The sequence below is a fragment of the Apteryx mantelli genome, chromosome 3 (assembly GCF_036417845.1).
Source record: "Apteryx mantelli isolate bAptMan1 chromosome 3, bAptMan1.hap1, whole genome shotgun sequence".
NCBI lineage: Eukaryota > Metazoa > Chordata > Aves > Apterygiformes > Apterygidae > Apteryx > Apteryx mantelli.
Genome location: NC_089980.1, coordinates 71,993,205 through 72,137,383, shown reverse-complemented (window position 1 = coordinate 72,137,383; position 144,179 = coordinate 71,993,205). Strand labels below are relative to the sequence as shown.

Sequence of the window (144,179 nt, the reverse complement as noted above, 5' to 3'; positions counted from 1 at the left end):
ATACAAAGAGGGACTTAGTAAATCAGCACTGTTATGCCCAAAAGTTAGATGCTCAGTTTCAGGAGTGGAATTAATTCACAATGCCAGTTTCATCACCTGAATCCCCTGTATGAAGAATGGAAGACAATGGGCTTTCCTCTTAAAATATGGAAATATTGAAGAAGGCATACAACTCATGCAGAAAACCTTAATGGTTGGAGCACTCACCCAAGAAATAGGAGGCCTGAGTCTGGATCCCTGAAGAAGTTTAATTCCATCTTTCACTATGCAAGAAGAATATCCCACTACTATATAGTGTTCCGGATAGAAGATATCTCCAAATAAGGCTAGGCCAACATCAGGCAAGAAAAAACGTGGGGTCTGAAAGAGATAGTCCGAAAAGGACCATTAACTGTAGAGCACTCAGTCAGGAAGTTTATAATTTAGGTTATTCTACACAATATTCTTTTTTATTGTAACTTTCAACATGGAATTTCACTATTCCTTTGTGGTAGATCTCATCTGTTTTCCTCCCTTATGCACAAAGCAGATGGTGCAACCTCTCCTTCAGTACTGCTCAGCTTAGTTTTTAATGCCTGGTCTGGTGCTGAAGCCTCCATCCACTCCATGCAGTTTGTCTCCTATTGAAAGGACAACTGGCTCTTGAAAGTGCTTGCACTGAAACATAACAGCCCCTGGGAAAATTTGGTTATTTTCTGTTATTGTGTGTTAAAAGCTGATGAAAAAGCTTGATACAATCTAGAAATGCGTTTCTCCTTTCTGGGTCTCTCCTTTAGCCTGACCATTTTTATGCTAGTAACCCAGTTATAAGCTCCAGCACTGGAGCTCATTTTAATGTGTTCTAGTGTTTTTAGTACTACATATTATCCTGATACTGCTTAATCTGCATGCTCTTTTCAGATCTGCAAGAGTATTTTAAAAGCTCTCCTGCAAATGTGTATGGATGGGTCATGATATGGAACTGCTTCCTCCTACAGCCAAGAGTGAATGAAATGCTAGAGGGAATTCACATACCAAATTCTGCCACCACCCTGCAGTGTTTTCTTGCTATAAGTTGTCGCGTGAAAGGGAGGGGCGGAAGGCCCTTCCTTATCTTTATAATTTACGTTTGCCTGCCAGAGCCCCCCTGTTTGAGGACTTTCCCTGGGTCAGTTTCGCAAAGTAAAAAGAATAAGATTTTATTAAAGCGACAGATACAACAGGTTCGGAATTGCCGTTGATAAATGCACTTGCTGCTACAAATTTTCTTTCTATGAGCTCAAACTAACAAATAAGCGCTTTCAATAATAATATATTTTCCCGGGTAACGTCCGACGTTTGTCGAAGGCGCAAGTCTTACCAAAGAGGCGTCCCTGTTTGGGGGAGGGAGAAGGAGGCTCGCTCGTCAGCAATCTCCGGTGAACAGGTCAGCGGTTCAATTTTCTTCCCTTCCAAAAACTTTAGTGAGCTATCCTCTGTTTTATAGTTGCTGAAGGTGGGATGTGGAAGCGCGGCAGACATACTTCATTGGCCAGGTTGCCATTTGCGCGGTTGTTGGGGGTATGCCCCCCTTATTTACATATCGTTATGCAGCAAAGGGCGTGATTTTTAATATGGTAAGCAGGGATAATGAGGCTGGGGATACTATAGGTCAACAGTTAGTCTGTGAGCAGCAATTATTTTTTTGGGATGCAACCCTTTGTGGTCAGGGGAGGACCGTGATACCTCCGTATCGCTCCCTCCTCCGCCGTGCAGCTGGAACAAACTGTCTGGCCTTCACCAGCTAGTTCGTTACTCATGTTGCAAAAGGGTGGTGTGCTTTGGCTGCCACGTACTGTTTTTCCCGTGTGCCCCCTTATCTTTCTCCCTGAATTCTCTCTTGTTCCCACATCATAAGTAGATTTCATTCCTTTCCATAAGTGCAGTTAAATCATGTCTCATGCTCATCAAAAGACCTGTGAAGGCCAAATTACCTTTCAAGTCCTTGAGACAGCACCCAAAGTACAGTGTTTGTTTATTTTATTTTATCTTCCCAAATGTTGCCAGGGGAGATTTCTGAGGAGATTTCCCTCTATTCCATTATAAAGCATTTCCACCGGGTTGTAACAGCTGTGGCACACCTGCTTCACATCGACAGGAATATTGAGCACACCGAGAGTGTGCAGACAGGACACAACTGACCGGTGCCGTTAGGTGGGGAGTGGAGAGCACATGGAGATGCAAGCACAAGTCTAGAAAACAGTAGAGCAACGTCACTGTTATGCTGTACCTTTCAATTTGCAGCACTGAGAAGAGGAGATAATTAGTTTCAGCCCAGCACCATGGCTTAACAACTTACAGCTTTGGGGTTGAAGGGGTAGTGAAGCTGGTATCTGGGGATTTACATCCCACTGTATTGAACAATACAGTAATATTGCCCCTAGTAATCTTGGCAATTCAAGGATAAATGCATACTATCATTATTTCAGTTTGCACATCTTGTTAGACTGCTTGTGTGGATTGCAAGTTTCGACTGGAATTTTGTGAACCATGTTTCTTTTTGCCATTACACTGCAAAACTGGTTGTAGTATGAAACTATAACAAGGAAATCTTGTTGTTATATGTATTTAAAAATGCATAAAAAAATTTAAAATGGCCAAACATCTGATTTATGTTTCTGTTTGCGTTGTTTGCCCACCCTGTGAAACAAGAAAGATGAAGGGGAAAATGGAAAATAGAAAATATGGAGGGTTTGGGGGACACTCAACAAAAATTTAGCATCACTATGACTGTTCACTCACTCCTGCTCAGGGTTTGGGCCTGGCAAACAGCTCATGCTAAGGCTGGATGGATGCCAGGAGCAGCACCAACAGGCTAAAGAGAGAGCAGCACATATGCCACATACTCAAGGATAGAAAGAATGATATCTGCTATCCTTGCAGTTTTATAAGTAACTGCTTGTTAACTCTTCAAAATTAAGCAAGTAACTGAAATGACCAAAGGGATGGTACAGACCAAACTTCCAAGCTGGAAAGTGCAAATATGTGTTGGCTCACCCAAGCAGCCTTTGAAGCAGATCCACCAGCAGCTGAGCTGCTGAGGCTCCCATGCTTCCCCTGCATTGTGGCAGAGGAGGAAGGATGAACTCTCTCACTGCTGGTTAGGTAACCATTTTGCTCATAAACACATGAATTAATGAATTATCAAGTTAACAAATCAGTGAACTAGCAAATCAAGTAACTAGAGAATTAGCAATTTAGGCCCATCTACAGAGAAAAGATTAACCTCTTGTTTGTTTTCTTGGTTTATTTTTCCTAACGAGCTCATAAAAATAAAGTTTTTTTTCACACAGTATGCTGGTCTGTAAATTTGAGACACCACAACAAACTGTGGCCCATCACACAAAATGACTTTTTAATATTGTATTAACCTTCTCAAATGGCAATGGATATTTATTTAACCTTACTTTTAATCTTAAAAATCTTCTTTTTTTCTACTAAAAATATATAACTGAGTGCTTTTACCTCAGAGGTCCCTTGCTCTTCATATATATTCAAGCTACTTAATTCAAAATCATCTCATCTTTTTATGATGTATAATGGACACTTATTTCAGTTTTTTTCAAAATCTTCCCTTTGATATTGAAATAGTTTCACAGAATTACTTTTTAAATAAGCAAAGATAGAAAAAATTTACTAGTTTGTATTGTGAATTATACTACCCTGAAGCAACCACAGAGCAACTTCAAAGCAGCATATCCTGGAGCTGCTTTTAAGATTCCTCTAGCTGATCCATGCTGGAAACTGAATTTACAACTGAATTTACATTTTGATGTTCTGTTGTGTCAGGGATACTGTGGAAACCTAGAAATCTGGAAAATGTTGGCATCCTTTCCATGAGTTTCCATAGGGAAATTCATACTGCTCGTGATGTTTGTTTCATGTTTTCAAAGCAATCATAACTATAGCTTTATGCTTTTTATAATAATACTGAAAGATGGTTCCACTTTATTATTATTGTTACCTTTCTCCTCCTATTCACCACATCTAGATTTAACTGTAATTCTAGACTGTGAGCTCTAGTAGAGCAGTGACTCTTCTTATGTCTCCACTTTTCTGCTGCTTAGCACAAAGGAACCTTGATGCACTGTGAAGGCAGTGGGACCAATACGTAATAAGGCCTGAATGATTTGGTTAATGGAATACATATAATAAGGATATACTGGCTACTGGAATGTTTCATTAGCTGCTTTGGTTAAGTTCAATAGCTTAATGAATCACAAAAGATCGGTGACAACTGATCCATTCTGGTATTGTTTTCAACAAATAGCTTTATTACTTTACCACTTACAGCTTATAATGATATATATAACTAAACTGATGCTGTAAGAAATATAATGTTATCATTACTTTTTAAAATTAACCACCTTTAAAGTTGCATTCATATAAAGCCAGGATAAAGCATAGGTAAATTTAGGTCTATTATATCTAGTTAATTATTTAGTTATTCAATATATCAGCAATGCTGTTATTCAAGAAAAAAAATAAGGAAATAATTACAATGCTGGGTCTGTGATTCATATAGAAGTACAGAGTCAGCTAAAAGCTGAGGGGAAGTATTCTCACCAATGCATAGTAGCATATTCTTTATAATATCTGGCTGGGTCCTAAATTTATCAGTGTGATACTTTATGTAATTGTCAGAAGCTGCAAAAGCCTCTTCAAAGATAGACCTAGTGAAACAAAAAGTCAACTTTACCTCCATTTTAGGCCCATGGTTTAGATGAATGTGCATTGATCCTTATGAAGCTCAGAAAATTCAAGCTAGCATGGAAAGCTGCTGCAAAATTGACACTATTGTGCCTTTTAAAATTTTAAAGTCCCATCCTTGACATCAGCAAACATTCTGGCTGTGCTCATATTAGTCAAGATGATATCATAAAACCTAAACAAATGTCACTTTCTGCATCAGGACCAAAGATTATATTTCCCAGCATCTAAGGCAGAAGCTCCACAGAGGCAGTTAACAATTTTTAACCAGAACTGGAACTTCTTAATCAAATATTGGCAAAAGAGACAATCTGTTGGGAGAGAGATCAGAGACCATGGGACTGTGTATTTATTTGCAGACATTATTTAAAGTAAATTGTTATATGAAAGTAAAATTTGTTTGAATTCTATTTAAAATAAACCCAAATAGGTAACTGCAAAATAATCCAATTAGTTTGAAAGTACAAAAGTTAGCTCTTCCATTAAATTGGCTTGGTCACCCAGGAAATCATGTGCATCATTTGTGATAAAGTGAAAATAAGTGCACTATCAGGAATTGTGTCTGTTAATTAAAAAATTAGAGAAAGATTTTGTAATCTTTGGAATGAAATCATTCTAACTGCCCAAAACTTAGCCAAATCCATTTTATGAAAGACAATCAAAATGAAAATGAAGAGGTTTGTAACATTCATGGTTTATTAAGCACTGTGGTCCTTTCAGAGGTTCAAACAACTGATTAAGAAAAACAACCAAAACCTTGGCTCTACTAAGAAGTACACAGAGAGACAATGAATTTAACTCTTTCCATACATCTCACAAGAGGGGATTCTGGTGTACTGTTATCCATTTGGTCACACATGACCTATCTGTGGTCTGGATATGGTATCCATGTATTTGTGTAGTAGCTGTTATCCTGTTATCACGTGTATGCAAGTAGATTGCCTCTAGCCTGAAGCTCGTAAGTCTGTGTAGTGCTGTAACAAACTAAATATGAAGGGGAGAGAGACAAATCTACCTTAGATTTCTACTCTGAAGTGAGTAGAAATCTCTTCACGATGCATTTCATGACATAGGCATGCTAACAATACTCTTCTTTTATCTTCCAGAAAGACTTCATTGCTTTTCCAGTTATCTGAGGATATCGATTTGTCCCTGTACATTATATACAGTAAATTTCATTTCTTACTCCAGCACCAGGTGTCTGATTGCTTTACCAGTTAAGGGTACACCAAGGCACTTCTGTCCTAAAAATGCACTGGAAATGCACAGGAAACAAGACAGAGGCAGGAGGTGTAAAGCTATTTAAATTGAAGTTAGCCTCAGCAGTGAAACAGGAGTCACAAATGGAAGCCAACTTCTGATCTTAGACAGATATTTCATTCCAAATATTCTCATCCAATCATATTTATTTAGATACTTAAATAAATGGCCTGATTTTTTAGAAATGTTGGGCACCTTCAGCTCTCATTGAAATCACATTCCAAAGACATGGTTTCAAACTATTTATTGGTAGAATTAACATGAATGTTTAATCATAACCTAATAATATCTTTAAAAAGATTAAGATGATCTGTGCAATCTCAATTTGTCCCTTTTGTGTATTAGGGCATAATCTTTAATTACATCATCTCACTTCTTTTTCTTCTCCCCCAGAGGACCCTTGCTTCAGTCATACGCTGACTAAAGAGTTCAGTAGCATTATAAGATATGAAAAGTAATACAAACAGCAGAAAATACATTGGATGTGATCTTTGCCATTTATAATAATAATTCCAAAAGTTGTATTTATTCAGTTAGAACTGGGAGCTATGTTATACAGTATGTTACTGTCATTCAGAATTAGGAATGACAGCATACAGTTTGGCTTCTTTCCAGAGGCAATGACAGACAAAGCAGAATTATCTCACTCAGTTTATAAATGGATGTATTCTAGTAAAGCGGATGGATCTGCTGTTCATTGCGCAAGGATTTGTTTTTCTGAAAGGCAGTTCCATCTGTGAATTCATATTATGTATTTATGCAAGTTATGGAACTCAAGCATACTGAATTGCCAAAAAACTTTAAAAGATGATCAGAAAAGCGATACCTCCTGTCCCTGGGTTATGAACAGTTACCACAAGTAATCATTCTACAGAAGATATAACTTCAGTGGATTCTGGTGTGAAAAAAAAGTACAATGATAACTTAATCTATTTATTGAAAAGGGCGAAGAAAATGAGTTGTATAGCAATTTCTCAGCTGCTTTTAAATCCTGAGGTGAGAAGGAGTAAGCGGTATATTTCTATACCTGGATAACAGGTCTAGCATGTGCTAGATGAGGTTTCTGGAACTGGAAAGTTTAACTCAGAAAAAAAAATCAAAAGTGAAGTAATCTAATGATAAAAAAATTGAGGAAAAACAAGAAAGACAGTGACTTTTTTTTAATTTCATAAAATCAGATGTTTTTCTTATCCTTCTGCCTCACTAATAGCTAGAGTGTGCCTTTAACCCTGAAAAGATATGAAGAGAAGACTGTCTGTTGTTGGCACAACCAAGGAATGCCCTGGCTCTATCCCAGGCTCTTCTCTAACAGTGTCAGAATGTTGCCTTCCTTGGCTCCAGAAAATAATTAACTTTTGCTATAGAAAAATGACATATTAAAACAGTGTTACTGCCACGTTATGAAGGTTTGATAGTAAGAACTGAGACAGTAATGTAATAAAAATATGTTTATTTCCTCACGCAAGTTCTTGGATTAGTAACATCCATTAAAATAATGAGATTACTAATTTAGAAAGGATAACCCAAAATCGTTGATTACTGCGCTATTAGTTGGAAACACTGCTTATCCCTACTTGAAAGCCAGCTTGTTCACTCTCCTAGTGAGAGGACTCTCAACCTCGAGGAGTTACCTTAACCCAATGTCCTAGGAAAAGGGGGGGGGGAATACTGACAGTCCAGCCAGAGAGGATGGTCAGGTCACGTTCCCGTCCCTGCTCAAACTCTCTCAGCTTCCAAGTCTCTTTTTATATGGCTGGGGCTCTGGGCAAACACTGCTTTTGCTGACCTTTGTGAGTTTCACAATCACAGGACTGTTTGTTTTTCTGTTTGGAAAGACCCTGCTAGCGAGGCAAGACCCCAATACCTCCGTATCGCTTCTTCCCTCCCTGGGGGTCCATGCAGTTTCAATTCCCTGGCCTTATAAGGTGGCAGACCTCTTTAGTCCTGTTAATTCTTCTATTCTACAGCCTTGCGCATATCAGTCCTTGCACATATCAGTTGGCAAACTTCTTCAGTCCTGTTAACTCTTCTATTTGCTTGTCAATGATTCAGAAATAATGAAAATTTGTAGTGTTATAGACATTTTAGAATCTGTTTGTGGCAGGGTTAGGAAAGCCACACTGAAAACAGGAGCCCATTCTCCCTGAAAAAGAGTACAGAAACAGCAGGAAATTTTGCTTCATAGAGTTTTGACCTGCAATAGAGGATTAGAACTAAAGAGAAAACTTGAAAGGATTGGGGGATTGGTCGCCAAGCTAGAAAGCACCATTGAGCAGAGCTGGATTAATGTAAGGTGAAATCACATAAACCTTGCAAACAGACAATATTAAGTGCATAGGCAGTAAACGACACTCACAAATTAAGAAAGTAGTGTGGGACAACCACCTTCCTGTGCCAGCCTGAATCTATGTTGGGACAGAAAGCCAGTGCAGTCTCAGTGTGGAGAAGGCTGGAGGTGCAGCCCTACGTGGCAACACCTCTGCAATGACCAGGTCAAATACTGTTTATAACAGAACTATGAGTTCTATGAGCTCCGGTCTGACCATTGCCTTTATGTATTCCATGCTCAGTATTAAAACAGACCTGTTTAGTGGCATCCACATTAAAGCTACTGGCCTGCCATCTTTCCTCGAGTTTGATTCTACTGATCAGTAGTCATTTTGGAAAGATCATCACGGTTGTACTGATAGAGGAAAAAAACCTGTAGATTACAGAGAGAATTTGCTGCTGATATTAAATCTCATTTTGATAAAACAGTTCTGCTAAAAAAAATTTACAGGTGTAACCCAGAAGCAGCAATTTAGTCTTTACATAACCTTCCAATTTGTCATAACAGTTGTGGGAAAATTAAAAACAATGTAGTGGAAGCTGTCAGGCAGAAGTGCCCTCGTGGGCCAGGAAAGCCAGGAGGCTTGGAATAGCTCGAATTTTCTGTAGGAGCTATTTGAACAAAAATGTGCTCTTTTAATCCATTTTGCCAATTTGAGTGGGTTTATAAATTAAGTAACAACAGAAGTTTAAACTATTTGGGTTTTTTTTCTTACAACACTCATAAAATTGAAATCCTAATTAGTTGGACTGTTGGAAAAAAAGAAGTAGGAGAAAGGGAACTTTACTATACATAATACTGTAGTGAAAGCTGCTAATGACTGTGATCCAAGAGTCTCTTGGCTCTACAAGGATTAGTGACTCAACTCTATGAGCACATGACAGTTGCGGTTTTGGCTCAAGAGAGGGAACAATTAGGGCTCCTTAAAATAGTAAACACAATGAATGAGCAGCTCAGAACAGTAATCTGCATGGTGTGTCAGAGATAAGCCATGTGGGTTTAAGGATTTGCCAAGCTGCAAAAGCAGAAGGAAAGGCAGAGTGAACAGAAAGGCAAGTGTGTGAGATGGAGACAGAAAGTGGGAGTGCAGCTGAAGGTCAAAATAACTCTAGAGGGAAAGAGGCTATCTACAGTTGTGAGGTGAAGAACAGACCTCCTTCCTTAAGTGTCCTGTCTTCCTGCTGATGACATTTCTGCAAGTCAGGCTTAAAGCATTCACACTGTTCTCATGAAGAGCTTCAGTGCCAGATAGCTGAGCTATAGCAAGCCAAGATCATTTATACCCAGGCTAAAAAATTCCAGAAATCTACGTAAGTTTGTGCCAGACCATTGCTTATGTGTAAATGTGTGAGTGATTGGGAAGTGTAGGCTTGAGACCAGGACCAAATACTTGCTAAGTGATAAAACTGGAATTTCCTAAACACAGAATCATTTGGAGAAACATTTTGGTGGATTTCCAGTTGTTCATTTTTATGACTATAGGAAATAGGACTTTGTGTACATCTGTTGGAAATGAAAAAATGTGGGACTTGTCCTAGATACTTCTTGTTGCAAGCAGCAATGGCAATAAGGCTTTCTGATTTCTTCTTAAAAAAATTAAAGATTTTGCTCCTCTCTACCAAAAAAGGAAGGCTGACTCCTGTGGTAGTTAGAAACCTTCTGCTGTTTTACAAGATAAATTCACTGGTTAATGTATACAATATCATTCATTGTCTTCAGTGACATCCAGATGGGTGGTTTTGCAAGTCCCACAACATCCAGTTATCCTATTTTGCATTAATACTTTAGATTACTGCAGTTTAGTGTGTTGTTTTCTTTAAAAAGTTTAGAAGCATTGCAGCTGTATTTTATTGATCATTATCCCTTTTTTAATTCAGTCAGGAACAGTCCTTTCATGAACACACCTTTCTACTATTGTCATAAATATTTTACTTTTTTGTTTGTTTGTCTCCTGTCTATTTTCCTGCTGTCTTTAATTCTTTCAAGCGTTACTGACTCTTGTCTACCTGATTTTCCTCTTCTCAGGTAACAATATAAGCTTCAAAAATTGTTCCCAACTTCTTTTTTAGTAGAACTTTTTATTACTCATGTCAGATCCAAAAGATTATTGTTCCAGCACTCACATGATGTTCTTCTGTGAAGGGTAGTTCCTCCTGTGAACACACTCCAGTGCTGAACATACCAGAATCTCCCTCATATTGCTGATACTTAAACCATCTGATCAATCATCCTTCACACTTTCACTGTCTGTCTTTAGGAACGAGCAAATATCATTGAAGATCATCTGAATCTCTCTCTGGAAACAATTAACCTCAATCTAATTAAACAGGAACTTTGAAACAGCACTTGTCATGAAATTAATAGAAAAAAATGTGGTAGCAAGGTAAAAAGGCTAGTTTGCCCTTGTGGAAAAAAAAAAGTCAGTGCAGCAGGCAGTTACCAGAGTACAAGGATACCATCTGGAGACTGTTAGATGAAAAAAAAAAAAACAGAAAAATCTGCAGACAGGAGAATAATGAAAAGAGCAGGACTGAAGGTTAATATCAAGATTAGGTAGATCTGTCTGAAGAATAGTAGGTCTGTTACCAGAAGAGAACTGGAAAAGGGAGGGAAGTGTTTCTTCCAGGGGCAAGAATACCTATTGCTGAAAGTGAATGAAGAATTCCCTCCTCGTAATAAATTTCAGGACAAATGCTATTTCAGGGCTCCTGTTTGTTTAGATCAAGACTGACAATTCCCAGAGAGACCTTCAAATGTTCTTCAGTAATGTTGTTTGATGAAGTCTTCAAGAAAGTCCTGAGATAAGAATCAGGATCTTCATGCCTTACTAACAATGCTCACTGCAAGCCACTTCCCCATTGCCAAAATACTGCCAAAAGGCTTTATGTAAGTGGTATGTGTATCATCATTGCATAAGAGAACGATGAAAGACTATAACTGCAGAAATCCAAATGAAAACTTTTTCACACTCCCTTGATATATCTTCTGTGTCGTTTTTATACTTAATAATAAATGAAATGAGGAAAATAAATCAGGCTTGTACCAATTTTCAATTAGCACTGTGAAGAAAACAAGCTAATTTTCTCTTTTATTCAAGCAGTCACCCAAACATAATGCAACAGCCCTTCTTCCTCAGATGGCAATCTCTCCAGAAATCAAATTGCATTCATTTTTAACTAATTACATTTATAGGACTGGCACCCTGATATGACCATTATGCATGCTATTCTATTGGCTCTCCACTCTGCCAAAAGCAACAAGTATCAGTTCCTAGAATGCGTGACATGGACGGTAATTAGACTCAGATGTTCAGCCTTAGTTTTGCATCTTGAAGCTATTAGGAAGGTGCTAATTGTAACACTGCAGGTAAATAATAATGTGAAATTCCATTTTATAGCAATTACAAGAAAGCCAAGATGAATGAGTGAGTTACAAATGGATGTAGAAAATATAGTGCTTTTAATAAATGCTTATACTTCTTACAAGTCTTGACTGTTCCCGATAGTCAAACACTTATTAATCTCAGAAAAGGTTGTACAACAAGAGTATATCCTTATCAGAAGACAGAGAGGTCTGTAATGCTTCTGCATCTTCCAGTTGTGCATATATTGAACAGGTTAAATTTTTTCATTTTTGGTACAACAAGTCTCGCTCTTGATACTAGCAGTTCTCTGGTTCCTGGCAAGTACAGTTGTGGTAAGAGCTGACCAGGGACCCCCTGGAAGAAAGCAATCCTCCTTATAGGTTTGATCAATCTCATGACAGTTCTGGAAATGTGTTAGGAAATATTAAGATGACCCTATGCTTGCTTGTCTTGGCCTGTGGAGTACTACTGTAGCGGAGTACCACAGTAAGACCATGATGTCAATATGGAGCACCACTGCTTGCTACTAGCTGTAGCAAACGTGACAACCATTACATAGAGAAAAAGCTCTGTCCTTCTTAAGACTTAGTATTGGAGTTATTTGTTAACTAATGATAATCTGGCACTTCCTGAGTTTTTACTTTTTCCACTTTTTTACTTTGTCATCTAACTCCTCTCTTAAACCCCCAGATTGTTTTAAGGGGAAAAGCCACAGCTATAATGCTTTGTGGAGATGCAATAATTCGAACTATCTATTAGTATAAACAAGACTTGATCTTGAATCTACACCCTTACATTATAAACTGTTACCATCAGGTATGAGGACATTAGTAACTCCCAAAGCCGAATAGTATGGCCTGGGCAAGAAATGTGTACACAGAGATATGTGGCACATTTGTAGCACACAGACATTCCCTCAGGTCTATTACAAAAAGGAGGATGGTAAGCCAGCAAAAAGATTAAAAACAAAATAAAAATAAATCACCTCCCCTCCCCCCAAACTAAGAAATGTTCCATAAGAGGTGGTAAGCAAACTGAGTACCAGCTTTCCCTGCAATATTAATTCTTGGCTAGTTTCAGTCCTTTGTGCTGTCTTCTGATAGCTTGTGATAGCTTATTGACTATTTTCTGTAGCTAACAAATTTTCATTGTTTCCACTAAATTGTATAACATCTTCAGTGAATGGAAATGTCACTAATCAAACAGTTCAGGCATGATGAGAAATTACCTCAGTACTGGACAATCTTGAAATGCATAATGGCAAATATAGAAATGAATTATGAAGGCAGGGATTTCAAGATCACAATATGGAATAATTTTTAACCTTTCATGAAGAAACTGCACTCCCATTTTGGCAGCAGTAATGAAATGAGAAGTTTTATAATCTTACTTTGGGAGAAGAAAGGAATATTCATGTTTGTTATACTAAGAATAACTTTACCAAAAAAAAAAAAAACAACCCTCGCTCCTAAGTATACAACAAGAGAGCACATAGAAAAAATAAATAAATGTGCATTATAATCAAGTACATGGATGCTTTCAATTTCTTTGCCTTTGTTTCCACATTAGCAGCCCTGAGTGGGAGGAACCCATAGAACAGAAATCATTCAGAAACCAGGGCAAAGATGTACCAGCATAACAGTGAATTTAACCCTCTATATGCTGGATAAATCCATAGACTAAATTATGTTCATATAACTATCTGGTCAGCTTGTTTGTTGATTAACTGAATTAATCTCCCTGGGAATAATTCACTTCTCACACTGGATGCTGAATATTTTTTAATATCTGAAGCCCAAGATGAGACATAATCTTTGCTGGAGAGACCCAGCTGGAGCACTTGCCTTCTGAAGGGCCAGGAACTTGGGATTACAGCAGCTGTATCACATTTGGCTCCACTTATTTATCTAGGACAGAGTCTCCTTTTTACCATTTGAGACCATTTACCACTTTGAGACTCCCACATAATACAAAATGGTAAGAGATCAGCTGGGGGAGTATCTGTTCTCTACACAAAAGCTAATCTGAAAAAAGGGATAGAAAACAGTGAAGTGCCATCCTATAACTTTGCTGCCCAGTTCCACTGACTCCTTGTCTTCCTCCTTTACAGGCAGACACTATGTCACCGCAGCAGCAGCTCCAATTCTTTTTAATTAGTGAAGATCTCACAAAGTCTACTTGATTCAATTTCATCATTAAATGAAGGGTTAAAACATGAAATTATACAATAAATTTTCACTGCTCTTCTCCCAAAATGAATTGACAGGACATCTGGGTGTTGGGACCTTATACCTTCCCCTTATGCACTGTTTTTGTGCCCAGCCCATGCTGCCACATACCCATGACTTCAACTTTGGGGATACCCAGAAATCTCCCATGGGGGCTGCGCACTGCGAGCAGGCACCATATACTGCCTGCTCTGGTGCACAGTGGTGCCTGGCTTGGTGCTGGCAAGTGTGTCACCTGCACCTTGTGCAGGAGGGAGACAAGTTTCAGAAAAATCTTACCAAAAGTTATAAAGCTTTTTATGGGGATGGACCTCACTGTCCCCAAAATGAGAGCCACACCTCTGACATAACCCGTAAAGCAAAGTAAGACATCACCCAACATGTTAAGGAGATTTACAAGGATTCCTATTCCTTTGTGATTTCTAACTATTTAGAGTTAGAACAGCTGTTTTTCTTATTTCCTGAAATTTTTGAAGTATAACAGGGATCTTCTTATCTTATCTTTACAAAACTTATTTATTGCTTCTTTAGTCCTCCAAATTAGGTCATTGTTAACATGCTTTCTCTATTATAATTGTATACTTTTAATGTCCTTTTGAGTTTCTCTAAAACTATGACTGATTCTCAGTTTTCCTTGTGATGCATATCTTTTAGTCTCCTCTTTAGATTTAATGTCTAATATGTCTCTTGCCTTGCAATACTCAGCAAAGCAAAACTTCTCATATATACTCAATAATTTGTCCCTGTTAACAGTTACAAATTGAAATATTTGCCTTGTCAGTCAAATTCAGTAATTAATGGTTACTTCTTTCTGCTTCTTGAAAGGTTTCTCAATAAATTAAGAGGTGTAGTTCACTTACCTGCAATGAAGAACAATACATAAACTGCACAAGGTTACATAATATTTTCAGCATTATCAAATGTTGCTAACATGTTAAACTGAATCCATATCTTTTGACCTAACCCCTGATGGCTCAACATATTTCCCCATGTGTGTAACTGGCATAACCTGGTCTGCACACTGATACCTTGAGTAAGGATACAAGACAACTCATCACATATCCCTATAGCTTTTCTCAAGTTCAGCTCCGGGATCCCTCTGGACCAGAAACTGGGAATCCCACTTGCACTTTTCCCCCACTGCCTTTTCCCACTTGGAGGCTCTGGTGCTCCCTGCAGCTCTGTCCTATCTGCCCTTGTGGTGATACCTCACAGCTGTCATAGACTGAACAAGACACCCTAAAAATTGCTTTCCCAGAGGGACCCTGATGTTGCTACATGTAGGGGAAGACAGGGTGGTGGGCACCCTGAACGCAGGCTTTTGGCATGTACACCCAATCCTACAAGATGGCAGGCACCCTCAGCTTCTTCTGGCTTCACTGGCAGGCAAGCAAAAGCTTAGATGAGTGGATAACAGAAATAAATTCAATCTTACTTCCCTTCTTCTGCTATGGTACTGGTAGTGAGTTGCACCTGCAGGTCAAAGTTACTGCTTTTCCAAAGAAGATCCTGCCCTCAGCCTAATGCTTTTGTTAGAAAAATGTTTAAAGGTTAAATCTTATTTGTTAAATCTGTTATTTTGCTAGTAAAATGATTACAATTCAACAAATCTGTTTTTCTTCTTTTAAGAAAAAAATGGACTCAAAAGACTTTCATAAGATAAAATTCATATCAATGAAATTCTGAGAGAGAATAGCAAAAGATCCAGCTGAGACAGGAGATGCACAAAGGTAATAGGGCAGAGATAATGAAAGAGAGGTATATACTAAAAAGAGAGGCCTTTTTCCCCCTCCTCCCGTGCAAATAGTCAAGAAACTAAAAGGAAGAAACAGAGTCTGGAAATCACAAAACAAGCATATGAAAAATGGAAACAGACAGAGGAAATTAATAATTTCCTGTACAACCAGAACAATGTTTTGGTGCCTTACATCAAGCCACACAATGAGTTTACAAACAAAAACAACAAAGGAAAAAAATGTTTCTAGAGATCATAGTAACTTTTTGAAATACCAGACAGCACAAATTCTCTGTATATTTTGAAAGAAGCTATGTCTAGAAAAAGCCTTGTGATTGGTCTAAATTTAGCAAATATATTCTCTTGCCCTCTTTTATACAATTAAGTAGTTCTGTGATGTATAACAACATTTAGCCCAGAAGACATATCATGTGGCTTTCAAGAAGGCTTTTCATGTGGATACTAAGAATAGCCAGCTAGAATGTTCTTTGTATAAAATTATGTGTGTTGCTTATGATAGTTATGTTATTTGCATTAAATAGCAAGTGATGCAAGTTTACATTGAGGATACATTATATTAAATTATCTAGGATGTTATTAGCACATGAATAAAACATGCTTTTGATAATGTAGAGAATAGCATGCATTTCAGCAGGGAGAGGGAGGGGGTCTTAACATTAGCGTAGAGAAAAATATACTTCAAGAAACAGAAGACAGCATGGGCCAGCACAAACTGGTACTGCTTTATTCACATTGGTGATGCTGATTTCCGTTAGGTAAGGATTTGGAATGAAACACACTGTTTTTCCCATTAACAGTCACCTAGGAAATCTGATGAGGGTACAAACTAGGGCAACTGAATGATGTGGTGCAAGACAGCTGATCTGCGGCCCTTTAACCTCCTGTGGCTCGTGAGTAGCTCCAGTGCAGCTCCCACCTGGGGGCAAAGTAACACACCTAGCAATGAGGTTTTGGTGACAGAAGATGTGGTAAGTAGTCTGAAGCCTCAGCTTTGGGAGCAGCTCAGCCAACTACAGGCTAATGAGCCGGATATCAGTGAATTGCCCTGATGCCCAATGGGACAGCCAGGCAGACCCTACAAAACACACAAAAAAACAATGAAAAAAGACATCTTACAGTTCTTGGACACAGGAAGTTTGGGGTTATATCACTGTAGGGTCACAAAAAATGGCCATCACAGTGTAATGCACATAGACCCAAGTCAGTGGAACAGACAGCACAGAGGATTTGTTCAGATTTCAGATTTTGATTTTCTAGCACCACCTGAAAACTGACCAAAGATGCTCCAAGTTTGATATTCAAGACTGAGCACTCAGTGTTGGATGAAATCAGTATCTCTTCATCTTGCTAGGACCATATCAAGGATAAGACTGCAACTAGTGCATAAGAGGACAGGATGCATGTATGGCTGCCTTTTCTATTTCATTGTACTTCAGTATGTCACTTCTGAACGTTAATTTATTTGGAAGAACCACTAGAAATTTTACAAGCTGTTGCACAATAATTTCCTGGCAAGAACAAAATGGCAGATAATTCATATATACTATGGAAAATCCCACTAGTCATGCTTGACAGGCAAGACATGATGAGTTTCTTCTATTTGGTTTCTCCTACCTTTTTGATATGAAAATGAGAGAACTGTGGGGTGTGATTGTAATATGCATGCATTAGGTAAAAAGAGCAGATGTCTTCTAAAGAAAAAAAAGGGGGGAGGGATTGAATTTTTCTAACTTAGGTACAATCAGACATAATTCTGAATTTTCATCTATCATAGATTTTCTTTTTTAAAGAAATGTAAGTAATTTCCATTTAGAATGGAATAAAGAACACAGATATAAAGACATAAAGAACATATAGATGACAGTTTTCTGTTTACTTCCTCACTTTCAGAGTATTTTAAAGATATAAGGGATATCATCTAGGGTTTATATTGCATTCTTGAGGCCTTCCATCTCCATAGAAAGAACTGATGCACTTGTATGTCATAATTCATTTCTTCAATTTTTTTTGTTTATGTCAATAGTAATTTACTAGTCTTGACATGTAGGCTGGAGTCTGAACATTTCTAAAAATCACATTTTTCAATTCCCTACTCAAATGCTGAAGCATATGAGTACAAGCCAACATAGAAAAGCTTCTGTGCCTCTCACATGGAAAAGGAGCTATTAAAATGTTGGCTGCTGTTATTTCATTAAATATTGACAGAATTGCCCAAAATTCACAGATAGAAAACTACTATTTTGTTTTTCTAGGAACCTTCCCAGAAAGACATGAAAACAATTTTAGTTCAGATCCTGCCTCTTGTGTTGATTACCAACGTATCATTTATATGATTTTTGAAACAGATATAAGAGGTCTTCACGCTCACTTATTTATCACCTTATATTAGCAGAAGAATATAAATGTTATTAACCATTTCTTTAAAGCCCTTCTGCCTTGGAATTCCTGCTTTCTGCTTTTCTATATTTTTGTAGGAAGTCTCTATGATAGTTCTGAAGGGAGATTCCTCTCTCCATATTTTAAAATGACACCACAGGACTGGTTAGGCAGGTGCAAATGTACCAACAATTTCAATTTTTTTTTGTTAACTACTGTAAAATGTGGTGCTATTCTAAAGTGATTCTGACTGACAGTCACTGTTTTTACTTTGTGAAAAGAGTATCTAACTTAAAATTAAATGGAGCAGAAATAATTTTCTGTGAAATTTGAGTATAGGAAAATTAGAAATCATTGTTCATGAAGTAGCATGTTTAGCTGGTAAAAATGCCTTTCAAGGGCCCACACTCCTGGCATTTATAGGCTCACTTTCCACAGCTTAGGCAACTACATAAATATTATCCAGTCAGGGAACACAAACAATACTCTAAGAACATTCTTAATTCTTAATATAACTTAAGCACTGTTTAGCTAAATAAGCTGAATTTATTAATAGTTTTGAGTATTTTGCCAATTCACAAGTAAACAAAACCTCAACAAACACCCAAATTTTAGATTTAAAATTTATGATTTTAAAATAATGTATTTATCTCTTCTTCAGAGAATTGTCATCCTTTCTTGATGTAGAACATGGAAAACTGGCCTGAAATGGCAGTTAGTTACTTCCAGTTCTTTCTCACTTACTAAAATTCATAGGCCATATCCTCACTGGTACAAGATGCCATGAGCATGATGAAACCAACAGAGCTGCAGCAGTTTACACTGACTAAAGATCTGTTCTGTGTTCAAAATACCACGGAAACACAGAATTGCTGAGGTTGGAAGGGACCTCTGGAGATCATCTGGTTCCGCTCCCCACCCCCCCACCCCGCCCCTGCTCAAGCAGGGTCAGCTAGAATGGGTTGCCCAGGACTGTATTCAGACAGCTTTTGAATATCTCCGAGGATGGAGACCTGGACAACCTGTTCCAGTGCTCAGTCACCCTCACATTAAAAAAGTTTTTCCTCATGTTCAGATGGAATTGCCTGTGTTTCAGTTTGTGCCCGTTGCCTCGCGTCTTGTCACTGGGCACCACTGAGAAGAGTCTGGCTGTGTCTTCTTTACACCCTTCCATCAGGTGTTTATACACATGAGTAAGATCCCCCCCGGAGCCATCGCCCAGGTGAACAGTCCCAGCTCTCTCAGCGTCTGCCTGTATGAAAGATGCTGTAGTCCCTTAATCATCTCTGCGGTCCTGCACTGGATTTGATCCAGTAAATCCAAGTCTTTCTTGTACTGTGACAATTTATCACATTCCTTGTGGGCATTTTAACTTATTAACAAGATATGTGTGTCTTAAGAGAAAAATGCTAATTCTAGAAGAAACAGAATATAAAATCAACATCAGTGGAAACTTTCCCGTTACTTTCAAAAAATATTATTTTACATTTGTTCTACTTATGTACAGAGAGGAGGGGTTTCTCCTTCTAGTTCTTCATCTCTGAAGGTGAAGAAGCATATCAGGTCTCCTCACAGATTCTCAGCCTTCACAAATCCTGTTAACAGGTGCATATAACACTACACAAAGGTCAGAACAGGACAAAACAGTCTGGGTTTCAAGCCTGACCCACTCAGCCTTGCCAGCTGTCTGGGGTTTAGTTTCTAAATATGAGAAGATAAGGAGGTCAAGGTCTAGAGTTCCACTGCAGAATACTTTAGCCAGTAAAGGATTCTGCTCACATAACTGCAAAAAGTTTCTAGGTTTTTGCATTATTTAATTCACTACTAACTTTGGGGGGTTTTGGACGCCATCAGTGGTGAAAGCCATTGGAACTCAATGAAATACTTTAGGGGTTCATTAAGCTAATCAGTCTGTTTAGCATAATTATGGAATGGAAATATGACACAAATACATGACACAAACAAAATAATGTGTAGGGTTTACAGCTATTTGTCCTACTACCTAAACCTCCCTTTTGGCCTCCTTACAAGTGTAATTTTATAATCTCATCATGCATGTCATTCCATGAATTACAGAGTAGTTAAAATGGCAGACTCTGTGAACTGTTCTCTTAATGGAGTATCTAACTGGGATTTTCCTATATGTATTTGGGTTTGGTTTTGTTTGTTGAAAATGCTCTAAAACACTGATAGTTAATCAAATTCAAGGCCAGTAGAACTCCAGGGCTTTGATTCAAAGTCCATTAAAATCAATAGAAAGTTTTCATGGGTGTCACAGTTTAAGACCAAGTGACAGTGTGGAGGCTAAAAGGATTTGAATACTGAGACATTTTAATTACAAATGTATGCAATTTTATGAATTCAACAACCTCCCTGTTCCGCAAGCAAGACAGCACGGGCCAGGAGAGAATTTGGGGGATGTTAGCAAAGTGGATCCAGCCATGCCATGCACAGTCCTGGTCCAGGGTCATGGGGTGCCAGGGGTCTCTCCAGTTTTCTTGGGTTCTCTACATGTTGGACAGATGGTCCCAAATCCTGGTGCTGGGTCATGGGAGTCCCTGGGGTCTCCAGTTCTCATTTCATCCAGCTTCCCTCCAGCATCTCTCCACGATGCCTCTGACCCCCGGAGGCTCTGGGTAACTTTTTGAAGTGTCCTTAGTTACAGGATTGGGCAGAGAATGCCTTGTTGGTGGTTATTCTGTCCAAACTGCACTGCTGTGTTATAATTTGCTGTCACCATTACTGGTGCTCACAGTCTGCTTCTTCCTGACACTTCTGGACATGTTTGCACTTCTTGATGATCAACAAGTTGTGTAGTTTGAATATGTACTTTCCTGAGCAAACAAACACTATTCTTTTGTTTGGTGCAAGAGATGGCTCATATTTTATCTACTTCTAAGAACAAAAAAATCATTTAAAGTTCATGGGCTTATGCTAACAGTTATGCTGACTAGGCCTAGCTCATGCTAACTGCTATATCACTGCCAGTGAATTTAAGCAATAATCAATTCTAATCTACCGTCATGACATGCACTGAAAGGAGCTGCTGAAAGAGACTAAAGCTAGTCTTAAATCCAGATGTCTTCAGGTTTAGGGAGATGAAACATATTAATAGGAATTTGGGTGTTACAACTCTTTTGATCACTTTAGAGAGTTGAAACAGATATTTTCCTAGGGTTGAAAATTTGAATCATAATGTTGAAATTCATTCCTTCCTTTAGTTTTAGATGCCTAGCTTTTAGATAATCCATTCTGAATTTTGAAAAAAGTATGTTTTGGAAACTGTTAAACTAATTTTCAGTCCTGTGCAGACTACATCTCTATCACATAAATTAGTATGTTCTAGAAACTCCAATAATGAGGTTAAATTTGAAGATATGTACATTTTTCACAAATTTTCACAAGTGTATATTCAGTCTAGATTTAACATCTACTTTTCTTATTGAAAGTTACCATAAACAGATGCCATTACTCACCTGTAGAAAAACTATTCCTGTGAAGAAAGTAAAAATAACTTGCAAGACTGTCTTTAGAAGTTTGTGAGGTCATAAAATAAAATTCTTTATAACCCAGAGGGACTAGAAAAAAGTATTTTGCTCTACAAATTTGAAGAATTAGCTAGTATTCATTGCAAGTATATTTCATGTGGTTAATTTTGTATGGTATCTTTCTCATGTAATAAATTAGAAAATAAAAATTAAACAACTAATCTATGGCTTCCCGTTATGATGTACATCTATCCTGCAGAAAATTCCTAACTATTGAATTATAACTTGGGAGCAATAATTTATCCACAGGTTCTTTACATTTAAAAGGCAAAATAGAACCTCTTGTTACTTGGATCACATAGATCATCTGAAATTTAAATCACATAGATTGTCTAATTTAAACCTCTAAGATACAACTTGTTCAATAACATTACCACTCAATAAGTCTGTGGTACTTCCCTGTACTTTTCTGTAGGAAAGTACTCTTCGGTCTACAAAGTATTTTAAGTCACAACTCTTCCTTAACTGTTTTGCTACACTTAGAAAATAAAAGAGATGTCAGAATAGTCTTAAATACAAAAAGTGAAGTATTTTCAGTTGAAAAAAATAAAACTAAAGTTAATAAAACTGTATTATACCATTCTGAGTGACAGCAGTTAATATTCCTTCCCCTTAAAAAAACTGAAAATTGTTTTTTTGCTCTTTGCATAACTTCAATAAGATGAAGAATCTTAATGAGCAAAGTAGAGTTCACATTGTTTTTCCTATGAACAGTAAATATACACTGTTCTGATAAAAATCCGATAGAAAGGTTTCTTGAGGAAGAGCATTTATTAGTTTAAGGTGCATATTTTGCAGTTCCCCTTAACATCATCCAAAGATGAATGAACCTTCACATACATCAAAATGGAAAATTTAATCTCATTTTTTTTATTTTCAATCATAGAATCTCTATACATTTTGGTTAGACGCTACTGGAACAAGTACTATGAATGCACAAGGAGAACAATGCCCTGAATAGAGGAAGTCACTTTAAGTTTCCTATGAACAACGATGTGAGCTGTTACATGGGAAAACATAAAAGCGCTCACAGGAAATTTAGCACTGGGAAAATTGTCATTAAGTTAGCAAATAAGGTGCAAAAGTAGAAACATGGAAAGACCAGGGTAAATTCAACACAAATATTTTTCCCACACCTATACTTGCATTCCCAGAATCAACATCTTTTGTGAAAAACACAGGTGCCTGAGGAAGTCATGTAATGGCAGTAATAATGAGAACAAAATAAACTTTAATTAGGTTCAGGCGAAAAAAGTAGCTTCATAGGTGATTCAGAATAAAGTTAGAAAGCCATAGAAGTCTGAATGAAGCAGACAATAAACTTAGGAAGTCTTAAGGATATTTAGGGCCTTCTCCATTGTTCATAAATATTATAAATGTGTATATTTTTGTATGCATATATATATTATATACATATAAGCTGTATATAAATGAAATGCACACCTGTGCACACATGTATATACACACAGGTCATTTGATTATATTATAAAATATATAACATATCATGAACAATAATATAATATAATATATATAATTTTATACATACTATATATATACACACACACACATATACATGTATATACACTCATATATATATGTACCACATTTATAACACCTTAAGATCTTGACCTTCATTTTGGTTTAAGTGTCCATGAAATTTTGATCAAAGACTTTTCTTTGAAAAAGATATGGCTCTACACATAATACCCATTTCTGGGGATTTTATAACGTTGGGAGAGACCTTTATGTATTTGTAACATGTAGGCATATTCTCTTTACCTAACAAAGAATGTTTTCTTGGCATAGCTTTTAAGAAGTATTTTAATTAAGATTATCACTGGTGATAATCCTTAGTTCCTTGGCACACAGGCAAAGCCTGAACTGATACGTACTTTGAAATGGCCAAGACCAAAGTGAGGACACCAGGCAGGCTATTGGCACCAAAAGGTTTCCAAATGAAGTGCACTTAAAAGTAATTTTAACCATTTTGAAGAGATTAAAATTATAGTAACTGAACTCAGAATAATGAGCTTCCTGCTGAGCCTTAATGCTTTGGCTTCAGAGACCTTTGATTTATTAAAATGCATGCAAAGGGAGGAAAAAAAGGAACTTTTTAAAATATTGCAATAATTCAAAACCTCTCTGTGTGTTCAGATAGATATGCTTCATCCCTGAGTTTCTATGCCAGATTGCTACCAGTACAAGCTTGTTACCACAGAGGGAACACAATGTGTGACAAGATGGTGAACCAGGTGACAGAGTGAACTATGAATGTCTGCTCATCTCTGGAGGCTGGATTGCACAATACCAGCTAGGAACAAATTAAATTGAATATAGTGATCTCATGTTAGTGTCTGCCAAAACCCAACACAATTTGGCTAATTCTTTCCGCCTGATATAATTATCTGTTTAGCTCAAGAGTTACCATATTCATTATAATTCTGGACATCTCCTCAATCTATATTAATTATACGGATAATATTATTCAAAACACAGAGCTCATGGAGTCACATCCCCAAGCAGGGAAGCACATTATCCTCAGGCTAATTGCCCAAGCAAATTGCTGTGCTTCTGTAGGTATCGTTAAGATTCTAATTATGGTCACAACACCACTAACTTAGCTTTAGCCATCCTTTCAATAGAGGTTCCTATTCATGCTTAAAAGAGGGAAGTTTCTTCCATGTGGATAAAGTTTTTATTTATCTTCAGGTATCTAGAATTGCAACAGTCCTTCCTTCAGCAGTGTCTGTGCCTTTATCATGAGATGAAGGCTTGACAAGAAAGGAAGAGTGAACGATATGCACATAGATTTAATGGGATCTTGCTTCATAAGCCATTTGTAAATCCAAGCAGACAATGTATTAAATGGCACGACAGAGTAAGTGGCAGTTGAAATGCAAAAAGTGCAAAGTTGATTATATCAGTTATAATTGATCAGTCTGCAATCACAGAGAAATCTGGACACATTTAGCTGTTTTTGTTGACAATCAACCAAAGCCACTAAGTTCATGAATTTTAGCCTTGCAGCGAAGGTTAGACTAGATGGTTTTTTGCAGAGTAGGCTGATAGAGCATTTTCCCTTGCACCAGAAAAAGTCAGCTGATGAGGCTAGCAGATATATCTGGATACTTCAGCAAAACTTAAAGAAAGTAAAGACACAAAAACCTGCTGTTCTTGCTACACAATTAAAAAAAGTAAACTTGGTTTGTCACTGAAGTCCTTCCATTCTGGATGTAGCCATCAGAACATCTACTTAGGAATTATTTCACATTATTTAAGACATCATGTCTAAGTAAAGTTGATTTATGAAATTGGTCAGTGGTATACCAGAAAAAAAATGTATTATGTCTGTTTTGGAAATCAATCAAGTTATATGCAAGGTAGTATGGGACTCCGGAACAGACATATTAACACTAGCAGATTCACTGAAATCAGGTCAAATCAGATCTAATTCTGGATATATTTTCAGTGCAAAGATGTGCTAAGAACAAGATAGATAGCTAGTTTCACCAGCAGGTTTAATAGTTTTATAAACTGATCTTGGTTTACTATCAATCACAAAAAGAAAATACCTTCTGTATTCTCAGCCTATTCAATACCATATCAAACACATCTCCCCAAACATGATAGGTAATTTGCTCAAATGATACACTCAGAAGAACTGTCCTTTTCTATGGACTATGATGGAGCCTGCGGTCATCTCTTCTTGCACTTCGCATGCCACGGATTAAATGAGCCTTCAGTAGGGTAGAAAGCTCATTCTGAAATGCTCTTAAAAATGCTTTCAGGTTCTGCTGATGTCTGTAGAAGTCTTTCTGATGACTTTAAAAGGCTTGGGATTGGCTCTGTCATGGATAAACAGGGAGAGAAAAATAGAGAAAGCAAGGAAAATGAACTTAAAAAAACACAGAGCAAATGCTGGTATTGACCTAAACATAAATAGCACATATATTACATAGCATGTGATAAAGACAGGCAGTTTTCAAGCAGAAGCTGCATCATAAGCAATCCATTTTACATGCTTGGGCACCCAAGAGGGAAATTTCTGCCTTAGTATCAGGATTGTAGGCAGTTGTGGTGGTCCTAACCAGAAGACAATTGTACACCGAGGACTTAGTGATTCACATAACAGTTAACCTGAGTCGGCCCACACCTGTGCTGTACTGCACATATCCCTTAGCTGCAGGACAAACTCACCTGGCTAATTGTAAAGGAGGAGCCTGCAGACAGCTCCCACTTGGCACCAGTGATTACACCACCTGTGTGTCCTCATCTAAAAGTGAAGCAGCATGTTCTCCTGGGAACAACCTTTGCTTGACAGTAGAAATGATGAATAGAAAACCCCATAAGAGGTTTAAAGACCAAGATGTTGGCAAACCTCACTATGGGCAGGATCTGCACATGTCCTGATTGAGAGGTCTGTCTGATGCATCACAACCACAAAACCTTCCAGGTATCACTGGCTACTCCCAATCTGGTAATAAGACTTCCCATTGCAAAATGATTGCCCTTCTTGTATAAAACCTTCAGAAAGTAGAGGAATTAGGTCACCATATTTGCTTGACTAGGATTGTTTTCTCATCCTAGGCTATTGTTTTGAAAATTGGCATATTAGTATTCTAAAATTTTTGCTAAAAAAAGGAGGGGAAAAAAAGGAATTGTCCAAGGCTGATCTAAAAGCGTTTTCTGAGGGAATAAAGCTTAAATCTGCATTGCAAATATTTTGCTTACCAAAAATCGTGGTCACAGAATCCCAGTGCTATAAGCAATACCTTGATGCCCTTTACAGAGTTATGACTGTCCATCTGCTCTTTTTTTTGGTTCTAAAAATTATATTTTACTGCATGTTGGAGCAGAAATTAGGAACACTGGGGTCTATTACTGCTCTCCAGATTATACTAGATATCACAGCTATTTTTGAATGGATATTTAAAACAACCTCACCCCTGTTTTGCAGCAGGCTTTTACTATATGCTTTATCAATATATCAGCTGAATTTACAAGTGCTATCGGTGGTTTGAACCTAAAAGCATTTTGCTATCTCCATAGACCTTTCTTGACCTTCTAAAATAAATTCTTCTCTATACAACCCTAGTGTTAGGAAACTCCCCTGAGAGTTTTGGAAAAAGGGAAGAAAAGAGAGATAAAAGTATTGCATGAGACATACAAAAGTAGATTTTTCCTTTCCATCACTACTGCTTTCCACACACTCACGCCTAACATCTTTTCCATGCATTGCTACTATACACACAGTATATTTGATTTAAATGCTAGACATGGGAACGTCGACACAAAACCTGAAGACAAGGAGGAAGTATGAGATTCTTTGCTTTTGTGTATCTTGAATTTCTCCCAATTATTTTCATATTAATCTCAATAATTTTAATTTGACCAGAATATGTTTTCCCAGAAAGTACAGTATTCAGTCTTCATTTGAAGACCTTAAACAATAATAGTTATGATAATAAAATTCTGTTCTTGTTAATATTTACTGCTTACCTTGGTCATTTGTATCATTGACTTAATTTCTCATCTGAATTACTCAGCTTTTATCCTGTTTTCTTTTCTAGTGAGCTGAAAAACTTCTCAATAAGCCCAGCCTTTTTTTTTTCTGAAGATACTTATACCACTGAATCACACCACCAGTCACTCTTCTGTCTGATATACTAAAGAACTCTTTCAGTCTCTAAAAGAAAGTTATATGTCACAGACCTTTCATTACTTCTAGTCTTTGCACCTCCTCATGTGCAATTTTTCAACATCCTTCTAAAAATGTGGATAACCAAGGGATTCAGTACTCTCCTCTAATAGAACAAAGCCACTTAGAGAGGTAAAACCATGTTTCTACTTGCTAATTCATTCCTAATATGAATAAGGGTAACACTGGGCTTTTTGCTACAATATAACATTGTAATTTTACTTACAATCACTTCTCTCTTTGGGAAATGCATTCTGCCATTATGGAAGTGTAGCATCAGCTTCTGTATTTGGTTCTAGTTATCTTTATGCTTTTTTTTTTTTCCTTTGGATGGTTATTATTTAACAAAACTCTTAAATATCATTGTACTATCCTGCCATCATTATTTTCCACTCAATGTCATCTCTGTGTTATATGTACGTTGTTATCAAGAATTATTTTTATCTACTCCTTGATTACTGATGAAAATATTGAATCATTCTAAACTGAAAATTGCTCCTTGAAAATCCCCAATGGAAATATCACCACTAGAAAATCAATTACCTGTTATTTCTTATTAATGACAGGGTTTCAGAGCCTCAGGACAGCTCTCATCTGATTATCATGTGCTCTGTTAATACTATAAATGTAAATTTTCAATCTGAAGGTCATAAAGTACTAATCAAACTCCTTACCAGAGGTTTTGTGTTTTACAGATTTCTTCTTGCTTTTATCAACCAAACTTGCTAATTCATTTTAAAATGATGACGTATATTGTGAAACAGATATATTCCGGGTTTTCTTTAGTTTCTGGGCTTTTTTTTTTTCCATAGGATGTTACAATGGCTGCCATTTATAATAGTCTCTCTCATTACTTCTTTATGGACTGAATCTAGATGAATTTTTCTATTATCCCCAGGCAGGTTGTGATTCTTCAAGCAAAATAATGTTGTTTGGTCTGCAGGAGGAGGAAAGCAGCAGTTGATGCTGGTGTCATGACGTACTGCCTATAAGAAAAGATCAGAATTGTTTATCAGTGTAATATAAGCAATAATAACCAGCATGGCAGAATATCTTTCTAATTCAATTAGCCTCCAGGAACTGGGAAAGTTAGCAGCAAACATCTTACACACTGCACAAAGACTTGTATTTCACCAGGCGCCCTCCTAGTTACTAACATTTGTTACATCAGCAGAAACAGACCCCAAATTGTTTGAATTTACTTATCTGTGACCTTTATCCTTGAATTTGTATGAATTCTGAATCCAAAAACAAAATTTGAAACATCATCCCATCTTTGCTTGCACACTTTGAACACTGGTGTTTTTGGTCTTTAATTTTGTTTCAACCTTATCAGTCAACTACAGCTTTTGAAATAAGACACTGTATGCTTACTTATGTTACTATGGTTCCCTTTGTTATGCTGTGAAAAAAAAGCCTTTTGCTAAGAGAAATCTGTCTTTTGCTTCTTCTCACCAGGAGATCATTCTTTGTGATATTTCAGTCCCTTGCTGAGTACATTGTCTTAAAATCAGAGAGGATTGTGGCTTTACATGAGAGAACAATAACAAAAAATGTGTGGTTGTTCTTAAATATAATTCCTTATCAAAATGCTGTGGTGAAATGTGACAAAGATTATTCCATCAAGTTAACAAAAAAAAGAAGAATCAAATACAATACAGGACACTATACTTAAAAACAGTTTATAAAGGTGCATTAAAAAAAGCCTCAAAGTTAGTTTTCTTTTCTTTTATTTACAGATAGAAACAAGAAGAAAAGAACTAAGGTATTGGAATAGGTGCAATGAAATATGTAAATTTCTGAATTACTTTTATCACATTTCACTATTAGGAAAAAGAAACAATCAGATGCCAAGGAAAACTTTCAAGTTTTTCAGTTTTTCACTCAAATATTGAACATTTACATTCTGTGAAAAGCAAAAACAGGCTGTTGTCTCTATGCAATATTTTTTAAGCCAACCCTTTGTGTCACTGGCTGACACGCTTAATCCTGATATAATCTGATATAACTAAAATGCCTAATTCCTGGATTAGTAAATAACATTTGTTAAATGTCTGCATCTCATGAACAGCATTTACAGAAAATGACAAAACAGATTTTCAGTTGCAAAAGGGGTGCAGCTTTGTGGCTTTTGAAAATAAAGGAATACGGTTATTCTACAGAGCACTTCAGCTTAGAATGAAAAGGCTGCAACCAAAGAATGTAAATTACATTCACTGCAGGATCCAAGTGAGGATGTATGGGCACTTGTGTGTGTGTGTGTGTGTGTATATCTCATTTGTTCTTCTCAACAGACAGATGACCAGATTTGGAACTGGAGCCCATAGGACACTCTGGATTCTCTGTTTATGCAGTCACAGATATTGGAGTGCTGTTGGCGTAACTTTAGGCTATTTACAGTCACAGAGCTATGGCAAATGTCAGCTCGATATGCTAATAATTCCAGAAATGGGACTAAAGCTCTGTCTTTCAGTTTGACCAAGACTGAGCTTCACAATATTAAGGATTCATCCCACTTAATCAACAGATGTCCTATTAATTACTTGCAGTAATGATTGTATAGCTCTTTTTTCACTCTGACAGCATTTATTATTCATACTGTTACAGCAAATAGGAACTTAGTCATAGACAGGACATAATTCAGGCTGTGTATACATGTTGAATAAAAGAGCAGCTTCTCCTTCTTATGTCCTCTAAGACAGGATGCAGATACAGATGTACAGACATGCACTTTAACTTTTATACTTTTACTCCCCGATGGGAGTAAAAGAACTGACTGACAGACTATAAAGACTTGCATTTACTTTTTAATGTTTAATCATATTTTGATGTGCAAATTAATACTCTTGCACTCTAGTAAGTATAAGGTTTAGTTTGTAATAAATTACTTTCAGAGAATAAATTTGTCTGAAATATTATTGTAGAGAAAATTTTGCTAATATCTTTCATAAATACACAGCTCCACTACAATGTTAGTGTAGAATACTTGCTCAAGAAATGAGGCACCTTTTATAACTACAGATTTCAAACCTTATGAAGACACACACACCTTTTCTATTCACATTTTAAACCCTCAAATATGCTAGCATGTACTGCATTTACACTTAGATGTGAGCAGTAACAGTAGTCAGAAGAAAGCATGGGGTAACTGTTCTCTTTTGCTTTTAAAAAGAGAAGGGAAGAGTTTAAAATCCTGGCTTAATGAAACACAGACCTTCCTCTGAGTGACTGCAGCCCACTTCCACTGTGCTCCTCCTTTTTCACTCTTCCTTCTCTGGGACTAAGGAAATGAGGACTAGGTGGTCAGAAGGTAAAATGTAAGCACTGTTCCTGGTGTTACAGGTCTTACTGATAGTATGTAGGACTGCAAGTTTTGGCAGGAGGGGATAGAACAGCTACAGCCCCCATGGAGAAGAAAGCAAACTCAATGCTACAGGGGTCTACAAAAAAGGAAAGGCTCTATTACAGAAAGGCACTTTGAGTGCTAGGGAGAAGAGCTGCCAATCTAAACATAATTTGGGAGATATTAGTGCATTTTAAAGTGTTTTACATCATTCTGTGTAGCATCTACCTAGTGGTCTGTGAAGCTGCTTATTATTCCAGGCATGGCCATCAGAATATGGTGCTATCTTCAGACTCAAAATGAGAGAAGATAACCAATCAGCCATGTGAGGTATTGAAATTAATTTCCACCACTAAGTTTAGACCCAAAACACCTGTAAGCCTTACAGTATTGGAAAGCATTGCTAGAGAATTTGTGGCTAAGATGAATCCCCTGCTCAGAAAAAAAAATCAGAGTACATGTTCATGAGCTGAACTCTACATAAGCATCAGTAAGATCAAACATCCACCTGAGCTTCATGTAAAAAGGCATGTTTCTTCAAAAGCTCAGTCAGATGCTGGATCACAACCAGTAATTACTCATGCAGATAAGTCAAGATTTTGTAGTTACTGGAGACTGTAATAGAACTGCAATGATTAATATAATTAAATGTAATCCAGCATTCAAACTTGCAGTCTGAGTTGGCATTAGGCATTATTCATGGTATAATTTTGTAAGAAACTCCACTTGCTTTCTTAATTCCTCAAACTCGAGACAAGTATATTCTCTAAGAAAGATTAGAAGGCATTTTGCTGCTGAAGGTATAGCCTCCTATCGAGATAAAAAACTTCATTGTTTTCTTCATAAAGACAAGCATGTTTATTGGGTCTAGGGGAGTGAGGAAAGATAGAGGCGAGCCTACTTCCTTGGTGTCCCTACTATATTCCAGCATAAGTATCTCAGAAAGTCATAGCCTTTTAAGGACAGAAAGAGCATCCATATAATTTATTCTGACTTCATATTTAACATGGTCATAGGAGCAAAGCTTGCTTTTTAAAAGATAACAACATTGGAGCATCTCTCTTATGAGGAAAGACTGAGAGAGCTGGGCCTGTTTAGCCTGGAGAAGAGAAGGCTGAGAGGAGATCTTATTAATGTATACAAGTATCTGAAGGGAGGGTGTCGAGAGGATGGGACCAGACTCTTTTCAGTGGTGCCGAGCGACAGGACGCGAGGCAACGGGCACAAACTGAAACACAGGCAGTTCCATCTGAACATGAGGAAAAACTTCTTCACTGTGAGGGTGACACTGCACTGGAACAGGTTGCCCAGAGAGGTTGTGGAGTCTCCTTCTCTGGAGATATTCAAAAGCCACCTGGACACGATCCTGTGCAACGTGCTCTAGGTGACCCTGCTTGATCAGGGGGGTTGGACTAGATGATCTCCAGAGGTCCCTTCCAACCTCAACCATTCTGTGATTCTGTGACTTAACAACAAGAGAAGATAAACCATATTCTATAATAAACTATGGCAAACAATTTTCCCCCTTTCCTATGATAAGCAGTAAGGAATTTTTATATTTTATTTGAATATAATCTAAGCTATTAGATAAGAGTACAAAGGCCTTCATTTCCTGACTCATTTATGTGGTGTTAGATGCTTGCTGTCATGGAACTGACTGGAAACAGGCTGACCAAATCATATAGATCACAGGATGCAGTATTTCCCTTTTTTGGATCCTCACAAAGTTGGTTTAGGTCTAATGTGAGATGCCAAATATATGTTAAGTCTCTGCTGACTTCCCTTTCCCTGTCTGAGAGATGGAAAACAATGATTCTTTCAGAAAACTTATGCTCCTTAAAATTCTTTTCTTCAGTATGTGTGATTTCTTAGGATCTCATTTTCATGATCCTATATTCCTGGGGTTAATAGCTAGCAACAGATTTGTACAAGGGAATACAAAGTTTTAAAGAATATAGGTATATCTGCAACTGCAGTGAAAGAAGCCCTTGGGAATGGCAGGACATTTAAACAAGACACTCCTTTGCCAGTGCAGCAATGTTTTTTTCCAGTGTAAAACTGTCTTTCTTTGTGAAGGTACATCTCATTTGGGAGACTTCAAGAGGCCCTGGGATAGGGTAATAGACCTTTCATGTATGTAAAAATGTTTAATGGCTTACTCTGCTCATAGCTGCACTTCAGCTTTTCATTAGAGTGACTTCTTAGAAAATCAACATGTAAACCACTTTGGGATTGTGCAGCATGAAATCCAAACTAAATAATATTTTCTTAACTTCCTCTGAACTGCTTTATTTTTTCAATTATATTCAAGAAGATAGAAGAGGACTCTAAGCCAGTGTTTTAATTAATGTAATTCAGGATGCTAACAGTAATTTCCTAAGGAGTGAGAAAACGATCAGAGGATTTTGGAGTGACACTTCTCTGGCTTTACTTAATGCTTTATTCAGAGAGAAAATGAATGGGAGACAATTCTGACAAAATCATGTAAATCAGTGCTTGAAATAGGACAAGAACCAGTTATTCTAGTTACCTCAGGGAAGAAAATAAGTTACAGTCCTCTTAACATGCAAAATAAATATTCAAGTTAAATATCAGAAAGAAAGCTTAGTAATGCCAGTGTATCAAACATACAGTAAATAGTACCATTGGCAAAGCAGATTATGCGATCACAACCACCAGAGTTATTTTTTTATTTCAAGCTAGACTTCATATCTCTTTATCAGAGACAAAATACCAGTAATAGAATTTGCTATTAGAGAGAACAGACTAAGCAGACCATTAAAGGTCTTTTCAATTCACATTATTTTGAGCCTCTCCTGTCCTGTCCTTTCACCTCCAAGAGATAAACAGTATCATTTCATTCTGGGAAAAGTCAGCATTTGAGATTTCCTTACTACACAAATCATTCTGGAAGTTAGCAAAGTCCTTTAAATTTATTTAAGCAAATTAATCTTCCTAGTAATTTAACCTTATGCCCAAATCCTCATAAAGTGACGTAACTCCATTACCTATGAAGGAGCTATGATGATTTCCACCAGCTGAAGAGGAATAGATAAAATACATAAAATAGATTAAAAATTTGATTTTATTTTACTTTTACTAGAATGGTTCTCTATTCTCTATCATTTTTCCATCCTTCTTCGCCTTTCTGTCTTCTTTTTCTACTCATTCTAAGCTACAAAAATAGTAGTGAGCCATAGTAACTCATGCTCTTTCAAAAACTGTGTGGTGTCAATGTGGTTAATAAGGTGATTAACAAAGGGATTGCAGCAACCATTTTGGAGTGTTTGTAGAATAAAACAAGGTACATTCTAAGAGGACAGTGCTGTTACCAATGCACATAAGTGAATAAATGTTGTTGTACTAATATGTGGGAGATAAAACAGAGAGAAGGGGATTAGAGCAGTATTTATTGTGCCTGTGATTAGGATTGGCTTTCTTCCCAGTCAAAGAAATCAGATGCCTTTAATATTATTATAAACCAATATTGTGCTGAAAAGGCAATACATTCTGTTAACTCATCAAAGCAGATCTACATATTCAGATCTAAATGAAAGATATTTCATTTATAATCATTCCCTCTTTTCTCTAATCGCATATCCATTAATTTAGCTCTTTCTTATCACACTACTGAAAATTAGTTTGCCCATCTTTCTATGATCATTTGCAAGCAATTTGGTGAAAAAAGAAGGTCTAAATTCTCTTGTTTGAGGTAGTAGTTCCTTGGACCTTGTTTTCATGAGGAGAAAAAGACATTTTCACAGTGTGGAAGCTGAAATACAGCAACTAATCTAGTGAAGGAAAAATAGTGTGGTGGCTGTCGTGTGAATTAGCAATTGTATTAAAGAATGTTAGGAAACCAAGCATGTACCCTGAGCTGATAACCATCCTGATAACGTTTTTTAAATCTGCTCACATTACACCTATGTCAACCCGTGTTTTTCAGTGGCCTTCATTAACAACTGGAGGTTTTGCCTTAGCTCCCAACATGTAAGTCTCCACAATAGTAAATAAACAAATAAAATAACTAGAATTAAATAGAGCAAGAAAATATTTTTTCTCTGTCACTAGATGATGAAGTCCATCTAAAGCAGAAAGACTTGTTGCAAAGTCATTAATTAACCTTTGGGATAAGTAAATAAGTGACCTGACTTAGTTCTGTCAGGCAACTATTTATCTTCCCTTCAGATCAATCTTCTGAGGTTTGATACCATGAATCTTTTTCTTTTCATTGAAACTTTTGCTTGAAGCATTAAAATTTCAAAACTGAAAATGAAGTCTGAGATAACAGCACTAATACATTGACAGTTAGAGGAACTTGTCAGATCATTTTGTACTGTTATTTTTTGAGACTGTCATGGTCACAGATCATCACAGATCATCCAAAACATCAGCTCTGGAATGAAGGAATCCAACACAGTGGATACACAGAGAACAGTGTCCTGTGAACACTTACAATCTTTAGTTTCAAACTCAATCTGCTATTAAATAATTGATCCAGTCCACTGCTGACTACACTTCCTTTGCTTTGCATAATTTTCCTGCCAAAAAGTTTCCTGTTCCTGTTCAGAGGTTTATACTTTTTTTCACACTGATGTTACATAGGTGAATACTGGTACCTAGAAAATTTCATTATCCACGCTCCCATCCTGAGCTGGACCTGTCACTGTATCTGGCAGTGGCAGGGTGGCTGGCTAGACCAGCTTTACACTAGTTTTCATCTGCAGCTGCATTCTGCTGCCTTCTACTGCCTAAACAAATGAGCTAAAATGGAAAAAAGACCCCACAAACCACTGTCCAAAGATTAATTGCTAGCTATTAGCTAGCTGCCTGACAGGTCTTTATTAGGCAGGCATATGTACAAGGCCAGCCAATCTGTGCTATCTAAATAACTTGTGACTTTGCAACTTGGCAGTGTAGGAATGAAAGGCAGTGTGATCCCTCAGGGTTAAGTCCAAAAAAAGGATTAGGGGACCCAAATTTGCTACTTAAAGTGCCTAAAATTTAGGTCTCAGGATCACCAAGTTCTATGAACTTGCTACCATTTCATTCTGAAAGCAGCTACATTTCTTCTATGAGGCATGTATGGGATCATCAAACAGACAAGTGCCTTGACAGCACCAAAATGAGCAGGACCTAAACATCTGAAGGATTTGCCAGTTAAGCATTTCTTCATCTTGTCAGCATAGCCCATCCAAGAGGCATTCTCCAAACACATCTTTCCTTTTGCAGGGGAAGCAGGTAGGAGGCAATGATAAAGAATACCTACCCAGAGAGCCAGGATTTAGGGCATTCAGCAAAGACATACAAAGCTTCTGTCTAATTCGTTGTTTGAACCTGCCTCTCCAGAAAAACTCCAGTCCCTGTGTTCAAGGGTATTCACAGGGATGCTTTCCTAAGTCTACCTCATGGAAGCTGTTGCAGAAAATAGTTGGCTGCTCTCTGGAGCATGGGTCCTGGAGGATTTGGGCTGACTGATTTTCGCTAATTTACTGGCCATGTACTGAAAGTAGCAAATAGCTTGGATGCCAGAAACAACACTCTTAATTACCTTAGGAGACATGGCTACAGATATCATGTGCTTTGGGCTCAACCTGCGTCTAAAAGCAGTGCGGCAGGATCCCTAGTCAGCCGGCAAAGAGTTAGAATTGCCCAGCTGGTCTCTGTGATAAGCAGACCAACAGATCAGTTATACAGTTAACTTTTATTAGTGAAGGAAATACTAGCCACATAAAAAATAACTCTTCTTATAGAGAAAACTCAGATCTGAGTTTAGGTGAAGCAGATTAAAATTAAATGTATGAAAGCAAAGCTCCTCTCTTCACATTGTTTCCTAGCCTAATCCATCAGACCATGCAAAAGATTTTCCTTTCTGGGTTTGTCCATTTTCTTTCAGATGAGGAAGTCACCAGAGAGGGCTGCTTGAGGCAGACACCAGGGCCTCAAAATGAGCAACCTTCCTCCCCACTTCCCAGCTAGATCTTTCAAACAGAACACCATACACAGTAAATTGAAAACAAATTAAACTGCTACAGCAGCTGACAGAAGAAGTCCCATAGGTGCTCCACAGTTTTATCACTAAGCCATCATCTCTTAGTGCAGCTGTATTCACGGCAGCCGTGAGAGCTTCTGCATGGCCAAAAGGCATGTGTTTCCAGCAGCCTAGTGACAAACATACTGAGTAGCCTGATCTTCCCTAAACCTCCCTCCTTCTCATCTCCCTGCTGCCTCACCCCTGTGATGGCTTGGCTCCAAACTAGCTGATCCTGAGTCAGTGTTTGATCTCTGTCTGCCTACCTCAGCTGGTTCCTGTATGTCCTATCATGTCTCCATTACCATATTACGGCCTCCTCACATCTCTCCACAGCCAGTCTCTCCTAATGCATGCTCTACTCTAACCTAGGTAGCTGCTGGTGAGAAAATTATCACTTTCTTGCACTCCTTCTCCTCCTGTTCACTCTCATCATTCAATCAAAGGCCAAGACGATCAGGAGAGGGTTGTGGCCCTTATTCTAGCGGTTAAGCCTTGTTTCTGATTTAGGACACTCCATTCAGTACAGTGTGGGTAAACTACTGATGACCCACACCCTACTAGGATTACTGGCTTCCCTGGCTGCCTTAGTGGAATATATGTCTTTAAAGAGCTAAATGAAATGGGATTCAGATGCAAGATAGGATGAGAACATATCCATGCATATTAGTCAGGAATCTAGTTAGAGAGATACCAGACTTAAACTTATCCCCAGAGAAAATGGTGGGTTGGTGGGAATAAGTGAATAAGATTTTGAGGCTGAAACTCTGTTCATAAGTTTCATCTCCTTGTCTACTTACCTCATAAGTACCTGTTCTGATTTTTAACACCCCAAACACGTGCTTCCTCTCAAATGAGCTGGTCCTTTCATGTGTGGCTTGCAGAGTTGCAGTCACTTCATTTCCTGAGTGGTGGATTGAGCCTTTGCTATTTACAGTCAATCACATTGTTGTAGATGAACCTGAGGAGCATCACAGAGGTCCATTTATCTCCTTTACCCAAGGAAGAGAATTTTTCTCTTTTTACCAGGTTGACCCTTCAGCTCCATTTTTTCCTCGCAAGAAGCTTAAATCTTCTCCATGTTTACACTGAAGTAACAACATCAGCATAACAAAATAGTGGGCTTTAAGCGAACAGGTAGAGGACCAATGACTTGAAAGAGTCGTTAAATATATATTTGGATACCTATTTGGACACCTCTGAGTGTAAGAATCCTTTGGATATCCTGCATCAAAATATGCTACATATTCTGCAGATCCAGAATCTTGTCTCCCCTGCCAAGAACTGGTACTAAGTAAAGACTCTGCTTAAAAGTACTTCTGTGTTAGAAACTTCTGAAAAAAGAAAAGTTTGAGGTTGCGTATCATATGACAATATTCTGGGGAAGTGAGCTGGCAAAAGTCTGAGGAGCCAATCCTTAGGGGATTTAAAGTAATCTCAAATTCTGTTGAGCTGTTTCAGCAAAGAGTTTAATCCATTGTGGTTTACTACAAAAATGTGAAATTCACACCCTTGGAAGGAAAAGCCTTCATTAGAACAGCTACTACAGTATGTACTAATCAAACCTCTTCTTGGAAGTTGCTACAGATAAACCAACAGCTGTCTGAACATGAAGTCTGTCAGCCAGGCAGCTGCTGACAGTTTTTGGAAGTGCATATAACAAGGTACACTTGAGACAAATTATTTGTTATATGAGCTAGATATTGAATATTGTCATTAGGGGAGAGGAATAGTATTGGGCTAAGGCTAGTGATTAAACTTCTGATTTTTCCCCTTCTCTTTCCCATAATAACTACCTTTTGTGCATATTGAGGCACTCACAGGCCTGTCAGCTTCTTAGCCCTTCCAGCATACAAATTAAACAGTTTTAGACAGAGGGAATGATGAACCAAGCAACACCCTTTTTGACAGTTTTATCAAAAATGCTTCCAGATGAGAGCTAAGATGCATGGTTCAAGCCAATATTGTTACTTCTAAGCAAGACTATATTTATTGAGCTGAGATAGGTAAAAAGGGGGAAAATAGGAGAGGAGAGGGGAAGGGAGGGGAGGGGAGGGGAGGGGAGGGGAGGGGAGGGGAGGGGAGGAAAGTCTGTATAATTTGATGATACATCTACTTGTCTGCTCAGTACAGGAGACAGTAAGTCTGAGTTTATAAAATGTTCTTTTAGAAACAAACCAAAAGACTAGTAAGATTCAGGATCTCAACTCTTATTGTGGTATTTTCTCAGTCTGTAAACCACTGAGGGTCATAGAGTGTACAAAAAGCATGTGTTTTATACATCAGCATTTGCAGATAAGAATATAAGAGTTATGAAGCAGGTATTCTGAGCAGGATGTAACAAAAACATTTGTTTAACGTTACACCCAAAATTCAGAAATAGGTAACACAGCAATATTTTTATTAGCATTGCTTTCACTATACTAGTGCTTAAAACACCAACAAAGAGTGGGCACCTTCAAAAGAAGTACTGCATATACACATATTTACAGGATAAATAGATAAGACAGAAGAGGAAATGAAATGGAGAGTAACTTATCTTAAAACCCATCATAGCCAGAAAAAGACTGCACCACTGTGATCGTCATGTCAGTGTTCATCACGCTGGAGCAGTGGAACATTTTAACAATAACCTGCATTAAAACAAACCTAAACCTGCCTTAGGCCACAGCCAAGACTAGCACAGCACAGTTATACAAGCACATAGAGTCAGAGCATAAATATTTTAAATTAACATGTCTTGGAAGAGTTACCATTGATCTTTATCATTTTCATCTGGACAATATGTTTAGTATTAAGTCTTCTAACAGTATTTTTTTTTCTGTGTGTTAAGGGAGTTTTTGGACTCTTGACATAGACCAGGTTTCTCTTTTATTATGCTGTACTCCAAGATAACAAAGGAAGACAGTGACTGTCAGGTCTAGGTACATATAGGAGTCAAGGGAGATGCAGCATATCCATCATCAGTTTCCAATCTGTGCATAAGATGAGAGGTAGCAGATGTTTGCGGCGAGTATAAGGTCTATTCAGCCTGCCCGCACAGCCCTCAGGGGGCCCAGAGGACCAGCTTGTAGACATACTGTTGGTGCCTTCACATCTTGCGTGCCTGAGTGCCCTGGGCACAAGTTGCCATCAAGCCTGTGTGCTCAGCCTGTGCCCAAGATGGGGAGTGTTTTATGGTTACTGATGCTCTCAAGGCTGTTTTTTTGGAGCAAGGTCAGACTGGCCTAGCCAGCACAAAAGGCAGTCACCTTCACACACTGTGAGTCTGAGGTTTGACAGTGTTTCGTGTGGTCTCAGTAACAGGCAGTTTTTGAATGGCAAGAAGATATTGAGATAGCTTTTGCTCTCCAAGATAATTGGGGAGTTATTCCAGGCATATGATCTGTCCTTGAAATTTTCTTTATCTGCTCAGGGTGAGATAGTGGTGTCTTGTTTCAGTAAGGCTTTTAAAACAAATATAATATCTCTTCTGTCAATATAGGATGCTAGACTTTACTTAAAAAAAATAGTATTCTATGGTCCTTTTACCTACCTTCTCAGATACTTTCCTCTGTCTCTGCCATATTCCTTATGAAGTGCTCATCCAAATCACAGTAAGATTCTTACCACAAAGTCCTACCACTATTTTTTTTAAGATAATCCCAAAAAAGAGAATTCCCTTTTTACTAAAACTCCACCTATTCAGTAACTGTTTTAGAACCATCCTCACTGGTTCTGTATTTTCTTTTCCTGAAAGGAATACTGGTGTTGTAAGAATAGCTCTGTATTACTAAGCACTTTCCAACTTTCAGGTCTGGGTGAAATCCCTACCCATATTCCAACATCATACCAGTACAAGACTGGAGCATACTGTGCCCCCCAGCAGCCACGTAGGGCACATCACAGATGGTAGACTCTATGGTAGGTAGACATGTTAAGTAATTTGCCTTCCTAAGGGCCATAAACTTTCTGTAGATAAAGTTAGTACTGCATAGTCTGTAAAGACTTAAAGGCTGCCTCTTAAGACTTAAAGGCTGGTCTCAGATGTTGCCTTTCCTCACTACATAAAACTATAATCTTATGAGGACCATTGATTTTTCAAGTTAATGTTCCATCTTCATCTCCCAACTTGGAGGAAGTGGTTTTAACTTGTTATTTGTACCATGGAGCATTTCCAAAAGGAACAGCACTAACACCGCCACAGGAAGGGTGAAGAAAAACAAAATGTTATTTATCAGCATAGCCTGGAGGCCTAACAACAGAGTGAGAAAATCATATTTCTCCACTTCTTTTCTTTTAATACATTTCTATCACAATATTACTATACAAAAGATTAATTCCTGGCTTTGGGGTTTTTTCTTTATTTCCTAGAGCTGAAAAGCTCACTGAATTTAAGTAAGAAGGAAGAATTCTCTCTCCTAACTACCATAACATAAATTGCAGCAAATGAAATCGCGCAGATGTTTCCCAAGGTACTAACTATCAGAATACTTGAATTTAGAATGGAAAATCCTTGTGCAGAGCATGACATTGTAATATACAATTAGAAATACCCACCGAAAAGGAACAAGAGAAGATCCATTTCTGTCTGAACTCCCTGATGGAGGCAGTACCTGGGCATATTCCTATAAGAAGGGCTCCCCTACCAGGAAGAATGTATGAGTACCTCTATGGCTTTCACCTGTCCTAATCCCCAGCACCCTGAGAAAATACAGTGAGGACCTTGATGAAGTGCATGTCCACTGCCCCTGGACTGGAAGCCCCAGGATGACACCAAGTCAGATTTCTCAATAATAATGTCTGCTGTTCTTGGAAACTTTAGGATTGTCCTCTCTGGTTCCCTCCCTTTTCTTTCACCCCTGTTATTTTTCCATCCCATGTTACAGGAACTCATCCTTCCAGTGCATATGTCACTGCAATACCCCAGTAACAGCATGCATAATGTCAAATTACTGTGCAGGCTGAGTAGCTATGGTATTGTGCAGGAAAGTGTAGGATTTGCCAAGCTGCCTTTTTGAGTGCCAGCCATGGAAGGGGGCTACTGTTTATGGTACAGTCAGTGAATGAGACACTATGGACATGGTACAATGTTCTCTGAGACAAGAAACTGCTCCTGCTTTCAGCACTGGTCTTACAGAGACCTTGCCTTTCTCTCCTGGCAAAATGCAGTTATATGCAAGGTAAAGGGATTCTTCTGTTATTGGGTCTTGATAAGCAGGAAGGGTTTCCACCCTGTTTTTGCAAAAGATGGTTATGATGATGATGGTGAGAAAGCAGCACTGCATACAGAAACCAGAGTGTGCTCACTTGTGATTGCCTGGCAAGCACCTTTAGTTGCAAGACTGTATAAATGTCCAGGCATTCAGGATCTGCATTACCCTGAATGAGGGCACAGACATCTATAGTGTAATGCAATCTGTAAAAGGAGAGTTACACACCTGTGCTAGGAGAGGTGGATTGCAGTTAAAATGAACACCTGGTCTGGGAGACATGTCTAGCCTAAATTTGGATACATACTTACAACTGGATGCTTAATATTTAGATACATCTTCGCTGCTTTCTCTAAAGACAGCTGCTTGTCTAGTTTTGTGGGATTGTATCAAGTTGAATTTTCTGATCAGTCCTGTGTTGTTTGTTAGCTCTCTCTACTTCTGACCAATCCTAAAAAGGACAAGACATTCTCCAATGCATATAGAAACCTTCAGCAGGCTTGAATGTCTGTCTACTCAATGGCATCATATATACGAATTACTTTGGTCTTATGTTACATTACTTTTTCATAACTATTCACCATTTGGCAAAGAAAGTGCAAAATATATGCACTGAAAAGTCAGCATTCTGCAGTTGTTTGCACAACTTGTAATATTTTCTATTCACTCGCCATGCTTTATTTACTATGTTTTTGAAAATGAGGAAGAATTCAAAAGTCATATGATTTGACATCTTTTCTGGTTCTTTACGAACATTCTGCACAGTCATTGATACAAGAAGAGTTCATGAAAGACAACTTGCATAAAAAGAAATATTTTAATTTTATTTAAAATTTTAATATGATTCAAGGCTATACCCAAGGGCCTTATCTGTTGTGTTCCTTTTTATCCCTCTAAGAAGGGAAAGTGCTTTTACATTTAAAACTTTCTGAGGATTCGGCCCTCATGCAAGTTCTGTGAACAAACTGAAAGGTTCTGATGTGCTCTGATTTCACTTGTGCAGTGTCTGATATAAGAATTCACCAGAAAATATCTTCGATTTTGCCTTATGAACTAATGGAATAACTGTTTTTACTTACCGCACTTTCAGTTAGATTACTATGTTGTGCTTTTTCAGATCAATATCCTTCACATTAAAGAACACTCATATGTAAATTAGTTAAACATAAAGGAAGTTCTCTAGTAAAGTGCTGAACACAGGACAGATTCTTTAGAACTTGACTTCTTAATTAACCTCTTGTACACATCATTACCCCACAGGGACTGTCAGTCACTTCCCTAGATTTAAAACTGATGACAGAGAGTATTAATTGGGCATTTTTAAATCTTTTCTCCTCTTCTGCTCCTCAAACAAAACAAATCTCTGAAGTTAAATCCAAAATCTAATTTTGTTTAGATTTTTGCTTAGATTCAAAACCAGATTGTTATTGTTCTTCATAGATTTAAAATGACCTTCTTTTAACATAAAATGTTTTGATATAAAATGTAAATTTTTTAGGAAAAATTTACTCAGACTTTTTGCATCATTTTTTTTTTGGAAGAATTTCCATTTTTCAGACAATCCTAGTGAAATTCATAGCTCTGAACACCTGGGTTTGGTTTTCAGATGTTCTTTGTTGTTTGTGTGCTTCTGTGGGAATTACAGAGGCCAAGTGAAATGAACAAATGGATTTTTAACAGACTTATTACAATGAACACCTGCCAACAAGTTCTCAGCTTGAAAAATAAAGCTCTTAAGATTTATTTTTTTCAACAGTGTTTCTCTAAAATAAAAATTTAATTAGAACCCAATTATACTGAAATTGAGGTAACTGCTGAGGCAATGAACACTCAGTCCTGTATGCTCTGATTTATAATCCACTAGCCCTTTGAGGAACTACCTTATTGTCATCTCTATATTCATACGCAGTTCCTATTATTGTCAATGAGAACTGTACACCTGCTGCAGAGCAAAGAACTTTACATTTACTTGAGAAGAATTTTAAATAAAGTTATACATGAATTCCTATTTTATTAAATATTCATTATGGCTTTAGACTGCCAAGAATAAACATGCATAATTTTATGTTAAATTTCATGGCCTTAAAGTTCATGTTAAAAAGGTAAAAAGAAAAGAAAGTAGGTGAATCTTAGAGACATCAGCATCATATTAGTTGTTTAGTACAGAAAGCTTTTCTTAGAAAATACAGTGCAAAATTTTGTACTCAGTTACACCAATGTGAATCCCAAATAGTGTTTCTGACTCCCTGATTTCCACTTATTCCAGATTTAAGTGAGGCCTAACATCTCTAATCTGTAACTTGAGTAAATAAAGAAATAAATAGTCTGTGCTGGATCAGACCAAAAGTCTACAAAAGCAGTATCTCCTACAGTGGTCAAAACCAGATGCCTAGGGAAGAGTATAAGAATAGGGCATGTCTGTGTGGTACTGTCCCTGAGTACCTTCCAAGCCTCCAGCCATCTGCAGCTCTGAGACCTCCTGAGCTGGCTGTGGTTTTCCAACTAGTGATGCCAGCGGGCAGACACCTAAGCATACACAGGGATTTAGGCCAGATTGAAGTACCTCTGCAGATCAGAACTGGCACAGGTTCACATATAATTGTAAGAAAGGACATAATAAATCAAGATTTGCTGTGTTCTACAGGGCCAGAGACAAGCATCCAGTGATATTTTACCAGGTTACTTTCTTACCCTCCAGCATTTTTCCCTCAGGGATTTCCTGGCAGACTTCAAAGGCTGGTATCTGTAAGGTTAAGTGATTGACCCTGCCCTCATGCGATCGACAGCCATGCTAGCACAGGCCCTGAGTAGTCACAGTCGAGCACTATAGGTCATTACATCAATTTGTGCGAAGTGTAAACTACTGTGAGGCTGAGGCTGTTCCAATGAATATGACTCCACCTCTTATTGGAAAATTACGTAATCACAACTTAGAGCAGAAAACCATCTTTACACTCTCTCTATACAAGTGGCAACACAAGGTATGAGACAAAGAAGGATCAACAGGGTAAAAACAGTGAAGGGACAGCTGGTCTACAGAAACTGCCCTTCTTGGCTCATGCACTATAAAATTTGCAGTCAAATTTCAAGTTAAAAGTAACTGCAAATTCTTATTTTTTAAAATCTAACAGAAAACGCTAATGGTAACGCTTAATTACACACTTATCATTTCCTATGAGTTAATTTTGATGTAGACTTAGGTCAGCTTGTTAAGGTCAAGCTATTTTCTCCAGAGATCATTTTGCATTTTCAAAACAGTTTCTGTTAGAAAGCAACCTATATTAGAAAACACTTAATTTTCTGTATGATCAGCATGGTGATAAGATTTTGCAGGCTAGCCAAATGGCAGTAAGACATCAGGTTAGTGTATTAAGTCTGTTTCATTAAGATAAGACCTAAAAAAACTTTTTTATACCAGAAAGTTCCCCTTACCTCTTCTCATCTTAAAAATACATTTATTGTATGTCTTCTGTAGTCACAAAGTCTGATTGCAGGTCTGACAATTTCATGCAAATTGTCAACAATTCACCTGCTGGCAACTAAACGTCAATGAACACTGACACTGTATGTCATCACATAACTTCTTGCATCATACTTGTATCCACAATCCAAGCACTGCCACAGAAAACTAATGGATATTCCTAGGAGGAGATGGGACTGTAAGACCTTCCATGCAAACCATTATTGATCTGCACTATTCAATTCTTGATTATATCTTGTTGAAAAATATGGTAGAAAATACTATGGCAATGTGTTCTTCTTTTCAAGCACATCCAGGCTGCTATTGACACTATAAAAACATCATAAAGCATCTTTACAGTCAGTTCAGAATTTAAAATGAGTTGAGAAACTTGTTAATTTCAGACCACATATTTGCCCATTAGGGAACCTCACAAGGTGTTACCATCAGCATATTGGCTGTCCTGTACACATGGTGTAAAAGGAACATTTCCTTTCCTCTGCATGTATTCTTTGTCCTCTGTGGTATTTGTGGGCAAAAGAGCTAAATTATGAATTTGCATCTACTCAGGTTTAATGTTACTTGGAAACATATTAGTTCCTTTTCTGATCAGGCACTGTTAAATCCTAGCCAGGTATAGGCTGGTTTGAGATTATAATGTTTAATTGGAATGTGCTCTTGAGCTCGTTGTTAGTATTGACCAGCATGCTGGAAAACACAGCCGGACTTCTTGTGAGACAAGCTATCAGAATGACTGAGCCATTTTATTTCAATAAAGGCTAAACCCACAAAAAGCCTTTTGCTATGTAGACAACATATAGAATATTCAAGGAAAACATAATAGAAGATCATTATTTAAGTAGCAAAGTGAAGCACTCCAGAATTAGGAAATTCCAGATTTACTGTGACCCTTGCTATCTTTAGGACTTGTCCTGTGTAATGAATAAACAGAAATCCTATGGGACTGGAAGAATTTGTTGTCCTAGAAGTAACAACATCAGTGATGTCTCGCTCAAAAGAGAAGAAGGAGAAATGAGAGGCACCAGTAATTTCAGCTTTTCCTTCTTTGTCAGTGCTCAGGTCCAGCAGCTAAACCAGACTATTAGAGCAACCATGGATATAATGTTAACCTGAGGCACAGGAGCCTACACAGTTCCTGGGGGTACAAAGGTGATTTAAAACAATGTCATATCTTCACTGTGTGGAACACTACTGCAGTTCCTGTGTTTCCTTTGCTGAATCTGTAGGAAAGTGATAACAATAAAACGTGGAGAATACATCTGTCTTTGTCTAGTGAGGAAAAGGAAGCAAGCAGAGACTAGACATGGAAGAAGCATTGCTGCTGTTGCCCCCATTCTCCACAGCTAGAGAATCAGATCAGAGAAGCTGCTGTACTCTCACCTGCCCAGCCAAAGATATGCTGCACTCCTTCAAAAAGGCTACTCCATTATAGAAATCAAGTAACTCTGCTCTCAGACCAGCAAAGCTGTTGCGGGCTTGGCAGCATTTGATTTCAGACATTAGGATGCTTGAAGATTAGGATACTTTGTCATTTTGGAACTGGCAGTGCTTTTATATCGTCTTGATTTTATTTCATTCAGTTCAGATCATCTACCCTTAGCTCTTAGTAAAACTCCAGACTCTCACAACTCTTAAAAAAATATTGTCAAAAGCCGTGCATGACTTCAGCCTATGCAATCTAGAAAAGAATGCAATACACGGCTCAGCCTGAGTGAAGGGCTGTGCATAGCTGTGTGTGTCCCACTCAAGCTGCATGGGACAAAAAGGCCAAGAGACAGCACGTGCTGCTGGGAATAAGAGTGCTCTGACAAGAATAGCCATAGCGCCCGGGCAAGGGCTAGTTGTCCAGGCCAGGTGCTGCAAAAACTTACAGCAACAGATGATGAATCTTGCGATATGCTTATACATCTCATGTAGGACAGGGGTTTGCAGTGCGAGATGTCCAGAGAGCTGGGACTGGTGCTGCCTCTGCTGGAGGTGGACTACAGCACGGGAGGGGCAGGGAAAGGCACTGCTGCAGCACAGACTCCCTGACCCCCTGCAGACAGCCCTCCACTCTGGTTCATGGAGCAGTTCAGAACTGGGAAGGGTTAAAAACAGCTACACTACAGTATCACCTATCTTGTGATAGAGGCAGCACTCTTTTCATACTTTGGAAAAAATAGATTTCCAAAAGCATTTAATGTTTTTGTGAGCTCAAGTTGTGACATTACTGAATGGCCAATTTTTACACAACAGATTCTACTCCTATTTTAGAAATAAGTGAAGGAAGAAATGGTACTGGAAATAAACACTACAAATCCTCAACTTAACATTAGTCTCTTTAAATTATGATACAGAACCTTTCCTCTCCAACTCCCAAATTTACTCTTTTGGGGTTTACATTTCTGTGAATCTGTTTTCACTGAGTTTAGAAAAAGATGGACAGGTGGGATGTAAAAAGGAAATACATTACTCTGTATTGTAGCAAAATTTGTTTTGTTGAAGACAATTATGACTTCACAATGTAATGCTGAATGAGATACCTTGTGTCTGTTGAGAATTCAACAGTATTGACATTTCAGGTTTCAGCATTACGCTGTTTCCGTTTCAGGCAGAGCGGGGAGACATGATGCTATAAGACTGCTTTTGTGCAAGTTCCACTCTAAAAAATAAAGTACCTTACACAGAGGAAACTGTAATTACCTTTATTTTCTCTTTTTTGGGGGACTGTGAGAAGAGGATGGGGGTAGCTTTCTCGGTAGTTGCGAACAACACTATTGAAAAAAAAACCCTCAAAACTCAGGAGAGGAAGATTGAAAATAACTGATGTTTATGAAATAAAAAAGTTTCCACAATAGAAAAAAAGAATCAAATGGCATTTTAGCAACTGTTTTGGCATAGCTCTCAGTACTGTATCTGAAAAATAGACATGATCTCATTTACAGTTTTCCCTTGTTTCTTTGACTCCAGAGTCAGAAGCAATTACTTCATATACTGCATTCTACAACCATGTATTTAATTGTTATCAGAGCTGTCTGGAAATAGACATATGTATATATACATATAGTTGTATTTGTATACAATGTGTATGAATGCACAGTAACAGAGACATTCAAAATGTGCATTTTGTGATAGCAATACACCTAGTAAAGCTCCGGACAGATTAAATAATTTCCTCATGCTGTGCTACAGGAATTATAGAGAAAGCATATACAATTCAGGTTACTTACTCGAAACAAGCTTTGAGAATGAGGCCCAGGAAATAATGAACCGAAAATGTGCTGATATACTGACATGAAGGAGTTATGGTCTATCCTGGAATACCTTCCTCACACAACAAAAAAGAACGGGCTGTAGCTTGCAGTTCTGCCAGAAGGCAGACTCATGCTGTCCATACCATAGCAGCTTAAGACATTGAGTGAAGAGAGCATAAATCAAACACAAGCATTAAATCTACTACAAAGTAGATAATCTTTTTTTAGTATGGTACCTGTATCATCTGATAACATTCACATCAGACAAATGCCTTTAGGAAATAAAAAATAAGATGGATTCAAAGGTCCTATGAAATTTTATGTTGTGTAGAGAGACTGCCAAACAAAATGAGAAGTGGGCAGCCAAAAAGAAATAAATGCAGAAATAAAAGGGAAACTTGATCACAGTCAGTAATCACCATTGAGAACTGAGAAAGGAAAGCTTTAAAATTTTGTGTTTTGTGGGAGCGAAATATCTGGGGCTAAAACAGATGCATGACTAACCAGAACAAACGAATCCAAGACTCTGGCTGGCATCCAGGATTTAGTGGCATAAAATGAGAGGGAAATTCTGAGAGCATATGAACTCACACAGAATTAAAGCATGGAGTGAGAGAAGAAAAGGAGAAATGGAGAAGAAGGAGGATGAGGCAGTATTAGGCTGTGAAGGATGGCAATTTTCTGAATTACTCCAGCCAGATTTACAAAATTGTGTCAGCCTACCCCATAATGTAAAGTATCCCAAGTAGCCATTGAAGCCACTGAGCCATTGCAGTCAGCTAGGCCAGGCAGTATTGAGCTGATCTACACTTCACTTCATAAGCTTAGTCATTTGAACATTTTGCACAGATTTAACTACATCACATACATGCCACATGTCTTACCAGCTGGACAACACTGAATGACATTCAGACCTTCAAGTTGTTATTTTCTCTGTTGAATGCTAAAGATTTGGTCTTTTCAGGTAATTAGCTTAATCTACATGGTTTCTACTAAAAGCATAAAGGCACAGGTTACGTTAACATACCTTCTTGTTGTTTTAAAAATTGGTTTTTAGCCTTGAATATAAGGGAATTGGGAAAGAAAATCTTAAACTTTAGCTAGTTCCACAGAGTTACAAATAGAACTGAATAACAGCAAGTTCATTAGTAAGGGACTGTAAGATGCTATGCTGCGTTACCACTTCAGCTTTTGAAATTATCAGACTAGCAACTAATCCTGAAAACAGATCTATACTTCAGGTGTCCTTTCTACCACTCAGCTTAAATTTGTCACTGCAAAAGTGTAGTCTACTGCACTGTGACAGAGACAGATCTGTGCTGGAGCAGTTCCGTCCAATGTGAAAGAGCTATTTAAAATCACGTTTGGCTCATGAACTGGCCATAAAATATTTCTTCCAGAAGGTGCCATTCCCTGCCACTACTGCCCTTTCTCCTCAGAAGGGCACTGTGAGCTTCGCCTCTCTTGAGCTGAGACCCAGAATTTCCTGCCCCAACTAATCTCTTGCCTGGCACGGAGAATGGTTATTAGTCTGACAGTGTGCAGGGGGGAATAAGGGGAAAATCAGCTCCTACAGGATCAACTCTTTTGGCAAGAGCAGGTGTAGCCCTGATGCTGATTAGAAACTCTTATATAGCTGACCTAGCATGAGTTTTTGTAGCAACAAATTTCAGTCACTGCATCTACTCAACAGCCTATGCAGACCTGTGAGCTGATTCAGCTTTAAAAAGAAAAAAGGAAAAGAAATCAGAGAGTCCTGAAAAAAGTGAGGAGTTTTAAAGCTGAGCCACCTTCCTTCTAGTGGTTTGGAGAGCAGTTCTGCAAACCTTGCAAAAGGGCTCCCTAGCAGGAGAGTGTGAATGAGGGGAGAGAGCAGTAAGCCAATCCAGCAGGTCTGTTCTGGACATCTGTAACCACAGCCTCACCTACCCTTCCCTGCTGTTTTAAACCCAACTCTGCACTGACAGTGTACCCTGAAAATGCTCTCCTGGGAACAGTGACAAAGAAAAGGGGCTGCTGTTTCCATAACCACAAAATGGTGTGCTATGCACAGTCTGTGGCACTGGGGTGACTCACAAGATGTAATTCACACTATAAAAACATTTTAAAATCACTCTTTTAGGCAGCCCAGCTGGAATTTTCAGAAGTGCATAGTCAATTTATGCACCAGGGGCCTCAGTAAAAAAATTTGTCTTTTAAGGCTGAGCTTTTCAAGAGTACTTAGGCTTTGTCTATACCAGTAAACAGTGTGTGCAAGAGGAGTGCTGATGCTGAGTAACCAAAGTCCAACTACCCAAGTTTCATCAGTGGGGATTTACTTCAGACTAGAGCTGGTCTGGTCCCATGGGCTGAATGATCATGAGTGGTCAGAGTACATTAGGTGTGCTCCTCAGCTGCATCCATCAGTTTGTTTTCATCTAGTAATCTGGGTTCTGTGCTCTGAGACCGTTCCGAGATGCAAACCAAAACCCAGTAAGAGAGGATGACAGAGAAATTCACTTCAAAGGAGCACCTCCAGTCCCAGTTCAAACACTAATACAGATGCACACTTGAGCACCTATCTTCCAGGACATAAGTATCCTAAATAAGACTTGGTTCCTAAGTCTCTGAATAACCTTATTGTTTAGTTAGTTAGATTACGGTAGCTACAGGAAGCCTTGCCACAGATCCTCTTTGAAAAAGCCACCTGGAACTTGACTGTCTTCAATGTTCATTCATCACATTACACTTAGTGTTGTTTTAGCTGTGTAGTGTTATCAGCAAGATCAGTTAGTAGTAGCAAATCGTAGTAGTAGTAGCATGTCAACCAGTATACACTCTAAAACAATGGTACTGCAGACTTAAAAAATCAGAGAAATGAGCTTTTAAATACTGAATTCTAGAAAACCTGCATGTTCCACACATTTTTCTTTCATTCGAGTGATTAATCTTGAAATAGAATGTAATTTTATCAGATAAACTTATCATCTCTAAACAACAAACAGAACCTCCAAAAAAGTAAATTCTTATCTGGAATAAATTTCTGTAGTGAACAAAACAATGTGAATTTAAAAGAGGGGAAGATCTCACCTTCAATCCTTTAATTTTTTTTATCTTAATCTAGAATGTATATCTTTGAGTGATCCCTTAATTGGTTCAAATAACGCTTACCAGTCTTAACAACATGAACAACACTTGTACAAAGAGCACAGCTAAAATTCATGCAGAATCTATTAGAGTAAGATATGAGTCTGGACCTATATTCATTTAAAAGTACATATTTTCCAGAGCAGAAAAATCTCTACTTTTTAAAGTAACATTAGAACAGCTATACTAATATTCACACCATTATTTTGTTTTCTTATATGTTAAATATATGTTAGCATCTTCTGTGAGGAACAATCTGAAGCCAGTCAGTTCAGTCTTCTCAATAAAACACACATTTCACTTCTTTCTAAAAGTAAGACTAGATGTGAAAAAAACTCAGAAGGACTTTAACAGATCCTCAGTCCTGAGGACCAGATGGCCTAAGTTTATTGAAAAAGCCAAAAGTGGGTTACACACCACAAAGAAAAGCTCAGATCTGTTCCCAGGTCACACCTATTCAATCATAATGACATTTCTTGTTTGGAGTTGTGCCCATTCAGGAGTGTCATGCTGGTCACTGTGTTCCTGTTATTGCTTTTCAGGGAACTAATTCGAATTGCAGAAGAGTTGTGCAAGTAACTGGCAGATCTCTGTTGCTGAGATTCCCTCCTGCAGCAAAGTTGGCTGTTGAAATGTCTTCTAAAACTCTCACTGAGAAAATACAGTGCAAATGGGTTGACACAAGAGTTGCAGAAGCTTAATACTCGGGCCACTAGGGTAATGACCATATGTCCTATCGATGAATCAATCTCATTGTAATTAAAGGACCGGTACATGTATAGCACATGGTTAGGAAACCAACAGATAGCAAAGAAGCCAACAAAAACTAGAACTATTTTTGCCAGACGTTTCCGAGTTTCCATCTGAAAAGATGAAGAAAACCCAAATGAACAACAATGAATAGAACTAATCAACATAACAGACTTTAATTAAAAAATGTAGAATTTCACTTTATATTGACTCTAACAATGATCTTAAATAAGACCATTAAAATTACTTCCTTCAGGGGCTGAATTACTTTTTCTATCTCATTTACTTTCATTTCCCATGCTTAGTTTACTTACAGTGAAAGACCCTAGCTGTCTGCAGTTCAGAAGGTTGCTCTTTCTATATGATACATGCATAAGTGTAGGAAGAGTGATTCATGTTCCAAGTATACATTGGCTTTTAGCCTGAAGGAACACACCAAAGGATACCATGAAATATAACCTTTTCTGATGGAATTTCAGTGCTTGGCTTGAAACTTAGTTTTAGTCAGAAAGCTATTTAGAAACTGGTGGCTTTGTAATATAGAGACATTGTTAGTTTGACACCTAGGGTGTTAGCCATAAGATGGTACTTACATCCCATTTTGCCTGAAATGCCTCAGCTTGCACTTCTTTCCTAGGAGAACCACCAGACAGGTACATTGCATGGTCTGGGGCATCTTAATTCCAGGGTAAGGTGAAAGGCTTGGTCAAGCATCAATAATGACATGAAAGAAATGTGCCTTAATGGCATTGCTAAAGTATAATTGTATTACAGTGTAGATACTTAGAGTGACTGAAGTGTTGAGAGGAAATCACTTGTTGTCAATTTCAAGCTGAAAAATTCAGCAGGGTTTCAAAATCTGTGAAAAAAATTTAAGGAAGTATAGCCTTCTCATTTAAACCAAAACCAGTAGGTTTCAGAAAATATGGGGAAACTGGGCATAAAATTCTGGAATTCTAATTTGGTAGGATTGCACTGGGCCAGATTGCAAAGGCAGACTAAAAGGTATGGTGTGAATATTACACTTCTGTGCTATTACCTAGAGAAACTTAAGTTAATAACAATAATCTGAATTTACTTCCTCTTGCTGGGAGATATGTAAGTACACCAGATTCTTCCACTCTTCTGAGTCTCATAGATTAGCCAAAAAAATTAAGTAAAATGAAAAAATATGTTCTTATTTTGAAAATACGTGTGGTTTCAGAAATGTGGTATAAATTAAACATTGTTTCCATCCTGAGAGTTCAGCCAAAAGACTTTCTGTATTTCACAGGAACATAAAATAGTCCATGAAGTGCTAATATGTATGCATTTTTGACAAGAAACAGGGTAGAGTGGAAATGAAATGCTGACCAAAAAGGACACAGGGGAAGGCAGCCATTCTTTTTAAAAGAGTATGTACACTCTATACACGTAAAGAGGTCTCAGTGAGTGTTAAGGTGTTTTCTAAAACATTGGCAGAGAAAACCTTTCCAAAATGTTTTAATGGACATAAGCTTTTTTTTTCTTTATCAATATTAATGTTTTTGTAAAGTGGTTGAGACACTTTCACTGCGAAAGCTTTTGTTTGTATATAAATGTTTCTGTTAATAAACAACCTGTTGCTATCTTATTGCTTGATGTGCCTTACATTGGAGCTGGTTGTTAAAATGTTTTGTCTCAAAGGTACATAGAATCTAAACTGAGAGATCTATGGCATCTATAATAGAAAGGGTATTAAGAAAAGTGTAACTGAGTTCAGGATTGTATCCCAGAAAGGTCTACTCAGAAAGCCAAAAAAAATCTACTCATGCTGTGTGTTCATATTTTCAGCGCTCCTTGCTCTGAGAAGAACCTCAAATTGCAAAAGAAAAATTTTCCCTGCCTGTCAGTCTTTCAGTTTCCAAGCACAGATATAATAGGGAGAATTCTCAAAAAGTTTGTGCAAGATTTCTTCCCAGAATGACTGCATATAGAGAGGGCCATCAGCAGTTACAGCAGTTCCTTGGTAAGAACACACATAGTGGTTATACTAACAAACACATGCAAACACATATGCCAATCCCGTTTCCCACTTTCCATAGGAATATTCATTAATATTGAATTTATATTTTTCCTTGCTCATATTCATTTACATACTGGGCTTAATACTTGAATAATAGTGAAAACAGTGGAGGTTTTTCAGATAATCCTAGGCTTGGCTCACGCACGTGGAAACTCTGAGCTAATCCTCTGAGAAATCCAACAATCAGTATTTTATAGTTTTCATACTTTCAGTTGTAAGTGTATGCAATATACAAATCTTCATCAGGAAGTAAAAAGCAAATTGCTTACCTGTCTTTTGGAATGTTCACTGTATTCTCCAGGGATGTTGTGAGCGCTTTTTATTAAAGTCTTTGCAATATGATAGTAGTAAATACTAATAATGGAAAGAGGGATAAGGAAATACACTAAGAAAATCATCACAGAATGGATCTTTGGGTGCATGTCATCTGTCTTTGGATATGGTATGCATGCTGTGAAAGTGGCATTGACTGTGTCATTGATGTGGGCCAGTTCGGAGAACACTGCTTCAGGAACTGCCAGGAGCATGGAGATTATCCAAATGGCAACGGCTTTAACACAGGTCCATAGCACTGCACTGGATGTTTGGATATCCATGGGATTTACAATTGCTTTGTACCTGAAATTGATCAAAATACAGACATAAATCGAAAGGTAGCATTTCAAATTCAACATGTGATGCCTAAGGCCACCTCATACTTTTGAGTAGGGCTTTGGTTGGGCTTGGTTGGGCTTTGAGTAGGTCAAGACCACTTTCATACTTACATATTTGGTTCTTATTTGAAATGTCAAAATATTTTTAATCTATCTCTAATTTGCATTCTCCAAATCTCTAACTTAATTTGTGTATATACTCATCAACAGTGGCAACAGGAGCCCTGGATACCACCTGTGACTGTAGGTGCCCATTCAGTGCCAGCCAGGTGAAAATGTAGAAGCAACCATGACTCCACTCTCCTTATCCAAATCCTCTCAGCAAATCCCCAAATCCATATCCTACCTCTATATTTAAAACTCACTGTCATGCCAGCACATTCATCCTAGAGTTCACTTTCTTCCTTGGCTCCCACAGCCCAGGACTCCCTCCTGCCTGTCACATCTTCCCTACATGGAGACTCAGTCCCACCTCACCAGCCCCAACCTGGAAGCACAGGACAGAAATCAGCTAGTCAGCATGAACTAGTCAGACTAGTAATAACTGCTGCTGTGGAGGCTCCTGCCTTTCCACCTCAGCATCTTCGCATACACAGATTTACTGTCCAGGCTCTCATGTCTGGAATATAAGCATCTTTATAAAGTCAGGCAGGAACAACTCCCAAAGGCCTGTGCAGAAGTATTAAACTCTTAAATAAAGGAAATGCTTCCACATAAATAGTTGGAAGCTGCTGCTGTATACTGCATTTTGGGAAACTGTCCCATAATATATAATTATGTATGAACCTTTACAGAACTGACAAATTCATAAACTGTGCAATGAAAGCAGCAAACATTTCAGAGGACTGACATATCACACTTTAACAAAGTAAAATAAAAGAATAAAAGTAGAAGCTGGGCAAGCATTCTTCTACATAAAATTTTTGTTGAGGAAGTTGATATAAAGTAAGTCTCCACAGGAAAAGGTCAGTTTAAAAAGGCCAAATATACTTTTGAGATCAATATTTCAAAGTTATCTTTAATGTTTTGTTTAGATTTTTTAATTCCGATTTTGAAAAACTTTTTTTTTCAAAATGTAGGTTAATTATGTTTTAATATTTTTCTTCAAAACTTGTGAACATTGAATAAAACATTTCAGTTTATCTAAGCTGTGTTATTTTGGAAGGCTGCTTAATCTGATGGGTTTTTGTTCCTTCAAATTTTTTATTTTTAGTTCTCAACTGATACAGGGTATTTTTTTTTTTCTGAAATTGCAGAAGTTTATCAAAATGAGAAAATGATTTCTCTTTAACCACTAAAGAAAAGTTTAATAGGGTGAAGGAGGTTGAGAGAGATTCTAATACACACACAAATACACTTACATATATGGGTATGGACAGATGTCTAAACAGACACCAGGGTTTGGGTTGTGGCTAAGTGTAATATTGCTGCTCAAGGGAATGCTGAGAAATGGAGTTGTGATCCCAAATATGCTTTATGGCTGACTTGCAGGTCCTGACAGTCACTTCATAACCCCTCAACACCATGAGCAGGTGTTTGAGGAACTGTGGCAAAAAAAAAAAAAAAAAAAAAGTCTATATCCCCATGCAGTGACTTCTGAGTTTGCTGGAAACCAAGGGTGGAATTGGCTCTGCCGTGGCAATGTCTGGAGCAGAGTACTGTCTTGGTACACTCAAAAACTTTTCTTCAGAGAATATTTGAGTTAAAATTGTCTTGGAGCTTCCCTTGCTCAGGAAACCTTAAGATTCAAAGAGAAGAATTATTTACAGTTTCTGCTGAATTATCTATATGTAGATGTATGTATATGTTCTCATGTATAATCCATGAGAACTAAATAGCTAAAAATAATTATTTGTGATCATATTCCCCCTGAATTCAAAGAGAGGATTTTTGTCCTCTACTGCACCTTCATCCAAATCATCGAGTAGAAAATTAAACTCAGTAAACTGTCTCTGATAATTTATGTTTACCATTTCTTCTAGCACACAGTGAGAAACTCCCTGGACACCAAGGCGCAATAGAAATCCTTTACATTATCATGGCAAGGACAGAAGCTTCTACACAAAACATGAAGGCTCCCTAGCATAACCTGTGACCTTATTAGTCAATAATTTATTTCCTATTGATGTCTGCCTTGATTTCATTACATAAAGACAGACAAACTATTTCATTTAATTCAACTGAGGTGACGTCAAGTCCTTACACCTGCTAATTTCTTTAAAACTTCACACTGCTGGGGGAGAGTTGGTTTGAAGATCTTTGTTGGGGGGGTGGGGGAGAGATAAATATCATGTGCTGTATTACAAAACTTGTTTTTCCTCTCTTTTCTCATGGCAGTGTTTCAAACTCTTTTGATCATAGCCCTATTACCTGGGACAGTGACTGTGTCAAAATTCATTGTTTAAGCAGCATTTGGTCTGGTTAATATCTAAATAGAAGACCTTTTCAGAAGTCTTTACATTACTAGCAAATGTGGCACATATTTATGTTTCAGTATATATTGTTGTTTCAGTAAATAGCATGCTTTTTCCTGAGCTACGACTGACTTCAAGCTGAAGGCATTGAAGCAGAGGGCTATTTTTTGCAAACACAGCTGGGTCCAGCCCAGAAAACCTCTTCTTTAGTCATATCTATCAAAATTCTATTTGCTACTTCAACTGACTACAATATGGCACTCTTTTTCCTAGGACTCAGCCCTGTTCAGCACTCTGTGTCAATGGGAATGAAAAGGTACTAAGTACTTTACAAAATCTGTCATGTTGTTTATATCTCTGAAAAGTCATAGAGTAGAAAGACACAGATTACAGATAAAATCAAATGTAAATGCAGTGAAATTAGAAGTGTTCCACAAATGAATACCCAGCCTCTTCCTTTGTATAGAACCAGTGTAAGGGTAAAACATACCACCAGCTATTCAAATGACAAAGTGCATATTTTCTATAAATAAAATAACAGTGGTAAACCAAAGTAAGGGGGCAAATTATTTAGTCAAATTAGTGAGCAAAATTCATCTTCTTAACTTCACAGATGAAAAAAGAAAATTATAGGTTGCCATGAAGATCAGGAAATAATTATAAATATGCATTTGGTTTTAATTAAAGTCTTCATGTAAATTCTGTCTTCCTACATCCTCTATCATTATCACTGCTGACAAAGGCATCCCAACTCAGGAAATATTTTTATAATGTTTCCTTTCTTTGGAGCTGTGGTTTTTGCCAACAGACACATGCACAAACTTTCCCATTTTGCAGATATTGGTTTTGACTGTATAGCCTGTTGTCACTACAAAGCAATCTCCACCCATCCATGCAACCCAAAAATTCCTAAAAGAAAGAAAGAACATCCTCATTCTTCAGAGATATAGCAAGTTGCTACATTGTAAACTTCAGTATTCTTCATCTACCCCTTCCCATCTTTATTTTCAAAGCCCTTTATAAATATATTTCTCAGCACCCAATAAGTATGGAAAGCTCTACTCCTGTCTTTGCTGAGTCCATGATGACACTCCCCCTCCCACATACCTGACTTCCAAAGAAGTCATGCTTCCTCCTAAGCCGTCCCTCCATGGCAATTCTACCTCTTTTTCTAGCGTACTTAACTGTGATGTCTTTCAAAAACAAAAAAAAAGCAAAAGAAAACCAAGAATAGCTAGACAATACTTAGGCAGCCACTGGACTGTGATTACAACCCACCATGTTAACCAGAATTGCCTTAATATTTCCTTGTACTCTTTTATCTGCATCTGCTATTGTCTCACTTAAAAATGGTCTAGGTCAGGGACTTTCCTCTTGTTCATGATTGTACACCACCTACCACAATAAGGATCATTTGTCACCCAGTTTCCTAGGTGTCCCCACAATACAAATAAAAAAATTACAAAAATGAAGCGTCATAAACCAAGCCACTAGTTTATTCATTTCATAGGTTTAATATTGAGGGACCAGTCTGAAGAGGTATAGTTCTCTAAGTGCAGTAGTGTCTCCCTGGGGACTGAAAACCCCTGGGAATGTCTAAACACATGCTCCTTGCTATTCTTTTTTTCATTTCTGTAGCTCATACACCTGTGAGAGCAAGTGTAAAAGTTTCAAATATTATCACAAGACTAATAGAAGCAGATCTGATGGCAAAACAACACATATCTCACCTCTTCCTGACTATTTTCAACTCGCTGACAGATAACAGTACCCTACTGGATGAAGCAGGGAGCAAATACCTTCTTTCAAAGAACTGGGCCAATTTCAAAGGTTAGTGCATTCATGCCTTACTGGTGCCCTGGGCTGTTCTGAGTACTCTCTTATACAAGGATACATACTTAAAGTAGACCTTGTGACAGAGCATGTTTATGTGCTTCCCCTTTGTTTCTTCACAACTGGATTAGCTTACTTAGAAAGTCAACAGGTCTACTAGCCTCAAGCTTTCTGATGTTCTTCAATCATCTGGAGGGGCTGGTTTCAAGACAGCACAGAATAACAAAAGAAAAAACATTCTTCCATCAGTCCATGATGTTTCTTTTCATTCTTGTTTCCCAAGAGCAGGTCTGCCTCAGGCAGCAGCAGCCTAAGGAATTGTTTGTCAGAAAATGCAATGTCAGAATTTTCCTAGTGTTTCTACCATTGAGATAATTGGCATATGTAGGCCCTAAATTCACACTGTGACACGCAGACGGAGTTTAACTGAATTCATAATCAGAACCTCAAAACCACCTTATTTAATTTTTCAAGAAACCATTTGCAATACAGGCATATGAATACAATAGCCAAAAAGAGTGATTTTCTTATCAGTCACTAAGAAAAGTCTATTTAAGTTTCACATTCTGCAAAGTCCGTCAGTCTGACAGAGAACATGAAAACCACAGACGCTGCAGTTTTGCAGAAACTTCAGCCTTCAAATTATTAACAAAGAATAGTGTTTAGTCTAGAGCAGAGAATAATGGATTTCTTTCCTTTTTATTAAAAGCAAAGATGTTGCCATCAGTAAACTCCTCTAGTAAATTTAGATGATTGAGTTCAGTGTCCAGTATTAATAGGAAATATGTATTTTAGCCCTTGCCAGGGACCTAATTCTAGCAGAGCAGATCCATATTACCCTAATTTATGTTGAGTTTTGTTTTAAACCTGAAGCTGAAGAGGAGAGGTTGGTAGCATGGTTTTATTATAAAGCTTCTGTTTTAAGTGATGTCTCTGTGTTGCAGTGCTGCTTTTCTGCACCCTAGAGTCATTTATGAAGATCATATCTATAACAGCATTTTATTATGCCATTGCATGAAGATTTCAAATACAGAAAGACACCATTTAGCCTAACAACGTAAAAGGATCAAAATATATCTAAATATCAAGCACACCTTTCTGGTCAATATTTGTTAAAAATATTCATACAGTGTCAAGTTGTAGTCCACACCACTGAACTAGAATGAAATTTTAGATGGAGCCAAATTCCTTTTTCCTTGTACGGGTAGTTCTGCTGACTCAATTCTAGTTGCATCGTTAAGAGGAGAACAATTTATCTAGTTGAGAAGAATCAAAAATCATTTGATGTCCAACGTTCTGGACACTTCTTTCAAAGCACACAAAAAGTCTGAGGTTGTAATTTACAATATAATTATTTTATTCTTTAAAGTTCTTGCAATTTAAAATAGATTTCTTAAAATTTTTATCATTAGTCCCAACATTTTTGGTCTGTGCTTATTTCTTCACTGCAGAGAATTGCATTCACCAGGAACGAGCATCTCAGAAGTCTGATAGCTCAATATAATGAGCAGTGTTTGAAATGAAGATTAGCAGCCTATGTGTAAACACAATTAAACTGAATGTCAATGGCCTATGTTTTGTGTTTCTTAGTTGGAAAATACTAAGGTTTTCCTAAGGGAAAAAGTTTTCCACTCTAAAGAAATATGCTCTGTTGATTTAAAAACTATGAATAATACTTCAACAAAAATGTCTAATTTAGTCTTTTGTATGATTTCTTCACTCTGGGAAGAATCAATGCAAAAGTTTCCCAGGATTTTTTTTCATATGAAATATATTCCCTGTCCTGTCCACCCAGCATTTCAGAGCACAGTGGAGATTTTTCTCTGCATTTTCTCCTTTTCATTGGCTTTTCTCTTGCCATGCTGTGTGAGGTGTCACATTAGCCAACTACATTTCTTATAAGCTAGTACAAATCTTAAGGCTACTTCACTGTCTGCAGTCTGGCTTTTTACTACTATTTGCATATGTCTATTTACTTGTTACTGCACTAGTTAAAAGGACCATCATTCATTTGTTCTGTTCTTCTCCTGAGGACAGCAATAGTGAATGATTTCAGTGACTTTTATTCAGAAGAGTCAGTATTCCCAAAGGATTTATATTTAAATTTGGTTATATACAGAGAGTCACTGATTAGCATATTTTTACAGATTATTAAGATGGTCAAATATATCTGTACAAATTCTTTTCAGTAGTGTTGCATTTTCTATAAGTTAGTGGTAGCTATGAAGGAAAAAAAAAAGATTAAGACACAGATTTAATAAAGAATTTAGGCTACATCTATATTAGTAAACTAAACAGAGTCAGAATCTGGTCTTTGGCCTGGAGGCCAGGTGGCATAGGCTGGACACTCAAGCCCATTAAATTCTCTAATGTCCCCAAACAAGATCTTCACATGCAAACAAAATAGGTTGTTTACACTTCTGTTGGGAATCACCCTTGTCATGTGTTTATTCCTGAATCATACCTAGAAATTGTTTAGGAGAATATTGATTGGGCTCGGTCAAAACTACACTATGGGCTGCTCTAACAATTCAGCAGGCAGTTGGCTGCTAGTGCCCAGGCCTATGTTTTGGCACTGCTAAATATGTATGCATGTGTGGTTATATATATGTGTATACACACACACACACACACAAATACATAAATACATATATACATGTGTATAGCAAAAGACACAGACTTTCAGGTGGCTGGTCCCAAGAACACCACCCAGAAAGCTTTGCTCAATGGCTGGCCTACTCTGGCCCACTATGCACCTCCTTCCTTGACTTCAGAATTCTGCAGGTAGTTCCTCTGCTGTCTATGCCCAGAGCTCTCCTGACAGACCAACTCAGTTTGCATTCAGGCTTCACTATGATCCTGAAATTAGGCAGAGGGAAGTTAAGGGGACTGACTGAAAAGGTGTGTTTAAAGAATGCACACCAAGGGCATTAGCCTTCACGGAACAGCAGTTGTGATGAAGAAGGCTCTGGTACCCACCTCACTGAGAAAAAAGGGAGCATCAGGGCATTCAGCCAGGGTGTCCAGCGGCCAGTGCTCAGGGCTGCGAGACAGTGCCTCAAAACCAACATTTCCTCAATGAAGAGAGAATCTTAACCCTAACAAGCTGTGTCATATAAACCCCTGGACTTAGCATTTCCCTTGGGGAAGTGTTTAGGAGAGCTGCCATGTGGCAGCTCAGCATATGTTTTTTCTTGGGTTTTGTTGACTTTTGAATCATTTAAGTCATCCCAACACTAATTTGTAATTCTGGATTTTGGATTCTACTCAGGTGAGGTGGGGTGGATAGACAGAAGGGAAGATCAACACCTAAATTAGAGGGTAGGCATTGCAACACCTAGCCTAGACAAGCTTACATACTCTTTGGAATGTCCCCTAGTGATCTGCTTTCCATTTAGTCATATTATTTCCACCTCGCTATAATTCTACTGTAAAAAAAGTTCTTAGAAAATCACACCTAACCCTGTCTTATTGTTTTAGGGTTTATAATCCAGACCATGAAGGACCAAAGCACTGTAGGGGAAAGAGAAACATTTCCCAAAATTGACTTAATCCAAAACCTATTGGTGCCCCTGCCTTTAGACTGATAGGGGCATGCTTATCTGTTATAATCCCCCACATGTGTACTGCATGTCCTACATGAGTTACACTCTGGATCAGTACATACTGATCAAGTACTTGAATAAAGAAGATCAGTTCCTACCTCATAAAATCATGAGTGCTGGAGCAGAAAGTCAGTAAGAAATATCAATTACAGAAACTCAAGTACCTGGAAGCAAAAAAACACAGCGTAAAAAGTGCTCAGTGTCAGTTTACCCTTATGTAACTATTACTGTTACAAAACCATTCCTCCTGTTTCCTTGATTAATTCAGCAATAGCCCATGCCTATGGCAGATAAAATTACTATTGAGGAGAATATTACATGGTCAGCTGATTTTTAAAAGTGTTACAAGACAGGAAGAATTAAATAGCCAAATCTCTGTTAATGTAACTGGAAAAGAGTTAGATTTTATTGACTGAGAATCTAGGCACAGAATCTTAAATCCTAAATTGTAAAAGCTTCAATTTCATTTATTTGCTCCAATATTATCATCTAGGATGCTCCACTCTCTGTCACTTTTAAACTTGTTTCCAGTTCCATTTCATTCACAACTTCTGTTGAAATTTTGCATTGAAATCAATGCAGATGAAAAAAAACAAGTATACACAATGGTAAAAAAGGAGCATTAAAAAAATTGAAACTGAAAAAGTTAATATAACAATCTTCATAAAACAAACAATCAAACATGGAACCAAAGACCAAATATGACCCTAACTAAAATACTGTTAAAAATTTAGTGGAAAAAAGTGAAACAATATTTGGAATAGTGATGTGAAGGACAAAAAAGAATCATAGAACAATAGAATGATAACATAATAGAATAACATTAATCCTTTTCTTTCATATATGCATACACACATGACAATTTTTTTTGTACATATGCTCATACAAAGCAAGAAACACACAGTTAAATCCACATGCAGCAGAATTAATTACACCTAGGCTCCTATGGGTTCTTTGTCTCTTGGCTATGTTCTTTGACCTCTGAAAGATAGTGGGTGGGGAAGCTAATTCCAAAACAAAGTTCTCTTCAGTGAACACCAAATTAGGTTCCCTCTTGTCTTTGCAAATTTTCATAAACTTGTAAGAACTTACTCTCTGTAATCATTCTATCAAATTTGGCTGGATTTGGGCATGGATTACAAAATTATTAGTGGAAGCACACACTTAGGCCTAGAGGTTATGATTGCCTATGCCTTGTTTCATTAGTACGCATACAAACACACACAAGAATTTTAGCACTAGGAATACAGAGTCTGGAAGAATGTGCCTTCAGCAAAATATATATAAGAATACACCAGTTTTTCTACAATTAAACTATTTAAAACAAAAATTCAATGAAATTGTCCCTTTTGGGAAGGATATATGAGAAATCCATCACTCTGCACATGCATAGAAGCTAAGAATATTTCTTATTTATTCTCTAACAAATTTACTATCACAGAAAACAAGTAAAATCTTTTCCCCAGAGATCACATTAGTAGAATGTATTTGATCTTCCACATTATTTTTGAGCACTGCTAAATGCAGACTTGAGGATTCCATGGTCCAATCTAGTTGAACCCATTGCTAAGTAATATATAAAGGAGTAATAGGTACCATGTTATGGAGAGAGGCAAAGAAAATAAATCTATGGAGATGTATGTTCAGCCCTGCTTGGTAGGAATTCAGCTGAATCTGTTCTTTAATAGCTATTTTATCTGTCACAGGCACAGGCACAGGCTATCACTGAATTGATCAAGGAAACAAGGAAAGAGGAGGAATGATTTTGCGACAGTTTCTCAAGTTTTAGGTTGCAAGCTACAAAAAGCTACAGAACACTAGGAAGATCCAAAATTGTTTACATTAGTCAAAGTAAAGTTGGCTTCTGCCAGCACAACAAAGATACTGTGTTGATCACTGACTAGGATAAACACTACAGCTATTTCTCACTCTCAGTCCTGAGGACTAAGCTGTTGTCTTATGAATTGAAGAGCACACACAGGACACACAGGACATACACAAAGGCTTAACAAATGCTTATGTTTGCATGAAGTTAGAGAATAGGATAAACACCATTTAACTAACTTGGAAAGAAAATGGTATTTGCTGAGAAATTGTTTTCAGTTACGTAAAGATGGTCACAAGAGGAACTTCTCCAATAGCTGATTTGAATTGCATGACTTAGACAAACTTAATCTAGCATGGGTAAATCCAGACATAAAATTTCTCCCAAGTTTTTTTTTTCTCATCCCCTTTTTCTTTCTGGAATATTTTTCATCACATTCCATCGAGCTGTATGAAATGGTTATAAACAACCTAGAACATTTTAGGAAGGACACGTTTCACTATATCAATAATATCCAGTTATATGGGTAACTTGACAAAAAATACTGCTCCTGTTTCTGGGAAAAGTTCCAGCTACTGACACTTTAATAAGCAGATAACTGAACTAAGTTTATCTATGCAACAAGGCAGAGAAGAGGTAATAGCATAGTACAAGCAAATCCCAATTGACTGTGTCTGAAAAAAGAATGCTAGTTCTCTTGAATGATAGTGCAGGCTTCCCGTGAGACTCCCACGCTGCTGAGGGCATAAATCCCACTCCCCTGCTTGTATTATGGAGATCCAAAGGCAAGCAATTAATAACAAGCTACATAACTTGGAGCATCACTCCCAACATTTTGGTTTAAAAAAATTAAACTACCCTTCTTCACAATCAGTCCTGTATGTGAGGCAATGTCTGGGAGAGAAGCTACCAAGGAAAGAGGGTATGCCCAGCCCTGCTTGATAGGAATTCTGCTGGTGTGTAAACGCACAAAGGGCACAGCGCACTCCAAAGGGCAGAGCTCCAGCAGTGACAATCACCTTGCTGTGACTGGGGCAACACTGTCTCATCTTCCTATGTCTTGTCACCCTCATTCTAAGCAGCTGAGCTGAGAGGACTTTCTCCTTTACACATCCTTTATAACCCTATGTAATGACACTGAGCTAGGTATTAAACATAAGAAAAAACTTTTTAAACAAAAGAAAAAGCCTTTTTACTGTAAGGGTGATCAAACACTGGAAAAGATTGTCCAGAGAGGTTGTGGAGTCTCCATTGCTGGAGATATTCAAAACCCAACTGGACTCAGTCCTGAGCAACCAGCTCTAGTTGACCCTGCTCTCAGCAAGGGGATTGGACTAGATGATCTCCAGAGGTCTCTTCCCTCTCCTTTCCCACAGTAACTCTGTGATTCTGTGGTTCGATGATTTTACATCACACCATTCTCCATTGGATCAAAACGTTTGAATTTTGTGCAAAGAACTTTGTTGATTGCTACTACTACATGGGCTACATATTGCTTCCTGCTAATTCATGTAGCCTCTCAAGACAGAACCATGTAGTCAGAATGAGATTCTTTCCATGACAGGCTGAGCAAAGAGCCCTAACCCAACCCTATTGATCCCCTGTATAACACAATGTATCAAATGACCAAATCATGAAATGAATAGTGTAAATTAGCTGTTTCAAAAGACATTTGAGGATCTGGGGCTCTACTGATATATTTTAATCCCTATAAAACATGTAATAGCTTCATCAAAGGTGTTCTGGCAAGCCTTATTTTGTGAGTCAAGTTTGAACATGTAAATTGAATGACTATCTGAAAAAAAAATGTGAGAGACTGGAAGAACACAAACCTTTCCTAACTCTAATTTATTTTGCTTTGTATGCTACCACATAATTGTAACCATACTGCTACCACCTTTGGTGAGAGAAAAATCTGGGTCATAATTTATTTGAATATATTTCAGTAAGTCAGTCATTCAATACATTCACCTTAAATGTTAGGTTTTCCATCATTTATACTTACATACTCCATAGTTCTACTGACTCCATATGATTTTGTTTTCCCATTTATTATGTACAGTCAAGCACTTATTTTCTTTTTATTCAGATAGTCTTCACCACATGTAATGAGGAATGAGGATTTTAAAGGGTTTTGTTCACTATATTTCAGCCTAAATCAACATCTTACATACCAAAAGATGAAAGTTTTAGAAGAATTCTGAAGAGGAGTAATAAATTCTTTGTTAAAGGCATTTTTGCTGACCGAAAATTCTAAAGTCATTACCCTTTTCACACTTCTGAATGTCTTCAAACCATTTCCCTGAGTCCCCAGAAAAGTAGGAGATAGATAGTATAAATGCAGATTGAGCCAGTAAAATTTTTGTTATCTGTTGTAGTCAGAAGTCAGGATGTAGATAATATATTATTAAACCTGCACCAAACTTTTCTTGAGTCTCTTTACACTTTTGCAATACAGAATGTAATCTTCCAAAATTAAAACAAATAACGAATTAAAACAATAATTGGATCATATAGTTCATCTACTCAGACCTACAGAACACATTTTTAAATGTCACAGGCACCATATTTAGTTATTTAAGTACAAATTTTAGCTTTTTTAATACTTTGTTATTAAAATATAGAAATGGACTGGTGGCACTAATGAAAAATAATTCTGTTACCTGGTTACTCAAGTATTCAAAGCCGTCTTTTTGTCACACTTTGTAGAAGGAATACATGCTAGGAGGAAGATGCTGTTTGAATTGTAGTAGGGGCAGTTGCTCCACAGTTCAGATTCACTGTCTTCATAAGAGTGCAGCATCATTTAAACTGTTCTTTAGAAAGAAAATTCAATCTAAAAAAAGTAGCAGAATGAAATTTGATCCCTGTATTACTGACCAAAAAAAAATTTTTTAAAGGCATAAACAACAGCCAAGGAGAAAGGGAGAGACTATGTGGGACAAATCTAAGGCTGTTGTAAGGAGCTGCCATTTTTTCCTTCAAAGTCCATTCATCGCAGGCCTCTTGGAATTTTGTGGATACAGTTGCTTTTAATCTGCATACATGATAATTCAGTAATGACCAGAGGTGTGTGCTGTGGTAGTCCTTCTCAGACTTCTGCCCCATGAGCCTCTCCAGCCACCTCTCCACACCACAAGCTATGGGAAATCCAGCCCTCTATCTCTGAACACCACTCTGGAAACACCTTTTCTTGCCAGTTCTTCACTTCCTTACCCTAGAGCCCTTCCCCTGCCACAAAATGGCAAGATCTCTTATCCTGAGAAGAGAGTGAGGAGCCCCAAGGGCCCAGTTTATGTTCTGAGCTAACTTCAAGGTCCACCATGTATGTAAATCAGAAAAGCCTTCCTGGAGCAGTGGACAAGTTCATCGTATGGCTCAAGTCAGGCATTTTTCAAGTTAGGTTCATTCCTGACTTCTGCCCTTTCTGCAGTGAGAAAGAGATGTTGGCATGCCTTTTCTTCATGTGTGCCATGATGCAATCCTTCTGCCTATGCTTCTTCTCTCACTTCTTCATTTTTACCCTTCTCATCCAAGACCACACCAAGCTCTGGGGCCTTCTCACCAACATCCATTAGCCCTGACCAAAACAGCCCTCCACAGCACCAGAAGAACCAGATCTTGATGGGGACCTCACTTCCATTTCCTTCTCCTGCCACACCTCTGGGGGTGTTCTGCCCTGTGCCCCCTTGGTTCCCTATTTTCTTGTTTTGCATGTTTTGTCCCTCCTTTTGTTTTTCTCTTTTTTTTTTTTAACCAAAGAAATACTAAGGTTTCTAGGGACGAGTTAGTGCCTCTCCAATAGAAGAAAATGAACAGGAGCCGTGGCCATGATGGGAAGGCATGCTGTCCTTGAACTTTTCCCATGTGGCAGTGAGAGGGCACAGCTGGTTCAACAGTACCTGTACAGCCTTCCTGCACCACCGAGCCCCTAGCAGAGGAGAGGGAGACCGCTTCCACCTTGACACCAACACATTTCACTGCCAATACCACCACCATTGCATCATCTCTACTGCCACACTGGAGCCTCCACCACCTCCACCAGTGCTGCTGATTTCCAAACCCTGTCTGCCTTGAAGTATGTGGGACTACAGCTGCACAGATCCAGGGCCCGTCCCGCAGGAGCCCAAGGGGGAGAAAGACTGTTTGACAGGACCAGTAGCTAGTCCTGGGATGGGGTCAGGTGATCTTAGGCAGGTCCACTGTGTGCTGCCAATTTTAACCTTAAACAGTGTGCTCTAGGGAAGTCTGGGAAGCACTGCTATAAATGCCACACAGTGTCTGTACACAAAATAAATAAATAAAAATAAACTCAGATTATGAAGCTCTTAGAAAGTGAATGTTTGTCACACTGAAAGAGCTAGTGATGCTGAAAGAGTCTTCCATGACAAAAATTCATATGAAATAAAGTAAGTTTAGAAAAGGTATGTATTCAATTAGTATTGCTTTTTCTTTCTTACAGCTTTCGTTTGTAGGTAACGATGGTTCAGAATTTATTGCTACTGTAACAATTTTTGCTACATGTATCACATGCATGTAATTTTCTATGCAGAATTTTCAATAAAAAATTTCATAAATAAAAGTGCTAATTATACTGTGGAAACAGAGACATCCTCTGTTATCTTAATTCAGGCAGGCACACTATATAGAACACTAAATATTTTTGTCTATTGTATCTTTTAGCGCTTATGCCTGTAGAACTTTAGAAAAAGTTTTATTAAGTCTCTTTTCCAACTTGAAACTAAAAAATAAATATTTACAAATCTCTTTGTTAGTGTAATCCTTATCTGCATTTCTATAAACTCCTGTGGCAATAACAAGTAAAACATAGGAAAGGTTTTAATGATCATATATTAAAATTTACTTTGAACATTCTCTGTAAAAGATGCCACTGAGAAGATATTATTGTATAACAGACAGAACATGTGCTGGATTATAATGGAGTCTTTTTAGTGACACCATTGCTTTCCAGTTGCAGTCACACATCCTGTACTAGCTTCAGTTATTCAGGGATACTACTGCCCCCAGCCAGGTTTCACCTCCTAATCACCTCTTTACTGTAGGAAGCTGCCACCACTTCTCATCTGCTGACATAATTACCCGTACAGTTTCCCCATAACTGAACCTAGTCAAGATGACCCCTGTTAGGATCTGGCTACAAATTAGTGTGACAAAAACCCTCAGCACCAATGACTCCTCTTTAGTTCAGCACAAATTTCCGTTGTACAAAAAAATAGAACAGAGTCCGATTCAAATTCCGTTAAGGCAAAAGTCCAGGCAGCTTCACTGAGAGTTGACTTGGACCCCCTAGCAAAAAAGATACTGTTCACTGAAGCCAATGATTGTTCCTCCTGACTGAGAAAAAAATGCTTTATTCTCAGTAACTAAAAAGTTAAGTAGAGAGGAAAAAGAAACAGAGTTGTTAAGTCCTTAGTATAACCATTTCTGACATTTGTATATAGTATATATAGACTCTCTCTACATATATAGACTCCAAAATGCTGGAGGAATATATTTATTATAAGCTTATACGGTCACATTACACCATCTGTAGCTGCTCTCTAGGATCTGTAATTCTGAATGCATTCAGTGCACACAGATTCAGCATTATTACCTCTTAAAACTTTACTGATTTTTAAAACAAGAATATAAAATTATGTACAAAGGCAAAAAAGTAAGCTCAAAAGCTGTATAAAAAGTAAATGAATGAATTCTTAAACATTAAGATGTCAACATCCCCCCTCATTATATTTCACTAGAGATATGATCTTCCTTGCAAATAACTTCTTCCCATTTCAAATAAGATACCATAATCTCACTTCTAAACAATGTCAATAGAGCAGAAAGGAAAATGCAGGATTTTCTTGGCTCTCCAAGGACAGTTTGAGGTATACTTTTTAACCGAAGTAATCAGGGAGTTACAGTCACTTTAAAGTATGTTTTGCAAGCTGTTCTTCAAAAAATTGAATCTTCATACGTTATGAGGGATTTACACACAAGTATTTTAGGTTCTGATTCAAATACCACTGAAATTAAGGGCCACTGAATAGTATTCCTAGATGGAATCAAATTATTTACTGAACTGGCTGTAAAAAAAGTTATAAAGTTATACTCTGTAAAACAAGAGTTAAAAGTTTCAAGAAACCTTTACAGTAAACTTGAAAATATATTATCAAAGTAAAATCTTTACATAATGGGTCAGTGTAACAAATTTATTTGGCTAAAAATCCAACAAAAGAAAATGAGACACTTCCTATAGAGAAGGAATTTAACATTTTCATTTCTGTCTGAAATGAAAGTGTTTGGAAAATGGAAGAAAGAGATAATTTAATTTAATTTAAAGTTGTCAATTACATTGCAATACCTTGTCTTTCAGAACCTGAAGCACAATCCCACAGCCATCCAGTTAATATAAGTCCCTTAAGTATGTCCACTTAAATTAATTTGGAGGAAAAGCTTGGGGTCCAGCTCTTTGTTTCTTCCTAAATTGACAGATACTAGAGGTAGAAGTGTTTCTTTCCATATTTTTCTCCTTTTCCATGTGTTCAGGAGAAGCTGAAATGCATAGTATGACCTGAAAGTTTAAGACTGATAATTAGAATAGAACAGTTTGGTGCTTCCAAATTCAGAGAGTGCTAAACAAGTCACCTCTGGTGACTTGTTGTCCTGGTAAGGTGCACACACATGCACACACGCGTACACACACACACACACACACATACACACTTTCTCTGCAGAAAGAAAAAAATCTATTAAAAATATATATGCGATGGATTGTTTTAAGCTGCTCACTGCCTGTTGACATGTCACTGTGGCTTGGCATAGATCATATTTAGGGTCTAAAATCTTCCTCTAATGAGTAAGATTTCAATACACAGGCTGTTCCTAGGCCATTCCAGAGGTGCAGAAGCCAGGACTAGACAGGGCTAGTCAGACAGGTTGTGCCCTGGAAGTCAGAGCTGCAGATGCATCCATCTCCAGAAGCCCTTTAACTTATTACCAGATGTGCAATCAGTCAGTGAGGGAAAGAGCAGTGCAGGCAGCTCATGCGTCAGAGTGAGGAGTTTGCAAGCCAGAGATACCTTATCAGAGGAGTGCCTTACCTTTTGTGCCAGCTCCGGCCAGCCTCAGCCCAAGCCACAAAGAGCTGGGAAGGGGCAGCCCGGCTTTCCTACCTGTCGGCGCTGAGAGCAGTGAGGGTGAAGACAGAGACACCGACGGAGGTGAGCTGGATGGCGGGGATGAGCTTGCAGCCCACCTCCCCAAAGAGCCACTCCTCGGAGAAGTACCGAGAGGCATCCACAGGCACACAGGTCACCAGTAGCAGTAGGTCACCAATGGCAAGGCTGGAGATGAAGATGTTGGGCACGCTTCTCATGGCACTGCTGGAGATGAAGATCTTCATGAGGGTGATGTTGCCCAGTAAGCCCACGGTGATGATGAGCAGGTAGAGCGAGGGGATCACGCAGCGGATGGTGAACATGGCCGTGTCCTGTGCCGGGGGCAGCAGGACTGTGTCTGTTTCTGAGTGGGTGCTCCCGTTCCCCCCAAGCAGCATCGCTATGAGCCCAGATGGCAGCTCTGTCTCCATCCTCGAGCTCCGGAGAGACTTGAGGGCTCCAATGAAAAATGCAGCGGGAAGCACTGAAAAGCTTCACCTCTCCGCAAGTGAACCAACTTTCTCTCCTTTCCCTCCTGACCTTCTTCCTCCTCCTTTTTCTCCGTCTAGTTTTCTTCCTTCAAAAACGCAGAGGAGGCAGTCTGCCGGCGCAGAGAGAAAGGGAGGAGAAAAAAACCCAAAACATACTGCTCCCTGTCAGCTATTTTGCCAAGCCCTTTTCCTGGAGGGCAGAAGAGCGTAATCTTGAACTTTGGGTGACGCAAACGCCGTGAAGACAGCAGCAGCCCTCAGGAGCCCCTGCCCGCGGAGGCGGGGTGCAGGCAGCGCCCCCGAGCCCGCCGCCGCCGCCGCCCGCGGGCGCCCGGAGGGCCGGAGCAGAGCCGGTCCGCGCTCGCGGAGCCGCGGAGCCGCGGGCGCTGTCCAGCAGAGCCGGTGCTGAACGCCCCGCGGGCGGGCGCGGGGCGGCCGGCGCCGCAGCGGCTGGAGCCGAGGCGCGGCGCGGCGCGGACCAAGCCCGCTCCTCACTCCTCAGCCCCGGTTTATACCTGGTGGTGGGAGAAGCCTGCCCGGCCTCCTGCGGGCGCAGAGAGGCTTGTACCCTCGCCCCAGCCCCGAGAGGCCGGGGCGGATCTAGCGCGGGGGGAGCTGCAGAGCCGCCCGCCTTTCCGCGGCGCCCCGGCCCCGTGCGCGCCGGGTACGGGACGGGGGGCCCACGGGGGTCCGAGCCCCCCGCCGCTACCAGCGCCCAGGAGAGTTGCTGCAAAACGAGAGCGCTGTCCACAACGTCGGGTGGGGAGCGGGGTTGCCTAGGGGAAGCCCGTTTTCCAGGCACAGATCTTCGCAATTTATTCAGCTGAAAGCACTTTGCTCTGAAATACAGGGTAACAGGTAGCGAAAGAGTGGGAGCTGAAAGGATTTTGTTTCTGTCATCCAGTTGTGTGTTCTGAATAGGTCCTACTCAAAGACATTAGCTGCCCTAAAGTTTTAGGGTTTGATTTGTAAAGTTACATCTAACACTAGTCTCAACTAAGGAAATGGGGACAGGTGATGCAATTTATCCATGCCTTACTATGCAAATGGTACATGAGAATGGAGATTAAATGTCATATGCCTCTTCCAAGTGTAGCACTTGTCCCCAGAGTCTCTTGCTTTTCAGTGTGGTAGCAGGGTTTTTTTTCTTTCTAGTGTCTGCACATATTTTTGCTTCCCAAATGGTTCTGTTTCCATCAGAATCCATTAATCTAGGTACCAGTGAAAATATGCTGAAAGAGGAGCAAATCTACTGGACTCATATTTTCAATTTAAAGAGTTAAGGCAGAAGAATATTAGCATTTGTCAGAAACATTGCCTGTGGACAGTTTTTTCCCCTTCCTTTTCCCAAAAGGAAGTATGCATGAGCTTGCAGTGAATTTGCTTGTTCAGATTATTAAAACATTGAAGCCCTATGGGCCTATGACAGGTGTATGGAAAAGAAAATGAACATATGGAGGACATGTTGATGTGGGTGAAAGGGTTTGACCACTAAAATGCCAGGAGCAAAGCGTGTAATGTGTGTAACATGACCTGTCCACAGCATGCTGTCTAGTACAGGAACTGAATTTAAGACATCAATGATTTATATTAAATAACCTCTTATAGTCCTAAGATTATTAAACAAAAAGTATTACTGCTTCCTAAAAGTTACATTTCTCTGAAGATGTTGATCAGTCTTTGTGACTCTTCTCACTCTCCTCAATATATATATTTTCTGCAGTTTTGTAAATTACTCATTCATATGATGATAATTAGTTTATTAGAAAATCCAGGAAATCCCACTGGAAACAGCCAGTGTCAGCCTTAACATTTACCACTCAGCAACTGATAGGAATTATCATAAAGCCGATGATGTTTTCCTCTGTTCTGTATTGAACCCAACTACACTCCCTCTGAGCCAGCCTCACTATCAGCTTGGGTGATTTTCGAATTGCTGATATCCTTTACTTTGCTGAATGTACGCAATTTTTTTGAGACCACCAGTATTCAAGTTCCTGCAAACAATCTGAGCCATTCTGTTTGGTTCCCTCCAGTTAGATCAATATGTGGCTTTGACCCCATGAGCCCAGAGCATGAACTGTGATCCTTTCAGTTATTTATTTGAAAATGAATTTATATGTGAACAATAAATAGGATTCCCACTGGGAGAATAGTTTACAGTCAACATGTCTTTAAATATTGATTTTTCTAGGAGATCAAAAAGTTGAGTCTTCTTGCAAGAATATCAACTGAAGAACATTTTAAAAGCTTTCATTGGAGTAAACTTCACCTGAAGTTTGTGTGGGGAGAGATGAGTAGACCCCTTATTTTTTTGTTGCACTGGAAACTCCTGCTGCCATCCTCCAGGATGATTTCTATCCTAGCAAGTTATACCTGTTCTTTAGACTGAAGGATGGAATTTCCAAGCTGGAGGAATTAGAAATGTATTCAGTTGGAAATTATGCTCCTGAATTTCACCAGCACTTCATTTTACCTGCTGTGTATTTTCAGAACTCTGAACAACAAGGAAATAAGCTTTAAAGACTGTGAGTGCCTCCAGCTCAAAGGAAACAGAAAGTTAGATTATGCTTCTAATGTCATTCAACGGATGTCTGTGTAAAGAAGGAGGAATATACTTAACCAGCATGAATATAATTTACTGCAAAGGGGAAAAGGAGAGGTAAAAGATCCACAGACCCTGACATAAAACAGCCGGAATTCATATCCTTGCAGGCAAACTGTTCATCATTCGCTTTTCAAACAAAAGAGTGCATCCATCTCTTCAAATGTTATTTCAGATTATAGTCTAGGGACAATCTCATCATGCAGCTGTGACGCAATGCTCAGCACAAGAGCAAAGGAAGAGAGTATGACAGGTATTCCTCACTGGTGAGAAAGAAACTCTGCATAAAATGAAATTAGCCAGCGCAGGTGGAGCATATCTGGGCAGGGACTCTGTCAGCTTGGAATTGGGGGAGGCAAATCTACTTCATCAGTAATTCCCAAATGTAGGGATGTAAAATTAGTCTGTGCAGGAATGAGGAACTCCACACATCTCACAAACGCCCTCTACTGAGAACTACTTCCAACAGGGACAAGGGCTCCTCTCCTGTGTATTTGTGCAGCCCAAGGCAACAGCTGATTCCAAGGCTTGGAGATTTGCATATCACAATAAGCTCTGTGTAGTTCCATGAAGATCCAGGTATATCTGCCATGAAAAATACCTACAGTCACCTGTAATTAAGTGTTCGTGCTTGCAAACAGAATGAGAGATCTGTGTAAGTTTATTCAAATACAGCCATGGAAGTGTTTGTGTTTGAAAGCCTGATATGAGTCCTGCATTAAAAAGAAACAAGATAGCAAACAAGCAACATGTATTGTCTGGTTTTAAAACATTGAGTTATGCTTAGGAAAAGGTTTGTAGTAGAGCTACTAAGACACATTTGACCAGCAGATATAGTTGGAAAAAATAGACATGCATTGTAGCATGGAGTGAATTCTCCCAGACAGCTAGATGTACGATAACCTGATAATCTTAAACAAGTCATGACTTCTTTCATATTGCTGGAATATAGGCTTTCTTTTTTTTCTTTTTTTCTTTTTTTTTTTTGTTTTTTTCAGCAGCGACTTCCAGTACCTTCCAGCTTCTTGAGTCAGAGGCTTTATTTAAAGGGCAAGAGGATCTTCTATATACAACTTCCCCTCTCCCTGTGTTTCAAAAAAAGGTAACAAACTGTATTGCTGCTACTAGGTGGGTAGCAGGAAGTGGATCCAAGCTGGGAAGAGGAGCCAACAGAACTTGGAGAAAGGAGAGGATGGAGCCAAGGACTCTCTATCCTGGATATGAAACATTTTGTGCTGGAAAGCCTTTAACCTTTAAGGCTGCATCTTTAAGGCCAGACTTTAAGGACTCTAAGGTTAGACATTTAAACACCAAAACTCTAAGACACTTGTACTAGTACAATAGCACTGAAAATTAATCATCTAATAGACAATGCCAGTGAATACACTGGGAGAAAAGTATGCAAAAAGAACTACTGTGAAATGAAGAAGTGTTGTGTATTTTTTTAGAGAATGTTGCAAATAGCATGAGCTACCAGATTTGGTGTGTTCAAAAGAGTAGTGCTGAGCTCAACTGTGGCTGCACAGGGACAAGCTCTAAGAAGCTAATTAATAGCAAAGATGTCAGATGTGTGCCACACAGTCCTTACCCCTCACCACAGCAAAAATGGTATGAAAATTCCTCTTCATTAAGTCTGTGCTACTAGACATAATGATTTTTAAAAAAGAAAGCTAAAGGGTGATTCATCATGGCATATTTCTTTTTTTTTTCTTCAAAATATGCATTTTCCATTACACAGACTTTGGATTCTTTTTTTTAAAAAAAAGCTCTATGATGAAAAAGGTAAGGTATGAACACACATTTCTCCAGACTGAGTGCCATGGCTGAGACCATAACCTTGTGAGACAAATCCAGGCTATCTTTTGTCCATCCTTCTTCTCACCTCATAGACTTTGCATCCGGACACAACCTCTGGGGAACGTGCCCCTGCCTGCTACTCTTTGTGCTAGACCTAAGCCAGCAGGTGACCAAAATGACCTGAGGAAGCAGTCTGAACCACCACCAGCCTCCTGCCCTAGCCGAAGTTGAGGCAATCACCATCTCAGCCCTGAACTGCACTGGAGGTTACTTGGGAATTAGGCACCAATCTGCAGCTAGCAGTGGTCTCCAGGTGTGCCTGAACTTTGACATGTGGGGAACTCTGCAAAACAAAATAGAAACTCAGGTGCCTCCAAAGCTAGGCAGAGCTGGAGAGCAGACATGAGAAGCTGTTCTCTAAGATTTAGGCATGCAAGTGCTCTTTAGGCATACAGAATCTTATCTTAGTGATACCAGTTTATTTTCAAACTAGATATGACTACTTCTATGCATTCTTAATGTTAAACAGGTATTTCATGACTATTCAGCAAAAATCTAAGCACAAGTACATCTTTATGCATTTGTTTAATTTCCATTTATTTCACTGTGATTACACAGTAAGACTTAAACTGATCAAAATGCTAAATGGCACTATGCTGAGCCAGAAGCCATGAGCTAAAAGACAGGCTTAGGACTCGCTGAGACACACGTGCAATATCAACATCTTCTATCCTGTTTGTGCACAATAGACAACCAACAGACATTCACTCCTACAATTTCAAAACAAATAATGATTTCCTGTCAAGAAAGTCCTGAAGAATTGCTTGGAAAGTTGGAGTTGCCTTAGTAGACTGCATTCGGTAAGACTGCACAGTAACAGCTTACTCTGTTCCCATCTAAAGTCATTATTCTCTTAATGCGGTGTTGTGAAACACATTATTGAACATCATGACAAAAGAGACAATACTGGTTTTAGGTTCTGCATGGTGCAGACATAAAGGGCTTCCTGTGCTTTAGCTCATATGACAGGCATTTGAACCCACTTCTAAGAAACTATTTTATCAGGGACCCATCCATAATGATCAGTGGGGCTTGAGCACTGCCCATGGTGTACTTAACAGGTTTATATGACAACCTCTCCAGAATTCATTTCTCATTTCATTTCAGCTGTATTCCTTACATGTTCCCAGAACTAAAACAGAGCATTGCCAGCTAACTCTTCTCTTAGCACCTTTATCACAAGACAGATGTTAAAGTGTCCATAATGTTATTGAGGTCATACAAAGAGAATGATCTGATTGTCTTGGATATGACTCAGTCAGAAAAGCAGTTATGTTATCCTCACCTAACAACAAAGAGATATGGAGTAGCATTTGTATATAGTACCTTTTTACCCAAAATACATCCTAAAATATTGCTTCTATTTACATAGAAATCAAATACTTCAGGATCAACCTTCATCATCATTGTAGGTTAATGTGAATGGATAAATGTAAAAATAATGATTATTATACATCAAGCATAATTAAAAAATAACATTGAAATATGTATCACAGGTTAGAAATTAGGAGTTTTTTAGTTTTCCCATTATGTTTTTTCAAATATTTCTGCTTAAAGAGCTCATAAGAAATACCAATACGAGTATTTTTTGAAGTACTTTCAAAAGCAGGTTTTCAATAGCAACTCATATTTTAAAAGGTTTAAATCATTAAAGACTGCTAATATTACAAATCAGTTCAGCATGCTAAGCTACTTTGGTAATTTTATAGTATTGTGAGAACATTAAAAAATGCTTTTGGATGATAATTAAGCTCCACATGTATCATGAGCAGAAAAAAAACCAACAATGCACTGTAATGATAATTATTAAATTAAAAAAAAAAAGAAGGCGGCTAGTCACACCTTCACAGAGAAGGACAGTATGTTACTGCAGATCACATATCACTGTGAGATATTATTGTTTTCAGTCCATTCAGTATATACAAGCCTGAGCATTTTCAATATGCAGTGGAGTACCAGGCTCTATTCAAAATGTTAAAAAAAAAAACAGTCTCAGTACGACTCACTACTACAACACCCTTTACAATCCTCCAAGAGATAAATAGACATCTAATTAACTATCTGAAGAAGGAGCTGTAGTAAATGACACACACTGATGTACTTTTCACAGTCTTTGTAATCTGTCTAGCACACAAATACTTCAGTAGATACAGGGGGTGGGGTTTCCCCCCCCATACAAACAGCGTTCCGGTGCCTTACAGTAGTTATTCTAATAATGCAGTTAATACAGCTTTTGCAGTATCTTTTCCTAGTTATCGCAGACAGAAGTTCTACACATAAAATGATGCTCCACTCTCATCACTTCCCCCCTTATGCCTACATTTCTATGCATATGAACGTACATTATAGAGTGCGCAACACTTGAAGTCACGCTGCAGCCAGCTGCGAAGGAGGCTGTCTCATGATTTTGGAGGGGGAAAGAGTAAATGTAGCTATTTGGGTTTGGCTGTTGGGTTTTATTTTATTGAAATTCCTGTTCCAAATGCCGAATAAGCTGTTGAATATAAGCAACAGAACTATAAGTTAATTCTTCTCTTCCTTTGCTTTCCAAACTCCTTGCCTTCCTCTCCCCGTCTTCTCGTAAAATGCTCACTAGTTTCGAAAGCAACGTAGTTGTGGTACGTTCCAGCATTTCACTGGGTGTTACGTCTGTTTACCACCACGAGCGTCTAGGGCACGTATATGCTCGCATCTATAGATCTTCTGGAGTCCTCTCCTTTGTGCGTATGGAGTATACTGAAAATTATTATGAATATGATTGCCAATAAGTCATTAATAACAATATTCGAGGATAATATTACTTTTCTTAATTCAATTCTTATTATTTATTCGAATCCAGAATCGTGGATCAGCTTTCAAGCCGATACATGACTCCTTTTTATTGGGCTTGCATAGTTAAAGAGCAACTGCTAAACTGCAAATGCTGTCGTTTACACCTCCCCGCAGCCCATTCACTCCGCCGAGGCGGGAGCCGCAGGGAGCCGAGACTCGCCGCCTTGCCTTGGGCGGCGAAGCCTCCCCCTCCGCCCGCAGCCGCCGCCCGCAGCCGGCGGCTGCGCTGCGCCCGACCGACGCGTCCCCGGGCGCGTCCCCCCGCTACGGCGGGCGCCACTGCGCTCCGCACCGCTCCGCTGCGCTCCGTCGCGCCGGGGCAGCAGCGCGGCGCCCCGGCAGCTCCGGGCTTCCGGTAAGCAGCAGTTTAGGGCTTTGCGAACAGGCCACCCGGCCGCGGTGCTGCTAATCCGGAGCGGCGCACGCACAAAAATCGGCCTGGATGCTAGAAATACCCCACTTGGAGAAGCTGAAATTTAATTTTCAAGAAGGTCATTAGGTTTGATAACGGCGTGGTGGTCACTACTCTGCCGTTACATTATGTCAAGTAAATTAATAGAATAACATAATGAGTGGACTTTCTCTCAGAGGATCCAGCTTTCTCTGGTGCATTCTGTAACAGCAGAATACAGATAAAGGTGGCTAAACAGATTAACTGATAAATGCTGGATAAAATAATGTTCATCTAAAATTAGTAGCAACAACAAGGTGTTCTAAGCCATTATGTTGTGAGACATCTGGTGTAGCCTTCATAGGCAAACCTCCTTTCTCTTGCTTTTTAAACAAGTGGAACAAAATATTTCGGATAATGAAAAAGACTAGGCCTCCAACAATAATTTTGTTCATTTCTGTTTTCATGTTGAATATCCCTGTGATTTGCAGCTCAGGCCACCAGTGGTAATTGGCCAATTCCACACTCTTTTCTTTGGCTCAGTTCATATGTTTTTCCTTGGCGTTTTGGGCTTTGCTGTTTGTGGAAGTGAGGCCTTGCATTTCAGCTGTGACCCAGACAAGAGAGAGGTTAATCTTTTCTGTTACAACCAGTTAAGGCCTATAACTCCTCAGGTAATTCTCTCCCTCTTTTTTTCATTGTAGAAATCCAATATTAAGCAAATAAACAGCAAAAATTAAATGTATTTTTTCCTCATAAAAGTAGTAATTGATTGAGATGGTGATCACTTAACTAGTGAGTATTTTCCTTTTAATAACCGTACATCTGTGACAAAATAGGCTTGTGCTTTCTATCCTTCATAACAACTATCATCACCTTTCAGAAAGCAACTGAGCTTTTCAAATTAAAACATAACACTGATTTTTTACCCTTACTGTGTCACCTAAGTGTTTATACATTTGATATATATTAAAAACCGACTTGCAAAATATTCTAGTTTGTGCCTACTTTAGCTGTCCCAATGCAGTTTTAAATGATCTGACAACAATGTCTCTGCTACACTTCAGGTGTTCTGGTGTTGCAGCTGGTGACTGTACTCTTACCTGCAGCAATTTTTCACCTTTATGCTGCATCTAAGAGCATCAAACAGGAAGATATCCTCCAAAAGCCTTTCTACACTGCTTTTTTTATCTTCTCTGTTTTGTAAAGGATTATCCTTGAAGTTGTGTTTTTTTGGCATCCAGTTCAACTCTTTGGTTTTGAAGTGAACCAAATCAGTCTGTGTTTTTGTAACAAAGATCTCAAGCTATGAAAAAGAGCTTTTCCTGTCCACGTGCAGTGTTGCACAGAACTACCCTGATGTGAACTTTGCTGAGAACTACCCCAGTGATTACTGCTGCAGGGTAGTCATCAGACATTTATTTCTCATCTAAAAACATTTAATCGTGTGAATAATCTTTGCTTCCATGTATAGACTGAAGGCAACAGGAGTGAAGTGTTTGCAGGACCTGCCACATACAGTAACTGGTTCCCAGAGATGGGGGAGATTTTTTATTTATATGTATTTATATATATTTATATATGTATTCACAGCTTGATGGAATATGGTACTTTTCTGAACACATGTAGTCAGAACCAATATGATTATTGACCTGTCAGGGAAAGCTATTCCAAATTCTATACATGTTCTTATGCTTTACTTTCAAGTCAGTGATTATTCATGCTTGAGAATTAGGCAGGAATTGTGGATACTCTCTAGGTACCAGAAAGCATTCTAACATTTTCCCAAGCAGTGCCACTTTTGCAACCTGCATCTCAAACCCCTGGGTGAAGAGACTCCTAATTATGCCATGGCTGCAAGACATCCACCAATATCTGTTTAACTTGCAGCACTCCAGTTGGGTGTCATCTGCTTGCTGTGAATCTCCTCTTAAAAGTGAAAGACTAGCATGGTATTCCTTGTGCTATTCTGAATGCCTTAACATCTTTAGTACTTAAAATAAATTTTAGGCTCCTTTTGCGTGCATGTGTGACTTGCTAGGATATATATATACTTATGGTTCATGGTGGAAAAGTTTCAGAGGCAAATTTGAGACTCTTATATAAAGCATATACCAATTTTGTATAATTAATTTTGAAGGAGTAAAAAGCTCTGTGACTTAGTTTTGGATAAGAGGGTTACAAGTGTAAAAATAAACAAAATCTCAAAAAAGCTTGTTTTTCTTGGTCCAGTCATGCCTTTCAAAGAAAGTTTTACCAGTATATGACTTCAGGATTAGGCCCATAGAATTTTTTGCTATGTCATATCTATTTACTTACTGCTCTGTATGCAGTTGCTAGAATAACAATTAAATAGAAGTCTGCATACTAAAATTATTTTACTAGGTTAGGTCTTGGGCTTTATATAGGTATCAGTTGTTTTCTTGTGCTCCCATTTCTTCTTCAGGATTGATAGAAATCTTAAAATTAAAAGCAATTTCATTCCTTGTGCTGAAGTGGGGTAATGGAAAAAAACAGATTTCAGAACTGAAAAGAGAAGGTAGTTTCCTTTATAAAGCATGTACAAATCATAATCCTAATAACTAGATATTTTTCATTGGTTTACCAAACACCTTCAATTTCTAAAAAAAAAAAAAAAAAAGGAAGGCCTCTTTCAGCATTTTCCATGGCTACTAAATTGAACAATTTCTGTTCCAAATCTCAGTAAAACAAAAGAGAGACTCAGTCTCATCACTACTTAGCAATGATCCAGCAAACAGCACAGTCAGAAGGAATTCTTCAGCATCTCAGGGCACAGTCTGAGGCCTGTAACATTCTGAGGTTTGTCATACTGAGGAGAGGAGGAACGGCTTTTTTTTCCTTAAAGAATTTTAACTTCTCTGAAAAAAACAGTTTAGGCAGCATTCAATATAAAAGCACACAAGACTGAGGTCGAGGGGGTAGTGTTTGGGTCCTCACAGGAATATTTGGAAAATTCTGGAAAAATCATACGAAGCCTTTTACCATCAACTGTTGCTTGTATTTACTTAAGCAGTCCCAGACAAGGTCAGTTTCTATGAGCCTTGTAATTCTAACCCACACAAGTAGCCCTTGTCATATAAATGGGATTACTTGCATGATTTAGCTGTTTTGGATTTGATCTCTTCTGGGCTATTTATGTCAAAGTGGATCACAAAATACTGATACACAAAATACAAAATATGTATTACTACTAAAAACAGAATTTATTTCCATACTCTAGGTACAGCTGTGACCAATAGTGTTCAAACCACACTAAATCATTTGTTTGTACATAAACAAAATAACTTAATCACAACCTTGTCAGTATTTTCCCTGATGTTTAGTATTTCCATTACTTGATGTTCTTCAGTAGGTTTCAAAACACTTTAGGAAGGTCAGAGCAGTGTTTGAACCCTCAGCCCCTCAGGAGACTTCCCCATGACCGCCAAGAGCACTGTAGAGCCAAGACTAGCAACGGGCTACCTGAGGACATCCAGAGGGTTCGAAGTACTGGACTACCCACTGCTCCCCCATTCCTTTGGTGATCAAAATCTGGAACATTTCAAAATGTGTTCTTGTTCCAAATAAGACCAGATGCAGATTTTTTCATGTCCTGTGAAAAGAAAATTCTCAAATTCCTCAGTCTCCATTTTTCAATTGAAAACAAAAGGCATTATGGTCTTTTAGTGCAAATGTTTTTTTCTGTGTCTGATTCCATCATTAGTTTCTGGAACATGCTGATGGAGATATTATGTCCATGTGAAGAATCATTTCCCCATGGTTCTCAACACTTTCCTTCCTATTTTTGCCATTTGTTTTCTGGCACTCTTTGTATTCTCAAGTGCCCCTAAATGCTTCTTTCTTCTAATTTTTCAAATTCCCATCACTTTTATCCTCATTTACATTGCTTTCTTGCAGCTCCCTTCCATCGTTGCTCCCTCTGAGATTTATAATATGCCTGCTAACATTATATGTTTCTGTGTTGCATTGGTATCCTCACTGTCTGATTTTAGCTCAAATACTTAGCAAATATTTGAGATGATCCTGAAGGCTTTTTTCCTATTGCGAAAGGAATTACATAATAAACTTGGGGATTCTTTGATTCCATTCTATTTCTTTACACAGCAAATACACAAAGTCCTGTCTCCCAGAACACAGTAGGAGGTATTTTCATTGCTTTTATCAGGGTCACATTATAAGTGCTTCTTTGACTTTTTCCCTGTTTTCCACCTTACTCTAGCTGCCTCATTTTCACAGAGAGCATTCAAATCAATCCCCAGCTCCTGTGTTTGCAATCAGTTTTGTCTCTAGCCAGACATTGTGCCCATTTCAGTTCTCACTTAACAAAGAGCCTTATAATTTTTTCCTCTAACAGCTGCAATGAAATGAGCTCAATACACCATAGTGAGGTGATTGCCTTTACATCAAAGGTATAGTTGCTTTGGGCCAGTCAACTTGTATTACACCACCACAACATCCCAGTCCTACAACCACTCCTTGTTCTGTTCTCTTCCTTTCTTCTGTTCAGCCATAATTTCATTTCCATTCTCTTTTCAACACTCTCCCAGGATAGCAATGAGACAACGCAGCCATCTCTCCCACCCCTGTTTCTCCCTCCAGCACACATCTTGCTTTATGCTCTGGGGCACAGACGTTCCCTTGTGTTGCAGATGGCCAATTGGAGACCAGAGGGAAATTTGGAAACACAGCAATCTAAAAGAAATTAAGAAATCATTTAACTATGCTGTCAGAATGAGAAGATGACAGACACTGAAACAAATTATATGCCAGTTTATAAGATCCATTTTAAACCACTTTGCTTCAACAGTCCTCATTTCTTTCACTGTTCTAATCCCCTTTCAACAAAAACAGAAGGCCCTGGAGGTTTCTCAGAGAAAAAGTTATCTGGGAAGTTGCAATTCTGCTAAGAGATACACTTTCTTGGGCTGGCAGACTGGCTGATGATTTCTGGGAAGCAGCCCAGTCCAGCGAAACATTATTAACCAGGCCATTCACAGCAGTGCTTCTCCCGTGAGCTGTGCTTAGGGGAAGGGGAAAGGATGTAGAGGATAAGGGTGCGACTGGAGACACCACAAGTCTGATCAGCTTGGGAAGCTGCCGAATAAAACAAAGCATTTGTCGTTCAGCGCTCGACTTCCCGCACCACGGCTGAGTTTTGGAGCAGCAGAGGCAGAATTCCGATTTTTCAACCTGAACGGGGGTTTTACTGGTAGCTGTATCACCACCTCCCCCGAGGGCCCTGCGCCGGCCTGCGCGGCTCGAGGGGGCAGGGAGGGCAGGGGAGGCCGCTGGCAGGCAGCCCGGCAGCGCCGGGGGCCACGCCGCCATCTTGCCCCACTGGGCCCGGGGCGCCGGGGGCCCCAGGCACCGCCGCGCGGGGCTGCTTCGGCAGCGCGGCTCAGACACCCGCGAGCCCGCGGGCGGCACAGGGCTCCCCCCGCCCGCAGGGGGCGCCTCCCGCGCAGCCGCCCCCGCCGGCCCGCGCAGGCGCGCGGCCGCCCTGCGCCGGAAGCGGAAGTGGCCGGCGCGAGACGGGAGCGAGAGCCGTTGGCGCTGAGCGCTGTCGCCGTTGCGTGCCGCCGCCTGCCCAGTCGCCGGCGTCATGGCGGCCGCGGCGTTTCCCCCGTTGCCGCCGCAGTTCAAGAGTATCCAGCATCATCTGCGAACCGCGCAGGAGCTGGACAAGCGCGAGCCGGTGGTGGCGTATTACTGTGAGTGAGGCGGCCGCAGCGCGGCCGCGGCCTCGGGCCCGGCCCCGGCCCGTCGTGGTTCCCCGCGGCGGCCGCCGCCCGTGGCCCGCCGGCGGCCAGCCCCTGCACCGGGCTCAGCGCCTCCCCGCTTCCGCGCGGTGCGCTCGGTTGCGCGGTGCGCCCCTCCGGTATGCAGAGGAAAGGAGGAAGCCCTACCTCTTGGGGCGGGACGTGGTGCTCCGTGCTCTTCCTTGTGAGCCATTTCGGCTGCGAGCCCTCCCTTCTTTCAGCTGTGTTTTCTGCAGCGTTAAGCCTTTTAATGTTTCTAGTGGGTATGCCAACAGCCTAAGTGTGTGCGTGGCACACACAGATATGTAAAAGCAGGCTTTTCTGTGTTGGGGTCGTGCTCATAAATATAGCTAAAAACTAACGGTCGAGACACTTTTCAGACTTTTTCTTTTGCTGAAGAATCGTTCTCTCTGTCCCGTATCTGAGTAACCAGTTTCGGTTTGAGAATCTTTAATCCTTTTAATAATGTTAATCTTATTTCCTATTAAGCTAGCTTTTCACTTCTTGAGGGTTCTTTACGGGCGGAGGGGACTTGGCTTGTTTGTTTGTTTTTTGCCGTGTTCATTTCAATGAAACATAGTCTTTCTTACTGTAAATCTTTTAAAAACTAATCCATAGCTTCCAAATGAGTAATTGTCAGGGTGCGGTCTGTGAACTTTTCTATAGGGTTCCCAGAGTTGCTTAAGAAATGCAAGCTTCTTGTTAGTTGCTTTAAATTCCTGACGCGGTTCATCACCATGCTTGGAAATTTTTTAAGATTAGCTGATTGTAAATAGTTACAAACTATTATGTACTTTTACTATTACATATGTTTACCAAAAAATTTTTATTTTATTTATTTTTTTTTTTTTTTGAGATGGGAGGTCATTTTTGGGGTTTACTTAGTAATAGCTTGTCTTCAAAAAGGATTCGATGAGAAAAAAGTAGTGGTATAACTGATAGTTTAATTTGTCTTAAGTTTGCAAGGGCAAATTCATGGAATTCAGGCTTCAGAAAGCTCTGAAAAAAGCTCAAGCAACTGTGTCAGAAGAAATTTTAGTATGTTATATGTGAACAGTGTGCTGATATGGAAAAGTATCACCAAGGAAGCAAGACAGCTACGTGTTAGAAAATTGGATGTTCCCTATAGTATCTACTGTTTTTTGCTGGAAAAATACAAGACAAAGGCTACTTTGTGTGACAGAAAGCACCAGTGAGGTCAAGATATAGTTTTTTTTCTTTTTTAACCAGACATAACACCATGTCTATCTACTCAATAAAAATACTAGCGTTTAGTGTAAGTAAGGAATTTAATTTATTTTGATTTTAATTTACAACAGAAATGTTCTTGGTGGCTGATTCCTGTTTTTCTTAACGTGTCTTCCATTCTGAAATTTAATACAAGTCTTAGTGTACAGGAAAAAGTTAATGTTATTGAATCCTTAATTAGCATTTTCTGTGAAGTCTTTTGCATTGTCTTTTTTAAGTAGTTTGAAAATTTATATATACTGTGTTTATTTTTCTGTTTGAGTACTTCAGCACATCTGTCATATAGCTGAAGACTATATTCTAGTGATATCCTTCTCAGTACGTTACTGTTTAAAGTAAAAAGCAGTGACACCTTTTTTCAAAACAAGATGCTTAAATCCTTTGTTCTTTTAAATACACAAAGGGTAAGAATCAGTGGCTAGTGACATCATTTCAAAAAGCTAATTCCTTATTGTTTTGTCTACACCTGTTTTCCACTGATGGCACCTGGTTCCTCCTATGGTTGTGATATGTTTGACTAAGATGCAAAATTCCTGTTTCCTAAGAAAACATTTTATTATTTAAATTCTGAATGTGAAGCAAAAAAAAGTCTTATGAGCCATTAATTTTGAATATTGTTGTTTTGGAACAATTGTTTGGAGTCCCAAAGTATTGATTATTAATATTACTATTGCCAAATCATGTACAGTGTATAATTCTACTTCTGGCATGCTATGAATAAGAAAAGCTTTCCTTAAAAAATAGATTGTATAGTTGTAAGTGTAGGTATATAAAAAGGTTTGAGGCTATTTTTCAGATAACGTTTTGAAAGCAACACAAATTTTAAGTAGAATTAAAGGAAAACACCATTTCACATTAAATGCTTCACTGGAAAAGACTCTGAATCTATTGAGCCTTTGAAATGAGTTTCAGAAGAGCTTTGTATATTTGCAATAATTTATTGTGTGGAAGGAACTAAGTGAGAAAAGCTTGGTGTGTTCCAGGACATCCTGTATCCTCCATGCTGGCTAACCTCTGCTACCCTGCTTTGCACATGTATGCCTAGAAATGTGTGTCACGTGACCAAAATGGTGGTATGGTACAGCAGTAAGAGGAGGGGACCCTACAGGTCATGTGATGGGATAGTGCTTGCATGTTCTCTCACAAGGCTGCTTGCCTTGTGCCATTGCATGATGGTGAATGTCTGCATTTTGGTCATGCGATAGATATAACTATCAGTCCCAGGATAACAGTGCCTAAGGTCTATATAGCTCTGGAATATTGCCAGAAGTGGTTCATCTTTAGCCAAATGATTGGGTCCTTATATTAATGTCTTCATTATGCAGTAAGTTCCATGTGGACATACATTGACTAGGGTCTTGATTTATGTGCATTTTAGTTTAAATCTATTTGTATATTTCTGACAATAAGAGCTACTTCACAAATACCAAAAGTAAGTGAACTCTGGCAAGATGTGTTTGCAACACAAATATTACTTGCTGTAGCTTAGCAGTAAAATTGTCAGGGGTAACCACTTACTGCTCTTGTTTATTTTGTCTCTCTTCAGCATCTACTGGTGCCAGAGGTGTGCGCTCAAAGCTTGGAATTTGAGTGGTGCTTATACATTTTATTTACATACACCATTTTTAACTTTTTGCTCTTACTTTTTTGGTGGTAGTTCATTGGAGGTATTAAGCTAGCATAAACCAGCTCTACTACCCAAAGAAGATATTGTAGTCCTTCGGTCTTTTTCTCACCACTAAGTTGCTCCAGAAGCAAACATTGATGTAACCGTATGATCAACAATTTCAGCCAGACCAGCTCACTACTGTTGAACAGCTATGTTCATACAGAGACAAAGACAAGGAACCAGATGCCATGGCTTGGGGGGAAGCCAGGACTGCTACTTTTTTTGGTGTTGCTGGCTTATGTTGATTTAAAGAAACTGTAATTTTATAAATATTAATCTCTATTTTACAAAATATGACTAACTGCAGAAGGGATGGTTTGTATTTGTTTGATGGAGCAGCTCATCCTGGACACCATTTCCAAGCGTATCAAGGACAAGAAAGTGATGAGGAGTAGTCAGCATGGCTTCACCAAGGGGAAGTCATGCTTAACCAATCTGATAGCCTTCTATGATGGAATGACTGGCTGGGTAGATGAGGGGAGAGCAGTGGATGTTGTCTACCTTGACTTCAGCAAGGCTTTTGACACTGTCTCCCATAACATCGTCATAGACAAGCTCAGGAAGTGTGGGTTAGATGAGTGGACCGTGAGGTGGATTGAGAGCTGGCTGAATGGCAGAGCTCAGAGGGTTGTGATCAGTGGCACAAAGTCTAGTTGGAGGCCTGTAGCTAGCGGTGTCCCCCAGGGGTCAGTCCTGGGTCCAGTCTTGTTCAACTTCTTCATCAGTGACCTGGATGAAGGGACGGAGTGCACTGTCAGCAAGTTTGCTGAGGATACAAAACTGGGAGGAGTGGCTGATACACCAGAGGGCTGTGCCACCATTCAGAGGGACCTTGACAGGCTGGAGAGATGGACAGAGAGGAGCCTTATGAAGTTCAACAAAGGGAAGTGCAGAGGGCTGCACCTGGGGAGGCATAACCCCATGCCCCAGAACAGGTTGGGGGTTGACCTGCTGGAAAGCAGCTCTGCGGAGAAGGACCTGGGAGTGCTGGCGGACACCAAGTTAAGCATGAGGCAGCAATGTGCCCTTGTGGCCAAGAAGGCCAATGGGATCCTGGGGTTGCAACAGGAAGAGTGTTGCCAGCAGGTTGAGGGAGGTGATCCTCCCCCTCTACTCAGCCCTGGTGAGGCCACATCTGGAGGACTGTGTCCAGTGCTGGGCTCCCCAATACAAGAGACACATGGAGCTCCTGGAGCAAGTCCAGCAAAGGGCTACTAAGATGATGAAGGGACTGGAGTGTGTCTCCTATGAGGAAAGGCTGGGAGAGCTGGGCCTGTTCAACCTGGAGAGGAGAAGATGGAGGGGGGAATCTTATCACTGTGTATAAGTATCTGAAGGGAGGGTGTAAAGAGGATGGGGCTAGACTTACAGCAGTGCCCAGCAATAGGGCGAGAGGCAGCGGGCACACACTGAAACACAGAAAGTTCTTTCAGAATGTAAGGAAAATTTTCTTTATTGTGAGGGTGACCAAGCACTGGAACAGGTTGCCCAGAGAGGTTGTGGAGTCTCCATTCTTGGAGATATTCAAAAGCTAGACAGCTAGTCCAGCTAAGGTCCTGGGCAACGTGCTGTAGGTGACCCTGCTTGAGCGGGGCAGGGGGAGTTGAACTAGATGATCTCCAGAGGTCCCTTCCAACCTCAACCATTCTGTGATTCTGTATTTTTCAACTGCCACATAGTTTTTCACATGACACATAGAATAATGTTAAGGAGAACATTGATGCTGTTGTGCAGCATAACACATCACAGTTGCTTTATATTGTGGTATGTGCTGGTGGTACTGCAAAAATTTAAATCTGGTCGTATTCCTTACAAACCCTGCGTGCTTAATTCCCTTTTTAGATACTCACATCAGCCTATGATCAGTGCCTTTATATGCTGTTGGAAAACCATTACTTTCTTTTAGTCCTAGCCACTATTAGTAGTGTACATAATTGACAGAAACAAGAAAAATGTTTGGCTTCTGACAGCATGTATCATAAATATACTTCATTGCAAAAACTTACTCTTCTTAGATTATGGAGACTGTATAGACTGCAAGGAAATCAAGGAACCAAGTTTGTTTATTAGGTCATACAAAACATGATCCCTCTGTCTCAAATAAACAGCAAACAATTCTTTTAAAGAAATGAGAAAGTGCTTTATAGTTAATGAAGTGTTTGGGACTGTTATAATTGAACACCTTCTTTTAGACCATATGCCACTCCATATAATACCTTTTCTCATCTGTGATATTATTTTGTTCATCATAGTCATTTAGTATGTAGCAAATGCATGTTCAGTAATTGTCATTAGGTTCAATAAGTGTAAGGGAATAGCAGTAAAGGCTGCCACATAGATCCACTGGTAAAAGGAAAATAAATGATTAGTGGTCAGTAAAATACATTTCTTCTTATGATAACTTAAATGGGTGCAACTGTCCGACTACTTCAAGAGATGTAACCCTGCAAACACAAGGAGGCAGACTTTGATAAGAAATCTCTGGTCTGTATAATAACTAAACAGTGCCAGAGGCAGTGTGACTAAAAAGTTATTTTTTGAAAAACTGCAGTGTTTGAGAGGTAATTTTGTCTTCAGCAAGCTTTATTTTTTATGTTTAGAGCAAAAAATTCCTTAATAGCAATTGCTTCAAGCTTTTAGTACTCTTGTAAAGGTCTTTCAAAGATGGTTAGTAATGCTATTTATTAAACATTTTTGTACATGTTCATTGGTGTTCTAATAATCTAATTTAAAAGTATTGAAAGGAGTATCAGTGAGTTGCAAGAAGAGCATTAATGTTATGTTATATATGACATCCTAAAACACAAATAGTTTTTGGACATCCACTAATAGCAACATGAAATAATACATAATGCTAGTAACTTCTGAAAATCAGAACTGTGGTGGTGGATTTTGTTTTACAGCCTGCTGAACATCAGAAAGTGTTAATTTGAAATATGTGGACATGATCTGTTTAAAACAGGTATGAAGGAAATTTCCCACAGTAATCAGATTCATCTTTCAGATAAAAAAGCACCAGAGATAACCTTCTGAAGGATCTTATTGTGTGGACGTATGTGTTTTTGTAGGATCCAACAGGAGAGAAAAGCACAAGAGATTAGTTTCTTCCACAACTAGTTGACAATCACTTGAGTGAAAAATTGTCCAGCTTTTAATGGAAATCTCCATCAAATTTGAGTGGCTTTCAAGCTTACTCATATCCATGAGACAAGCTTCTCAAAGCAAACCAATCATAAAACCCTGCATTTTACAGAAAAACATGACAAAAAATAAAATTCATGGCCTAATGCAGAACTTGGGGAATGTAAATTTACTGTGTAATAGAAAACCTATTGTAGTTTACCAGCAGCTGAAATACTGTAAGTTTTTACTGATTCATCCTCAGAGCAGATGGCTAAAAGCAGACAGATATTTTAAGTGAACTTTTAAATTTATTCAGCTCTTTACTGTATCTTCATGGCTTTTGATTCAATTTTGAATGAATAATTTAGAAGATGCATGTAATTCAGAAGTAATATGGAAATTAATAGAGGTATTTGCCCTATTTCACTCAGGAGATCTGCACATACTCACAAACTCCATTTAACTGTGGCATTCTAGAATTGAAATGCATAAAATAATGTTCTTAGAACATTCCTTATCTACTAATATCAAATCCCTGAGCTTTCTAGTTTAAATATTCATTTTTGTACCAGTTTTATATAATACCTTTGTAAAAGTACACTTATCATATTCTCATGTTGTTGGTGGCAGAAAGCTGTTCTCCATGCTACTAACCCTGTTAATGATGTAAAGCCTATTACTAGAGATTATGTACTGAAGAACAGATTTAATCTGTTCTTTGCTCAGAATAAGTTAACTGATCTGGTCAAATATATAAGATACAGACATCCATTTCATAGTGTACTGTGACACTTGTTTTGATTGTTAGAAGTATAAACTAAAAATATTCCTCACTTCCAGTTTGTCTTCCTGTGCTTTGCATTTTTTCTGTTTTCAGTCTTAGCTTGTTTGCTCTGATTTCTTTCAAAGGGTTGAAAATAGGAAAGCTGTACTTTTACTACTCTGGTTTTACTGTGGAGGCACAGTAAAAAAAAATGGAGAACTAATTGGAATAATAAAAATAAATACATAAGACCCACAGACCTCAAAACAAACTATCTAGAAGCAAATGTTAAAGGTAATGTTAACTAGTACTTCTGGCACTTGCTGTAATTACTTAGGTAATAGGTAAAAACAATCTGCTCTGATGGAGATAGGAATGAGAGCAATAAAATAGAACATGTGTATTTTAGAGATGAAAATTTTATTGCTGAGGTGTGTGTGTTTGTATTAAACTGCTAAAGTTGAATTGTACACAGTAAATTGCAGATATACTATCATGCATTTTTCCGGCTTAAAATTTACAGTTTTTTGGTGCAGCTTCATTTGGCTTGTACCTCTGGAAGTAGAATTAGAACTGTCTTTCCATGCCTTAGGTTTTGCTGCTTGCTTCTGAAGACAGATGCACTGATATTAGCGTTTTAACCCACAGAATCATTGAGGCTGGAAGGTGCCTCTGGAGATCATCTAGTCCAATCCCCCACTCAAAGCAAGGTCCCTAGTGCAGGTTCTTGAGAGGCATGTCCAGTTGGGCTTTGAGTATCTCCAAGGATGGAGTCTCCACAGCCTCTCTGGGCAACCTGGTCCAGTGTTTGACTACACTCACAGTAAAAAAGCTTTTTCTTATGTTTGAATGGAATATTGTGTATTTCGATTGTGCCTGTTACCTCTTGTCCTTTCACTGGGCACCACTGAGAAGAGTCTGGCTCCGTCTTCCTTACTCCTTTCATCAGTATTTATACATATTGATAAGATGCCCCCTGATCTTTCTCTGCTTGAGGCTAAACAGTCCCAGGTCTCTCAGCATCTCCTCATATGAGAGATACTCCAGTTCCTTAGTCATCTCTCTGGCCCTTTGCTGGGCTCGCTTCAGCAGGTCCAGGGGTCTCTTGTACTGGGGAGCCCAGGACTGGACACAGCACTCCAGATGCAGCCTCACCAACGCTGAAGGATCACCTCCCTCAATCTGCCAGCAACATTTTTCCTAATGCTGCCCAGGGTGCTGTTGGCAGTTAAGATCAGGAGTGTGCTTCTGAAACACATCTCATAGTCATGCCCACCTAGGATGCTCTGGTTTATTTGACTGAGTAGTCTGAGAACATGAAAATAGTTTTCTTTCGTTTAAACTAAACTGAAACATGTGTTGCAAGACTTCTTCAGATCTGTGTTCTAGCCCCTCTAGAGGCTAGAACCCAGAGGCTGTCCTGTCTGCAAGACCTGACCATAACTAGCCCAAAGTAGATACCTCCTCCTTTTGCCTTCTTGAGATCTCAATTACTGTAAATTAAGGTAGTTTTTCTATTTCGATTAGAAATATTTCATTTTTGTTTTATTAGCATATAAAGACAAGCATTTGAAAAATACTGATAGTTTAAATATTGTGCAAAAGCTTAGAAACTTAGGAATTTCATATATAGATCTTTTATTCAAATTTTGTAAGAGACCAAGGTTGGTCTTTAAAGCACTCTGAAGAAAGGCAGTGTGGAAAACAGTCATTTCCTAAGATTTGTGGTAGATGTTGTTAGACTATTTGTTTTGTCCTCTAGCCTTAATAACCTAAGTGCTTGTTTGTAATTGCAAATTTTACTGTTTTGTCTATGTAGTTTGGTGTTTTTTTCAAGTTGCTGTTTTTCAAATAATAGTGAATTTAATGTAATTTACTATAATTTTCAGTAATTTTGGGTAAGAGACATACATTTTACTTGAGATTGTTTTGACCTGACACAGTTTATCTAGCAAGTAACTTGAAATATATTACTATCAGTCCGGTCTCCTTTGTAGGATTTAGAGTGCTATAAAAGAATCTGAGGGGAGGAATAGGTTATTGCTTTGAGTTTCTCATTAAAATTCATGTGTAGTCTTCCTCTCCCACCACCTCCCACCTTTTTCCTCAAGAACTTTTTTTCCTGCGTTTCTCTTTAAAGCAATTTTATTTGAAAATATTTAAAAAGAATTTGTTTCCTATGGAAAACTTGGGGGTTTAAGTTGATGCTGTCAGTCTAATACTTAATCTCCCTTTTGCCAGTTTCCTTCTGCATAATATAATGTAGAGGAAGTACAGTCCTCCAACGTTTGTTTGTTTCAGTGCTATTAAGTCTATTTTTAAAAGTATTTTAATTCAGTTAATTCAGACAACTTTGATTTGGCCAACTAGAAATAGTATGTTTTTATAATCTGCATACAAAAGTTACATGAATATTGTATAATACATTAATGTTCCTGAAGGGAAGAATAATTCATTTTTCTTTTTCTATGCAGAGGCATTCTTTATGAAAATACTTTTGCAGTAGTTTGAATACAGTTCAGTTTTATGTTTGAGTTCCTGCTCCCACACATTTGTATTTCAGCTGTTGTTTTGACTGTACCAAGTAGTTAACAAATATTTTTCTGTCAGTGGTTTGACAGTAGAAGAAAGAGAAAGGTATAGAGTCTGAATGATTAATAAATTACGGAGTGAAAAAGTTTTGATCTTTTAACCAAAAGCAAAATCTGGCTTAAGTTGATGGCAACTATTTTGTTACTATTTTATGTTAGCTGTGGAATATGTCAATGAAAAGTATTGAAAATATTCCAGTTCTTAATAATTTTTTCTATACTAAAATAGAATTAAATATGTGTGGAGAAAAAGAACTGTAATCTCTTAACCCTGCTAGGCAAGGAAAGAGAAGGATAGTCGGACAGAGTTTAGAAGATAGAATCAACCTATTGTGCATACTAGCTGGCTGGAACTTTTGTTCTCCAGTATTTTTACTTGGCACAGAGTTAGTTTAAAGTCAGAGTTGGGGGAGTTTCAGTTGTTATCCAAACATAAATCTGGAATAACTTACTGTGTATTGGGAATGAATGCCTGGCACATACTAAAGACAAAATACTCTGAAATTGTGCTATGTATTAGCAAAGGAAAAATAACATGGTATTACGTGACATAAATAAAAGCAGAGAAGTTTCTGTAAAGCTCACTGTATAATTCCTTCCAGCACACCCACACTTAGTATTTACTGAACAAAGATTAAGGGCAACAAACCGAGACATAAATTTTGTAGTTGTCTTGGCAAAACATTTTTCTGAGAATGATTACTTGCCAAGTCTTTATGAATTTGAAGATAAATGTCCTGTCTGAAAACTGAGAGTAAACCCTCTTTTAGTTAATAATTGGCAAAACAGTTTTGTCTTTGTGCATAAAAGATTACAAGTGACTTTAGCTCTACTTGCAACATTAATGTTTAGACATTAGGTATAGGTAGCCTCCTTTACCTCTTCAGTGCCATGCTTTCTGCATGTACTACTGTGGTTGACCACATTAAAATCCTTTCTGCTGCATGATTTAGTTAAAGGGGAGGGGAGGCGAGGAAAGTAGCATAGTATCTGTGGATGAAGCCAACTGCATAAAACAAGCTTAAAAAGAACCAGTAATAGCACTCATTTATTTGTTTCCAAGCATTCCAGATGTTCATCACAAATAGTGAATAGAATTGAGAATTACATGTCATTTCCAAGAGTACCTACGTTCTTCAAATGATTTCTGTTTAGACTTTAAAAACGTGAAAACTCTTGCAGCTACAACCTATGGTTTTAATTGTCTTTTCATATCACAATTTTCAGCAGCCTGGCTTGTCACAGAGAAAATTTATTATCAAAGGTTACCAAGCAAATGGCTCCCAAAAGTCTAGTTGTTTGGCTTTACAGTGTGTTATTGTGGTCATTAGGGACATGCACTTAATGCAGTGTTCAACTTGCAGTTCTTGATCAAAAGCACTCCAAAATCATTTTGATGTAAAACGGCATCTCAAGTCATTTAAAAATTCAAGTGCTCTTTTTAAAAAGGCAATTTATTTGACTGAAATACAGTTGTAATACAGAACACAAAAGAGTATCTCTTTCTGTGGTGTCCATAGCATTTAGGAGATTAATGCTGTGCTGTTAGAAATTGAACTATTTGCTTTAAAACAGGATTTATGTGGCTTCAGCAAGCACAGTAATAGCGCATTCCATTGCATCTGCAGTATTATAGGAACCAGAATATCTGGATTTAAAGGAATGTAAATAATTACTCTATTTTCTTTAAGAAATGAGGAAAAATCCTCACTTATGTTTGGCTTTCTCAGCAGCCAGAGATGTTGAAGGTGGTAGACATTTGGCCTCTTGCTTAGGAGGTCCTTGCCACTGAGATTTCTTGTCAACATCAACATGGAAGACAGTTCTTCGACCATTAGTTGCCAGTTTAAAATTTCATTGAAGATATTAAGAAAACGATAAGTTTTGCTCATTGCTGTTGAATATTCGGTACTGAAGTGAGTTTGCCCATCTGCAGTCAGATCTAATATGGACTTAATAAATATCCTTTAGTAGATCAGAGCATGTTTTTCAGTTACTATCATGCATGCTTACTGTAATATTTATGTGGATGGCATTGCCATAAACTACATAGAAGTGAAAAATATTTGTAAGACTTCCAACACCTTAGTTGGCAAAAGTAGTATCGAAAACACCATAGTCTTACAGATCACCTTTATCTAGAATACTTCAGACATTTCCAAATTAGAGGGAGTAGAGAGAAGCATGACAAAAGATGCAGGCATAGGAAAAAATGTGTTTGGAAATAAATTAAGATTTTTTGCCTTAGGAATGAGGTGTAATAATAATACACAAAAATGTAAAGAGCAGAAGTAGAGGACAGAGCTTTTCCTGTTGTTTGTAACAAGGCAAGGGGATACTCGATTAAGTTAAAATGTAATAATTATGACCTTTATTCTTTTAAAAGGAGAGAGTACTCTTCCTTGAGTGATTATTTCTTTTGGATTCACTCACACTCTTTATATGTAATTTCAAAAGCAAAATTTCAAAACATTAGAAGGATATTATTATTTCAGTATTGTCTGTAGGGGCAAATACCAGATTGTTCTCCCTTCATCCTGTTCTGTTTGTGTCAGAGCAGTTCCTCAGATCTTTCAGTTTTTCAACTCTTTCACTTGCTGCCTACCTGATAGGTTTGATAATTATTGACAGCTTTTTTCAACTCTCCTGCCTCCCCCCTGCTTTTGACTAGACCAGCTCTGAGTAAAGCAGTAAGTTTACTCAAGTAGCTCAAAAACTCAAGTTTTTCTTGGCAGCATTTTGTTTGTAGCTGGTGTACTTCAAACTGTGGAGAGTATACTTAATACATCAGTTTTCTTCAATTTCTTCATTTCATGAACTGAAGCTGATGTTCCAGATGATTTTGACTCGCAGGCTATGGTTTGCATTTTCTGACCTACAAGTTGCCTAGCTTTGCATTAAAACAAAGTTGCTTAATCAAAGATATTTTTGCATTTCCCTGAGTGAAGACTCCCTTTCAGTACTGAGTGCTGCTAGTTTGTCATGCTCTGTGAAGAGTGGTTTTCACAAGCATCATAGCCTTCCTCACCACCATTGGTGGTGACAGGTGGAGCACATTTAACCTTAGCTTGGGTGACATTAGTAGTCTCTCTGTAGAATGTCTCAGTTCTTAATATCTGTAGAGCTGCTACTTAGAGCACTGCTATAGTTTCATGACAATGTATATTGAGAGAGACTAAGAACAGTTCCCCAAGCTTTAATGACCTGAGGACTCTTTGTCCTGTTGATCCCAGAGTCCTTTGTAAACAGGAAAGTGATGTTGGTGAGGAACATTGCTTGAAGTCACCCATAGTGTAAATTTGTATAAAGACAAGAAAAACATGTTTCTTATCTGTAACTTGTTCTTTGACCTGTGCTCTCTGGGTGTTCAAGACTCACTCCAATGGAGTGCCAGAAGGGGGTCTTTGAGTTTTTCTCGATCTTTTAATGGTTGGGCAGCTCAAGAACAGCTTTATTTTAAAATTCAAAAATGTGTCAATTTTACAGTCTCAAATAAGGAACGTATACTTTGTCTAGTTTGAATAATCAAATGTATTTGAAACTTGTGAAATGCTAATTTTAAAATCTAGAAGAATGATATAAATTTTGTTGCTCATCAGCAGAATCTAAGCAAGTTTTGTAGAGAGGGATGTTCAATTTTATTAGACAAACCGATAATGGGTGAAAAGTGCAGGCAAGCTGTTGAACATACAGTCCTTTCTTCAGCAGCAAGCATCAGGCTGAGTACAGGTTAAAAACAATTGTTTTCTGTGTTTGTTATAACAGACAATTTTGAGAGAAAAGGGTGACAGGTATCTCTAGTGCATGAAAGGATGTTTAGAAGGGGAGAGATGATAAAGCTGTTAATCAAATAAGGTTCACTTGCAAAGGTCAAGGGCTTGCAGGAAGAAGGGTATTGGGGTGTGCCATAAAAACTAGTTCATGATAATATTCAGTAGAGTTACAACATTTTAGTTCTTAAGCTCTGCATTTGAAGGTGTTTTGTAAGACTCCCTTGAGGGTCAGGGAGTTAGTAGAGTGGATGCTTTGTGAAAAATATTCTCCAGTTGTTTACTGAATGTTTCTGTCCTTTATCATTTCTGTGTGTGCTAATCCTAGTGAAAAATAGTTTTTTGGTTTTACTCACTCTTTCCTGAAGCATGTCAAATTCTGCCATGTGCATACATATAATTCATAGATTTTTGGTAGTTCTGTTGATCTTTTTAATTGGAAGAGGTTAATCGCTTAGTGTCAAGATCATATGAAAAATTGGAAACGTTACTTGTAGGGCAGGTTTAGTAACCTGTGTCTTATCTAATATAAAGATAGATTGTCTGTCTTGTATGCCTTTGATGTCTATGCATATACATGGATATAATAGATGATTAATTCCATTTGTTAAAGTTCAGTTTTAAAGCTAATTGGCTCCCACTACAGGAAATTCCATTTTTACATATATTTGTATGCTTAATACGTGTACATATATGTTAAGAGTTCTGTGAAAATTGTTGACATATAATTAGGAATAAAAATTGAATTCAAGTTCATATTTGAGAGAGTTGCAGATGATGGCTGATCTTTTGCAAAACAGTTAATATTGCTTCATAGCAATACAAACATCAATTTGAAATCAGCAGGAATGCTCATTGAGAAAAATGAAACATAAAACTCAGAAAAATATTTCCCAGTATTTCTGCAAGACTGAACATATCTAGATTTAACTGTTAGCGCTCAGTAGCACTATAGTAGTCCATTGTTAAACCACAAGATGAGTTTTGTCTTTCAGATGTGTTGGGGACAACATTGCTTGCTTTGGTTTTGAGTTTTGCCATAGATACTCATTAACTCTTTTTTTTTTTTTCTCTGTTGGTCTGTCTCCTTTAAAGGCCGTTTGTATGCAATGCAAACAGGGATGAAGATTGATAGTAAAACCCCAGAATGCCGTAAATTTTTATCCAAACTTATGGATCAGCTGGAAGCTGTGAGTAGAATTTATTGCTCTCCTCTGAAGTTATTTGTGATGTTACTTTAATTTCTATTTAATCTTCTCCAAATGTTGTCTTTTCTCTATCATCAGTCATTGATGCAAATATTCTGTATGCAGGCATACTGTATGTATTTTTCAAGTTGTATATAATAAATCATCAGAAGGATTGGAAGGAGATAAATCTCCCACTCCCTCTCGTCATCTCATTACAGCCAGCACTTACACTATAATTTCATTTAGACAATATGAATTACAAAGATATTGTATCCACACGTAGTCTCATGAGAAAACATATCACTTATTATGAAATAAACACAGGTTTTTCAAAAGACCTTTTTATTGATTTATCTTTGATTCTGTGAAGTCTTTGAGAGTTATTTTCCCTTCTGTAGGAGTAGCTAGCCTAGTCTTCTGTGCTTTTGTAATTTTTGTCCCAAATTTTTGTACCTAGGGAGTTTTTTAAAACATACTCTAAAAGATTAAGATACTTTTGTGATCTTATCTTCTGTTAGAGATTGGAGATCTTACACGAATTCTTGTAAGCACAATCTTATCTGTGCAGGTAAAAGGTAGTTATGCTACAGTTTTTTAGAGGACCCAATAATACAAAAAACAAAAACTTTAAGTACAGTTAAACTAAGAAAGAAAGGTACCAATGGTCAGTTTAAGCTTCAGTAGCTGTTTTACGTTGGTATTCTGTAGAGTAGTTTTCAACAGTCTGGAAGGACCAATGCATGGATTTTAAGGTTTAAGGGCTTGTTTGGAAGCAGAAAGTAACATTGGAAAATGGAACAGAGGTACATTTTGTGTTCCATATTAATGTTTCTGTTCAAAATCTAACCATAGTAATGCCTGAAGAATTTGTGTGAAACTAGTGGAAAAAGTCTTAAATTCTTCAGAATTTTTTTTCCAACTGAACACGAACCTTTTGTTTTTTATTTGTACGTTGTTCTCTTTGCTACATTTTATCAGTGATTTTTAGCAATCAGAAATGTAAGATGAAGTGAATTGTTGGTGTGTTATTTCATGAAACTTCATCATCTTTATGGCTCTGATTTTCATACCAAAATGGAAGGCATGGCAGGAGAGATGACACTAAAACTCCAAAAGATTTTCTTCCGCATTCCCTAAGGATTGTTCAAGGTTATTGGATCCGTTATGGCACCGCGGGAGCTAGTCTGTCTGCGGTGTTCAGTTGCGCTTTCCATTTCACATATGGAAAGACAAAAAAACAGCAAAAATCCTTGGGCATCTGTCTGTATTAAGTGGTTTATCTTTCAGTTGCTGGTAAGGTTGTCTGTGTGGCAACTGATAGAAGGGGGAGTACTCATGCATGCTGGCGGATGATGTGTTCTGTAGTCAATTATTGATGTTTGTTCTATTTAACCAAGTTGTGGAAAGCTGGAGAGAGCACTTCTAAGCAGTTCTAATACAGAATTTGGGGGTTGGGGGAGGAGTTGGAAACTTGGGCAAATTGACAAGTTGGTGTGTTAGTATCTCTGCAATAATTTGATAGTGGCCCTTGTCAGACTGCAGTCAACCAGCAGGGGGCATATAGGAGTTTTGCATGTCTATGCTAAAGGTTTCACACAGCTTTTCGTGTGTTGCTGCTATTGATTATTATAGAGGTTAGACTGAAGCTTGTAAACAATTCTGAATCTTATGCTAGCAAAGGATAAAACAATATAAATGTCTAGAAATCACCAGTTAGTTTTATTTTGAGAAACTTCATAGTTTTCCAGATCTGTGTAGTTAATTAAATATGGTTTGGGATCTAAATATGATTTGGGATCTAAAATGCATATTTTCATCAGAAATATTTTATGTGTAGTTGTGTTGTTTTGCTTTTTCAATAGGTAACTTTAGTACAAACATTTATATTAAAATTAAACTCCATTTGCTTGATTTTTACATTCAAATTATGAGTTAGAATTAAAAACATCAGTACTGCAATACTGAGTTACTGATTGCGTGAAGGATAATTTCAGAAGTGAACAACCTGGACAACTTTAACTTTCTTAGGAGTGTATGTAATTAAGTGCCATTTGTGCCTTTGAAACTATCTCCGTTGAACATCAGATCAAGTCTAGCAATAAGTTATCTTCTAAGTATAAGGTATATATAGGCTCATAAAATATATATAAACATTTTTTTTTCTCAGTGAACTTCAACAATGTCTCATTTCAGATATATATTTTACAGCTTAAAGATTATGATACACCCAATAGGAAAGAAACAAAATTACACTTTCTAAAACACTAATACTTTTTAAAGACCTTATGTAGAATATGAATTCAACAAAAATCTGTAAATTTGAAGCACTATTTGCAATGTTTATATTTTACTACTGAAATCAAGTAACTTTCTTGGCAACATTCTATTCATTGAAAAGTTGGCCTCAATGTAAAAAATATTACAGAAATGCAGCCTGTATGATTAAATTTTCTTCACATTCACACACTGAAAAATAACTGCCATTCAGAGATTGTTTTTAAATCTTTTGGCAAAATAAGGACTGCAGGTTAGTATCACGCAGTGTTCCTGTTTTTGTTCTCTAAGGATACCTTGAGATTTCTGTATGTGCAAACAGTAAGCCTATTCAGAAGTTGTAAATCCACCTGTTGTAACTGTAACAGGGTTATTTGCTTTACTGATTTTTATTAGGAAACCTGAGGCTTCTTGTACTCTGACATCTTTGAAAAGAGGTCTTTGAATTGCAGTACACTGCTTACACTGAAAATTCCAGTAAATCCATAGGTCACTAAACCAGTCAAAGTAGGGCTGGGACTCTTTAAAGATGTAATGTGCTTCAGTGAATATCTTGCAAGAGAGAAGACATATAGTCACTCTGACCTACAGTACCTTTATAAAACATTCACTATTTTATCAATTTAAGTGCATTGAATCCTCATTCAGGCTTCAGAGTTCTTGGTATTTCAGATAATAAGGAAAAAAAAATCTGTAGTTATTCTTTTGCAATATTACTCTTGCATGTTTTGTCTTTATTTTTAAATTTTTTTTAATTTGAAAGTTATTCTGTATTAGTAGATATTATTCAGAGCTACTAATTCATAATATTTTTCTCTCCAAAATAATACATTTTCTCTTTGACATGCTGCTGTTAGCATTCATTACGTTAGAAGCTGGAGATTTGTAAAATAATTAGTATATTGTTTCCTTTTTTAAATTTTACTTGGATTTGTCTGAATCAACAGCTTCTTGTGTTTTAATTGGATTGTAAAATTGCTAGCGTCTAAGAAGGTAATGAATGTCTTTTTTTTTTTTCAACTTTTTTTCAGATGAAAAAGCAATTTGGTGATAATGAAGCTATTACTCAGGAAATTGTTGGTTGTGCTCATGTGGAGAATTATGCTTTAAAAATGTTTTTGTATGCAGACAATGAAGACAGAGCTGGACAGTTTCATAAGTAGGTGAAAAATCTTTGTTTTGTTGCCTGAGTTAATATATTTTTTAGGAAATTTGAATCTACACTCTCTTAGTATGACTGAAAGCAGGAACTGTGCTTTAATGCATTCATTTCTTTTTTGGAAACCTCCATTGTTTACTACTTCTGTCTCTTAACTTTGCACACTAAATGTTATCCTCCTTCTTGTATTCTTGAAGAGGTTGTCCACCTTCTGGCAAGCTTTCTAAAGCCCCAAACCAATACTGACCTAATGTAGGATGTCTAATGAATGTTCTAAATTAGAAACCAAGTGCAGAACATATAAGCAGCTTTTAAAAAAAAAATACTGAAAACTTTCTGTGTAGTAGTCGGGAGGCTAGTCAATTTATTCTTAAATTTAAATATTGTGAAGGGAGTTCTTAAATGTCAGATTAAAAGGAAAAAAACCAGTGAATGTTTTTAAATAAGCCAGTATAATCTAAACTGCCAACTTTTAAATTGTGCTCTTGAAAGACTGGCATTACCAAGTCAGTAAAATGTTTTCTTTTTTACAGAAACATGATAAAGTCCTTTTATACTGCAAGTCTTCTGATAGATGTTCTGACAGTATTTGGGGAGCTCTCTGAAGAGGTAAGTGTTAAGGATACCAGTGTATCTGACAGCTTTTTGTAGCACAGGAGCACAGCAAGTTACTATTTTAATTCCTTAAAATGTTCTTACAATTTGTAAATATGAACTTCGAAGACCATCAGTTTTAATTGTGTAACCAAATACATGTTGGTAAATCATAAGTAATCTTGCTAGGTATTTCTATAAAATGCATTTGAAATACTAGAAAACTATAATCTATTAGAAGATGCTTCATGACTTAACCAGTATCAGTTTCAAATTCAAAGTCTGATCATTGTTATGGGACACAGCATTACACTGAGCAAGTATAAATGACTGTAGAGAAAAATGATGCAAAATTCCTGGCCTTTTCCATCTTCATCTTTTTCACCCTGTAAGGAAGAACTTCTTATAGTGCTAATAGTTGACATGGAATTGTATACAGTTTAGTTAGACTAGATACTTTTGATGTTGCAACAAACCCCACCCTTAAAAGGCGATATGTAAAGTTGGAAGGATATAAATTTGTTTCATAAAAAGTGACTTGCTGTCTGACCGTTAGGACATCAGTATTTTTGTTCAAAAATTTTATCCACTAAAGTAGCTAACACAAACCCAGTTTTAGTGCTCTTCATGGCAGTTTATTTTTTAATCAAGCAAATATTCTAGAATTGGCTGAACAAGATCATAATTATTTTTATTAAGGCACACCAAAATAATTCTAGGTCTGTTATAAAGTAAGTTTTTCTACTAGCTGCGTGCTCAGCTGCTCTCTGTTATTCATGCCCCACAGGAGAATTAATCTCAAATATGCTGGAACAGATACTCTTAATAAAGTATTCCTTGTTCTGGAAAGTAAAAGTTAAATGTTCCTTGCTAGATTAACTGATTGAGAAACTTATTTTGAAAATGTAATGGTAAAGTCGAAAATATTTGGCAAGGACAAAAATTTACAGAAAGCTGTTACTGACTGGTGAAGACATGTTTCAAAGATAGTTGAAGGAAGGTTAGAATACTTAGAACGATAAATAAGAAACAGCAATGATATTAAATAATCTGAGACCAAGTCAGCAATTGTTGATCACATAAGTGCTTAATGTGCCTCAGGACACCTAAATCCACATAGGTAATCCACAAATATTTTGTTTTCTCACATGCTCGAGTGCTATAGGCTTCTATGTTTCTGCTAGTAAAATTCCCTTAGAAAAGTTCTGTTATGTTGAAGACCCATAACAAGCTGTGACTGTGGCTGTGTTGAGCCCAAACTATTTCATGCTTTGTTTGGAATTCACAGACTAGACATCCTGTGTGAAAATCCCCTGAGAACCTCAATCTGATAGGTGTGCCTAACATGCAGGAAGATTCAATAGGTTTAAAAAACAGTAACTATGGCTGCTTTCATTTGTAAACACTGGAAGGAAGGTAAAAGAATGGTGTTGATGGTGATGTACTTAATGTATAGTAGTACCTATAGATATTAACGAGTTCTTGTCCAAGGAGGGGAACACTTGGATTCTATGTCTTCCATAGTCTGAAACTATTCCGATCTACTTTTTTTTTTTTTTTTTTTTTTTTTTTTATTATTATTATTATTATCAAGGGAGACTAGTTAGGATTGCTCTTTCGCGTGTTCTGTTGAAACTGGCTGCTGTGCACCCTGGAATCCAAAGTTCATAGAGCCAGAGAGTAAGTGTACATTTTAATGCACTGATAAGACACGCAACCTTAGATTGTAGGAATCCAGTCCCTGCCTGTAATACTTCCTATGCACTATTCAGTGACTTCGGAGGTCCTGAAGCAATCCTTTGTGCATATGAAAAAAATGTTATAAATGCTAATGTGGAATCCTAGCACTTGTAAATATTTACTACTGAATGTATTTTTTATTGTTGCAAAAAGGAATGTAGTGCTTTATAATTGGAAAGAAGCAGGATATCATCTCATTTTTAATTCATTTAATTAGCGAAGACATTGTTAAAATAGTGTGTGGAAGAAATACAGTAAAAGGTTTGCACTTCTGGCTACCTTTGTTAAGTTTCACCAGTTTCCTTATCCAGTATCACATGAAGGATTTATGGGATGAGTATGACATGGGGCTGTCATAGACTTCTGCAGAAGCCTTCTGTATTAGCCTGAAGTAAGGCTCAGCCTGCCTCTGGTTATATAGTAAAACACCTAAATTTTCTACCTCAGTTAGTCAGACCATCTGTCTGTCTTTTCAGTATGTAATTGCCTTCATAGGTATGGAATGTTGACAATTAAAAGACTTTTCAATCAACAGCAGAAAGCACAGAAAGTGGGTAGTTGACACCTAAAATCAGAAGAAGGGTATTATAAATAATGTGTATATTTATAACTGGTGAGTGACTGATTATTAGACAGTATGGGTAGATTGTATTAGAGGAAACAGTGGATGCTCCGCTTCTCAATATTAGAACTAGGCAAAATGATTTTCTGGAAGACATGTTTCATAAGACACAGCTGATATGAGATCACTATGAAGTTGTGTGTTTATAGAGTTATTTTCATTTATCTCAGTAATAATCTTCATACAGGAGGGCAGTCTTTAAAAAAGGAAGAGCAGTGCTGTCATGGAGGGAGGGGAAAAAAGAAACCCCAAAACAACAAAATTTAGAGTCTCAGTTCTGGAACTACAGGCTTTGCAGTTTAGATGCATAATGACACACATGGGTCAAATAGGGTTCTTTCCTTGCCTATAAACTGTAATGCTCTTTTATAGAATTCTTCAAGATGCGTTGTTAATCAGTGTCAGAAAGAAAATCCCTTTATTTAGGAAATTCCAGGTTACACTTTTTTATGTAATTACTTTAACTGAAATGTTCACTGCTGAAATAGAAATTCTAGACAGAGGTTGTGGTCTCTCTAAAATGGCTCTAGCTGTTGTTCCTATGCATGATGTATTTTCTTTTAGTCATTTTAGAGAAGACTTATGGAAATAATGTCAAATACACAGATTTTTCAGTACAAATATTTTGACTAATTTAAATCTTGGATAAAATACTGGTGGCAGGGTAGTGTTTCCTATGCTCTTGCAAAACATCCACTGAAAACAAATAAGTTGACTATATTTAAAGCATTCACAATGTTTTTGAAACACAATTTTGACTGCAAAAATGTTTTCTGTAAATTACAAGTTAATTCGATGGAGGGTTTGGAATAATAATGATACTAGCCCAAATGGTGAACTTCTATTTCATTACATCATTCTTGCAGAGCATTCAGGTAAATGTCTGTAGATAGACTGTCTTTAGAAAGTCTTTTCAGTATTTCATGATAGATTATAAAATATTTGATGAAGTTACAGAATCACAGAATCACAGAATCTCTGAGGTTGGAAGGGACCTCTGGAGATCATCTAGTCCAACCCCCCTGCTCAAGCAGGGTCACCTAGAGCACGTTGCACAGGATTGCATCCAGGCGGGTTTTGAATATCTCCAGAGAAGGAGACTCCACAGCCTCTCTGGGCAACCTGTTCCAGTGCTCTGTCACCCTCACAGTGAAGAAGTATTTCCTCATGTTCAGATGGAATTGTCTGTGTTTCAGTTTGTGCCCGTTGCCTCGTGTCCTGTCGCTGGGCACCACTGAAAAGAGTCTGGCTCCATCCTCTCGACACCCTCCCTTCAGATACTTGTACACGTTGATAAGATCTCCTCTCAGCCTTCTCTTCTCCAGGCTAAACAGGCCCAACTCTCTCAGTCTTTCCTCATAAGAGAGATGTTCCAGTCCCCTAATCATCTTTGTAGCCCTTCGCTGGACTTGCTCCAGTAGTGCCACATCCCTCTTGTACTGGGGAGCCCAGAACTGGACGCAGTACTCCAGATGGGGCCTCGCCAGGACTGAGTAGAGGGGGAGAATCACCTCCCTCGACCTGCTGGCAACACTCTTCCTGATGCACCCCAGGATGCCATTGGCCTTCTTGGCCACCAGGGCACATTGCTGCCTCATGCTTAACTTGGTGTCCACCAGCACTCCCAGGTCCTTCTCCACAGAGCTGCTTTCCAGCAGGTCAACCCCCAACCTGTACTGGTGCATGGGGTTGTTCCTCCCGAGGTGCAGGACCCTGCCCTTGCCTTTGTTGAACTTCAGTCATGTAACATTCCATCTCTTGAGCAAAAACTGATTCTTAAATAATTTTCCAGAAATACTGCTGAGGATGTTGTATTCAATATTGGGAAAGTAAAAAAAAAAGTTACAATGCAGTTTAGCCGTTCGACTGATAAGAAAGTGTCTTATAGAAAGCCATAACTTTCTATCAGTACTTTTCCTTTCTGAGGTACAGTGAATGCACTTTACTAAATCTGTCTTCGGGATTGGCTTTTTTTGGAGATTTCATTTGTGAAAGTGAGGACCCTAGCTTTCTACTATGCTGTATGAACATCCAGGTGGATAACAATGAATTAAATAGGAACAAGGGAGCTTGCTGGCATTATCCATTATGCTGTAGCACTTGTAGCTTGTCCTGTTCTAGACAACAGTGCAATGGATTTTGTGAAGTACAATTTTGGATCTCTGATTAATTCTATAAGATTTTGGATGTCATTTCAGTCAGGATTTTTAAAGGGAGATTAATGTACCTCTGGTTTCGAACCACATTTAGCCTGTGATTGTTAATCTGTAAATTAGAGTTCACCAGTGCCTTGCAGTGGATTTCCAGAAGTAATATTCTAATGTTATTGTTGGTGGAAAACATGCTATCAACCTCCACTGTTCATATGGCAAAATTACTTCACTTACCCTTCCATGTTTCCCATCCCTGTTTATATTCAGTCTCCTCCTATGAAGCACATTACCTTGTACCTGTCAGAACATCTGACTAGTTGTTTCTTTTATAACTTCTGACAAAGCAGTTGATTTGCCTAATCAATTTAAGATTTCTCCAGCAGTTGAGAACTTTTTCTGGATTAAAAGAATCTATGGTAGCCATCCCAGGAGATATGACATGATCAATTATCATTTCATCTTTTGACATATTAATGTTGCACCTAGGAATGTTAAAGTATATTTTAAAAAATGTAGTGGAAAACCCCGAGGCAGTTGACTCTGATATTAGTTTTAATCGCTCATGTTCCCGTCTGTGAAAAGAAGAATCTATAAAAGCCCAAAGTGAAACACTTGTCTTCGGTTTCCTCTTCCTGGAAACTGAAAATAGTCAAAAATAAAGTATGCTTTTTTTTTTTTTTTTAAATATTGAAGTTACAAATGTTCCCTACCTTTTTTTTGTTGTTAATTTCAAACTATTCCCATGGAGATGGAATCAGAAAGGCAAGCAGCAGGTTCTCTTCTCATTTTTATTGCTTAATACTGACACCATTTCAGAAGATGAGAATTGACAAAAAGAGGTGTTGTACATCAATATAATAACTAACATTTTTGAGAAGTATTCGTATTTTTTATAACTGAATTATTAACCTTGTAATTAATAGTTTATTCAAAGTCATTACTGCCATAAACCCTTTTCCTCTGCAGTCTGTATATACCTAAACTCACGCATTTGATTTTTAGCTATAGTAAGTCAAGATATTGTGGGTGCTATAATATACCTCCCACCCCCACATTAATCTGCAACTACAACAACCTTTTTATATTCATACTTTAAGTACCTATTTGAAATTTAAAATATTGTCATTACAAAAAAAAAAAAAAATCCAGTATTATCGATCAGGAGGAGTAGGATTTTCAGTTTCAGATATTTAAATCTGAAGTAAAGTTCTCTAAGTTTATGGAGATATAAAGTTTTCTTTATTATTTCACATCAGTAATTACTACACAGTGCTCTGTGCTTCACAGTAGATAGTTTTGGTAAATTTTATTTCCTCTTCCTGGCATGCTACACTAATTGAAGATCTCCACATTTTCCTTTCATGTCAAGATCCCCTTAGAGCAGTTCTTTTTATATCTTAATTCACCAATTTATTTCCCGTGGGTCGTTCATCTTTAAAGTGGTGTCAAATGATAGCAGAGAAAGCAGCTTAGTTTTTTAATCTCTTGCCAGGGTGGAAGACCTGTATATATTTCTTTTTGGATGTGTTAAGTCACAGAAATGAGCAGTTGCAATATCTGGCCTTTTACCTTCCCCAGAATGTTCAGCACAGGAAGTACGCCAGATGGAAGGCAGCATACATTCATAACTGCTTAAAGAATGGAGAGACTCCTCAGCCCGGACCTATTGGAATGGAAGGAGAAGGCTTTGGTATGTATTTTCCTTTTTCTGTGTAAAAAAGGAGATGGGCTGGGTGAAGACCAAAATGGTGGTATACGCTTTTCAGGGAGCATCTAACAGGAAGCGTAGCTTCCCTGTTTAGTTAACATTTCATTCATGATGGGTCTTTTTCTGCTTTTTCTTTTCTGCTTCTTGTACTGTACTGTTGTTTTTATTAGACTTTACTGTTTGATTTATTTAATAAAATCTGTATTTTTTTTTCCTCCCTCTGTAGTAGAAATTATCATCTTGAATACAGTTGCTGTCTAAAAAGGATTGTCACCTTTGGGCCAGAACCATGCATATTTTTAACCTTACCTGCTGCCATTTCAAATCTTTTCTGTAAAGTTATGCTCCCTTTTGCCAGTTTGCTGGCACACATTTGCCGTTTGCTGTATTTGCTCCACACATACATCCTCCATTAATAATTGTTTAGTTTTCAAAACAGGTTTTGCCTACTCCCCTTAAATTGGATTTCCTGCCACTTTCTCATTCAGTCCCTTTTTCCTCTTGTTTTTAGTTGCCCCCTGTGTTCTTCTGGCTACCAGACTTTCCTTATTCCTTGAACTTATTTCCTTAACTGGTAGATAAAGACTTCCAAGGCTACTCACTTACCAAAACGAACATTTTTCAGAAGAGATTGTTCGAAACCTCCCACATTATAACTTTTACTGTCATTTATTTAATGAATGCAGACCTCTACACTCCACTGTTAATTTAAAAGTCTTAGCTCTGTAGTAAGAACTGTTAAGGCAATCCACATCTTTCTAGTTCAGAGCTTTTTTAAACTGACACCACCAGAGCAAACAGATGCAAGCTAGCCTCCATCTGAAGTAACAGAACACATACTACACAGTCTGTCTCTGACAAGTGCACAATCATCACATCTCATCCGATTCTGAGAAAGACAGCTCCATTCTTTTATTACGCAATGTGCAATTGTGTACACTGAAACAGATACAGGAATGCTGTTGTGTACATAAACTGATTTTGGTTTTGAGTTAATGATATTACGAGCAAAATACATGCAAAAAGCGATACATTGCAGAAATATGTCAGAATAAAAACAGTATGTAATTGTGACATTAAATAATAAAAGGATAACTTTCTAAACATTTTTACCCATTTACTTTCCCATTGTTTGTAGTTTTTCTGTGCTTAATGCATCATTAATGTTTAGTTCTTTTTTGTAGTTTACTAATTGCTTTTGATAGCAATCAGTTTCATTAATAAGGCGTCTCTCCATTTTCCCCCAAGTCAACTCGTAGCATACATAGCATAAAGGACTTACTGGTTTGAATAATGTCAGTTAAGTTAATATTCCCTTCTTTCTTTTAGCATAAGCTTGAATTTAATAATACAAATTTTTCTAATTAAAAGAATCAATGAACAAATCTACAGTACAACAGAGGGACAAATTAACTTGATAGTGAAGTGGCTGCATTAAGTTTTGGATGATATATATGAACTGAATATGAACATATATGTATTCATTCATGTTTGGGGTCTGTACCTGGCTCTTCAGTGGATTTTGAGGTCTGAACCTGTAATTTAAAAACAGTGTTACAAGTAGACTTGTAACTTTCTGTATATTGTTTTTTTTTTTATTTAAAACATGTCAAAACATTAAAATACTAGCTTCTGTTCTTCTGATTTTCAGACTTTTCATCCTATGAAGTCATATTTTCAAGCTTCTTTCCTGTTTGTCTGTGAAGAAAGAGGAGGATAGGCATTGCAACTGTTTATAGAAAGATCAAATTGGTGGTTCTTCCAGTAAGGTATAGCATCCTATTCCAGTTGGCAGCCATTGGCTGTCTTAAACTGCCTGGTAGGAGGGGATTGAGAAGATCCAGGCAGGCTCTTCTTGAAAGTGCACAGTGATAGGATGAAAGGCAACAGACATAGGTTGCAACCAAAAACAAAAATTTAATTGCTTACTAAGAAAATAATTTCATCAAGAATATAGTCAAATATTGGAACAAGGGCCAAGAGAGGTGGTGGAATCTCTGTCCTTGGAGATATTCAGGACTTCACTGGACAGTGCCCAGATCAACCTAATCTGTGTTATTCCTGCTTTGAGCAGGGGATTGGACCAAGTAATTCCTAGAGAACCCTTCAGCCAACATTATTTTATGATTCTAAAAAATTGTTCACTTGTATATGGAAAAGAGAATCAATATGATTGAGGAGCGAGAATTGAAGACTGAATCAATAGGAAGGAGGACAGGGCAAGAGTGCTTCTGAAGTTCAAATTTAGCCAAAAAAAGTCTGAAAAGTGACTCTCCACAGTAATCTCTTATTATCATTTATATCTTAAAGGCACTATTGCAGTAAAGTATAAAATAAATCATTGTCACCTTTATTCCACATGTACCAAAAAATCTATTCCTGTTTGTTACCTTTTTTTACTTTTAATAAAATAAAGGCTATCTAAAAACTTGGATACCAGTTAAAATTTCTTGTAGTATCGTGAAGAAAATACTGTTCAGGTATTAATACTCTTGGGAATGAAACAGTAAAACATAAGCAAATTCAAGTATTTATGAACCAGTAATGGGAATGTTCCACTTTGATTTCCAAGCTACTGACTTATTCTTGGTACTATATTATACTCACCGAAAGATCCCCCTACGCACTTAAACACTGGAATGGCTACTTGACCCACTGTAACATGCTTCAACCTAGATACAGCTGTATTTCAAGTGAAGCATTAGCAAATGAATTTCTTTCTCAACATCAGATCTCTTTGAAGACAAAGAGTTATTTTTAGCAGTGGTAAAGCTGTAGTGAGATAGATTCATGATGCAACTCCTGCAAAGATCACCACATCTTTGTAAATCAGATTACACCAGTTTGATAAGAATTTAATAGAGAAGATAAGATGTGAGAAAAGTGTTTAATTTTTTTTTTACAATGAGTGTTAAAAATAGGCCAATCGAATATTTCTGTTTTTAAATGAGTGTTCTTTAATGACCACATTCATAGCTTTAGTAATGTTTGCAAAGCTTACTTGATTATGTGAAATGAATTATGAATTCTATACAATTGCAAAAAGCACTTCTAAGCAAAGATTACAAAACTTTTGCTAAAAAAATTATGTATATAGCTCCTGTGATCTTTAAAATATACAAACAATAATTCTTTCCCAGCAGTCATAAATAAGCTATTTCTTCATTTTATTAATGTGCAGGCAAAGGTAAGTGACTTACTACAGCCCACGTAAGAAACTGTTGTTGGAGGGAAAGTAGAATTCAGACTTTACTCAAAACCCTAGTCTTCATTGCAGGTCATTACAAGCAGTAGTAGGAATAGGTGAAGATTGTTGCCTTCGTTACGAAGTTATGTCTACATGCAAAATAGGAGGGACGGAAATCCTGAGTGAGCCAAAATTTTAACATTCCTGTTCGTAGAGAGCCTGCAATATATGTAATTTGGCTATATTTTTTTTGTTTGTTGAGGTTCATTTCATGTGTTAGCATCATTTTTCCCACCCTTTTATTTTCTGAACAGTGAAATGAAAAATGCTTTTTGCCTTTTATTTTTGGAGGTAACTCTGTAGCATAGGTGTCCATAATGCTTTACACAACTGAGGCAAAGATTTTATGCAAATTAATTTTTATTAGAAGATTCATGAAAAAGAAAAATATCAATTCTTGCTTTGTGCATCATAGGAAGAAAAGCAGCATTGTGTGAATATATGACTGGACCTTCCCCGTTCCTTTCTACTTGCTCATTTTCTTCCTCCTCTTGCAAGTGGAAAAAGTCTGTGTTTAAACAGAATGAAACTAGGTCTCTGTAGCTTGACAAATTACCATTTTTTTCCAAAGTGTTATGTTCTTTGTGATTCTTGAAAACCATACTGTAACTCTTGGAGATGTTTTTACAGTAACATAGGCATGCTTTATGTACTTCTGCTGTTGGATTTATGGATGCTTTTGTCAGGATGCCACTGTAGAAACTTGAAATGACAGGCTTGATTTATTAATGCAGTTGGAGTACAAGTCTAGAGTACACATAAAGATCATTTAAAGTAGCCTGGGTCATCAAGTGAGATTTTGTACTAATGTAAAAAAAAAATTAACAATATTAATTTCAAATATGAAAAAGTTTCTAAACGTGCAAAGTGTAGCTATCATAAAATACATTAAATGTCACCTCTTATATTGCAATATAAAGTATAATATTCTGCATCTATATTGACAATTTCCAAAAAACCTCTATAGTCTCCACTAGGATAAGGAATAGTGTGCAAGGAGGTAAGTTTTTGAGTCCCTTTCTTAATGTTGTGAAATATATATTTATATATAAATATATATTTTTTATATTTTTATATATATATATATATATAAAATCAGTGTTCCCAGAGAACCTTGCATTCTGCATCTATTAGCAACATCTCAAGCTAGAGAGGAACAGTTCAACAGAATGAGGAAAATAAAATTATTTAAAATTAATAGATGACAGCAAATACATTACCTTTTTAATTCTCTAGACTCCCTAAAAATAGATTTTGCCAGTTTTCAATTTAGTGCTCTGGGCTGCAGTTGTTAAATCATAATCAGCACGTCCTTACACTAGACCGTATACTTCCTTTCACCACTACTTGTTTTTCCTTGGCATCTTAAAGCATAATAATTTGTAATGTAAAAAAGACATTGAGATCAGGATAATATTAGGAAAATGTTTGCACGTTGCATACAGTATTTTCAAACAAAATGTGCCCATTTGTAGTGGTAATGCAGATTAGTTACTTAAATTATCCTGTCAAAACAGATTCCTGACTTCGGAATGGAAAAGTCACTGATTATATTTACCAAACTGATAAATCCATGGATTTTGCTGTCACTGTAGTTTGCAATGGAGTTGAAAACCTCATGTAGCAGTAAGAAAATGTGACTATTAAGGCAAGTTTAAAATGGTATTTTGCTGAAGTTAACTTGAGCATTTACAGCCCTATAATTATGTGCTGTGTATGTGTGTCTTGCTATATAGTAAAATAATAGAAATAAGATTTATGTTAGATCTTGGTTTTGAAAAAAGCAGTGTAAAATTTTTCACTGAAAATTTTCTGATTAAATTAAGCAAATGTCTGTTCTGTTTATAACTTGCAGCACAGTTCATGTCAATACATAAAGGATAACTTACTGAAATTTGTTCAGTCCCACATGTCTGGATAATGCTTATTTCTGTGAGTTTTTCTCAAAATCACTGACATCCTGTAGTTTTACTAGAAGGTTAATGGATTTAATCCAGAGGGTTAACAAGGAATGCCATTAAGCCTTAAGAATCGTCTGTTTTGATCTTTGGGTGAAGATTTGGTTACCAGGTTGGAGGTGTCAGCCTTACTCCACAAAGTCTTACCTTGAATTACCGCTCCCCCCCCCCCCAAAAAAAAAAAAAAAAAAGTCTGGGTTACTCTAGCCCTGAGGAAAATCTAGAGAGCCCATGGATCTGTTATGCTGAGATTTAAGCACAGAAGCCTGGTGAGGTTCCAAGAGAAGAAACTCAATTGTAGCTGAAGCTGAATGTGAAGCAATCGTGTAACTGTTTCACAGCCTAGCAGGTCAGCATTCTGAAGAAAATCACAAGCAGTACTGTTTAAAAGCTGCTAGAACTGCAGGAATATCACAAGCACATATCAATGTGGTTCTAATACTTTAATCTTTGATTAATAATATTTTTAATATTCGTTTTGCAAAAAATATTTACTATCCTTTGGTGACATTTAGGCACTTTAAACACCTAATAAACAAGTGCTAATTTAAGCAAAGCTACTTTTATGTTTAATGCAGTTAACATTTGCCAGTTGCATAATGATTTATCACTTAAGAAAATGTGTTGAGCAACTCAGTTGAGCTTAATTCGTTGATACATATGCCCAATTAAAAGCATATTGCCCTTCTATGAATGTGCCTCTTTAAGGCACTGTTATTAAGGATGGCTTTAACACTTTTTTTTTAGCTTGTTTATAGCATTGCCAAACTTTAACTGTTTGAGTTCATATCTTCTATGGCTACTGTTGCGTACAGATTTTTTTTATTTCATTTTATTAATTTTGGTCAAAATGACTGAATTGTTTCTGAAAGGAGATCAGAGGAAAAAGAGATGGAAAATCTCTGCAGAGGCTTGAAACTTGGACAAAGAGGTTGGCAGGGGATTACTGGATTTTTTTTCTTTCCTTTTTTTCCCAGGGATGGGCTTTTCCTGTCTCTAAGAAAATCTGCCTAAGGTTGGTCCAAGTTCTGTGCCTTTGAGAAATTGCAGTTTGCACTTACTTGGGCTTGCTGGAATTTCACAGCTGAATTCTCTAAAGGTTCCCTGTACGCTGAGCATCCTAAGGCAGAGGGGCTAGACTGCTTCTGCAGTTGTAGCTCTGAGCTGCTGTTGATGGGAAACTGGCATTAAGAGCAGGAAGCTTGTTTATTCTCTAGACTGGCTTGGCATAAGAAGAGGAAGAAGCTTCCAGATTGACAGATGGAGGGAGAAAGCCCAGCCTGGGGGAGTAAGTTGAGAGAGAGAGAACTAAAAGGGAGAAGGGGAAAAGAACTGGCCTTGAAATTAGGCTTGCCTGGAAAAGGCAACTAGGAGATAGTGGGAATAAACTGGAGTCAGGTAGTGTGTGCACTTGTGCGGAAGTGACTGAAGATCACAGAGAACCAATCCAGTGAGGCAGTTTGGAGCCGGATCTGGGAATGTCTTGGAAAGAAGATTGGGAGGTAGTGCAAGACTGGCACAAGAACAAGTATGGGGCAGGAGTTCATGTCTGGGATATGAAATCCTGACATAGAGAATGGGAAATCAGAATGGGACTGAAGAGTCAGATTAGGGCACCAGGAGGCCATGAGGGCTGAGTAAAGGAATAAATACATTTTGCATCTGTGCAAGCACTTACAGGTAATTTCTGCTAATTGAGATATTAAGTACAGTGATAGCATGTTTTTCCCACTCCCTCAATCTTGAAAGTGGCTTAGCCATTTTTATGACATCTTTTACCAAAATACTAGCTTCAGTCAGACACTGAACTCGGAAAGTGCAATTTTATGGTTACAGTTTGGACAAGCTATAAATAACTGATAACTTTGTTACAAAGTTGGGCAGCCATACCTTCAGAAAGCATTATGAGATCTGTCAGTAACTATTTCATTAATCCTATGGAAATTAAGTCTCTTGGATTTTGCTAAGCCTATTTTCTGAAGTTATTTAAAAGCAGTTTGTTTCGTGAACACCAAAAACGTTGAAAGCATGCTACCAATGGCCTATTCCTATCGTTACGTTATTATTTAAAAAGTAGCCTATCTGGTGTTTACTTTTGAATCTCACCTTTTTTGCCAGTTTTAACACTTTAATTTTACTTCCATCCATGTTAGACAATATTACAATATGAATTACTAGCAAAAAATACCACAAAGGGAAAATCTAGCACCTTAAGATATCCTTTTGCCTTCCAAAAATCTGCCAGATGTTTGTTTGTGTATGTCAGAAATAGCTTAATATAAACCCTAGAATGAATCGTAGGATGCAGCAAGTGAAAGTAATTTTTAAGAATAAGACAGAAATTTTACCATGTTCTGTGTTTTTCTGTTAAATTTTAGTAGCAGTACTTGACACTCCTGATAGAATTTTGCTTCTAGGTTTCTTTGCCTTTTTAACATTTTCAAACAAAAGTCCTTGGTATTGCTCTGTGAATCCAGGGATTTTGTTATTAGTACTAGGATGTTATGAGTGAAGATAAACTATTACAGCTTTGCAATAGAAACAAAAATATTCTTTAACTCCGTATTTATTAAAGTTCAGTAAAAATGACCTAATGGTAATATTGTCCACTTTTCTTCTTCTCATTCTAGCCTTTTATTGTAGTAAAGAGTGTTGTGAATTAGAATGTATTTAGTCATTTTTAGTAAAGGTAGTAACTGATTTTTTTGGGGGGAGGAGAGGGTGCAAGACCTTAAATGGGTAACATTTCTAATATTTTTAATGGTGGAGTGTTTTATTGTTAGGCCGTAGAGATATTTGCATAGTACATATCCTGAATAAATGAAGATCAGTATGGATTTCATAAAAGAAAAAACATTGCTTTTGTCAGCTCTAGACACATGCAAGTTTTGTGTTTCTGTATTCTTTTTTTGCTCCCTTTCAAGCACTGGCAGTTAATAAAAATCTGTTCCCAAAACTGTGCCTGTTCCACCTGACATCACTGATACAGATGGATACATGCATAGTAAATTAAAATTTGCTCTGTTTATTTGTATTTAATACAGATTTAGGAGCAGAAATGAATCATGTTCTAAATTGACTGGGTCATCAGAATAGTAAGACTGGACCATTGAGGCTTGCAAGGCAATATTGAGTAAACTAGACCAGAACCTTAAAAATGTGTTATTTGTACATGCTGTCTGATATACTGAACATTAATATTTTTGTAGTGTACTAAGTACTCTAAATATTCTAGATACAGTTACAGCTCAGCTAAGCAACATTTACTATCTTAGTTTTCTTGTTTGGTATTACTTTCTCAAAGGTCCTTTTTTATTACTTGTTTGTGTTTTGATTAATTGATACAGGATAGAAGGGTTGATGCTCTCTTCCTTTTTATGAATGCTTTATATGCCATACACAGTTTTCCCTCTTCAGGGTCATATACGTATTAAAATACAGATTGCGGCATGTTTATAGTATCTTGTTCAACTGCTGTTAATGTAGACGTGGAAGTGTAAGGGATTGTACTAATTAGTCAAATTATTTTATATTCAGACTAGTAACAAGATGATCCTTTCATTTTAACAAAATAGATCTTTGAAAGTGTGTGAGCTTGTCAATATTTATCCTGTATTATATTGCTTTTTTGCTTCATCAAATCAACAGTAAATGGTTTAAGTCATGTTGTGGTGGCAGCTTTTCTACTTAAAAAAAATAGAAAGGAGTTTTTTAAAACCTAAGTTGTCAAATGTTTGTAAAGAAGGGAGTTGCAGTAATTCCTGTTTTGTATCGTCTTAACAGATGCTGAAAGAGAAGAAGCAGGCTCATCTTCTCTCCATAGTGGAACAACTCAGCCATCATCATCATCTACCTGTGAAGCAAACAACATACCAACTAGTAATTACACTGGCATACATATACCACCAGGTGCCCATGCCCCAGCCAACACTCCAGCTGAAGTACCTCATAACACAGGTATGTCACATTTACATCCAAAAAGTACATACCTTTGTTGAGAGGAAAATTCCAAGATAGCCTTCTTTCCATTACATGTAAAGAAATATATATGCTCTATGGCAGAAGCAACTTCATAAATTAACATTGTAAAAATGCTATAGGAATACTTTTTGTATTTGTATGTTCTTATATGTTTTTTAAAATATATAGTTCATGTTTTGGAACACTTTGTCAGAAAGTATATATGGACTAAAGGATTTTTTTTCTTCTAAAGAGGAATGCATTGCAATGTAAGTGCTAGGAAGCTCCAAGTATCAGCTGATGAAATTATATTATTTCATTTCATGTTTAGCCCCCCTTGTGCAGACAGACCACTGTTCTTTATGTGGGAGCGTATCAAACATAGTGTTGAAACTGTTATAACAACCCTGTAATGAACATACTTGATGCACTATTCATATCTTTCTTCTATTTGGTTTATGCTCTTTTTCCCATGCTAGTATTTTAGTGTGATTGATCTCAAACAATAATACTAATGGATATTTTGTCGTTACTAAACATATTGGCTCCTACACCTTTCTTGCTCTCTGTCATTTTTGGACTAAAACCAAGTTTTTTAAAAATCAAATATTCTTCCCAGTTGCTGTATAAAAAAAAAAACAAGATGTATTTAGATGATTTATGAACAAGTAATTTTTCCACCTCCTGTTAACCTTAATTACAGTTAAGACTAAAAAAAAGTCCTTTTTCCAGTCCCAATGATGTTTGATTGCTTCAGATGTATTCTTATATGAAATGGAGTTTTTTTTTTTATTTCTCATTTTAAGAATACTTCACATTATGAAAAGCTCAGGATGCTCTTTTTTCAGCTTTATCAAAGGGAAATCCTTAAGATAGGCAGGTTTTTTGGTTTTTAAATTCAGCCTAGGTAAATATTTAGACTTTATATTTGCCAGATCTGAAAACTAGAATATGTAGTTTGCTGGCATGCATGAATTCTTTGCATTACATAGTTTAACCCCACCAGTCATTCCATGAAATAAAATATCTTTCCTAGGATATCTGTTATCATTTCCCTACATAGCAGATTTTTTAGAAATAACTGTATGCTAATCTACTATGTTCTGGACATACTGCAAAAATACGTATAGTTCTGGATAAAATCCAAATGATAATGTCTAAAATGCGAATGTAGATACAGGAATGCTTCACAGCAAAATGGTCTGTTTTCTCTAGCATCGCCATTTCCCTTTTAAATCTAGCTAGCTTTTCTAATTCTCACCAATTATTTTTGAAGGAATTAGGAAGGAGATTACTTGCTAGCATGAAATGAGAAGCATGCTGCTTTATTAAGCACCCTCCCTCTGATATTAAGAGGCAGAATTTAAAGTTTGAATAAAAAAACTCACTCATGCTTTTCTCTTCCTCAGCATGTTTTCCACAATACTGTAGCATAACCAATGTCATTTGGACCTGTGTTTTCTTAATTTTTTCTATGCTTGAAAACAAATTTCTGTGAATTGCTGTACTGATAAATGATAGCCTAGACTGTCAGTTCTTGAATACTATTTTATAAAATGTTTTTAGTCTTGCAGTGCATTTTTTAAAAGTATTTGTTCCGAATTTTCAGACTTGGGAACCTATCAGCTGTTTAAGTTAAAAAAAAAAAAAAAAAAAAAAATTGAGTCATTAGGTTTAGCTGTACAGTTTTTTTTTTAGTTTGTCAGCTTCTTACATTTAAAGTCTATAAATCAAAATAACACTTTTTTTTTTTTTTTGCTTTTGTTGATTTGCAGGTGTGACAAGTAACACCATTCAGCCTGCTCCACAGAATATTCCTCTAGTAGATCCTTCCCTTTACAGTGCTCAGTCTGCAGGTAAAGTGGTGGCATTTGTTTTGTGTGTATGTCTCCTGTCCCTGTCCTCCCCCCATGATTTGCAGCACTTAAGAAATTTGAGAAATGTGTCACCATTATCAAAATGCTACTGATTCATAAATTTTAAAAAGAATGGACATCATCTAAATATTGTGTTGCTAAGAATTTTTTAATAGCTTCTGAAAGCTTTGCTATAGTCTGATTAGTGTTGTTTATCTGACTCGGTTTTGAGCTAATGAACTAGCATTGTGTTAGACTTGTTATGCTGCTGTTTCTCAAATGAGGTCTTGAAGCACTCAGAAAAGCTTGTATTGCTGATGGCCTTTCTATATTCTGTTTTTCTATTCTGATTTCTATTTTTCACACATTGCCTTTACTTAACATTACTTCTGGAGTATCAATATGTAAATTATTTATTCACTTCATGAAATAATGAAGAAAGATATTCCAGTTTCTGTTGCAGCATACTAGTTATGTTCTGTATCAGGAGTGCATGTTGATTATAACTAATACCTATATTAAGTGAAATAATATAATAAAACACTGCTAATAATGTCATTTTGATGTACTCTTTAATCAAGGCTTTAAAAAAAAAAAAGCCTTGGTTTTAAAGCCTCTGTCTTTGATGTTAGAGTCACTGATACCCTAATAGCACATTATGTTTGTTTGTACATATGTCATTCTTTGAACTGCACACATAAATGCTAACTTTAGAGAAATCATGGTCTGTGAAGAAGTAGTGACTTGACTGTAATAGCTGGAATCATCCTAAATTCTAGTGTGGTCAGTGATGTGCATTTGGACAAATCATTAACTGTTTCCCAAGAGTTGTTCTGTCCATGGAATAGAGATAATAAAAAGGTAGGTTACATATGTTTGTAATAATTAGATTTTTGTAGGCAATCTAACCTGGATGTTGAGTGAAGAGGAAGTTTATAAGTCTTGATATAAAACCTATTCATATTGTATCCCACTATTTATCCTCATCAGGGAAAACTGGTAATATACCTAATTGATGTTTTGAGTGGCAGTACTAGGTGCACTCAAATGTTGGCTTGTTATGACCACTGAGTCTGGATAGGTATATTCTTGTATATTGTAACTTAAAAATGTTTAGCTAGATATTTTAACCTATCATATTGTTGAAGGGGGTGTTTATGTTAAAATACTGGTTTAACTGAAAAAGCCTTCTGTTTAATGAGGAATGCTATAACTGGAATTCAGTGTTTCAGCTTGATTTGAGTGTGTTGTCATAAGAATGGTTAAGGATGTGTCCATCTTTATATTAGAAAGTCATTTTCATAGAAAATGTCTTTAAAAGATTGCAGAAAAATAACAAAATTTACCTTTGATAAAGATACGTTCACCTTTAATATTCTGTTTAGGAGCAAAAGGCACATCCTACTGTTTGTTTGACATACTGATATAATGTCTCTTACAGTTAACTCATTGAGAGCAATACCTCAGACTTGTAGCTGAACAGTTTAATCTTGGTGTTAGTACTGGAGTACTTTGGGCTGTTGTAAGGGTTTTGGTAACTCCTTAACTGAAATGGCTGAATGCATTACTTAAGCTTGCACATGGTAACTGCTAGTTGGAAAGTAGGTTTTCTAGTGTTTTGACAGCAAAACTTTCATATCTATAATTTAATCAGCTTATTGTGATCCTCTAGACAGTCATCCAAATAGGTTTTTGGATAACTACTATGAAATTTCTAGTTGTCTTTGTCTATTGGTTTGGTTATTTAACACTAGCTGTCAAAAAAGTCAGAATTTTGAATAAAACTTCAATTATTAAGTATTAGAAGTTCCGTTATTTGGTGTCTGGGTAGTATCAGCGCAGTGCTCCCTTCAGTCACTTACCTATAATAACCTGATTTAATAAATATGTAAATATAAATAATAATGAATTGAGTAAATTAAGATAACCTTGTATTTGTGACAATTCATAATAACTGATATCCTGTAATTAAGAGGTTAAGACCTTAGCTATCCTAGTGATGAATGTCTATTTTGATCTAACCTGAGTATTTGCATGCCTGCATTCCTTCCCCCCGTCTCTGCTATGTTACTGCAAGTTTGATTCTTCTAACAGCATTACAAGGTGTTACATTATCATTAGGAAGTTTTGTAGAAGTGCACCCCTGGAAGGCAATGCCGCTCATGCAGATCCTTGGTTGTGGAGGCTTTAGAAAAAATGCTCTCAACTATGCAGGAGTTTGGGAGGGCATAAGCGACATGTCAGTCAGCAGAGATACAGTAAAACACAATTTTGTTTACATGCATAGAATTAAGAAGTTTGAGAGTGAAGGAAGGTGTTTGTCCTTGCCTGTGACCGTCCTGTATTCCTACCAAGCATGCCTGACCATTACGCAAAACATCCTTCCTTCAGCTAGCCATGTAAGAGTAGCATCAGAAATCATTCTTCTCTACCTACTGTTGAGAAGTGCTTTTTACATCCACCAGTACTGTGCTCCAAGTAGGTTTGGAAGTGCCTGTATTTTACAATGAACATATTAAACTGTGAGACCCAGGAGCCCTCCCCAGTTTCTGAGTCCCAGTATGTTTTTTGGCTAGATCCTGGCTGCATATTGAGGTTAATACTTTGGTGTATGCCATTCCTATGGAAATGTAGTTTCCTCTGGGAGGGAGGAAGGGAGTGGTATTGCTCTCTACTAGATCTCTAGAGCTAGCACAGTGCAAAGTACACTGGCTTCATGATTTAGACGCAATGTCTATGTCTCTACTAATAAATTAAACGTACCTGTAAATATTTGATATTGAGAACGGCTGGCACAGAACCACTCACATCAATACTATTAAACTTTTAAACCTCCTAAACAAGGTAGTTCATGAAGGCTGCCAGTACTGAATGGTCTCTAGCCTGCTCTAACCACAAATTGTGCCCAGGAATTGTTTGGGAAAGTGCTAGTTAGCATAGGCCAAAACCTTACTGGAGTCTGTTCCAGCAGTTTGACTGTGTAGACAGTCAAGTTCCAGTACTGAGGCACATTCCTTGGCACTGTTTAATGTACTAGTATAGACATAGCCAAACAGGATATTCCACATATTCCTGCAAGACTGTTTGTGGTAGTAAGATCAAATGTATATTTTTAAAATAAATTATATATTTTCTTTCCTTCCCATAACATGGGAGAAGCAATTTGTTTAATGCTATGATGGGAGAATAACTTTTGGTGGGAAAGAGTGGAATATATTATTGAAAGAAAATTAAGTTAAAGTAACAGCTTTTCTTTGGTTTTAGTCAGTGCAAAGCATTCAGTACTGGTCCTATAGGAACAGGTTTCAGTGTTTAACTTTAGCTTTTGAAAGTGTCAAAACTTAAACAATTCAAAGCCTTTCCCATGTTAGTTAATGTCTCTACTAACAGAATGTAGAGCTATGTAGCAACTTTGTATGATACGAGCATGCAATTCTGTGGTGTAGTTTGTTTAAAAAATTTATTACCCCTAGATTTTGCTAACACTAAAAGCATTCATGGCCATGTTACACAGAGCTTTTATAAAACTTTCATATATTTTCATATGCTTCCTTCCACAGGTGGCATAATATAGAGAAACCATTTCTCCATTCTAGTTATGCATATAATAATGTTTGATTTTTTCCACACATAAAGTAGAAATAATAATGTGACATTTTACATGTTTTTATGATTTTAAGAAGAAATCTTTGAGGATTTACATTCTGAATATCTTAACTGTTTTAATGAGGTAAAAGATCATCTGTTTTTAAAAGTCATTTAAGGTAGCACTTAGGATTTTTTAAAAGTAGTACATTTAGTAATTAGCATTGTTAAAAATTCTATTTGCCATCACTGTTTGTATGCACCATGTTTCATTGATTTCGATGAAATATTCTTAAATTGACTTCCTTGCATTTGGGCAATTTCATAAAAAGGAAGAACATCTAAATAGAAATGGCTATCAATACCATTATTTTCATTCTGAAACTGCTTTTCTTTCTCACCATGATTTTCAGCATCTCTAGTCAAATTGCCTTTCAGTTTTCAGTCTGTGTTTCTCTTTTGAACTAAAGGAATTATGCTTGTTGGCAGTAATTATGGATTCCGTGTCTGTCACATTTCAGTAATTTCAGTAATAAATATAACCAGTGGGCTAGTAGTTTTGGATTAACACAGAAGCAGGTTTGTTTCAGGATAAGTACAGTATAATTTTTCCTATCTCAGTATTTTTGGAATTGCAGAGCTTAGCCATTAGAATATGTAAGTTTAAGTTAGTTACTTAAATCAGCAAACTTTTGGGGTGATAACTGTGATTTAAGTATAGACATCATCGTTAAGTTTCGTGTTATTTTGAAAACTTAAGAACACAGAGCTATTTTATTTCTGTTCTGTTTATCCATTGTGAGGTGCTGACTTCAATGGGAGCTGAGTCCGCTCAGCACATCAAAAGATCAACACCCTTACTGTGTAAACTTTGGTTTATAAATCTGAAATTGTTAACTTTTTTCCCCTCAAGTTATGTCATAATAGCATCTGAAGTAGATTTCATAATAAATAAGGCTTTATGCCAGCAAAACATTAATGGAGCTCATACTGTAAAAATAAGATTAGATTGGTGAATTTAGGCTTTCTTCCAATAAATTAGTTGAATACTGGACTGATGCCTTGACCATTTTTTAAAGAATGATTTTCTAGTTTCTTTTGGCATCATAACATAAAGCAACTTTGAGGGGAATTTGTTCTTTTTAATTTCTTAAATATGTTCAGTAATGTGGTCATAAATTGACCCCAGCTGCTTTTAGTCTGTGACTTTATTTAGGTTACAAAATAACCTAAGTGTACGCTTGTGTTTATGCATGCACTCACGCATATTTACTCATGTATGTGTGTTTTGAGAGATTTAATGTGGCTTTGCAGATTCAACAGTAAACTAATATGCATTGCAGTGATAATGATTTCACTAAATTGTCACGTGCCTCTGTTCAGCAGTTATTTTGTGGTAAGATTTATTTATCAAAGGTGAAAATAAGTAGTCAAGAGTGTATTTTTAAAATGGATAAAATTAATCTTAAGAGCACTTACCCTCCTGCTTATTAACGGTTATGGTTGTTTTGAAAATCAGCAAACCAGTCTAGTTTCACATGCTTTCCATTTTATTTGTTCAAAAGCTGTTTTTAAATAAGAAGATTGAGAAAAGGAAAAGCAAATATAATAGACATTTTCTGATAAGAACTGAGATTCTTCAGTGAATGTTCTCACAGTATTGCTAACAACAGAGTTTTATTTTAAAAGAAAGTGATGCAGGTAATCAAAATTGTACCAAATAAAATGCATTTAAGTATTTTCACGTACTTGCTTAAAGTAAGAAAGCTAAGCTTAGACAGCTTAGCTTTTGTTTAACCGATTTTATATTAAAATCTGTGGTGTGTTTAAAAATGCATTTGTTCTTAATCTATGAAATTGTTTATTGCTTATAAAATGCTTTGTGGCATATGTACTAAATAAATGCATATTAATTTTTAATATTGTGTATAATTATTTAAATGTGTTCACAAGAAGCTGTCCTTTACAAGTTGTGCTGAGAAAACATGAGTAAAGGTTTTAGAATTTGTCCATGCGTTTTTGGAATGGCATGGAATCAGCCCAGAGAATTGGTGGGGAGAGGGAGGGACATTAGTATAACCATGCTTTGTTATGCACAGCTCAGGGACGTTCTCGTACCAAATGTTCTGCCACTTGGGCCTCAAGTCCCTAATGGCCTTTTAGAAAGCCAAATGCATGTGTGTGAGCACTACGGATTTCCCAATGTTTGAACCTCTCTTAAGAAAATACTCTGATTAATAAATGACAGTTAATTGTTTTATACTTTATTATGAAAATTTTTCTTGCTAGTGTTTTGCAGTGTTACAAAAATGGGCACATTTAGTGTTGTTTCCAGTCATTCAATATAAACAAAAATATTAATTGGATCAAACAGAAATATAAAATGTGTAAATAAATAAATAAATATATTCCAGTGAGAAATGTTTCTGCATCTTGAAAAGTTATTCCAGTTGAGAGGGAACAGTTTCTGACTGTGAGTGTATTATTCCTGAAGGAGAGAGCAAAGGAATTATACAGTCAACACAGAAACCACTGTCCTTGTTTCTTGCATATTGTAACAGGATAACAGCTAACTTATTGTGCCTAAAAAGCTCTCCTTTGCTGTCTTAGATGAAGAGCAGATCTTTCTCAAAGGTATTGACTTACTCATGAAAGGCACTGTGTCATATAAATACCAGTGCTTTGAAAGGTTCTCTTATATTTTTCAAATGGCAGCAGCAAAGAAGTTGAACATTATGTGAATGGAAAGAAGAATTAACAGAAGAAACAACATAGCCTGGTCTTTGTAATACTACTGCAAATATAAGTAAAAAAACATATAAATAATCTGAGATGAAAACTCAGTCAGATTTCTTTTATTATAACTTTGTAATAATTTTGTTTTTGCAGGGGAAGTCCGTTTGACTCCAGAGGACTTTGCCAGAGCTCAAAAATATTGCAAATATGCTGGCAGTGCTTTGCAGTATGAAGATGTGAGCACTGCTGTTCAGAATCTACAGAAGGCCCTCAAGTTACTGATTACAGGCAGAGAATGAAGCCTTTGTCCAACAGATTCATGTTGTTTGCCTAAAGAACTAACAGTTTATTATTGTACCTGTTAGGGGAAGAGAGTTATACAAAAGTTCTCAAACCCATTGCCCGTGACAGTGAAATCACTGTTTCAATGTCAGATTACCAATTAATGGTACAGTAGGAATCTCAAACAGTTTTCATTTTCCACTCAGTGGAGCTAGAAATATATGGATGCAGTGGACTGATATAAGCAAAATACTGAAGAATGCGCTGCCAACACTGCTCAAGAGTTAGAATTCATGTTGCAATATTTAGACTACTGGAGGGGGAAAATGCTGAATCTGTAAAACCTTGAACAGACGAGTGTTCTGTTAAAATTCTGAGTCTGGTTTTATTATTTTGAACAAATATTTAATAAGTATAACTTTACAATGGTAACTGAGATTAGGGCTTTCCTCCTGAAATGAGAGCGTGTGAGAGGGCTGACAGATCCACAATGGGAAGGATTTCTTTCAGTATGTAGATTATTTTGGTATCATCTGAGATCCAAGTCAAAGTTGAGGAAGACTTGAGGGCATTTATATTTCATTTTAAAATATGCTGGAAAACCATCTCTTGATACTTCAGACAGAGACATTTTGATGGTGTTCTGACCCTATCCCCCACAACTTCATGGACTGCAATATATGGTCTTGATATTGGTTCTTGCTCCTTTTGCATGAACACTTAAAATTTTGTATACGTATGAGTAGTTAAGAGAAAGTGCTAATATTAATCAGAGATGATCCTGAAATCAGAAGACAGATTCTAAACAACATGAACTTTCAGGGAGATTTACTTCATAGCTGTTTCATCTCTTTAGTAGGCTGAATCATAGACCAGTTTTTCAGCAAACACTGCAGTCAATCTCTGGTATTAGTGTCACAGAGTGTGATATTTCCAGCTATTATTCTTCTCTGTCTGCTTTGTTGTGGAGACTTTGGACTACAAAATTAATTAAAATGTCTTGGAAATTGAACTTCGGGTCTTTATAAGGTCTGTCCTTGCAATTATAGAGCTCTTGATGATTAAAAATCCATCCATGCTCTTTTTAAAAAAATAAGTAGTCTTAACTAGTGTGAACTAATGAGTACACCCTAAAGCATGTCTGATTTATGTAATACATTTTAATGTCAGATTATTTGGTATGTCTTTCTTTCCAAGTTGCCAGATGAAGTATGTGTATCCTTTATAGCTGCACCGTTTTCCAGTGAGTAAAATATACCTGATATTTAAAGCAAAAAGAGGAGGAAAAGAAACCAAACAAACATAAGGACTCTTTAAATTTACCTGGTCATATCCTGTTAAGAGAGCGGAATCTATTTAACAGCAAGTTTGAAAAGGGTAGTATGAAATTTATTAATGCATGTAGCTGAGCAAAATTTAATAAATAAAACAGGTCTGGTTTTATTTTTGTTTTGTTTTATGCTGTGGGATGGTATGCTAACCTGGACAATAGTTTGGATTAGATTTGCATTGGTTTGGGAAGTTCAGAATTTTAAACATTTTGGACAGTAATGCTCTATAAACCTGGGCAGTGAGCCTGTGTTCTGTAAAGTGCTTCATGCAAGTTAAGTCCTTCAGTTTGCTTCAGTGTCAAACTGAATTACTGTAAGTTCTTCCATTTATGTTATTGTGGGGTTATACAGTGATTTGAAAAGCTGCTTTTCAGGTAAGGGGAGGATGGGGGACATTCATCCATGTAGCAATATATATTGCATTACTATAACAATCATGACTTCCTTTCATTTGTGGATCATACAGCTATTTATAAATATCAGTTTCACTCCCCAGCACCTGAAGGAGGAAGGTCAGTTTTCCTGTTTCTATTTAAAAAAAAAATTAAAAGAACTTATGGGCTTTTGTATTACACAAAAAATAAGCCAGATATGATATAACACTGAATTAATTGGAAGCTTTTCAATTAAAATTGATTTTTTTCTTAGTGATTAAGTGATGTGGTAAGGAAGTAAATAACTAAGAAGGTTGCAAACTAAATTTAAGTATTTCTTAAGGAGTATAACAGATTGTCTGTTGGTCATGTTTATGTTGAACCTCTAGAAAACCAGAGAATCATCAGTGAAAAAGCCATAAGCAATTTGAGTGAACATTTAACATGTATAACTTTCCTGTGTCTAGAAAAAATAAAACAACTGTCACAGAACAGAATGGACATGAAAATTCTTGTACAAAACTTTAAGAATTTCATGGAGAAGCGATCTGGATGTTCATTGTTAAAAATGAATTTTTTTTAGAGAATTTGCCATATAAAATTCTCATGAACTCTGGAAAATTAAAGATACCCTAATGCTAACCTCCATACCACAATACCTGAATTAGCATATTGAAGAATTTTATTTTACTTAAAATTATTTTGTCCTGATCATATTTTTTTAATTAGTAGTTTTATAAAACAGTTCACCATACCATGTTTGAAGCCAGCTATTTAAGCTGCTGGCATTTGATGCAACGTAGTTCCTTAGGTTTTCTGTGGACGCCGAAACAATTTGTGCCACTCTGTTTAACTTCGCTTGGAGTTCTAAGTTACATAGTTTAAACTAGTTATTGCAGTTGATTCAACTTGGAGAATAGACCCAGTGTTTGTAGTATTTTGCTCTGTGAATAAACACTTTCTTTTTGAATATTTATCATCTAAACTGGTGCCTGAAGCAAACTGTAAATAGCAAAACATTTCAAATTCCATTAAGTACAGCCATGTTTGGGACAACTTAAGTGTGTCAGCCTGCAAGTTCAAACCAATGTTGCAGAACAGTCAGGAGAATATAGATAGATAGCCTGTAAATATTCTAAATTGAAGTTTGTGGCAGACACTGGAATTTATGGCCCTATTGTTAAATACTGTGTGAGCTTTGAGTGCTGACCAATTGATTTCACAGCCCCTCTGAATGATAAAGCGTCCACCTCTAGCTCCCTCTTAAACCAATTCCCAATGCATACGGTTACAGTAGGAACTTGCCATTTCTTGTTGCATGCATCAGTTGACAACTCTTTTCCACTTACATGTTTGTTGGCCTTTCTCTTTTTCATTATGAGTTATCAATCTATTTCAGTGTTTAAAAAAGGAGAAAGAAAAGTTTTCTGTCAGATATACCATGTTCAATTTTGCTATTTATGTAAGATATTTTAGTAAATCTGTTCAATGTTTGTTATTTATAAGGTTTTTGGTATTCTTTAATATTTTTACAGTTCTCTATACTTCCACCTATCTGCAGGGAAGGTTCCATATTATACTTCAGAATTCCTTTAAAATGTTTGGGCAGGTATCTTGCAACTTGCATATGAAATGGAGATTTTTTTGAAAATGTTCTAATTGAATTTACCAGTACTGAAAGTGTTCATTTAGAATTGTTCCAGTCATTTCAGGAAGAATTTTTAACGGATGTGCATTGTAAGTGAGGTTTCAAAGGCACAGTCTTAAGTGTGATCATATTCCAAGATGTGATCGTAAGTGTAGTATATGGCCCTGTATCGTCTACCAGACATTAACAATAAAGCAACTTACTGTGTGAGGTAGGATTTGGGGGAAGGGGTAGGGGTAGGAGGGGAGGGGTAAGTGTGTGTGTGTTTATAACATAACTCGTGTAAATTCAGTGGTGAGCCATAAGAATGCCATCCAGAAAATATAGTTAGTACGTTATTTACAAGTATTGAAAAAGTGTCAGATAGGGATATATAGACACTGCTGACAAATGTTGGGTTTAATGCTAAACATTTAATGCACTAATATAGCGCCAAAGGTTAGCTTTTAAATGTGTAGTATTCCAAATAAGTTTGCTTTTCTCCCTTTTCATGTCAGCAGTAAAATAACCTAATTTTAAAAAAAAGAGCACATAAATTTAGAAGAAGTTTTATATTTACAAAATGTCAAAGATAGTTTCTGTTGTAGTAATTTTCTGACTGAGATTGCAAGGCACCCTCACGTATAAAATGATTTTTGCTTCTTTTTAAAATATACTTTGTTCTGCAGTTTATGGAATTAGAGCCTGAGCCTGGATATCTGGATTTCGGAAGACCTAAAGTTTTATGCTAAGTTTCTAAACCACTGGTTCATCCTGATGTTGGCAGCAATTGTTTTTCACAATCCCCTCAGAATTTCTATATTCTTTACATTTTAGAATTTTAACCAAGTTTGGTAGGCAAAACAGCAATGCGTCTCTTCTTTCTTACTGTATTGCCACCTTTCAGTGCACAAGTATAATCACAGCAGAACTGAAGACAACATGAATTTGCATCCAACATTAACTCCTTTCTTGCTGATAGTGAAATGTCATGTTGCCAGCAGAGCTCTTTTTGGGTTACAGGACTAATGGAACATTTCCTCTACATAAGGAATTTACAGTCTGATTGTAGAGATGGTTCTGAATATAATGCCCTAAATTATCTCAAAATAAGAACTTTGTAAATAAGAGCATCAAAAACAAATTTGAAAGAGAGTAAAAGCATGTGTCAGTGGAGAAAAAGAAATTTCGCTCTCCTCATAAAAGGAGAGGGCACAAAAATGACTGCAGAAGAAAAGGGAAGAAATATTGAGACTCCCACCCAGAACCCTGAGAGCATGGCAGTGACTGCAATGAGGTGGTAGCTGTTCGCTGGGACAGGCTTTCTTTAGCTCCTTGAAAGAGACGGGGAAGAAGCTTGAGCTTAAGGCAAAAGATTACAGGAAGATAGTTAAGGTATCTTAAGTGGGGAGGAGCTCCAAAATGTCAAAAATATTTTTTGCCACAAACTGTAGAAAGAAATGTAAGTTACAGTACAGAAGAAAGTTAAGCTAGCTGAGGCAATGAAAGCAGAGACTATTTAAATTTAGCTCTAAAGGGGAAGAAAAAAAAAGTCAACATTCTGATAATGGGGAAGAGCATATCTTCTTCTCCTTGGACCTAACGTGCTCCTTAAAAAAACGTCAAATTTTTTAAATGATTAAAATTGATGGTAGGGGGGAGCTCTTTCTGGAAAACATGTTATGAAACTGCGTAAATAACTGCATGATGTACAGTTTGTCCTTAAAAGGCTACCTCCTGATTTTGTCCTTACCTCTTGTTTTGATTTGTCTCCCTTTCTTCTCTGTCTGTATTTGCTTTGTGGTTTTCCCATAGCTAGAGGGGAGATTGTTGTGATTTAATATAGTGCTAAGGATGAGTAATAGCATACATGTTTAGACCTTCTCGGGTACTTTGGGAAGATTAACAGGTCTCAGTTTTACCAGGTGTGGACCACAGAGCAAATGTAGAGATTTTACTTCCCTCCTGAGCTTCAAAGCTCCTTGGCAGCAATATGTCTACAGTATTTGCAGGATGATGTGTGGAACTTAACTACACTGAGAGTCGTATCGCCAATCAGTGTCCAACGAAGTGCCCAACTCTTGGAGTTCAGAGACTGACTAAACTCGAAGGACAAAAAATAAACATGTAAGAAACTTGAAATGTCTGAATTTTGTTTGTGAAAGTATCTTCTGTAATCTGCTCCATCATTTGGTATCATATTTCAGTGATGAGGGCAATGTTTGTTGGAACATAGTCATATCTTTTGAAATAGAATATAGTCAGAGATTGTGAATTTTAAGGAAATGTGCACTTACAAACTATGGTTAAGTGTAGTGATGTCTTAATAAGCTGTAACAAGTTAGCTCTGGTACTGGGAGGTTGTCAGTAGCAATACACAGATACATGTTTTCTGATTTACTTTATTTTTTGGCAAGGTTTGCATGCAGTAGTTAATTTTTTTAAAAGCCAGTTCAGAGATCCCCAGAGTCCAGACTATTTCCCTTGTTTGACATGTTCTGTCAGAAGGCACCATTACAAGAAGAGCTGATAAACCCTATCAACTGTGGTATACTTAATTTGAATAAAGTGTAAAAACTGACTCTTAAAAGTTGTGCGATTATGTAAAGGTTATTTGAGGAGAGGGTGGTTCATTTCTATGAGTTGTCATCTTGTTTTTTCATATTAATAGCTTTTGTAAGTGTCTTACCTTCCTTGGAATCAGATTTGATGCTTCACAGAAATTATAGCTTCTGTTAACTGATTAAATATGGGCCTCACTAAAGAAACTGTAGAATGGTAGATGTATCAGTCTTCATACAGGTATGAAAACTTGAGGTTGCAAATTCTGACAGTGATTTGTTGGGTTGGTGAAATCATTTACTTCTCTTTGTCTCAATTAACCCATCTGTAGAATGGACTTCTTTAGATTTAACACTTCTTAATATAGTCAGGATTTTTTACTTGCATTTTGATCTTGACTAGAAGTTTGAAAATGAAAAAAATGAGTAAGTGCTAAGGTAGAACATATTAAAATTATATTTTGCTGTGCTCTTTGGCAATTTCAGTGGCTTTTAATATTAATGTGGTAGAGTAAATGTCTGAAATTAGTTAAAATCTGAGACCACAGAAAGACACTACTGGATATTGTTACTGTGTGTTTTGTTAATGCAAACTTTACTTCTGTAGATACATGTATTCCAAACACATCTTCACTTCGCAACCTGTCCTCTTTCTGTAAAGTTCCTTTCATCTGAGTACATACAATACATGGTATTACAATTTTGAGGGCCTAATTACTTTTTAATCAAAGAATTTTAAACCTAATTTTATTACCTTGTGATTTGGCAGATGTTATGAGAAGAAAGTGGCTTAATCTCAAAAGATATGTGAGACAACAGACCTAATGATTGATGCAAATAGTTGTAAAAATTCAAATGCTGGAAATTGCCAGTTTTTCTTTTCTGCTTTTAATATAGACATGCAACTTTGATGTAAAGTAACTATGAAAATTATTTGAATAGTGCCATAAACGTACATGCTACTTTATACAATATGGAAAAAGATGAAATTACATGACAAAAACAAAAAGTGGGAAACAGGGTGGGAATTCACACTGGGAAATAGGATAATAAATATAAAAGCTGATGTAGTAGTGGGGGAGGGAGAATAAAAATATGTAGAGTGGAAAAAGTAGTTTGACCTTGAATTTGAGGTTTCAGTAGGACCCTGAAAGCTAAGGAAGAATGCTGACAAGCTAGATAGGCTTTGAAACTTCATGGAAGTCTACAGGTTGGATGTAACATCATGAATTAGAAGACAGCCAAAATACAGCTGAGTGTTACTGTGCCTTGGAGAATAGGGTTGATAGAAATTAAGAATGGCCCAAAGCTGTTTTTTCTTTAACTTAAGCTACATCTTGCAAAAAAAATTTTTTTTTTAGTGTAAAGCATTCTTACATTAGTATGCTTACAAACAGATGTGGCTTGAGGATCCATTATGTTCCAGCCATTGAATTAGTATCTTGCCATTTTCCATGAGGATGAAGTGCATGAGAGTAATCAGTAGTTACCCAATGAAAATGAGTGCAGAGTAATAGAAATTCCAACATTCTGATGCAGAAGCAAATCTTAAAATTTTTGGTTTATCAGAGGACCTCCATCCTAGAATACTAAAATAAGTATAAATCTAGTAATATGGATTTTTAATTAATTTATAAATTCAGAGTTAGCATTTTACAGCTGAAGAACTGCAAATCACTCATTTAAAAAGAAAAACAATTTTGTGGCCAACTTCAAACCTATCAATTTAACCTCAAGATTAAGCAAAATCTTGCATCAGATTCTGAACAAAAGACTAACCAAGGATAATTAATCCTTGAAGTTCAAATATGAGTATGATAACATACAGTGTGTTTTCTTCTAACCTCTCCCCTTTGGACACTTTTTTTAATAATTAAGTTTTTTAGAAAATGAATGCAATGAATTTAATTTATTTAAATTGAAGTAATGATTGACATAGGGCTCTAAAAATAGGTGGAAATAATGAGATTAACATGAGAATTGAAAGATGAATGAGAGCTCATGGAAAGAGACTGCAGTAAATTCTGAATGATTTTCAGATGGAGATAGAGATCAGTCTTGGGACAGATCCTTTTTCATATGTCAGTGACCTAGATTGCAGTCACCATCTAAGTGAGACACGTATAATTTGTGGGTGAGATGCATTTGGGGAGGTATTGTAAGTACTGCAGAGTGCTGAGAAGAATTCTGTGACTTTGAAGTAGAAGACTAGAGTGAAATTGCATAGCACAAAATACAGTCACTCATTTGGGTTCTAACAAAAGAAAATTTTTGATAAAAACTAAGATGCTAGAAATTGAAATAATCCTGATCAGCCTCATTTAATTCAACAGGCCAATGCAAATTTAGGATGCACTGGACAAAATGCTTCAGTACAGGTTAGTAAGCAAGCTGTCATTTAAAATACCAGATTTGGTTCTGATCATTGCTGATGACAAAGTTATTAAACAGTAAGAGATGCAAAGAAATGCTACTGAGATGACTAAGAAGATGGAGAAGCTATTGAAAATAGATTGAGTCATTACAGAATGGCTTTCTTAGGGCAGTAGGGACAAAGAGCATTAACATATTTTAAAGCACCTTGATAAATTTATAGATGTGATTGTATTACAAGATTGAAGTGATTCTGGAGCTAAAATTTTAGTTTGTCAGTCTCTGAGGTCTGGAGAAGGTTCTTCTGGCTTCTGCTTGATATTGAGTGATGAACCACCTCCTGAAATACCTGGAAATATTACTTTTTAAAACGAAATGTATTGCAGGATCTGAGATACTGTGATGACCTGTTTTCTCCCAGTGTCTTCCAAAGATGCATCATTTTTGTCTTGGTTAGGCCTACTGGTTGTTATGGTGCATTAGAAGCATTTTGTGACTTGTAGTGAGTATGGGGCAGATAGAAAAGATTTGGTGCATCCTATAAGTTCAGTATGTTTCAGAAGGTAGACACCTTTTAAGTTTGCAATGTGAAAAGCTTATCAAAGATATAGATGTATAGCATCTTTCCATAGTATGGTGCCACTCAAAACATATAGCTTTGCAGGACTTGGCCCATATCAAAAACCCTGTAAATTGTAAAAAACAGCAAATATTTCTTGGATGCTGAAGGCAATTGAGTCCCTCAGTCCTAGGTGAATTGAGTAACCACGGTCCTGGGAAAAATGTCTCATTCAATGTGGATATTAAATCTATATTTGTAAAACAAGCATACAATTCATGATCAGTGCACTTTACCTCAGCAGCCCTTTGATAACAGAAGCTTTACACATATCTGGCCTTTATCCTACAAACACTTACTTTCCTGAGTAACTTCACCTTTGTGAATGGTCTTATTGAACCAGTAAGAGTATGTACTCCTGTGCATAAGTGTTTGCTGCACTGAGGTGGAAAGCTTAAACAAGAGGCGCATTCCTTGATGTTCAGTGAAATATAGTTAGAACAATGACAGTGGAGCCCAGTCTGGTATATTGCTAGTTCTTCCACTGTGCAGTTTCTAAACTCATAATCTGTAGATTGATTAATTTTGGGACAGAAATCTTTGGACTCTTTATATTTTCTCTTGGGAAATGCTGAGGTTTTATTTGATGATAAACTGATTTATTTGAATGATAAATCTTCTTGAACCTAATTCCACAAGACTTGCAGAACTCCTTTGGGCAGTAGTCTTTTGAGGGCTCTACATGTATATTTTATGGTTTGGGGATATCTAAGCATAGCTCCTATTAACTAGGTAATTTTCATTCTCAACAACATCTGCTGGAACATGTACAAGCCCTACAATACAGGCCCTGCCATGTACTTGCAGGTGCTTATAAAAGAAGGCAGCTTCTATTTTTTGTTCACTCTCAACCACCTACCTAAATCAGAGTTGCTCTTTAACATTCAGCTTTTTTTTGGAGAGCATTGTGAACACTGTTGAAGCTTTTTTCTCTTTACCACGCAGCTTTAGACAATAAATTTCTCAGACCCTCCTGAGTATATGACAGCCCTCCCTGCTGAAGTTGTAGTGAGATACAAACAGTGTAAAATGAGAAATTTTCTTTTTTACAGCAACTTCTCATAATAACTGTATAATAGTTGGTGCTGTTCAAGTGACCTTCTGGGAAATAATTTGTTTGTAAATGATTCTCTCTATATCCATCAAGTTTATTGATCCATAAATCACTGAACTCTTTGAAACTAAGCATATTGTACTGTGCTAGACATCCTTCCACTGTATTTCCAGAGACTGAAAAGACAATTTCTTTGATATCTGACAATGAAAATGTCTATCAAGATCACACTCTACTGAGATGTAGGTCCTAATTCTACAACTTCTTCCTTTGTCACAGCTCACCTGCTTGGAGGTGATCTGGCCTCCTTTGACAGCTTTGAGTCTTTCCAGTCACTGTAGACACATCTGTGCTTTGTGCCTATCTTCAGGACAAGCCTCAGAAAAAAATGCTTTGTTTTTTTCCCCTTGGGTCACACAGCAACAGTCTTCTATTGAAATACAAGATGAGTTAACTCAGCATTTCTGCATACATTCACTCTCAGTGATGATATTTCTTAATTTTTTTCAGTCATCTTTCTTGTCTTTTTAGTTCTCAATTATGCAAGTTGTTAGCTCTATGTTTAGAGCTCCTGATATAAAACATCTGTTTATGCATCCCAGCTTAAAAATTTTTTCATATTCATGGCTTTTAAAAAGGGACAGACATGATGCTTTTAGAGACTGAAGAAGCTTTCTCTTTGAAAGGTATTCACAGAACACTCTAGAGAAGACCTGAGAATATCAGTTGTTTTTCTGAAACTTCCTGTTTGTCTATTAAAGCTGTGATTTAAAGTAGTTTCTTGATTTTTGGCATGCAACTGACAAGTACTTCTGCAAGGGAAATCTGTTGAATCAATCCACATCTTGGTAGATTCCTCCATCATCACTCCAAACAAAGGCCTTGCTCCTGGCACTTACTGAATGGGCAATCTCAAAATACTTGACATTGCTCACTTATCTAGGAACTTTGACAAAAAGTACTAAATGCTGTAGAAGCTTGTTTTGTTCATGTGACCTTCCAGCCTACCACTACCTCATGTCTATTGCAGCCTTAAAGAGTGGCAAACAGGAACTGAGTGGCTTTGTTTATAAATAGAGGACAGTCAACTGCTTAACCATTTGACATTTGCAAGACTGCTAAATAATTTCTTCCAGGATTTTGATACGCAAGTAGCACAAAGCAGTCGTCACACATGACTCTGTGGGCCTCCCAGGAGAATACCAGAGCCCATGCATTAATGTCCACTGTGTTTTTCTTGATTCCTGAAGAAAATTTACCCTGCAGTGAGGAATCATCCTTTGGAGGAAAATATGCTTAGCACCTGTACGGTAAGGTTGTCACTTTGACAAGGATAGCTAATTTACACTTTGTCTCTAGGTGTTCTCCCTTCACTTCTAAAAGGATATCAGTCTATTGCATATACTATGCTCCCTTGCCCTCAGTCTCCCAAAGCCCATATAGGCAACTTTCTGCAGAATGAACCTCTATGGAGGCATCATATTGACTTTGAACTTTGATATTACATATTCTAGTTATAAAGGAAGTGTTTTGAGTTCTTTTTGTGGGATGCAATCCAAAATGTTCGTCCTCTGTGCTATGACTGGCCTCTTTGACCTAACATCACTTTAGATACCAGTTATCTCTGGTATTGGACAGTTCGGTAACCTCAGACATGCTCAAAATTATTAAACAGTTCATTTTTTCATCACATTTGAGCTCCTTCCTCTTCTTGTTTCTATTCTAGAACTCATCCCATGAAAACTCATTGAAATGGGAGTTGATTACTTCGTTAGACTTGCTAATGGAATCAGGTTCAGAATATGCCTTGGAAAAGGGGGATTTACAACCATCATTAAAAATGAATAGGTTATAGGCTGGTCTTGAACCTTAAAAACATGAATATCTTTGTTCAGTTTAAATGAAGCAAGCATATCAATGACTTCCATCTTCACTGGTTCAGATTTCTCAGTCTTTAAGCACTGGTCAGGACTATTTCTGGTTAGTCCTCTACATGGCCCCAGAGGAGGTGATCCTCTTCACCTTCCTGGGAGTCAATCTGTGGAGCTAATGCATCAAGCATTGAATACACAAGCCAAGAGCAATGAAGGTGCAACTAGTGGTTGTATCTGCAGTTTTCTGAATATGCTCTCTTCCTATTAGTCTGAAATTCTTGAAGCACTTGGTGATGATGGCTTTTCCTCTTATTGAAGGGCAGGATACTTAATGTGACTTAATCTTGTCTTTGTATTTTTGATTTACCAGCCTTTTGACTAAGAACTATTTGCTTCCTTTACTTTCTCTGTCAAAAGAAGTTTTTCCTACTAGCTGTCCCTCCAGCCAGGAGTGTAGGAAATAATCAGGCCCCAGGGTACAAACCTGATCATCTGCATTCTTTGAGGAGTAGGTTACTCACAGGTTTCACCATAAGTTTCTTCTGAAGATAGGCACCAGAGTTTGCTTGAAACCACTGTCTGTCCTCCTTAAGCATGGTCCCAGGACTGAGGCTAGCTGAGTTTATATTGGCTTCAACTTCTTTTTATAGGAGAAGTTCATTCAGGTTGCCCTCTTGTCTGTATCTACAACTAACTGACAGTTTTGGTGCAGTGGGCTTTTCAACATGGAAGTGAGGAGGGAAGAGATAGATCCATGCATGGCAATAGGGCAGACACTGCTGGAAATGTACCACTGTCAGAGAGTGGATGATGGAGACTGCTGAGAACAGAAATTTGTCAGCTTTTAAGACACCTTTTTATTGCTAGAATGACTGCGCCATGTTTTGTTGATTAAGACACAATGTGAAATATAAAGTTAACGCAGATGTAAAACATAATAGAAAACTTAGGTTGGATCTTCACAGTTAACCTTCTTTCTAGCTATGCCTGAGGCAGTGCCCAGTAACAGGACTTCATTTCAAAAAGCACATCCCACCCAGAAATTTCCACATAGAAATTTCTATACAGAAATATATGGAAAAAGGAAAACTGAACCCACATTCTAAAATAAAACCAAATGCTGAAGATTAAACTGGCTACACCTTTATTGCAGTGTTTATTTTTTTGAGAAACATATGCTAATTGTTTGTGCTATCAATACTATAAGCTTCTATTTTTCTTCCATGTGGATGTCTTAAGAAGATGATGTGCTTAATTTTTGTAAATGTAAACAGAATTATAGCTTTCAATGTAATTAATAATTGTCTCTGGCTAGATACAATGGAAAGCAGAGGTTTTATGTATCTGAAGTCTCAAAACAATAAAATGTAGAAGAGGGTAGAAGTGGGAAAGGAACCTTCTAGAGCAAAATTCACTCTTAGCATTTTTCTAATGAGTTTAGTGGAGTAACACCACAAATTCATTTGACTGCCCAGAATGGGAGAGATTTGCATATTTTGCATCCAAAGAGATTTTAATAAGCTAAAATGTTCAGCTACCTACTGTTGTGCTTAAAACTTCAAACTGTATTTTAGACCAGACAGAGGCAAAGTAAAAAGTTTGAGAATGTCAATACAAATTGTATTTAGCCATGTAAGCATTTAAACATACTCCGTGCTTGAGAAGTGTGGCTTTAAAAGTTAGCACAGCATATCCATTTTTATATATTTGTTTAAATGCTACGCTTGCCACCAAACAGCAGATCCTAAATTGCATTATGGCACTCACAAACCAGCTGGCATGCTTCAGGATCAGCCAAAGCCTGGAATCTCTTACAAGGGTTCAGCTGTTGTATGCAAATTCAGAGTTCTTCGGTTGTCATACCCTCCTTCCTCCCCCCGCAAAAGAATTATTAGTGCTCTCAAAGCAGTCAGGGAGTGAGGAAAATGACCCTATCAAATTTCATACAAAAATGCATGAAAAGAAAGCTAATAAAATTCAGCATATGAACATTATCCTCCGCCTTGGTAATATATGATTCCATCATGTCTAATTCAGTGTTTAGATTGTCAAGTTCTCTGCTTATGGTAGGAAGAATTTTTAAAGCCTTAAAGATCTTTCACTAAAATGATAAAATTAAGCACTTTCCTAGGGCAAAATTAAACTGTTCAATAAGTATGTAGAATTCTGTGCAGAGCAGGTTATGCAATATGAACACTTATGTACAAGAATCATTATTCTTTTTATTGTTTGCCCCTCTCTGACTGCTTTCAATTACTGTTTCATGCAAGCAGCCAGCTTGTTCATTCCTGGAGTTGTCATGAGTCATGAACAAATCACATGAACAGTTTAAAAGAAACTCAATCCCTCCCCTGGATGTGGCAACAGTAATGGCAGGTACTTTAGATTTGTCAATAGTGGTTTTTTTGGTTTTTTTTTTTTTTAATTGACATTATGTTGTAACTATTATGTGAGGTGCTGGTGAATGGCTTGCTTTGTTCTCCTTCGAAGATGGAGCATGCTCATAGAGATGTATGCCATTATATCTGCAAGTGTGACTTCCGTGAATCTTTATAATTGCTACAGAAGCAGTGGGTTCTTGGAGAAGGGACAGAGATATTCTTTGGTGACAGGTGATTACAGAGCATGTAAAGGAGAAATGGGGAAAAATAATATGAGGATGCTGCAGAACTTACAGCCATATTGCTCTGAGTGGAAGAAAAGATGCTGTAAACAAAAAAATATTCTTAAGAATCAGTTCAGAATTTTAAGACTTAATTTATTGTGAAGATTTTAGCTACTAAAATGTGCTCCTAAAGTTTCTTAACACAGGTTCAAATATGGACAAAATTTCATCAATGTGTATAATGATTTTGCCCATCTGTTTTGCAATACTAGGGTCTGGTGTCCGTGGAGTGCATGCTATAGAAATATGTATATATTACAAGGGCTATTGTGTGTGTCTTTTCAGATATTTTTTTCCTCCCTTTATAGTAGTTGCAGTTTCCCAGGTTTGCTTAGAAATGGAAGTCATAATTTTCGGCTGGCATACCCTCATCTGGACATTTCCTGGAGACTTCTGCAGTTTTCTGCCTGTGCATGAAGCTGCTGGCATGCTTTAGAATTTCTTTGTGTTTTCTTCTGGGATACAGATTTCCCACACCTTCTCACTTTTTCTACTAATCCCACATTCTTGTTCAAAGCAGCGTAGCCATGGCCAAGGATGGAAGGATTCACTTACTTCTGTACACTGTCAACATTCCTTAAAGTCAGCAGGCTAACCAAAGGAGACCTTTTTTTTTTTTTTCTCCTTACAGATAATCTCAAAAGTATTTTTCTTGAGCATCTTATACCAGTGATGCATTTTCTCCTTCCAGTTATGTTTACAGATTGCTTATCTTGAATATTTCTGTGAGTTTTTAACCTTATTCCACATTAGCAAAATGTTGTTTTTTCAGTGCTTCTTTCCATTATAATTTAGAGTATCTTCTTTCTTAGCAGGACACACTTCTGATTATTTTCTCTAATGACAGTTTTTGATGTGAAACTTGGCTAGATGTGCCAAAATTGACAATCCAGTGAACCAAGACTGGTTTAGAGGAAAAAAGGCTGGAGTTAGTGTTTTGCAGTACAGAGTTCACTTTGGCCAAGTTTTCCTTTGTATTTTGGAAGTTTCTTGGGTAACGAAGCTTTTGGGTGCAAGCCCAAGTGAACCAGGGAAAGGGAGTTAGAAGTAGGACCCTCTGTCAAACAGCATCACCAAGCTTTGTTCTAGCTCTCATTACTCTATATGACTGTGGCTGCTTTTCTATATGGGGGATTTGACAGATGTGCTATTTCTTTTCTGTTCTGTGGTTCCACCTGATTTCTTTCAAATAGGAGTGTCATTTTACAAACAAAATGAGATTTAAGTATATATTAATTTTGTCTTGGAAGCTGGTCTGACGTGTATCCAAGACCAGTACTTCTGACAACAGCATGATGCATTAGGAAAAAATAAGATGTAAGCATGTCAGAGCTTTACAAAGCACCCTTCTTTTGAAGTGTATTAACAAGTTTAAGTATATCCAATGTGAATTAGACTACAAAGATACAATCATCTCTTTTCAGGCTAATTAGACTTCCTACTCCTGCCTGTTTGGAGTCAACAGATATTGTGTACTGCTTGCTTCTTGACAAAACTAGGACACAACATAGACATGAGGATCAGACACAGCCTTGCG

General features: G+C 37.4%; 2 protein-coding genes across 2 annotated transcripts; one reads left to right on the top strand and one right to left on the bottom strand.

Moving 5' to 3' along the window:
* Window positions 1-52,157: 52,157 nt before the first annotated feature.
* On the bottom strand, window positions 52,158-72,411 carry NMBR (neuromedin B receptor). Its single transcript, XM_013958965.1, has 3 exons — window positions 71,996-72,411; window positions 54,760-55,108; window positions 52,158-52,559 (listed from the first exon to the last, which is right to left on the bottom strand). The coding sequence occupies exons 1-3, from the start codon at window positions 72,409-72,411 to the stop codon at window positions 52,158-52,160; spliced, it is 1,167 nt and encodes a 388-aa protein (XP_013814419.1).
* Window positions 72,412-85,708: 13,297 nt separating this feature from the next.
* On the top strand, window positions 85,709-129,607 carry VTA1 (vesicle trafficking 1). Its single transcript, XM_067293641.1, has 8 exons — window positions 85,709-85,888; window positions 100,196-100,290; window positions 103,596-103,723; window positions 104,257-104,332; window positions 110,411-110,522; window positions 119,529-119,702; window positions 121,481-121,561; window positions 128,036-129,607. Exons 1-8 carry the CDS (start codon window positions 85,780-85,782, stop codon window positions 128,179-128,181), a joined length of 921 nt encoding a protein of 306 aa, XP_067149742.1. The 5' UTR covers window positions 85,709-85,779; the 3' UTR covers window positions 128,182-129,607.
* The last annotated feature ends 14,572 nt before the right edge of the window (window positions 129,608-144,179 follow it).

Excerpts from the sequence above, each read along its gene's own strand:
- NMBR (XM_013958965.1), bottom strand. The coding sequence starts at position 72,411 with ATGGAGACAGAGCTGCCATCTGGGCTCATAGCGATGCTGCTTGGGGGG. Across the intron at positions 55,109-71,995 it reads ACTGCTCTCAGCGCCGACAG|GTACAAAGCAATTGTAAATC; the intron begins GTAGGAAAGCCG and ends GATCAATTTCAG. Across the intron at positions 52,560-54,759 it reads GTGAACATTCCAAAAGACAG|ATGGAAACTCGGAAACGTCT; the intron begins GTAAGCAATTTG and ends TCATCTTTTCAG.
- VTA1 (XM_067293641.1), top strand. The coding sequence starts at position 85,780 with ATGGCGGCCGCGGCGTTTCCCCCGTTGCCGCCGCAGTTCAAGAGTATC. Across the intron at positions 85,889-100,195 it reads GCCGGTGGTGGCGTATTACT|GCCGTTTGTATGCAATGCAA; the intron begins GTGAGTGAGGCG and ends TCTCCTTTAAAG. Across the intron at positions 104,333-110,410 it reads TTGGGGAGCTCTCTGAAGAG|AATGTTCAGCACAGGAAGTA; the intron begins GTAAGTGTTAAG and ends TACCTTCCCCAG.